Source organism: Canis lupus, chromosome 4 (genome assembly GCF_003254725.2).
Source record: "Canis lupus dingo isolate Sandy chromosome 4, ASM325472v2, whole genome shotgun sequence".
NCBI lineage: Eukaryota > Metazoa > Chordata > Mammalia > Carnivora > Canidae > Canis > Canis lupus.
In genome coordinates this window covers 21389191-21512615 of record NC_064246.1, presented here as the reverse complement: position 1 = coordinate 21512615, position 123425 = coordinate 21389191, and the positions used below count along the sequence as shown (strand labels likewise).

Here is a 123425-nt window from a genome sequence, read left to right as displayed (position 1 = left end):
TTTGTGGGACCCTAATGATACAAGGGTTGGATCTTTTGCTGCTGTCCATGAGTCTGTAGGCTCTTGTTTTGTTTTTCCCACTATTTTCTCTCTGTTTCAGACTGGATGAGTTGTGTTGTGTTCTGTCCTTGAGTTTGTGAAACCTGTCCTGTCATCTCCAAGCTCATGGTGAACCTAGCCAGCAGGTGTTCTGTTATTATGGAACTGTTATATTACTGTATTTTTAATTCTATGGTTTCTATTCTGATCTTTTTTATAACTTCTATTTCTTTGCTGAGATTTTCTATTTTTTAACTTACTTCAAGGGCGTTTCTAATTGACAGTCTAATTGCAGTTTTAAGATGGCTGCTTTAAAATCCTTTTCAAGATTCATTACCGTGTTGGCGTCCATTGTCTTTTTTCACTCAAGTTGTGATTTTCTTCGTTCACGATATGATGGGTTAGTTATGTCTTAGACATGTTGTCTATTATGTAAATTTTATGTAAATTTTGTATTTTAGCAGTTATCCTCCACCAAGGCCTAGCACATGGGGCTCAGCCTACTTTATGGACTGTGGTTTCAATGGTGGTTTAATTTTCAGTGGCTTCGGACTGTTAACTCTGGTGTGCTTGGTTTTTTCTGGTGCTGTGGGGCTTCTGTTGGTTCCTGCAGGTGCTGCTTCAAGGCACTGGTGGGTATCTCTGGAGGAAGGGCATTGGATCCCTCAACTGATCCTCCCAACCCACCCTACTGGGCAAGTGTCCCTGGGTAGGGGAGGAGTCTTATTTAGCCTACAAGGATAAAGAGGCTTCCTGGACTAGTCTACCTGCTATAGCTGGGTTTCTCCCTTGGGCTCAGCCTGCCCACCCACCTAGGAGGCTCTTGGTGGAAATAGGGAGTCTGGAAAATACCTCCCTGGTGGCTTATTCCTGGCTAGTCTTCCCACCCTTGCCAAGTGGTATCATGCCGACCAGAGAGACTCCCATTCTCTAAAGGAGAGGAGTGAGCCTATTTTACTAGGTCAAGAGTTGAGAAAGACTCTCTAGTTGGGTGGTAGGATGCATGTGCTCTTGCCACTGTGCTGTTTTTTGGTCCTGGTCCCAAACCAGCTCACCTTTTTGCCACCTTTCAGAGTTTTCCTTTGATTGTCTCTTTTGCCATTTCCAGGATTGAAGCTGTGCTTAGCCATGAGGGGCAGGGAAAAATGGGTCTATGTATGCCATCTTGTTTGGACCCGAATCAGAAACATCAGCATTCAGATTTTAGCAATATTTCTCTTACTTCCTTTTAAGTGTATTTTAAATGTTGTCTCAGTCATGGTCCTATGTGATTTCTTAAGTGATTTATTTGTCAGGATGAGAAATAGATTTTGTAATGAAAGATTGTATAGGGACACCTGGGTGGCTCAGTGGTTGAGCGTCTGCCTTCGGCCCAGGACGTGATCCCGGAGTTCCAGGATTGAGTCCTGCGTTGGGCTCCTGCACAGAGCCTGCCTCTTCTCCTTCTGCCTGTGTCTCTGTTTCTCTGTGTGTCTCTCATGAATAAATAAACAACAAAAATATATATAGAAAGAAAGATTATACAATGTGCAAGACTTCATAAGAATTGGCTCAGTTCAGTCCCGGTGGCTCAGCGGTCCAGGGCGTGATCATGAAGACCCAGGATCGAGTCCCATGTCAGGCTCCCTGCATGGAGCCTGCTTCTCCCTCTGCCTGTGCCTCTGCCTCTCTCTCTCTCTCTCATGAATAAATAAATAAAATCTTAAAAAAAAAAAAAAAAAAAAAGAATTGGCCCACTAGTTAGGAATCAGTCAGCAAGGTTTTTGACAGTTTTCAATGCAGCAAATGATTGAATTTTTTCCCACGGACTTAGAAGTCAAATCTGACTATATCACCATGGTTAAATTACTTAACCTATTTGAGCTTTAGTTTTTCCATTTGTAAGATGATCATGAAGCCATCACAGGATGGAAGGAATGTAGGTGAAGGATTTCCACAGTGCCAGGGTGGTAAGAAAGGCTTACTCGATGGAGGCTGGTTGTTCATAATTGTAATCTCAACAACAGTGAGTGTGAGCAATGCATTTTTCCAGATAAGGGAATCTGAAACAGGCCCAGCTGTGTAAAGCGTCTGATTAAGAACTCCCACTGGAAATTCAAATTTCATTTTCACCATCAGAACGTAAGCCTGGAAAAAAAAAAAAAAAAAAAAAAACAGAACCTAAGCCTGCATGTGCTACAGCTATAAAGGCACTTATGTCCTATTTGATCAGTATATTTGGTCTGTGAGGGCTTAAACTGTTCTTTTACACAGAATGTTCCTTATATTTAGAAAGAGCTGCCCCTATTGCTTTCTGGGAGTCTGGGCAGAAGGGAATTAGCTTTTACAATGACAATAATGCTATACAAGTTGCTTTGTGGTGGGCAAATACTTAAGAATTAGGAACTTGAGTTCACTACCATATAGTTCATTGTTCCCTCTGCTAGTCTTTGGAATCTTTCCTTTAGTTATTACAAAACCTTTAAATTAACAGAAAATACTCATCAGAAGTAAGATTAAGCAATGAAAGAATCACAAGGTTATGTGGCAATCTGAATTTAAAAAGAAGCCTGAGATCAATTTGGCAGTCTCCATCAAAATTTTAAACTCACACTTACCCTTTGAGTCAGCAATTCTGCTCTGCGAATTCATTCCAGTTGACTAAGAATAGTCAACCAAGTGCATAGTGTATGGTGGCTTTGTTTAGTCCAGCAAAACCTGGAAAAACATCTAATTGTCCAGTTCAGAAGTGGCTAAATATGTTATCAGTACCATGTAGCAGTTAAAGAATAGTCATTGCATGGGCTGATATGGAAAAGATATTCAAAATATACAAGTGATAAGAGAACCTTGTACTCTAGCAGCCAACTATGGCCGGTGGGCCAAATCCCGCCTGCTGCCTGCTGCCAGTCTGGTCTGGTAACTAAAACTGCTTTGGAACACAGCCACACCCATTCATTTGCAAATTGCTGTGCCTGCCTTCAAGCTACAAGGGAGACTTTAGTAGTTGGGACAGAGACCATATGGCCCACAAAGCCGAAAATATTTACTATTCAACATGTTACTGAAGTCATTTGCCAACCCCTGCTCTATCCTATGATCCTCTTGGTATTTTTTTTTTTTTTTACAAAGTAAGCATGGGGGAAAAGAGCTACATTCGCGGATATGCTTGTATGGGCACAATTTCTGGAAATAAACAAAACCAACCACAGCTAATAATGATTATCTCAGGAGGTAGGAATGTAGAGAACAGCATGGAAGATGTGGGGTCCAGCGAGTTTCCTTCCACTTGATGAGATTCTGCACTCTTTAAATTGTTTTTCTAAAAGCATGTGTGACTTATTTAAAAAAAATTTTTTTTTAAAGAAAATCAAATGAAATAGAACACCAAGGACAGTGCTTAGCACAGCTCGTGGCAGAGTGCTCCCGGCTCAAGGCAGCCTCTCTCCTGGTGGTCCTTGAACCACGAGCACTGAATCACCTGAGATATTTGTAAAAAATAAAGAAGTAAATACAATATACATATTATAGATGATAGATAGCCTTATATATATGTAAAACAGTAGTATATACATATAATACCTACTGAATTACATTGGGCATGGCTAGGCCCTGAAATCTAATTTTGAACCAGTTCTCCCCTCCCCGGGTAATCCTAACATTCCTCAATGTTTGAAAACCGCTACTCTAATCATAAATCAGAGAAAGAGTTCTCAGCAGGTTGTAATATAATCAGCATGAGATAATCAGCAAACATCTACCACAGCAACAAAAATAGCTCCCATTTGTGGGGCGCCTGGCTGGCTTAATTGATAGAGCATCTGCCTCTCTATCTCAGGGTTGTGAGTTTGAGCCCCATGGTGGGTACAGAAGATTACTCGAAAAAAAAAAATCTTAAAAATAAGTAGCTCCAATTGGTATTTGCTAAGTAAATATCAGGCCCTGTTCTATATACTTTATGTAATTCATCTCATTTAATGCACTTGCAACATGGAACGAGGGAGGCCAAGTGACCTCCCTGAGGTCTCTGAGCGCCTTGGGCCAGGCCCTTTGCAAAGGGCTGGGAATGTGACACCATCCCAAGCCCCATGGCTCTTCCCACAGTGACAAGCTGGTCTCCTTCATCTGGCAAGTCACATCAGGTGGTCTCAAGAGGCTAACCAGCTGGGTCACCTTCAACGTACAACTCCCAATCTTGGGAAATAAGGGGCTTGACCTGGTTGCCTTGGGAGGGCCTCTTCCAGTCTGACATGCAAGGCTCCACCTGAGAGCAGTAGTGTGGATGTTCCAGGGTGACCTGTGGCTCCTTGCTGTTGCGCTCATGCACCTGAGGCCACTGTCCCCTGACCTGTCTCCTTGCCCCTTCCCTGTGGAGGCAGATGACATCGTTGCACTGCATTCCAGCTTCAAGTCTACTTCCCTAGTCGCCCTGTCTCTCCTCCTAGCTTATTAAAGCACATTGCGAGCATGGAAGTGGGATCCCTAGACTCTCTGCCAGTTCTTCACAGGCAGAGGCCGTGTTCATGCCTGTCCTCCAGCACAGCACTGAGCCCACAGTGGGAGTTCACTAAGAACTTGATGCGTCTCCAATGGCTTTGAACAGAAACAACAGCTAAGCCACTCAGGCGTCCCTAAGATTTTCTCTTTACTGGGATTCTGGGTGGCTCGGTGTTGAGCCTCTGCCTTTGGCTCAGGTCATGATCCCGGGGTCCTGGGATCCAGTCCCACATCAGGCTCCCTGCATGGAGCCTGCTTCTTCCTCTGCCCGTGTCTCTGCCTCTCTCTGTCTCTCATGAAGAAATAAAATCTTAAAAAAAAAAAAAAATTCTCTCTTTTCCTCTCTCTCTGCCCCTCCCTCTTCCCTCTCTAAATAAAAATACAATACAAAAGATTGCTTTTCAGGATGATTTTTCTAGTCAACATTGTATGAAATCCTCCAGATGACAAAGGTCAAATGTTTACATTTGTCTCAAGATTTGAACAAACTTGTACATATTGACACAGATGGTATTCTGGTTTTTACCACTGAGCAGAAAGAAATAATTGCTTACATGTACAACATCCTTTCACCCATTTTAGAGTGCGGTATCCTGTAGCCTGGGGCATCTGTCAACTTGCTCAAAGCTGCCTATCTGGCAAGGAGAGTTTGCAGCTCTCCTGATAATTTGCCTGTGTTCTTCCTTCCTCCTGAGCCCCCCAAGCCATCCTTGTGATTTGGGACACCCCCTACCTCCACCTCTTGCAGCCAGCCTTCAGTCAGGGCCAGTAATCTAATGCAATAGCTTGCGCTAGGAGAGCCCTATACCTCCAGGGCACACACATTGGAGGTCCAAGTCCTGTGGACACAGTTCCCCTGGTTTCACCAAAGCTGGTGAGAAGCCTCAGAACATGGCTTTCTGCATCTGGACAGGATTCAAACTCAATGCAGAAGACTCACAGGATGAAAAGAAGGGGTAAAGGGGTGAGCTTGTTCATCCAATGCCCTCTGAATATTACTGGAGTTGCCAGATGGCCACCTGATGATTTTATTTATTTATTTATGAGATAGAGAGCAGGAGCAGGGGGAGGGCAGAGGGAGAAGCAGACTCCCGGCTGAGCCAGGAGCTGGATACCGGCTTGGCTGGATCCCAGGACCCGGGATCACGACCTGAGCTGAAGGCAGATGCTTAACCGACTGAACCACTGAGGGGCTCCTCCCCAAGGTGTTCTAATTACTGAGCATCTATAATATATTGGAGTATCTGACAGTGCTAGCTCCCCATCCTTGTTCATTTTCAGATCCTGTTTGTTCCCTGAATAGCCTTGTTTATTTTTCCATTTGAATTTTAGGCGGGAACAAAACAGGGTGGTTTAACATACACACACAACCTACTGATCCTATTATTACTTATAGTTGTATTTAAGGAGAATTAAGAGGTTTATATTGGGCCTTAACTATCCAAAAACATCATTCATCCCATTATTTGACTTAGTTTTCCTATCTGTAAAATTGGAGTAATAATACGAAACTCGTAGGGCTGTGTCTTCAGAATTAAGTGAGGAAATGCTCATGTTAAAAGTTGCAAAAATGAATTCCTGCTCTGCGCCTTGCTCGCCTACCAGCTCAGGCTCGGCTACTGGACTATTCTGAACCTTGGTCCTCCCATTTGCAAAAAATGAGGATAATAACAGTATCTGCTTCATCAGGGCTGTAATCGAAGTCAAATTAAAAAGACAAATCGAGGGAGGATTCACGCCAAGGGCTCGGAGCACCGCCTGGACCCTAAGCGCTCAGAATATTAGCCGTTCCTCCCAAACACAGGCTATCCCAGAGAACCGCGACGGAAAGGACGGGCTTTCTGGGACCCACCCAGGGTGGAGGGCTGTCGGGGAAACGCTTCTTTCCGAGAACCGACCAAGCCGCCGGTCGCCGGCCCCCCGCCCCCCCGCCCCGACTCCGTCCGACGGCAGCGGGACTCGAACCCGCGACCCCGAGCGAGCCCCCGCCCCCCCCGGCTCCCGCCCCGCCCCCGGGGCCGCGGCGCTGCCACGTCTCGCGCGTCCGGCTCTGCGTGCGGGAGGGGGCGTGGCCAAATGCGGGCCCGCCCCGGGATCGCCGTGCGGCCCCGGCGTGGCGGAGCGCCGTGACGCCACGAGGGGGCGGGGTCGAGACGCGCCCGGAAGTCCCCGGGGAGGGGCGTGTTGCGTATATCCGGCGAGTAGCTGGCGGTCCCGGGTGCTGCTGGGCTGTGTGCTGTGAGGGAGGGTCGACGCCGCCCGCCGCCCGCCGCCCGCCGCCCGCCGCCGCCGCCGCCGGAGGAGCAGCCCCGCCTCGGCCGTGAGCAGGGGGGCTGCTGCAGGGGAGGGAGCCGAGGGCCGGCGGGGCTGCCGCGGACGGCGGGGAGGGTCGGGGCGGAGGCCGGCGCGGGCGGAGTTGGGGGGGGAAGTGACACGCAGGCGGTTCTGCGGGGCCGCGGGGCCGGTTCTGGGCGGGGATGGGCCGCCCCGGCCGGGCCGCCGCGTTCCGATAGCGCCCGGGGTGCGGGCCGGTCGGCCTTCCTCGGGGTCCCGCAGCCGCCGGGCGGGTGACCGTTGTGTGTCCCGTGCGCCCGGGTTTGCGGAGCGGTGGCCCGGCCCGGCCCGGCCCGGAGAGCCCCTAGCCTGGGCGGGCGTCCTGATGACTGTGCGTGGCCTGAGCCCGAGGGGGAATCGCGAGGCCCCGGAGGCTGTGCCTTGGCCGCGGCCCCGCGGGTCGCAGGAGGAGCTCGGGGGGTCGCTCCGGGGCGCGCCCGGCCTCCCCGCCTTCGGCCCTGAGTTCTCGTCCGCGAGGCCCGGGTCGAGCCGGTATTTCCTCCCCCCACCTTCCTCTTTTCTGCCCTCTCCGGTGCGTGGGAAAATTCCTCCGCGCGTTTGTAGAAGTCCGCGCTGGCCGGGGTCGTAGCCGAGGCCAGGAGCGCGCTTGCGAGGGTTGGCGCCCCGCGGCCCTCGGCGGGAGTCTCCCCCTTGCTCTCGTCCCTCCTCCGTCGGCCTAGGCCGGGACTGGGGGCTTGACCTTTACTAGCTACCCTGCAGCTCGGCACAGCTTCTTAGCCGAAAACCTGCTGTCCCTCCCGGGTCGGCCTGGAGCGGTGTTTCAGAGCCGTGACGAGTACGTGTAGGAAGTGGGAGCGTGTGCAGAAAGGAACGTACACACTGTTAGTGGCTGATGGTCGGTGTTGCCTGGTGCCCCTCTTTTTTTTTTTTTTTAAAGATTTTTATTATTTATTCTTGAGAGACACACAGAGAGAGGCAGAGACACAGGCAGAGGGAGAAGCAGGCTCCTCGCAGGGAGCCCGACGCGGGACTCGATCTCGGGTCTCCAGGTCCACACCCTGGGCCCAAGGCCCGCGCCCAACCGCTGAGCCACCCGGGGATCCCCTCCTCTTCTTTATCTACTTCAGTCCTGAAAATTTGCGAATTTTAATTTGGGGTACATTGGCAGTGCTTCTGTGGTAGTTTAGAGTTCTTAAGTTTTAGAGTATGCTGATTTGCCATAAGATGCCATGAAGTGCCTTAAGGTGATAGAGTGGATCAAGGACAGGGAATAAATAGAGTGCTAATTATCAAAATACCGTCCATGGGACACCTGGGTGGCTGCATGGAGCCTGCTTCCCCCTCTGCCTGTGTCTCTGCCTCTCTCTCTCTGTGTGTGTCTCTCATGAATAAATAAATAAATCTTTAAGAAAAAAAAAGTGTAAAACTACTCACGAGGGGTACAAATCCTAAGGTCTCAAGGATGGAGGAGCCTCAAAGCCATTTCTCTGACTTTGAGGGGCAATACAATGCAACGCTTTGGGTCCAATAGTTTTTATGATTTTGTTAGCATCACCTGAAGAGTTTCTTCAAGCACTTTTCCATAGATCGTTTTGGAGGGAAGAAATATAGGACTTTTATTTATTTATTTTACATATTTTATTTATTTATTCATTCATGGGAGACACAGAGAGGCAGAGGGAGAAGCAGGCTCCCTATGGGGAGCCCGATGTGGGACTCGATCCCAGGACCCCGGGATCACGACCTGGGCAGAAGGTAGATGCTCAACTGCTGAACCACCCAGGCGCCCCGAATTATAGGACTTTAAAGCAGAAGTGTCAAGGGAAGATAAATTGGAAAATCAGACCAGCTCAGTTCCCGTGAAAAATTCCTCAAAGGAGGGTTTTCCCGGGCAGCCCCGGGTGGCTCAGCAGTTTAGCGCCGCCTTCAGTCCAGGCCTTGATCCTGGAGACCCGGGATCAAGTCCCACATCGGGCTCCCTGCATGAAGCCTGCTTCTCCCTCTGCCTGTGTCTCTGCCTCTCCCTCTCTCTGTCTCTCTCATGAATAAATAAATAAAATCTTTTTTTTTTTTTTTTTTTTTTTAAAGGAGAGTTTTCCCATTGTCACCCTTGGAGAATGCACTGGGTTTGGAAGAATTCTAAAATGATGTGGTAAAACTTTACGGTATTGACCACAAACCAGTGTAGTACAAGTAAATATGTAACAATGGGTTTTAAAGGAGTGCCCGGAGTGGGAGTGATCTTAATCAGACAGAGGTCTCTGTAAAGATGAGCCACGTTTCTCCAAGTTGTAGACTGAGAAAAGTAGGGAAAGATGCCTGGTTTGGGAGAATTGTAGAGAAGAGGCACATTGTTCCTTTACTTACCTACAGTGGGAATTTAAAAGCAGGAGCTTTCTACGTGTATTTAAGTCATTAAACTTTTTAAAGTGCTAAGTTTCAAGACAAATTATCTAACATGCTAAATTGGTTTCTGCCAAAATATATCTTAATGTTACTGAAAAAAGCAAAAAAAAAAAACAAAAAAAAAAAACCCACGACCCCATAGTATCTTTTTATGAAAGCTTTTGCCTTAGACTCTCACCCAAACTCCCAAGCCTCATTTGGTCTTCTGTGATAAGAGCCGTAGAAAATAAGCATTAAACAGTCCCAAAAGCCAATAGGTCAGGCTTGATTTAAAAAAAAAAAACAATCAAAACCCAGTAATTGGACAGAAAAAAAAAAAATATATATATATATATATATTTAGGTTTATTTCAGTGGTCTTTACCCTTAATGTGGGGTGCAAACTCCTGATCCCAAGATCAAGAGTCACAAGTTCCTCTGAGTCAGCCAAGAGCCCCCGAATTAACATATATTGTCCCTACTTTTCAACTTCTTTATCTAGCATTCTTTGAATGAAGAATATAGGTGGGTTTTTGTGGATAACCCTGTTAAAGTCACTACTAAGAGTAACAAAAGTAAATGTTTGTTTACCCCCCTTTTTTTTTTAAGATTTTATTTATTCATGAGAGACACAGAGACACGCAGAGACATGGGCAGAGGGAGAAGCAGGTTCCCCACAGAGAGCTATGCGGGACTCCATACCAGGACCACAGGACCACAGCCTGAACCAAAGGCAGACACTGAACCACTGCGCCACCCAGCCCCCCCAAAAAAAACAAAAGTTCATGAAAATTGTATTTGATAGCAGTTGATCGCATTTAGTGTAGCCTTGTGCTCACATGCTCTTGCTGATGGAGAGGAGTGAAAGTGGGGGATCTTTTTTTTCTGTGCCAAATGAGATATTTAGGTAAAAGTTCAGTGACCAGAAAATGCTGACCCTGAGAACTTTGACACCACCACTGGCTTTAGATGTTACCCTTTTCTTTCAGAGATCTTGCTTATCGCCAATATATGTATGTAGATCTTTTAGTAGCTTTGAGGCATCTCTTGTTTTGTCTAGGTTTATGGAAAACAGTAGGAAAAGTGGTCTTAATATTAGTACTAATTAAGGTGTGTACTTGGCTAGGAATCTACTTCTACGCCCTGAGCAAGTATTCTTATTTTAAGAGAATCCCTCTTTGTAAAATGGGTTAGATCTTGATTACTCACTTTATGAAAGGATTCTCTTATTTCTTCATGGTTCTCCAAAATAGCAGTATCATTTCTTTTTATAAGTTAAGACACAAATCTGCAAGAGGGATTAAATACTGTTTAAGAAAGAGCATTGGCAGGGTGCCTGGGTGGCACAGTCAATTAAGTGTCCCACTCTTGGTTCAATTCAGGGTCGTGAGCTCCAGGGTCTGTGCTCAGTGGGGCATATGCTTGAATTCTCTCTCAAATAAATAAATAGATCTTAAAAGAAATAGCAATCATTGGTAAGTGGAGCAGGGCAAATTATTGTCAGCCATTAGGATTTTGGTGACTTTTTTAGAGCTGTTTATAAGGAAAGGTTAATATACTTTTCATTCAGGTTAATGTGCTTTTTCACTCTTATTTTCTGGTGTATCAGTGTGACATTTTTTAAAAAAAGATTTTATTTATTTATTTGAGAGAGCACAGAGGGAGAGTAAGAAGGAGCAGACTCCCCGCTGAGCAGAGACACACACACACCCCCCAGGACCCCAAGATCATGATTTGAGCTGAAGACAGATGCTTAACCGACTGAACCACCCTGGCACCTCCAGTGTGACATTTTTATCTAGATTATTGATGTGACTGATTTCTTAGAGGTGTTGCTAACTGGTTGACAGAGTATCCAGGGGATGTAGATGATCAGCTGCTTGGAGGAGTACACAGTAAAAGAGGAAAGTATAGCTTTAACTCCTATCCTTAGAGTATCATAGATTGAAAATTGTTAGAAAACCAGGAGTTTGTGCAGATCTGAGGACCCCAGAGACTTCCCTTCAGAGTACAAAATCCTTTATTTTCTTATGCTTGAAAATATGGGACAGTAAACATGCATCAGGGTTACAGAATAAGAGTTAACTTCTCCAGAACTGTATTAACATTCAGAAAGCTAATGTTTGCTGCTTTCATATTTTATACAGGTAGTAACCGTTAATAATGTCTTTCATCTTTGAGTGGATCTACAATGGCTTCAGCAGTGTGCTCCAGTTCCTAGGTAAAACCATTTCCTTGAAATATATCATAGGTTTCAAACTTTGTACATTTCAATAAAAATACAAGCAGCCTTTGGTAAGTAGAAAACAAAATTATGTTAAAATTTTTTTCTTTTTTAGGACTCTACAAGAAATCTGGAAAACTTGTATTTTTGGGTTTGGACAATGCGGGCAAAACCACTCTTCTACACATGCTCAAAGATGACCGATTGGGCCAACATGTTCCGACATTACATCCGAGTAAGTTTGAGAATACCAGGTGACCTTTTGATATTTGAAGGTCGATGTCATGGTTTGGGGATGAATCCTCAGTTGATGCAGTTCTTGTATTAACTGAAGTCCCAAAAGATAGCTCACTTGAAAAAATTCCCTGTAGGACACACTCAGGTCACATGCCCCTAAATCTAACTCTCTAGGACTCTGTCAGTATCTATTCTCACTAGTTCTGTAAGGGGACACATTTCCCATATCTACTTCCAAGAAGTAGCAGGCATATTGGAGAAAAAGAAACTTGACTTTTCAGAATAATTTAAGAATGTTTTCACCCTTGTATCCTTTTCTTTATAAGGTAAAAGCTTCATTAAGTTTTGCATTTATATTGGCTTACAGTATTGGGAGTTGGGTCTTTTTTGCTTGGAGGAATTTATTTCTTTTTTCTATTTTGACAATTTTTCAGCATCAGAAGAGCTGACAATTGCTGGAATGACTTTTACAACTTTTGATCTTGGTGGGCATGAGCAAGGTAAGAGGACAATTCAGTGGAAGAATGGTATTGACTTATGGTTCTTTTATACCCTCTTATTTTTTTTTAAAGTAGTGTGACATTTTTACCTTTTAAATTATTGAGATCTTAAAGTTGTTTTATTTACTTCTTGTTTTTAAGTACTTTCAAACTTGTCCAAAGTTGCATAAATACAGAGAACTCCACTCCTTTATCCCTTTTGCCCCAATTTATTAGTCTCCTTCTCTATGTAACACATACTAATATTTATGTTATCAAACCTAGGAAGTTTTATTTTTTATCTACTCTGTAGTATGTATTTCTCTTTTTGTTGATTGCCTCCATAATCTTCTTTATAGCATTTTTCTTTTGGAACAAGATCTAGTACAGTATCAAATTTAATCTTATCTCTTTTATATCATTTATTCAGTGGAGTATAAGTGGGTAGAATATTTTATTATTTGTACCTAATTCAAATATGTTAAAAGTTGCAAAAATAATACAGTGATATACATGTGACCACTCTGATCTGTTTTGTGTACTCTATCCACGTGGGGCAGTTGGTAGAAGATTACCTTCTATCTTATTGTTCTCATAGTACTTTCTGTCTTATGCAGGTCATCTCCATTTGGTTCTTAGACTCCTGTCGGGTATCTTGTGTGGGTTTTGGAGATATGTATAATGGGGCATCTTTTTCTTTATTTATTAAAAGATTTTATTTATTCATGAGAGACACAGAAAGAGGCAGAGGGAGAAGTAGACTCCATGCAGAGAGCCTCACGTGGGACTTGATCCTGGATCCCGGGATCAGGCCCTGAGCCGGAGGCAGACGGTCAACTGCTAAGCCACACAGCATCCCGGGGCACCTTTTTCTGATGGACACTTTACATTTGGCAAGATTCTAGGCTTAGGAGTAAAACATTTAAGATGTGGGAATATTGTGGAAAGTAGAAAATAGAAACTATTAAAAGGCTTTATTTATTCATGAGAGAGACAAAGGGAAAGGGAGAAGCAGTCTGTCTCCCTGTGGGGAGCCTGATGAGCCTGATGTGGGACTCAATCCCAGGACCCTGGGATCACCGCCTGAGCCAAAAGCAGATGCTCCACCACTGAGCCACCCAGATGCTCCCTATTATAGCTTTTTAAAATAGGTAAAAGAATAGAATATTGATAGCTTTTATTTTTTAGCTAAGTAACTTTATTTTATTTATTTTTTAAATATTTTATTTATTTATTTGTGTGAGAGAGAGAGAGAAGCAGAGACACAGGCAGAGGGAGAAGTAGGCTCCATGCAGGGAGCTCGATGTGGGACTCAATCCTGGGACTTCAGGATCATGCCCTGGGCTGAAGGCAGGTGCTAAACTGCTGATCCCCTAGCTAAGTAATTTTAACCAAAAATCTAAGGAGTGATCCAAATGATTTTATAGTCAGTGATTTCATTAACATATAATTACATTTGTTTTAGTCACATAATATTTATATCCCATAAAATCATATGTAGTGTGGTCATAATCACATAAAATAACTACAGAAAAAAGATTGGCAGAATATATACAAAACCAGCAGTAGGTGTGTTTCAGTGGAGGATTTTAGATGGATGATCTTGCATCCTTTTTTCTATAATGAGCTTGTATTGTTTTCATTTGGGTAAGAATGGGTGTATGGTGGCTTTTCCGCTTCTTTCATAAGGATTTGTAACTGCTTACAAATTTAAATTCAGAGATAATACTATTATGAGAGTTGAACGGAGACCATCTGGAGAATGCAGGAATAGAGGTTTTTAGACCTCTGAAAGGAGACTTACGTGTTATTTGGTGTGATAAATTTAGCTTTCAGGTTTTGATAGATTATAAGGGAGAATGTGTTATATGTAGTTTTGTTTTGTTTGAGGAAAGTTTATTTCATAGAAATACTTTATTATAATAACTTAGTCACCATTTTACAGAAGTTGCTAAAATACTATATATTTGAAGATTGTCTTTTTAAAAAAAACTTTAAAAATCTAGCCTATTAAAGTAGGCCAGGATCAGGGTACCTGGCTGGCTCAGTCAGAAAAACATGGGACTCTTGGTATCAGGATTGTGAGTTCGAGTCCCATGTTGGGTACAGAGATAACTTAAAAAAAAAAACAAAAAACAAAATAAAACCCCATTGGTTCAGGGTCCATGTAACAAAGTGAGTACACACTCAGCATATAAATATGGAAGGTAAAAGTAGAAGTTCCCCCAGCCTCTCCTTCCCCATCCCACTTTTCAGAGGTAACCATTATTAATTGTTTGATGTAGAGATTCTTTGTTTATTCATCCATTGAAAGTGCCAGAAATGAATGGCTTAGAAATTATAATTAAAGCATCACTTCCCAAACCATTATCAGTTCATGTCATAAACAAACAAACAAAAATTTATAAGTCTTCCTGGGTTAAATATGGCAGACTGGGGTAATTGCCCGGGACTTCAACCAGCTGTGAAGCCCAATCCCCTGAAAATGGATGGAGCTAGTTAGTGTGTTGTACACAGACATACTGATTAGTTAGGATTTAACTTAGGATGGATGGTATATGGACAGGTCTTTTGCATCCTGATGAATTTAACTCAGGTTGCAAATGGCTTCAGGGTTGAGGTAAGTCATTCAATTGAGTAAAAGTGACTAGGTGTCCGTAGGGAGTGGTGGAAACTGCCAAATGGTAGAGTCCAGACCTCTTCTAAAGGGGTGGACACCATTCAGTTCCAGCTGATGAGTGATGTGTGGGTAGGTATGTGTAGGGTTGCCAGATGTTACAGTTTTTCCTAAAATCAGGCAGAAAACCTTGATGTTTTAATTTGAAAAAATCAGATTCAATTCATGGATCATCAGTGTATATACCCTTTGTTCTGATTTAATACTTATTAGGGCTTAGAGAATCCACATGGAGTTGAATCCTATTGAAACTGAGCCAAGGTATGCCCATTTTAGGGCAAAAAATAGATCTATTTTTCAAAATACTTTTTTTTTTTTTTAAACTTTAATGCAACTACAAACTTTGTCTTTTAGCACGCCGGGTTTGGAAAAATTACCTCCCAGCAATTAATGGGATTGTCTTTCTGGTGGACTGTGCAGATCATCCTCGCCTCATGGAATCCAAAGTTGAGCTAAATGTATGATTATATTTTTTCCTTTTTTGGCCTCTATTTCTTTTAAGGAATACAGGTCAGTAGTGCTAGTACTTCAGCATTCCAGTTAACATTTGATGAAACTCCTAGTTACAGGAAGAAAGTGTTTTAAAATCTAAGACCCTGCTTTTCACTGTCCTGAGCAAACTCAGCTTGAACTGGTGTAAGTTAACTTTGTTTGTATTTATCATAGGGTGACTGTCCAGTTTGTTCAGATACTCCCCAGTGTGCGCCTGTTGCCCTAGCATTATAATCGCCTTCTCCCTTCAGGGATCATGGATGGTCGCGAAGCATTGGCGGAGTGAAACCCTAAGAGAGATTAAGGGTTCTTTATGTGTTTGAATGTGGGTTCTCACTTGTGCCTGCCCACTCTCTCACTGAATGACTTCACAGACCTTCACTGTGTGTTCTCAGCCTTCAGTTTTGGTCATGGGCAGCATTTGATACTGTTGAATTTTCTCCTTTCTCAACATTGCTTCTTGGCTTCTCAGTTTCTCTGTAATGTTGCCTTTGTTAATCCTACCCTTTGTTGACCCATACTGGGTCACCCTGCACCTCTTATTTAATTTGTAACTGTCTCTCTACATTCTTGTTCCTGGCAATTTGAACCTGTTACACATTTATTTGTAAGTATGCTTCTTGAATCTATAGCTCTGGTCTATGTAGAGTGGCTTATAGGGCATTCCTTCCCTTATTTGACCTCTTGGCATTGGCATTCTCTTATTTCTTTGAACTCCCATTTGCATTCTTGGTTTTGGTGTGTTCTCTCTGGCTAATACGTCTCAGATTCTTTCACAATCACCCATTCTGCTTAACCCTTAAATCTTGGCGTCCCCCAGATTCTGTACTTTCTCCCAGACACTGGTCCTCCCACATGCCGATGACTCCCATATGGATTTCTCTTGTATGAACCTCTCTAGCTCTAGCCTCATACAGAATGTTACCTACTAGAAAACTCCACCTACCAATTCTGGTCTCCCAGAATGGAACTCTTCCCCATCGTCTACCTGGATATGTGGTCCAGAGCCTGTGAATGACTGTAGATTTTGCTACCACCCTGCCACATTTTATAATGCTAGAAGGAACGTTTTTAGATCTATCATTGGCTTATTTAATATTCTTCAATAGATATCATCTTTGGGCTAAAGTCTGGAAATCCTTTGCATAGCACATAACATCTTTCCTGATCTCTCCTCTGTTTATTTCTCCAGCTTTTTTTTCTCTTTATTGCTTACCTTGAACTACATTCCAAACATAAAGAACAACTTGTCCTCCTTTCAGTATGCACAAGTGGCTGTCCCTGCCTGACTTTCTCGTCTGACCCCCACCCACTTTCACTAGTAAATTTAAAAACGTCCTTTAAGAGATCCCAGAGTTCAGCCATGACCTCTTCTAGGAAGCTTTCCCTGACCTCTTGGTCTTACTCTCCACCTTATCAGAGTCTATGATCTTTACTGGTTTTCTTGTAGGTCTCTATCAGATCGTGAACTTAGGAGGGACCTAGTTTTGTTTGTGAAACCCTTGCACCTAGCAAAGCATCAGACATATAGTAGGTATCTGGTTACTATTCAGTCAATGAATGACATCTTTATTCTGATTTTGTCTAGCATTTCTGGGAACCTAAAATGGTCAAAAGTATATTTCCCTTTATCCCTTCAGTTCTACTTCTTTCCAAGCTTTTCCTGTCAATGGGCACTGGATTCCCAGGCTTAAAAATCTGTGCTGGCTCAGGTCCCTCTTCTCTGTCTTATCATCTAGACATCAGTCTCTTATCTTCTTTCTCCACAGTCCCTGCTGCACTATTCCTTGGACTCTGCTATCTTAGGTCAAGTCAGTGTCTCTTATCTAAGGACACATAGGTGCTTTGTATGAATTCATTGTGTTTCTTTACACACACATTCCTTTTTTTTTTTTTTTTTTTTTTTTTAAGATCTTACTTATTTGAGAGAGAGGCAGAGGGAGAAGGAGAAGGAGGGAGCCTGATGTGGGCCTGGATCCCAGGACCCCGAGGTTGTGACCCGAGCTGAAGGCAGACACTTCATCAACTGAGCCACCAGGTGCCCCTTTACACACAGATTCTATCCAGTAATTTCTGGATTTGGAGTCTTTAGGATCTATTGCAGCTAGCTTCTTAGACTGGCACCATAATGTTGATCATGCTTCCCATTCTGTTTTATGATGTTTCAACATAAAGACAGGGAGTTGTCCATGTGGCTTTCTGAATTCTTTTCCTACTGTAAAGCCATTGCTTAAATTATCCCTTCTCCTTTCCCTCTATCCAAATCCTGTCCATCTTTGAGAGCTTAGTTTGTATTCTGCAACTTTGCTAACACGTTCCTTAAGCTCACCATTTTCCTTGCCATTTGATTTCCCCAAATGTCTTTCAGTATTTATATTCTGTCCCTATTCATTGTGACACTTAATCATCCACTTGTCTTACTTAGTTGACAGATGTAAAAACACGGAGTGAGGATTTCTTGAAGCCAGGGATATGTCTTGCCTTTCTTTTTGTATTCCTCTTAGTGCCTGAGATAATGATTTGCGTGCGTTGGGCACTCAGTGAATACTTGGGGACTTCGTGTAGCCATCTTGGAGATTCTGTAGCCAGAGCATTCAGTCTTCTAGGACTGCTCGGTGGATAGCCTGAGGATGCTCTGTGGCTGAGTGATTTATCTGTGAGTTAAGGTTGTAAATAGACACAGCCTTAAGTTGCGGTTTTGAGGCTGGTTATTTTTACCTATCGTCAAGGTAGTTTTTAGGGCTTACCTAATGTTAAGAATGTTTTATAATGTCAAGACTTTTAGTTCATCACTTAGGTAATAAAAATGATCAGATTTCACTTTACATTTGATACTTTATAGACAAGTGAAAGTCTGGGTTGTTTTCGTATCTGGTGGGCATTCGTAGATTCCTTACCTACTTCTGTTTTGTTGTCTTTAGGCTCTAATGACTGATGAGACAATATCCAATGTGCCAATCCTGATCTTGGGTAACAAGATAGACAGAACAGATGCAATCAGTGAAGAAAAACTCCGGGAGATATTTGGGCTTTATGGACAGACCACAGGAAAGGTAAGAGAAAAATCTTCAGGGCACATATTAAGGAAATATGAATTAATTGGTACATATGAATGGAAATATGAATTCATACAAATTTCACAGTTTTGGGGGGGGCATTCATGTTTTGCTATCTAGATTTTTTTTTTTTTTTTTTTTTTTAATTTATGATAGTCACACAGGGAGAGAGAGAGAGGCAGAGACACAGGCAGAGGGAGAAGCAGGCTCCATGCACCAGGAGCCCGACGTGGGACTCGATCCCGGGTCTCCAGGATCGCGCCCTGGGCCAAAGGCAGGCGCTAAACCGCTGCGCCACCCAGGGATCCTTGCTATCTAGATTTTACTTGTCTTTCAGAAATTTAACTGGGCCTAGGGTTTACCATAGGTGATTTGTAGTCCCTCTGAAGGCAGGAGCCTGTTCTTTCACTGTTTTCCAATGAGGTTTTCTTCAGGTATATGAGGATGAAGAAATTGGTAGGAAAGGCATACTTATCGGGGATCCCTGGGTGGCGCAGCGGTTTGGCGCCTGCCTTTGGCCCAGGGCGCGATCCTGGAGACCCGGGATCGAATCCCATGTTGGGCTCCCTGTCCATGGAGCCTGCTTCTCCCTCTGCCTGTGTCTCTGCCTCTCTCTCTCTCTCTCTGTATGACTATCATAAATAAATAAAAAAATTAAAAAAAAATTAAAAATAAATAAAAAAAAAAGGAAAGGCATACTTATCAATTTAAGAATTTTTGACTCTTTCAAATCTAATTCAGAGAAATCTTTTTTCTTTTTTTTCTTTTTAATTTTTTTAAAATTTTTATTTATTTATGATAGTCACAGAGAGAGAGAGAGAGAGAGAGAGAGAGAGAGAGAGGAGAGACACAGGCAGAGGGAGAAGCAGGCTCCATGCACCAGGAGCCCGACGTGGGATTCGATCCCGGGTCTCCAGGATTGCGCCCTGGGCCAAAGGCAGGCGCCAAACCGCTGCGCCACCCAGGGATCCCTTTTTTCTTTTTTTTAAAGATTTTATTCATGAGAGACAGAGAGAGAGGCAGAGACATAGGCAGAGGGAGAAGCAGGCTCCTCGCAGGAAGCCCAATTCGGGACTTGATCCCAGGACCCTGGGATCACGCCCTGAGCCGAAGGCAGACAGTCAACTGCTGAATCACCTAGGCGTCCCTGAATGCTTATGTTAATGAGAATGTCCTTTTTTAAAAGACTATTTCTTTATTTGAGAGAGAGAGCACGAGTGAGGGGAGTGAGGGGAGTGGCAGAGGCAGAGGCAGAGGGAGAAACACTCTCAACCAAGCAGGGAGTCCCAGGAGGGGTTTGATCCCAGGACCCTGAGATCGGTACCTGAGCCTAATGCAGATGCCTAACCGACTAAGCCACCTATGAGCCCCTCTTTTTTTGGTGTCTTGTCTTGTCTTGTCTTGTCTTGTCTTGTCTTTTCTTGTCTTTTCTTTTCTTTTCTTTTCTTTTCTTTTCTTTTCTTTTCTTTTCTTTCTTTTCCTTTCTTTTCCTTTCTTTTCCTTTCTTTTCCTTTCTTTTCCTTTCTTTTCCTTTCCTTTCCTTTCCTTTCCTTTCCTTTCCTTTCCTTTCCTTTCCTTTCCTTTCCTTTCCTTTCCTTTCCTTTCCTTTCCTTTCTTTCTTTTCTTTTCTTTCTTTTCTTTTCCTTCTTTTCTTTCTTTTCTTTCTTTCTTTTTTTTTTTTTTTAAGATTTTTTATTTACTCAGAGAATGAGAGGCAGAGACACAGGCAGAGGGAGAAGCAGGCCCCATGCAGAGAGCCCGATGCGGGACTCATCCAGGGTCTCCAGGATCACGCCCTAGGCTGCAGGCGGCGCTAAACCGCTGGGCCACCTGGGCCACCGGGGCTGCCCTGTTGTTGTTTTTTCAAAGATCTTTTTGTTTCTTAGAGAACATGCATGATGGTGGAAGGGGCAGAAGGAGAGAACCAAGCAGGCTCCCCACTGAGTGAGGAGCCCCATACGAAGCTTAATCTTATGACCCTGAAATCATGACTTGAGCTGAAACCAAGAGTCGGACGCTTAACTGAGCTACCCAGGCCCCCCAAGAATGTCCTTATTTCCAAAGAGTCTTAGACCTCTGCCCATTAAGGAGCATGCTGATTCTGTGGGTCTTTTTCCTGGTTAGCTGCCATAACTTGCCAGATGCTAGTGTGTTCAAAGAAAAGGCTCTTTACAAAGAGAGTTTGGGGAAGTCATCTTTATGGCCTGGACCACATTTCTATAGTGAATTCCTACTTCCATTTGCTTTTGAGGAATGAAGAAAGTGATTGGTGATCACTCTTTCAAGCTTTTCTGCCACAGAAATGCTAACAGGCCTTTCTTGGTTTTGCCTCCCTTAGGGGAACGTGACCCTGAAAGAGCTGAACGCGCGCCCCATGGAAGTGTTCATGTGCAGTGTGCTCAAGAGGCAAGGCTACGGCGAGGGCTTCCGCTGGCTTTCCCAGTATATTGACTGATGTTTGGACAGTGAAAATAAAAGAGTTTTCCTTCTCTGGACTGATCCTATTCACAGCTTCCTCATGAACTTTTCTAATAGAACAAGGAAAGCTCTTCAACCGTGTCTGGCGTTGAGAAGCCAAGAATCTCTGTCAGTCAGCTCTCTCATTGCCCAGTGGTGATACGTGCTCTTCTCCACACTGTTGGGAGGTGACGCTGCCCCACGTGCCGGCGCAGGTCAGCATCCCGGGTCTTGGAAGCTGGCAGGATTTGCTGAGTAAAGCTGTGTGCCAACATGGGGCACCTGAAAAGAAAAACACGTCTCACCACTGTGGTTGATTTCAAAAGAAAGTGATTCTATTTTTTAAAGAAAGTGTTGTTAATGTAATTGGTGTCCCTCCTAACTTTTTGAGTTAAAAATTTCCTTGGTCCAGAGTTTTCTATTCCTTTTTTTTTTTTTTTTTTTTGGATCTAGTGAATGGCATTTAGATACTTCATAATATTATGCACAGAAACACATCGGAGGCCAGAACTCCCGTGAAATGAACCTACTCCTGTTGCATTAGCAGGTCAGTGAGAGAAGTTCCCCTGTGTCTGGCTGCCCGGCAGTAGGTGGCCCCACTTTGTGCAGCGAGGAGCCAGGAAGGGCAGGGCCTGGCCTGGCACTTGTAGCAGGTTTCCACCACGGAAGCCAGGATCATTCCTCATTGTGGTATGTAGAGCAGATTGTTCACTGTGGAGGACTTCTTTAGAGAGGGTTATTTTATTATTTTTACTTCTAAAGTTACAAATTTCAGCTAGTCTTTGCTTTTATACTGTTGGGAAACTTCGTTTCTCTCCATAGCACCTTTTTCATTTTCAGTTTCATAAATGACTCTTGCCTCATGAAAGAGAACATCTCCCATGTTGTCCTACACTGCAGGTGTGTGTCTGTTACTTTTGCACAGATTCTAGGGGAAAATTTTTTGAAGAGGTGAGTCCCACAGGACAGTTAACAGCCGACGGGCTTTTAATTCTATGAGTTGAGAACTTAAAAATCTGGTATTTGTAGCATTTGCTTGGATCCAGGAAAGATTTATTTAGTGGGCTTTATTATATGTGCTGCTGAAGTGAGCACTACTTAGTGGGCTTTAAAATTCTCACTTGCAGGATTTGGTCTCTTTATGGGACTGTTCATGGCTCTTTTTATCGGTTACCTTTTTTTTTGGTATGGAATTGCCTTTCACCATTCCAGAAGTAAGCTGGGAAAACTCTAATCTAATCTAATAGCTTTGTGTAGTGCTATTCCTTTTGAGCCAGCACATCACTTGTCAGTAAGAGCTCAGTATAAAAAGCCTCAGCATGCCCAGTAGTGTGATGAGGATCATTTTTATAGCATTCGTTTTTCTTGGTGCCACGAGTAAAATTGGGTTTTCATGATCTTGACCAATATTAGATCCTTTCTTAAGATGAGTGGATATCTTCATTTTTCTTTAATGAGAGATTAAAAGTAGTTTCCTCAAAACAAAATTGTGATGATGATGCTTTATTTGCAAAGGATTGAACTAAATTCAGTGGATTCTTGTGTCTAATGTGAGGGTAAGGAAAGTGTGGATAACATACTCCAGAGGTGAGAGTATTGTTCTTTAATGGATTTCTCGTTGTTAGTCTTCAGTACTGACCTATTAGAAAAGCATATGTTCTCACTGCCAGGTACCAAATGCAGAGGCTCAGTAAAGGATAAATCTGGGAAGAGCATGCCTTTTCTTTATTAGCAGGCATAGCTGGATTAAAACAAAATTGTGGGTTTGGAAAGAGGTGAAAGCCTTAAATGAACAAATCTAGCTAATGGTGAATGAACTAGGTAGTTAACTTGCATACTTTTAATTCCTTTGGCTAAAGGTAACCCATACTTCGTTATCCAGAGACATGAGAAGTATGATTGCAGTGCTAGTTTTCTTGTTTTCGTTTTTTTCCCATTTGTCCCTAATCACTTTGTAGCAAGCTAGAAAACTGTGGATTCTACACAGCTCAGCTCTTTGTGAAAGTGGTTGACCACTGGAGAAAGAGGGGATTGAAAAGTCAGTTGGCATCCGTCTATTTCTTGCTCCACAGAAAACACTGTTCCTATAATAAGATCGCAAAAGAAGCCGCTGTGAGGAGCTTGACTCTTAACAGTAAGGATCAGAGCTTTGTACAGGAATTCCCATAAATTGAGACTTTTCATTCTGTTTTATCAGAGTGCATATATGTCCTATTTCAGGAAAAGTTAAAACGGTCATTTGCAAAAGAAAGTCAGTCTGTATCTAAGCATTTTAATAAAAAGTTAAAACAAACTTGCTATCTTGTTCCATTTATTTTTTTCATGTATTTGCATTGGTTTGTTCTGAGTTTGAACATCCGCTGACGTTTGTTGTGTGTGTGGTGGGGGTGGGGAAGCAAAAGTTATTTCCTACTTATGAGAAGTAAGAGGATAAGAAAGACTTTGCTACTAGGAGGAAAAAAAACCTAGGCCAATTCACACATTTTATTCAAAGTGATAAATTTAGTACCATTTGAGAAGCTTTGAACATGTGATGATCCCAGGATTGGGGGTATGCTTTTTTTTGGGGGGGGGAGGGATATACTTTTTAACAAAATCTCATACTAACATACTAGCAAGGACTGGGTCCAGTTTAGCTATTTACCATTTTATACAGAATTGGAGAGATTCAGCTGAATGCTACATTTGGTAAAGTAGGAGAAGGAATGAAGCGTGTGCTTGTGCATTTACTAGGCTTGTAGGAAGCCTTGTTTTTAGAAAACCCAAATGAGATTCTAAAACTAAGGTAATAGGACAAATAGAATGGGAAGCAAAATGCAACAGGTCCTTTTTGATCGAGTATTAAAAAGTGTTAGAGGCTGAAACTAATGTCCCTGTTGCTAAGATGATGCCATGGGTTCTATGTTTATATGCATTGTCTGCGTCGTTTGAGTTAGAGTGGAACGTGAGAAGTACAGACTCAGGGAGCCCAGCACTCAGGGGGTCTCACCTCGGCTGTTGGCTGTGACTTGGAACTCTATACTCTGATGCTGTAAACAGAAAAACCTGACGCAAAACAGTTCATGCTGGAGGCTTGAGCATCATTAAGGGAGAATCCTGGGACTCTAGAGAGAAAGAAACTCTTAATTGCCAGGAAGTTGGGATAGTTTTTCCTGCGATCGAGGCATTGTCTGTGTCACAGAACCAAAAGGAGACAGATGGGAAGACTGCTAATTTCTGTCCCATCTCAAACTATGATGCGTTGTCATCTAACTCAAACAGCTTTGTGTCACTGGGGGCATTGGGGAATACCCTGAGCGGCATTCGTTTTATTCAGAAACTGAGGCAGCAAGGTTATGTGATTTAAGTACTGACTGAATAATTTTTGTTAATGCTGACAGAAAAATGTACCAAAATAATCTGGGCTGCTGCCTGTTTTTGTATGGCCTGTGAGGGAAAAGAAAGAATGCTGTCTTGTGACAAAACTCAAATTTCAGGGCAGCCCAGGTGGCTCAGCAGTTTAGCGCCGCCTTCAGCCCAGGGCCTGATCCTGGAGACCCAGGATAGAGTCCCACGTCGGGCTCCCTGCATGGGGCCTGCTTCTCCCTCTGCCTGTGTCTCTGCCTCTATCTGTGTCTCTCATGACTAAATAAGTAAATCTTAAAAAAAATAAAAATAGGGCAGCCCGGGTGGCTCAGTGGTTTAGCCCCTGCCTTTGGCCCAGGGCCTGATCCTGGAAACCCAGGATCGAGTCCCACGTCGGGCTCCCTGCATGGAGCCTGCTTCTCCCTCTCCCTGTCTCTCTCTCTCTCTTTCATGAATAAATAAAATCTTTAAAAAAAAATTCAAATTTCAGTGTCCATAAGGAAAGTTTTACAGGAACACAGCCACCCATTTATTTTTTTAAAAAAGCTCAGGATCTTGTGATCTTTTTTCCAAAATATTTTAATTAGTGCACAAGCAGGGAAGCAGCTGGCAGAGGGAGAGAATGAAACAGGCTCCCCGCTGAGCAAGGAGCTCAGGATCAGGACCTGAACCAAGGCAGATGCCTAACTGACTGAGCCACCTGGCCACCCGTTCCTTTAGCTTTTGCCTACTTCAAATAAACACTTGGTATTTGAGAGTTTATGGCCCGCAAAACCTGAAGTACTGACACTCTGGCCCTTTACTGAAAAAGAGTTTGGCCCTTGATAAATCCCTAGGTGGTGGTTCTAAATCTTAGAGGAAATGTGCACGCTGCAAAAATACAGGGATGTGTAATTAAAATTTTTGACTTCAGTTCCTGTTCATCATAGTTTTATTTCCAAGAGTTTATTTATCCATGAGAGACAAACCGCGGGGAGCCCGATGGGGGACTGGAGCCCGGGACCCTGGGGGTTACACCCTGAGCTGAAGGCAGACAGACGCTCAACCACTGAGCCACCCAGGCGCCCCTGTTCATCATAGTTTATTTTAATTTTTTTTTAAAGATTTTATTTATTCATAGAAACAGAGAGAGAGAGAGAGAGAGACAGAGGGAGAAGCAGGCTCCATGCAGGGAGCCCGACGTGGGACTGGATCCCAGGTCTCCAGGATCAGGCCCTGGCTGCAGGCGGCGCTAAACCGCTGCGCCACCAGGGCTGCCCCATCATAGTTTTTAAAGGACAATTTTATTTTTGCGCAAACCCAGTTTTCACGAGTTGTGTCTTGGGCTTTGGCCTCAGAGGGCCCTAGGTGTGGCCCTGCGAGCCGCGTGCCACCTGGTGGAGGGCTGTAGGGTTTATTTACAAAATCTCAACTGAGGCGGCCAAGCGGCCCAGGATTTCCTTGCTCTTCTCATCCCAGGGGTCAGAGGCCGACGGCTCAGGGTCCCGCCCCGGTCTGGGCAAGTCCAGCCGCACCGTTTCTATTCCTCCCCCGCCGGGCGGCACCGCGCGCCGCTCGCTGTCCCTGAGCTCGTCGCCCTGCGCCCCCGCAGCGCCCGGGTGTGTCGAGCCCACGGGGGCGGGGCGGGGCGGGGGCGGGGCCAGCCCGGGCAGCCAATCAGGGCTCGGCCCCCGGCGCAGCCCTTGGGGCGGGCGAGTTGCGGCTTAGCCAATCGGGCCCGACGAGGAAGACCTGAGTCAGCGTTCGCGCCTGCGGCCGGCAGCTTCGGGGGGCGCTGCCCGGGGCCGGCGGGGCCCGGCGGGGCGCTCGCTCGCTGCTCGCTCGCTGCTCCCGCGTTCCCCCGGAGGCCCGTGCGCAGCGTCGCGGCGGACATGGCGCGGCAGTGGGGGCCCTCCCTGAGGGCGGCCGAGAAGGCCGGCTGCGTGGTGAGCGCCTCCCGGGCCGGGCAGCCCGCGGCGGGCTCGTGGAGCTGCAGCGGGGTGATCGTGAGCCGCGGCCCGGACCTGGTGCTGTGCCACGGGGGCATCCTCACCCCCTTCCTGCGGGCCGGCAGCGCGGCGCTCACGGCGGCCGGCGCCGCCTTCCTGCGCGGCGACAGTTGCGGCGACGACCTGCGCCTGCACGTGCAGTGGGGCCCGGCGGCCGCGAGCCCCGCGGGCGGCGCGGAGCGGGGCCGGGCCGGGCTGTGCACGCCCCAGTGCTCGGCCCCCGAGCCCGGCCCGCCGGCCCGCCCCCGCGGGCGCCCCCTGCAGCCGCCGAGGCCCGCCGAGCTGCTGCTGCTGCTGAGCTGCCCCGCCTTCCGGGCCCACTTCGCGCGCCTCTTCGGGGGCGAGGCGGCCGAGCAGTGGCGCTTCGCGAGCGCGGCGCCGGACGACCAGGTGTCGGAGGAGGAGGAGGAGGACCAGCTGAGGGCGCTGGGCTGGTTCGCGCTGCTGCGGGTGCGGCGGGGCGCGGCGGCGGCGGCGGCGGCCGAGCAGGAGCAGGAGCAGGAGCAGGAGCCGGCGGAGCGCGGGCCGGCCGTGGCCGTGGCGCCCCTCGGGGCCGTGCCCAAGGGCGCGCCGCTGCTGGCCTGCGGCTCCCCGTTCGGCGCCTTCTGCCCGGACATCTTCCTCAACACGCTCAGCCGCGGGGTGCTCAGCAACGCCGCGGGCCCGCTGCTGCTCACCGACGCGCGCTGCCTGCCGGGCACCGAGGGCGGCGGCGTGTTCGCGGCGCGGCCCGCGGGGGCGCTCGTGGCGCTGGTGGCCGCGCCGCTCTGCTGGAAGGCCCGCGAGTGGGTGGGCCTGACGCTGCTGTGCGCCGCCGCCCCCCTGCTCCGCGCCGCGCGGGCCGCGCTCGGCCGCCCGGGCCCCGGCGCCCCGGGCCTGGCCGCCCTCCTGCCGCCGGAGGTGGGCGCCCCGTGGGGCCTGCCCCTCCGGGCGCCCGGGCCCCCGTGGGCAGCCGCGGCCGTGCTGGTGGAGTGCGGCGCCGTCTGGGGCTCCGGAGTGGCCGTGGCGCCCCGCCTCGTGGTGACCTGCCGGCACGTGGCCCCCCGGGAGGCGGCCAGGGTCCTGGTGCGCGCCACGCCCCCCAAGTAAGGCCCGCGGGGTTGCCCCAACCTGCCCCCGCCCCAGGTCCCGACGGTCGCGGGCTGCTCTGCGGGTGGAGGGCGGATAGAGACCCGAGTGCCCCCGCCCTTCCCTGGCGCCCGGGCCTAGAGTTGGGGGCGAATGGGACTTGGGCAAGACGCCCGGCAGCTCTGGGTTGGGGGACCGTGGGGGAGCCCCGGCATCCCCGACTCGGCATCTTGGAGGCACCCCCCCCCTCCCCGCCCCCGCAGCCTGCATTGGCTTCTGAATTCTGGCTGCTGGGTCTCCCAGCCCCGCACGCCCGCACCACTGGGCCCCTTGAAAGCCGACTCCCCGCCCCGCTTTCTCCCCTAGAAGCGGCAGTGAAGCCCCAGAGGCCCAGGGTGCTGCCTTCCTGGGCTCATGACACGGGCCTCTTACTTGATTGCTCTCTTAGGTCTTAAACGGAACTTCCCATCGGGCTAAAGATGACAAGTGTGGGGCTCCACCTAATTAGAATGGGAGTGGGGCCCAGCACACTGGTGTATTTGAACAATCTTCGGGTGATCCTGGCAGCCAGGTTCTAGGTTGGGGCTTCCTCCTTTGTTCCCCCTCTGCAGGGAAGAGCACTCTTGGCGTCCTTGGCTTCCATTTGTTGGGCAGTAGGGACAGCGGCCGTGGCTTCCTGGCTCGGGTTTCTAGTACCTGTTGGGTTTCTGCTGTAGTCCCAGGTCCTCCACACAGGAGCAGAGCAGTGTAGCACCTTGGTGTTCATGCCTGAAGTTCTGTACCTGGCTCAGCCTAGCCCCGCAGCCCAGGCCTTTCCACATCCCTCTACTGAATTTCCAGTGTCAACCCAGCCCGGCCTTGACATAGGGTTTCCCTGCTGGTGTCCAACAGGGCAGGAAGACTGATAATGAAGAGTTCCCCGTACGTGAGATGCCCAATCCCCCGGCCCTGCCAACACACACGCTGGCTTCTAGGGAGCCCACTAGGTCTGCTGGAAGCCATGCCTGCAGAGTGCAGCGGGAAGCCCCTGTGTGATCCCAGGCCGGTCTGTAGGCTGCCTCCCCCTGGGATGACCTGTGAAGTCTTGGAACAGAGCCTGGCCCCCTGTAAGAGCCATAGAAGTGCTAGTGCTTATGTATGTAGTTAGGGACACAGGATCGAAATGGTGTGTCTGCCTCACCAGCTGGCAGGATTGTTTGCTGAGATGAGGCAATGAAGGAAAACATTGGGAATGTGTGCCCTGGCTTCTGCCGCTTAGTGTGTGACCTTGAGGAAGTTACTCAACCTCTCCGGCCCTCAAATATACCATTTAAAATGGTGATAACACCAGTGCCTAGTTCTCTTTTCTTTTCTTTTTCTTTTTTTTTAAAAGATTTTATTTATTTTTTCATGAGAGATACAGAGAGGCAGAAACAGGCAGAGGGAGAAGCAGGCTTCCTGAGGGGAACCCAATGCGGGACTCGACCTCAGGACCCCGGGATCACGACCTAAGCCAAAGGCAGATGCTCAACCACTGAGCCACCCAGGTGGCCCTCCAGTGCCTAGTTGTTAGGGCTTCATGAGAACTAAATACCAAAATGAAATGGTGTTCACAGAGCATCAACACCAGCCCTGGCCCATAGTGCTCACCGGGTGTTAGGAGTGTGGGGAGGCACAGGGAGCTTATGTAGAAGTCTGCTATAGTCGGCGAAGCATGTCTGGAAATGTACCACAGGGTGGCTGAGGCCCAGATGCCTGCCTGGTACGTGGCAGGGCTGGTGCCAGACCCGTTAACCCCCAGGTCTGTGACTTCTACTGTCACTCTCATTCCCTGGCATCCTCCCTGCACTAAAGGGTCAGAAAGCTAGCCCATCACTTTGTTTCCCTTGCCCCTAGGAGTGCTATGATCTGGGGACATGTGGTGTTTGCCACCCAGGAGACCTCTCCCTATGACATAGCGGTCGTGAGCCTGGAGGAGGACTTACAGGGGATCCCCCTGCCTCTGCCAACTGAGCACTTCCACGAAGGTAAAGGACAAAGTTGGTCCTCTGGTCTGGGGAAGACCTCAGGGAGTGAAGTCAGCGCTGGGCACTCTGACCCTCTAGATTGGGGGGCCAATGCCCTAGGCGGGTTCCCTGCCCACCCCCTGCTGGGGTAATGAGTCGGGACAGCGTGAAGCTGCAGTGAAGCATCCTGGTGCATCGGCTGGGATTGCTCTTGGAGGCTTCTCTGCTTGTGGCCAGCATGCTCCAGGGTGGGGGGCAGGGGAGGAGGCGCAGATGGAATCCCTAGCAAAGCCCTGCAGCAGTGTAACGTGGAGGGGCTGAGAAGGGGGGTTCCTCAGAACACTGCGGGCTGGCCAGGGTGGTGGTCCCCTGTTGAGGCTCCGATGGCACGGCATGCTGCCTTGGATACCTGAAGTGTCACCGTGCGGGTGCAGTGTGATGGACAGATGACACCTCTAAGTGGCCATCTCTTCTGCCACTTGCTAGCCCTGTGTCCTTGGACAGGCAACTCCATATTCTTTGCCTCAGTTTCCACATCTGTAAAATGGGGATATGCTCCCTGTTCCTGGGCATTGTGAGGAGAGAGTGAGACGTTGCCTATAAAGCACTTAGATGCATGCTCTGTGTGTTCAAAGCACTTGGGAAAGGAAGTTGGCAGGCAGTTGGTCGTCATCATCACCACTTTTTTCACCAAGAGACTTCTTAATCCAAGGAGAGATGGGTGTTAATGTCACAAACATTTATTGAGCGCAGGGCTGGGTGCCAGGGACCCTGAAGAGTGACTCCCTCATCCAGCAGGGAAATGAGGGCTGGAGAACAGCCTGAGGCTGAGAACAAGGGGTGAGCAGGTGCTGGGAGCTCAGTGGACGTCCCAGCCTCTTCCCGAGACGGACCTGGTGCAGACTCCCTCCCTGGAGGCAGGAGTATCTGAGCAGCAGCCTGAAGGGCAGAGAAGGTTTGGAACTTTGGAGAGGACAGGGAGCAGACTGGGGAGCGTGTGTGAGTTGTGTCAGACAGAGGCAACTCCCCACCTTCACCTTCTTCACCCTCCTTTCTTTCCGGGCAGGTGAAGCTGTCAGTGTGGTGGGCTTTGGCGTCTTTGGCCAGGCTTGCGGGCCCTCGGTGACCTCAGGCATCCTGTCAGCCGTGGTGCGGGTGGATGACACACCGGTGATGCTACAGACCACATGTGCTGTGCACGGCGGCTCCAGCGGGGGACCCCTCTTCTCCACCTGCACAGGAGACCTCCTGGGTAACCAGCTCCTTGGCCCTCACCCAGCCTTCCCCTTGCCAGAGTCTCAGTCCCATTTAATGAGTGCTGGGCACCCTGTCCTGGGAGCCACCCACGGCCTCGGGAGATGGCAGGCCTTATGGCCAAGAGGTAGTTAGCCAAGGTTTTCGGGCACTTGTGCTTGTGAGAGTGGAGAGGGACAGATGCTGAGCAGCAAGGTGGAAAGAGATCTGAGTCGGGTTCTTTCTCTGCCACTAAGCCACTGTACCACCTTAGGTAAGTCACCTGATCTCATTGGGTCTGTGAAACTAGGAGTTGGATTAGTCCAGGAGTCACAGGTCAAGTGAATGAATGAGGGAGTGAAAACAGCAGGGAGTAGAGGGTTAAGGGTGACTGGGGGGAGCACCACTCTGCTCCAGCACCCTGCTGCCTCATCCCATAGGACTCTGAGGCTAACATTGCCTGATTCTGTAGTTGTTCACTAGCAGCAATGGACTCATTTTTCCCCCCTCTAAATATGTGGTTGTTAAACCTTTTGATTTAAACATTATGGTAACTAATTCTGGTTAAAAACAAAACAAAACAGTCTGCACATTAAAAAAAAGCCAACCTTGAGTGCATGTGGTTACCTCCAGCTGTATGCCTGCACCAGGTCATGTGATGCTTCCCCTTCCCTTACTTCTGACCTAGTGAGAAACCTTGCCTTGCTCACGCTAGCTGGAATGGATTTCCTTAGTTCTTCAACTGTAGGACACAAAGTACATGCAGAATCTATACGTCACACCCCTGCATGAAATAGATCTACCATCTAGAGTACAGCGTTCAAGTGCACAGAGTTCTTTTTGCCTTTAGCCCTAACATGTCCTGGCAAAACACTGTTTTCCCTCATTTCTTAGGTCAACTCCTGTCTTCCGCTTCCCCTTTAGCACAGTTAATGATTCACTGGTGATACACTTAGAGCTAGTTGTCACAGTCTGCATTTATTCCCTCCATAGACTGGCGGACTTTTAGAAATACATACACAAAGAAGTGGAGGTAGTGATAATATCAATGTGTGTGTGTAGGCATGAGTTAGTGCATATCTATCTATCTATATCTATATCTAGCTTTGTCCGCTGAGAGCGTTAGAAGCAGTGACACCCCAGTTGCAGTGAGCACACCAAAAGCCCAGATCTTGGCTTCTCTGAATAAATATTAAGACAGAGACCAGTGGCAGCGCTTCCTTACAGAAGAATTCCAATTACTAAATGCAGAAGAAACTAGGGAAGTAGAAAACCGCTGTTAGGAGACCATAGAAGAAATTGCTGCACACAGGACCCACCAATGAATGGAAAGTAGAAATGAGATATTTGCATGATCCTAAATGATTTCGTACTTACAAGAGGGAAAACAGTAAGCCTACGTGAGAGAATCCTACAGATAGCACCTTCGCCAAGTGATCAAGATTAGCTGGCATCACAGGACATGCCACCTCCCGATAGGCCGCATTGAGAAGGGCACGGGGCGCTAGTCTCAATCGCACACTTACCACTAGATAACATCAGGGGACCTCACACTGAGGGACGTTCTACAGAACAACTGACCTGTGCTGTTCCAAGTGTCCAGGCTATGAGAGAGGGAAAGACTGGACTTGGCCCAGACTGGAGAGGACTTGGGGACATGATAGCAAGAGGCTTCTGGGACCCTGGATTGGATGGATCCTGGAACAGAAAAAGTGCTTATAGAATCTGACTGGTGACATCCACACACGTGACTGTATCTCAGTCAATAGTGTTGTTCCAAGGTTGCTTTCCTGGTTTTGATCAGTGTTTCACGGTGACAGGAGGAGGAGCTGAAGGGCATAGAAGGACTCTCCTATTTTGGCAATGCTGCTGTAAATCTGCCTAAAAAAGCACATCCCCATGCACACACTTGCACACACACATGCACTCCCACAAGGCGCAACTCCTCTATTTGTTCAGCCCGCACGTTCCTGTTGATGCCCCCTGGGTCAGGCACCAATCTGTAGGTGTGAGGCCCGTGCGTGTGGAGAGCCCACAGAGCAGACACTAGCTGGAGAGAAAGGTCACAAAGTAAGTGAGACATTGTGTGTTAGGTCCTGACAGTGTTGAGGGGAAAGTCGGTCTGGGAAGGGGCCCTGGGGCATGGGGGGCCCGAGGCCAGGAAGGAGGCTTCAAGCTCCCAGCAGTCCTAGGGCCCCCGGGCTGGAGATGGGGGTCCGACCGTCCTTTGGGCCACAGGCTCACACCCTGCTTCCTCTTTGACTCCTGCACAGGCATCGTGGCCAGCAACACCAGAGACAATAACACAGGGGCCACGTACCCCCACCTGAACTTCAGCGTTCCCGTCACCGTGCTGCAGCCGGCCCTGCAGCGGTACAGGCAGACAGGTGACCTGGGTGGCCTCCGGGAGCTGGATGGGGCCGTGGAGCCAGTGAAGGTGGTGTGGCGGCTGCAGCGGCCCCTGACCAAGGCGCCCCGCAGCAAGCTCTGACGCCTGGCAGCCCTCTGGTCGGAAGAGCCACTGCCTTACGCCCCAGGCGCGCCGAGGGAGCAGCCCCGGGATCCCCGCACAGGGCACACCCCAGCTGGGCCGCTGCCCCATCACCACCTCTCGTTCAGCTCTGAAATCTGGTCCATGCTTTCCTTCGGCCCCATGGGTCTCCAGCCGGGCAGCCTGTTTGGGGGTGCTTTTTTGAGCCCTCACCTCCGTCTGGCCCCTGGCACTAGATTCAGCTGTACTGTTTGGCCTTCTGAGGGGCCCCGTGCAAGTGCACAGCCATCCTGGTCCTGACACGCGGGTGCTGGCTGGAGGGCCGGCCCAGCCCTGGTTTGCACCTGTTCACTGTCTGCTGATGGCCACTGGCCGCCGGAGCAGCGGCTTCACTGGGGCAGGGGCTTCCTCGGAAACCCTTGGCGGAGCGGCGCGCTCTGAAGACCAAAGACAAAGGGAGAGAACGGCTTTCTGTTCTGCTACATCTCTAGGTGGAGTCCCTGAAAGTTGTGGGTCTTCATAAGTTGGGTGTCGCTGACCTCCAGGGGCACTCTGACACAGTGCCTTTACTTTCCAGCCCATAAAATGGGCCTCAGGGATCTTGTGGGGTAGAATGTGTCTGGTTGGTGGTGGGGAATAAAGAGGGTGTTATCCAAGAACTCTACTTCTGTACGTCAGGTTCTGGTTTTTTTTTTTTTTTTTTTTTGTCTCAGAAGTTGAATTGGGAATGGGAAACCACCAGGCACAGAAACACACCTTTTCTGTCCTGCTTTCTTGGTGGTGTGTCCTCATGGGCTGCTCTCATTCCAGACTTGGCCTGGACTCTGGTCACAGTGCCAGACAGCACTAGGTGGGGCTTGCAGATCCCAGGGGGTGGTGGTCCTGACCTGGCAGCAGGGACTCGCAGAGTGTCGCAGGCTGTCTCCAGGCCTGTACTGGGTTGGGGAGTTCAGAGGTATGGATGAGGCCAAGGCTGCCCCAAGGAGCTGAGACTAACCCTGCAAGTCAAGAACATGCACTGTGTACCCAGGGCCCTACCCATGTCGACCCTCAAGAAATGACTATGATGTCATTGGCAGGCCGAATGCCACTGGGGGGTGCCTGGGGTACTAATTCTAAGCCAAAAGAATCCGGGAGTACTTTGTTTCCAGCATCTGTCTGTTGAGCGCCAACTGGGCAACCAAGAACTGTGATGATTGTTCTCCCCTGTACAGCTCAGGAATGGTCCCAAGGGCCAAGCTAGCCTGAGAGAAACCCCACAGTAGATTAATGGATGTAGAGGGGGCGAAGGCTGAGGTCTGACTTAGTTGGCAGTGGAAGGGGAACATTTCTTCCAGTGCGTACCAAGGAGCTCGGTACTCTGGGGAGACCAGAGTGTCAGCCCTTTAGTGCGACGAGCAGGGCAGCTCTGTCCGCTTCGATGGAAGGCTGTGTCCTGGGGCCTTGGGAGGGGTTCAGGCAAGGCCTCATCAAGGTGTCTCAGGAGCTGAAGCCTGAAAAAGAAGTAGGGATTTACTGAACAGACTGGAAACAGGGAGGGTGTTCCAGGTGGAAAGCAGCAGGAGCTGGGACGAGAACGTGAGAAAGCTTGTGTGTTCTGGCAAGTGCCAGGTGGAGGGCAAGTGGGAAGGGGTAGGATTGAGCCTCGGGAGCCAGCTCCACTGGGGGGGGGTGCACGTGGGGGGAGAAGACAGCTGGAGCAGGACTGGTAGACGTGGAGAAGACCATGTGAGGGCACAGGAGCAGGGGCAACGCCGAGGTGGAGAGAGAGAGAGAGAGAGCGCCAGCACAAGTGTGGGGGGTGGGGGAGAGGCAGAGGGAGAAGCAGACCCCCCATTGAGCAGGGAGCCCAACATAGGGCTTGATCCCAGGAGCCTGAGATCATGACCTGAGCTGAAGGCCATTGCTTAACCAACTGAGCCACCCAGGCGCCCCGATTCCTGCTTCTTTTTAAAAAATTATTTTGGAACCATTTTAAACATGGAGAAAAATGGATGAGTCTGATGTCCTTGACCCTCCTGAAGGTAACAGAGGATGCGCCTTAGCCTCGTTTTGTCCAAGCTTCCTCCTGATTTGATTCAGGATATGCTCTGGTGGTGATGTCACATTAGTGCTGTCATCTTCTTATGTGTCTGTCCACTGGGTGGCCCGTGATGTTTATTGGTCCTATTACAGGTGATAATGTTGATCATCTGAGTAAGGTGGCGCCTGCGAGGTTTCTCTGCTGTAAAGTTTTTTTTCCTCCTTTGTAATTAATAACTATTTTGTGTGGAATCACTGTGAAACAATGTAAATACACGGTTCTGTATCCCACTTTCACCATGATGTTCACCACCTGTTTATGCCTCTTGGCTGAGTAGCTTTAATCATTGCAAAATGGTCATTTCTTTATTTTCATTATTTCTGCTACATGTATTAGTTGGCATTCTATTATAATAGCTTTCCCCTCAATCTGTTTAGTTGTATCTGTGTGGGCTCATGGATTCGTATTTTTTTCAGTGAATTATAATCTATTATTGTCATTTATTTTAAGGCCCAAACTATTGGCTGGTGAGAGCGCCTTCAAACTAGCTTCTGTGTTCCTTCTTTTTGGCATCTCCCCATCGTTCTCTGAGGCCTGCCTTCAAAACAAAATGTTCTGGGCTTGCCTTGTACTTTCCCTGGAACCAGACATTTCTCCAGGATTCTGTTTACTGGAGAATGGTGTTTAGAAGCCAACATCTAGGTATAAGGGGTGCTTATTGTTCCGAGCTGTTGCTGCTCCTGGACTCTCTCTCAGTAGATCCTACATGTATATTTATTTCTGTCTCTGAATATGATGAACCTGGAGTTACCACCAGTAGTGCCGACTTGTATTTAAGGCCACGAGGTTCATTCGGGCTCTCCCCTCTTCCTATTTGTTCTCCCTCCTGTCAGTGAGAAACACGTTACATTATCCCTAGTTTATTTTCCTGTTTGCTCCATCCCCTGCATGTGGCCAACCTTCTGACCCCTTTGGCCTGCCTCTGTCACCATGCTCTGAGGCTATTCTCACACAGGCCACAATTACCACTCCCCCACAAGCCTGCCTATTGTGATTTTTTTTTTTCGAGGGAAGGAAGTCACCCTTGCTTCTTCACTGCTTCACACCAGAAGTGTTGCATATCCCTTCTGTTCACGTACCTTCAGGAGAACTTGGCTCCACCCAGAAGCAAGTGGCAGGGTGGGAAATGTCTCTAGCTAGACAGATGCTTCCCAGCAGGACCCTCACAGCTTAGAATGACTGTGGAAGAGCTGGCTGACCCTGCCAAGCTGGATCTCATTTTAGTGCCACTTTAGGAACAAAGATTCACTTCTGTAACCTAAATAAAAATAGGGCTAGTGTTCAGAACCTCCTGGACAGGTGTCAGAAACCTCCTTGACTCAGGGGGGCTCAAGGGCCACTAGGTATGCTCCAGGTGTATCCACATCCTCTCTGCTTTGTTCCCCCTCTTCTGGCCTTCTCTGCATGCAGGGTCTCTCCTTCCTTGTAAGCATGGTTTGCATTTGGCCATCCAGACCTTTCTGGCCCTCTGTCCATGCCCTTTAACCTCTAGCTCTCCTTATCACATGCCCTGTTTTCAAATTCCCTCAATAAATGCCCAAGAGAGCAGATGTCTGATTGGGCCCATCGTCTTCTTATGCCCTGCTATGACTGGGGCTGCGTCAGGGTGGGTTCTTTTGGCCTGGAAGAAGCCCTTCACAACCATCTGCATTGCGCATGAGGCTGGGTGCTTCCAGCTGACACTGGGGATGTGGGTGCAGTGAAGGGCCTGGGGCCAGTAGTGTTACAGGAGAGAAGCAGAGCAGGAGTCTGCCAGGGGGCCAAGGAGAGACAAGCAGAGGCATAGGAAGAGAACCAGGGAGACTGAGACCTAGCTTACCAGCATCCCTCTTCCCCCTGGGTATATGCTAGACTTCACGGTGGCCACTTTCAGGGTGGCTGTGCCCATGAGTTCCAGCTCATGAAATTAGAGCAGAAAGGAGGTGCACCACTTCCAGGCCTGGCTGTAACCACCTGTGTGCTCTCCCCACCTCCCCTTGATGGGAATGGAGGCGACCATTTGAGACTTTGAGACTTTGGAAGCCACTTGTTTTTATTTATTTTTTTTTAAAGATTTTTATTTATTCATGAGAGACAGAGAGGCAGAGACATAGGCAGAGGGAGAAGCAGGCTCCATGCAGAGAATCCAATATGGGACTTGATTCTGGAATCCTGGGATCACGCCCTGAGCCGAGGGCAGATGCTCAACCAAGGAGCCACCCAGGTGTCCCTAGATTTGGGTTTCTATTTGTCTCAGCAGTAGAACCTACCCTTGAGAAATAAAGTCTTTCCCTAGCTGGAAGCACCATAACCAAACCACATTGGGGGGAGAGAAGAAGAAACAGGGAGATTTCCTGTGTCCTCTGAAGCTTATAAATTTAGCTGGAAGTTCAAGTGGAAAAGGAAAGTATTTCTCAGGCTTGCCAGGGTTAAGGGTTTCCTCTTCCTCAAGTGGGGGTACTGGCTCTGTCTCTCCTGGCCCCTGAATGGACCCCAGTACCTTGGAGCTCCTCCCAGCCCTGGGACCCGGCAGGCAGCAAAGCCACCTGTTGTCTTTCAGGAGATGTGAACTCGTCATGGCTGAGAGCCAACAATGCTTCCTTCTCTTAGGTTCTGTGATGTCAAACAATCTGCCCACCATTCCTACTAATCATTAAAGTCCCATACAACTGCCAGCGTTTCGGCATCCAAACCATACCTTCCTACTATCTCTGGAACTTGCAAATTCAAAGACAAAAGTCTTTCGTTAGGTAGGGAGCCTTGATTTTCAGTTCCATGCCTCTGGGCCCTGCTGGGTGGGAAGAGAGGAGTGGTGTGGGGTAAATGGCCTAGGGAATTGAGTATGAGGTTTCTTTTTGGAATGATGAAATGTCCTGGAGTTAGATGGTGGTGATGGTGGAACAGTGTGACACCAACAACTTAGACACTTTAAAAGAGTAAATTTTATGGTATGTGAATTCTACCTTATTTTTAAAAAAATAATTCATTTCCACAAACATTACTAAACTCCTAGGGAACTGGGTACTGGGGTCGATGCCAGAGACCAGGGACCCATAGTCCAGCAAAGCAAGGTCTCTGCCCACAAAAGCGGGTCAGATGTACTTGTACCCTCCTTGGTGTCAGAGTTTAGCTTCAGCCCTACTTTTATCTAGGGGTGTCAGGAGAGAAAAGAGGAGATAAAAGCTCCTTGGAAGTTTGCAAAGCCCAGGACAAATGCAAGGCTTGGGGCGTCCAAGCTGTGGCTCTCTGATGGTCCCTCAAGGGCCAGCATTAGGACCAGCAGGGTCTTGAGCACTCTGTGTGGTTGCTTTTCTGTGGTCCCAGGGGCTGAGAGAAGGAGGTAGAGACTCCCCTACCTCTGACTGAATCCCCTTCTTAAGCCCAAATTCAGGGGGCAGGGTGTCAGCCAGCACCTAGGAGAAGAGCAAGGATTCCAAAGAAGTAGAAGGGGCCGCCTGGGCCGTATGGGATAATATGTGAGTAGGGCGCTCACAGGAGGACACCAGCTTCCCCCCATCTCAGGAATGTTCTGGGCACCAAGGTCTTCTAGTTGGAACTGATGACAATCCTCCCCATACCAGGGGTATACCAGGGGATACAGGGTCCTTGGCCACAGCTTTTGGTAAAAGTCCAGAACAGTTTACACTGCTAGTGTGAATATTCATGAAAACCGGGAAGACGAAGGGCGAAGGGCGGTATTCAAAAGAGCATTGGGCTGGGAGCTCGGGAGTTGCCAACATACTATGTAGCCTTGGGCAGGCTAATCTGCCCACATAAAACACCTGTAAGAAATGTCTTCTGTGTGCCAGGCTTCAAGTTAAAACACTTCACAGAGATGATCTCATTGGATCTTTTCCACAATTCCTAGGGTGGGCGCTAATATTTGCGTTAAATAGACGAGGATGGCTCATCCATCACCAAATTGGCTACATCTTACCGCCGGGTGGGAGCTTGCGGCAGGGCGGCCTGTTTCCAGATCCCAGTCAAGCGCCTTTGTCTCCGGGACCCCCCTCCAAACCCCCCAATTTCAGGCAGCCCTGCCACTCCCCCATCCTTCCGCCACAGAAGGGAAGTCACATCTGTCACCCTCCCGCTTAAAACCTCGCAGGGGCGCAGGGCGTCCCAGTGCCCCGGGGTGACGCGGCCAGCCCCCAGGCCCGGAGGTCTGCGCGCCCGCCCGCGCTGCGCCCGCTGTCCCGGGCCGCCCCTGCGAGCCCCCGCTTTCAGCTCTGCGTCCTGCTACCGGGTCCTTGCACACCCAGGGCACAGCCGCCCCTGTCCTCCCCTGCCCGCCCCTTCTCATCCTGGGAGAGGCCGCGGCCCGCTTCCCTGCCCCCAGGCTTCCGTACTGCGGGGGGTTGGCCAGGCAGCACTTGTGGGTTTACCCCAGGCTGTCAGCTCAGCGGAAGGGGAGCATCGCGCCGTTGGTCCCCTTCCAACGCAGGCCACGGGGCGGGCTGAGGGCGGCTGCCCGGCGCGGTCCGCCCGGTCGGGATTTCCAGGCGAGCCGCGGGAGGCAGGTGGCCGCGGGGACGCTCGGGGCGGTCGTCCCGCCGCCGTGCCGGGGCCGCCCTCTGGGGCCGGGGGCGGGGAAGTGCCGGGGGCGCCCTCTGGGGCGGGGGCGGGGCCGGGGCGGGGCGGGGGCGGGCCTGGGCGGGCCGGGGGCGGGGCCGGGGCCGGGCCGGGGCGGGGCCGGGGGCGGGCCCACGCCGAGCGAGCCCCGCCCACCCCCGCCGGGAGGAGCCCGGAGCGCGCGGCGACCGCGGAGCGGCCCGGGGGTGGCGCGCGGGGCGGGCTCTCGGGCCCCCCACACGCCCCGAGGGCTCGCGGGGCCGGGAGGACGCGGCGGTCGGCGTGGAGGTCGGTGCGCGGGCGCGGGGCCCGGCGCGGGAGGGCGGCCGTGCGGGGTCGCGGGGCGCACGCCTGCCCGCTCCCAGGTGCCCCAGGACACGGAAAGCGGGAAGTCCAGCCCCGGCCGGGGTAGGGCAAGCTCGCCCCTCCCTCCCCGTCCGCCCTCGAGGCTTCTGCGGAGTCTTCCCAGGTCAGGCGGGCGCTGCCCTCCCCGAGGCCCCGGGGTCACCGTCGGGGGGAAGGCAGCGTTCGGGGCGGGAGGAGAGGCTCGGTCGTCAAGGAGGGCAGTGGCCGAGGGCCTGCTCGGGTGCGCTAGGGGCCCGCTCCCCCCCGCGGCCCCAGGTTCCGCGGGGACAAAGGTCAGTGGTCCGGAACGTCTGGGGGACTGGGGAAGGCCGGGCAGTCCGAAATCCTCCCGGAGCTGCTTTTAGTGGGTGATGGTGGGCGCTTTCCCTCCCACAGCACCCGCTAAACACCGGCCTTTCCCTCCAGGAGGAGTCCCTGTGACGCTTGGATGCGCAGTCGGGGGGCGGGGGGGCCCTTGGAAGCCGGTGATCCCACAGGGGGACGGGCACAGGGCAGAGGGCCCGACCGCTGGGAAGGGGCTCTCAGGCGGCCCGCGGGCTCCTACCGTGTGCTCCAAGGCCAGTATGTACAGTAGGTAAATATGTAAAATATCGGGGAAGCCTGCCCAGGTTGGTGTATACAGGCGCAGGACCACCTAGGGCCCCAAGCTCTCGGACCCCCCTGCCCTCTCCCTTGTGCCTGGCCTTGTTCAGGGCCACTTCGGGTTAGGGGTGGAGCTGGGCTGAGCCGGTGTCCTCGTGGGCCAGCCTGGCCTCTGGTGGTGAAATGTGGAAATCGGGGTCCAGACGCAGGCGCAGGCGGTGAGCAGATAGTTGGTCTGGGTGTTGGGGGAGCCACGGAGTGACTTGCTCCCAGGATGGTGTACAAGTTCCATGGCCTCGGTTTTCCCTGAGTGTATATGTGACACCTGGATGAGCCTTTCTGCCCAGAGCTACCCTCTCCTGGGGCATGAAAGGACAACTCCCTCTTCAGAAATCTGTCTTTTTTGGGTTATATTCAGTGTGCCTCCCCTGGGGGCCTGGCCACGGAATGCCAGCACTCAGCCTGCACCCCTCTTCCCTGACCTGTGAGGAAGGCTGCCTGCCCCTCCCCCCACCCAGGCTGGGAGAGAGGATGGTCAGGGTGAGTCCCACTCTAGTGGCCCCCTCATTCAGATGGTCACTTGGAAGCATGGCTCTGGAAATCCACTCTTGGTGTAACTGTGCTGACTCAAAAAACGAGTGTGTGTTATTTGTAATCTCTCTGAAGTAATGCTGGGGCAATGTCCTTGCTTGGATCAGAGTTTACATGGTTCTTATGTCTTCAGAGGCACGACCTCTTAGCAGCTTTGGCATAAATAGAACTTCTTCACTTTTCAGGAGATTCATTCCTAACAGCCCCTTGTTTGTATTGTTAGAGAAGAATCCTCCTGGGGCCAGGCTGGTGTCCTTGGCAGAGAAAACAGGATTTACTGAGAAAATACAAGTGTGAACCAGATTGTGCGTGTATGTGTGTGTGTGTGTGTGTGTGTGTATTGGGGGCAGGAATGGGTGGGTGGTAAAGGTAAAATTCCATAGGATTTGTTGGACAATTAGGATTTGTTTTCTTGGACCTTCTTTTATGCGAACATTCCTGAGTCTAGGCTGATGTAGTTAAGATTCTCTGGGGTCACCCTCTCCCTTGGCTTGATGTTCAGTTCAAAATCAGATGGTGGGGCTGGAAGTTCCTGAAAAAATTAAATCAAAAGTTACCATGTGACCTAGCAATCTCATGCCTAGGTATATATACTCGAGAATTAGAGACAAAAGTCCACACAAAAACTTGTACACGAATGTTTCTAGCAACATTACTCTAACAGCCCAAAGGTAGGAACGACACAAATGTCCATCAGCTGACAGATGGATAAATAAAATGTGGTATTTCCATACAGTGGAACGTTAGCCATTAGAAGGAAAGAAGTACTGATATATCCTGCGGTTTGGATGAATCTTGAAAACGTTATGCTAAGTGAAGGAAGCCAGACACAAAAGGCAGGAAACAGGGGAATCTATAGAGACAGACACATGAATGGTTGCCAGGGGCTGGAGGGAGAAAGGCATGGGGAGTGACTGCTAATGGATAAGAGGTCATTTTGAGGAGTGATGAAAATATGTTCCAGGATTAGATTGTGGTGATGGTTGCACAACTTTATGAATGTACTAGAAACCACCAAATTGTATACTTTAAACTTGTATAACATATGAGTATTTCAACTTAAAAAAATAGATGGTAGGAAGCCTGCCCTGGTTTTCAACCTTTATTATTTCTATAAAAATGGCATACTCAGTTAGAAATGTTCAGGCAATACAAAAAAACAAAAACAAAAAAAAACAAGCAAGCTCAAAGAAGAAAGTAAAAATATCACTTAGTGACCACTTTTGGTAGTTTGGTTTGGAGCGTGGTTCTGGTCAGAGTGTTGAGGATGGAACTTGGACAAATTATTGAACTGGTTTCCCAGATGGGGACAGAACCCCACGCCTGTTCAGTACAGAGGTGTGTGTGAAAGTACAATGGATGCTAGCAGATAGAATGGTGACTTGTCTGTGTGTATGGGGCTGGGTATCTATCTGATTGTACTCAGTGGGATTAGACTTTATATGCTGTTTCTGGGCTTTCTCATGGACTTTTTTTTTCTTTTTTTATAAAAATATTTATTTATTCATGAGAGACAGAGAGAGAGGCAGAGACATAGACAGAGGGAGAAGCAGACTCCTCGCTGGGAGTCCGAAGTGGGACTCGATCCCAGAATCCTGGGATTATGACCTGTGCCAAAAGCAGACGCTCAACCACGGAGCCACCCAGGTGCCCTCATGGACAACCTTTTTATCCCTCCCTAGGACTTTATGTTTTTAGAGTAGTTTTAGGTTCACAGCAAAAGTAGAGGGGAAGGTACAGAGATTTCCCATATGCCTCCTGCCCTTGCGCCTTCCATTGCTTTTCCCATTATCAGCATCGCTTACCAGACTGGTACATTTGTTACAGTTGATAAGCCTACATGGACACAATCACCCAAAGACCATAGTTTGTTTGTGTATTTATTTATTTATAAAAATATTTTATTTATTTATTCATGAGAGACACAGAGAGAGAGAGGCAGAGACATAGGCAGAGGGAGAAGCAGGCCCCTGGTGGGGAGCCTGATACGGGATTTGATCCCAGGACCCCAGGATTACGCCTGGAGCTGAAGGCAGATGCTCAACCATTGAGCCACAAAGGCGTCCCAAAACCATAGTTTGTTTGTTTATTTATTTATTTATTTATTAAATATTTTATTTATTTATCTATGAGAGACACAGAGATGCAGAGAGAGAGGCAGAGACACAGGCAGAGGGAGAAGCAGGCTCCATGCAGGGAGCCTGACGTGGGACTCGATCCCAGGTCTCCAGGATCACGCCCCGGGCCGAAGGCAGCACCAAACCGCTAGGCCACCGGGGCTGCCCAAGACCATAGTTTATATTAGGGTTCAATCTTGGTCTTGTACGTTCTATGGGTGTGGAGTAGTCATGGACAAAGTTTTCATGTAAAATATCATCCATTCTGGAAACACATGACTCCAGAACATTCCATTGTATGGGTGTTTAATAGAGTAGTCTGCCCTTTATGGAGGTTTCGATTGCTTGTGGCATCTCCCATCGATTGAGGCTGTTGGCATAGCACTACTGCTACGTTAGAGCATGGGACTCAATTGCACACATGCTTTTTGACCTCCTTAGGGTAGTTAGGAACACAGAGGTCTGTGGCTTAAGCCCACGGATTCGGTGTCCTGAGTAAGTCATGGCAGCAGGGTCTAGCTGTCCTTGGGGCCAGGCAAGAATTGGCACTGGAAGAGCCGAGGGAGGGTTGGGGTGTCCAAGAGTGTGGGGTAGGGGAGGCTGCTGAGCAGGAAGGGTGGAATGTCAGAGGGATGACACTCCCAAGAGTGTCAGAGGCTAGTAGGGGAGAGAGGCACAGATTCCTGGAGAGGCCTCCCGCAGTGTGAAAGCACTTCCCCTCCCCTGGCCTAGCTACGGCGGCCCCTCAGGCCCCACACCTTCCCCTGGGAGTGCAGAGAAGCGGTTTGCTTTCATGGAGGGTTAGCCCTTTGGGGAAGCCAGCTGATGATCCTTGGGGACTGAGGGAGCAGGGATTCAACTCCTTTGGCCAACCCACCATCTGCCAGGCCTATGCTGGGGTCGCGGGGCTTTCTTCCCTGGGATGGAGACCCTGGTGATTACAGCCTGGGGGTAGGCCTGAGTGATGCCGTGGCAGCATGACATGTGTCTGCTGGCCCTGTCACCTGCCCTCCTGGCCTCCCCACATTGTTTCCTGAACTCCCACCCCTTCCCTTCCTGCCACTGGACTTTGGGTCCTAAGCTTTGCTTTCGGTGGTGAAGACCCACGGCCCCTTGATTTTCAAGGCTCCTCCTGAGCCGGCCTGGGTGGTCCCATGTGACCGGACCTGTGGTGGACCCCGTCTCCCCAGTGAGCTGTGTATCCTTTCTATGTGCCTGGGCCAGCCAAGTTGGAAGCAGTTCTCTGGTTCTCCCCAGACTCCTTGCTGGCTGCTAGCCTCAGGGGCAGGCTGGCGCGAGGGGCTGCGTGGAAGGGGGCAGGTGAAATGCACCCCTTCCATAGCCCGCCTCATTGTCTGCCACATTCATGGGCTCTGCTGTGTTCCTGGGATCCTCTCCTGACCTCTGGCTGGGTCCCTGGGCCCTCTTGGGTCCTGGCCCCAGGAAGTATTCTCCTTCTGGCCCAATTGGCAGATTCAGTCTGTTGAACACTCAGGGGACAAGCTCTGGACCAGCTTTTTAAAGGCGTGGAGCAGTGAGAGCAGCACTGCCTCTGGGGACTTGTCTTGGTCAGAGCCCTGCTGAGGACTCAGTTTCCTCATCTGTAAAACAGGTGGAATGTACAAACCTCCATGCATTGAGGACTATTTGGCTAATGGGAAACAAAGTTAGATCCCTTCTAATCTGTGCTACCCCCACCATTCCCAGCTTCTCTCCCGCAGGGGAGAAATGAGGCAGTGCGCATCTGAGTACCAATGAGATCAGTGCCTGTGGGTCCATAAGCTGCCTCTATAACCATGGAAGGCTCTGGGGGCCATCCTGGGGGGGGGGGTCACTATGTCCTGGAAATATGTGCCAGAACATCTCACAGTGTCCCCTCCCACTGCAGGGGGTAAACGGCGGCCCCAAGAGAGGGGAAGGGCTGTGCCCGAGGCCACACAGACGATGCAGACTGGAGTAGTGGCCTTCCCCTTCTGTACTGCTGCCTGGAAGGGCCTGGATGGCTTGAAACATGCTTCCCCAGTGAGCCCGGCAGCTTGCTTGTGTCCTTCAAGGTTGACCTGAGTGCAGTTTCTTACTTCCTTGACCTCCCCTTCTCCCCTCCCCGTGAACACCCCCTCCCTGAAGCCCACCAGAGCTGCCGCCTTCTCTGCCTACCCTGTGCAGGGTAAGCTTTGTTGCTTTCCTTAGCGTTGCCCTCCGGCAGCCTGGCTTACTCCTGCCTCTCCTTGGAGCCTGCATGGGCCAGGAGGATCGATTGCCTGCCGCCCTTGAGCCAGCATCTCCCGACAGGATGCTCTTGGGATCTCAGCTCCTCAGACAGCTGGCTGCCCACCCTAGTGAGCCCCAAGGCCTACAGCACTAGCGCCTTTCTCTGGGGCTATGCTGGGCTGGGGACAGGGCTCCTCGCCGCAGCCCCAGGCCGGCCCCTCGGCCCTCTGTGGAGGCAGACTCTGGGACGCACCAGATGGGCCAGGCCCGTGGGAGGATGGGCCTGGGGGGCCGTCTCCCAGGCTGGCTCGGAGAGCCCAGGCAAACTGCTACTTTCCTTTTCCTTTGTGCTCAGCGGTTCAGTGTCTAGTGGGCCAGCCCGGCACTGCCCTCCGCCTCCGATGTCCTCCACCATCTGGTTCGGTGCCGAGCATTGGTTCTCAAATTTTAGCTCCTTAGGGATTCAGCCAAAGTTGGTTCTCGGTTTGCTGGGAACTGGTCACGCTGCCCCAGTCCATGTGTGAGCGTGAGCCTGGCGCACACTTGGCCTACAGGTCTGGCTTCTGCCCTCTGCAGGTGCTCTCACAGATGACCACTCCCCTGTCCCAGGCATCCAGCACCAAGCACCACCTCTGACCAGAGCCTGCATGATCAGTGCTTCTCCCTGACCCTGTGTCTTACCAGCAGACATTTCTTCCCATCCCGTCTCCTGGGGGATGTTGCTCAGCAGTCTTGGGCACATCCGCCATCCCAGGAATGCTCAGGGGAGTGACTTGCCCATCGCAGGCCCCCTTTCCCCACCCATGACCAACCATGATGGTATCACATCCTGTTTTGGAGATTGCTCTGCATAAACCTGCTAACTGATCTCCTTAGACCCGGGGCTCAGGGTGGTGGCCTGGGAGCTGCACAGAATCCGGCGTCTGCCCAGTGCAGCACGGAAGGAATTGTAGCTACTTCCTTTAACGTGGTCTGTGCTTGCCAGTTGCCCACTGCTGTGCACCTGCCCAGCTCCCCTCATCGACCTCCTCCACCCTGCCCTTTGAGTCTGCGAGGCCTGCCTTAAAAGGACAGAGACCGTATCTGTGTGTGTGTGTGTGTGTGTGTGTGTGTGTGTGATTATGGCGTCCATAGCACAGAGCACACCAAAAAGCGGGAAGCTGGTTAATGCATGTTGAGTGAACAAATTATATATGGAGTGAAAAAATGCACAACAACTTGTTTAATGTGTGCAAAAAGTAATATTGGAGGTGCACAGAATATCTCTGGTAATGGGGGCAGAATGCCTTGGAGAAGGGAACTGGGTGATTGGGGAATGGGATAGTTAGGGTACACCTTGTTCCTTTGCAATTTAGTTCCGATGTTACAGAATTGGAATTTCATTAATAGATAGTCACATAATTTAAAAAGATCCAAGTCATGGGGTACTTGGCTGGCTCAGGCAGTAGAGCACCTGACTCCTGACCTTGGGGTTGTGAGAGTTTGAGCCCCACTTTGGATGTAGAGTTTACAAAAGAATAAAAATAAATAATAAATAATAAATGAGAAAAGATCAAGTCTTGGCATCTGAGGCCTTTCTTGCCACCGGCCCCCTGACCCTGCCAGCTCTTGAGCCCCCTGACCCTGATGCAGTCTCTCCTCCTACCCCAGCAGTGCCTGGTTCAAGATGGGGTCCCAGGTCTCTGTGGACATGGGAGCCGTGCGCGTGGTGATCGTGGGTGGCGGCTTCGGTGGGATCGCTGCTGCCAGCCAGCTGCAGACTCTGAACATCCCCTTCATGCTGGTGGACATGAAGGACTCCTTTCACCACAACGTGGCAGCCCTCCGGGCCTCCGTGGAAAGTGGTAATGGACTCTTTTCTGGGGCTTTCTTTGTGAGAGTGGTCTTGTCACCACTGTGGGGCCTGGGGGTGGTTTTTTCCACTTAGGGCAAGGCCTAAGTGCCACCTTTAGAGAAGTTCTGGAGAGCCTTAAGGCTACTGGCCTTATGCAGCTACCATCTCAAGGCCGTAGAAGTAGAAGTAAGAGCTGGGCTTCCCTGAGGACCTGGTGAGGCTCAGGCTGGTGCTCTCGGGGGAGGGGGGGCGGTAATTCCCAGAATACCATTGGCTCGGCTGTTTGGCCAAGGATACACCTCAGGAAAGGTTTCGAGTCATTCTGGCTTCCTGCGGAGAGCCCAGGTTTACTCTGTGATCTCCTCTGTGCCCATTCCCCAGGCTTTGCAAAAAAGACATTCATTTCCTACTCGGTGACCTTTAAGGAGAACTTCCGGCAGGGGCTAGTCGTAGAGATCGACGTGCAGAATCAGATGGTGCTGCTGGAGGATGGTGAGGTGAGCGTGGCGGGGGCTGAGCCGACCCTCAGCTGGCTTCGAGAGGCCCCCAGGAAGCCGCAGCTGCTGGTAGGAGGAGACCTGGGTGGTCTCAAGGGTGCAGACCCCTCTGTGGCCCCTACATGGTGCCGGCTGGATGGCACATTCCTCACACGCAGAGGCCTGGCCACAGCAGCCACGGGAGTGTGGTGGCAGCCTCTCCTGCGCCTTTCCTGTACGCCAGGCACTGTGTTAAGCTTACTTAATCTCATGTCATGCCCTCCATGACTCCGTGAGGGAGGTGGTATAGCCTTGCTTTATGGAGAGGCTCAGTGGCTTGTCCAAGATCCCACAGCTGGTAGGAGACTCAGCCAGGATTTGAACCCAGGCAGTTTCACCCCAGAGAGTCTATGCTCTGAAAGCTGGTGTCTCAGAACAGGCCCGGCCTGGCTGGCCTGTAGAGGCCCTCTTGGCTGTGTAGGTACACACATGATCCCACATCCCCTGGATTGGGAGGTCCCTGGGGCAGAGGCCTTCACTCATCTCTGCATTTCCCAGCCCCAAGTAGAGCCCGGAGCCCGGCACATACCCGCAGTGACGGGGGATCCATCCGTGAGCCACCATATGTCGTGCTGCCAGTCACCTCCAGCCTGGCCCTCCACTCTATTCAGAGTTAAGGGGCAATTGGAGAGAGGGGACACAATTGTTTTCCTCGGTGACTTTGTGAGAATCAGTCTTCCTTGAATTAATTTTAGGGCTGAGGAATCTCTTGGCTGGAAAGGTGACTGAGTCTCCTTGTCCTGTGGTTTAGGCCATGTTTCTCAGGGCCCTAGAAGGGACCGTGAGGGCATCTTGGGTCTCCACGGGGTTGGGGCAGAGAGAGAGACAGCCACACCGTGCCCCCTTCCACCAGAGCAGCTCTGATTTTGTCCACTTCATCCATTTGGGCTCCAAACAGAATTTCTCTCCCTCCCTTCCTTTCTTTGTGGGAGCAGAGGAAGTACCTAGGAGATTCCAGACCAACTCCACACTGGCAGCTGGAGTCTGCTTGTCTGCACAGTATCTCCTGTGCCCTGCTCGCTCACTCACCCGCCACCCATCCCTGTGTGTGTTGGCCCCAGGAGGAGCGTGATGCGCTCCCTCAGCTGTCTCCCGGGTTCCAGGGCCACCCCTTGGCCTGGTCAGTGGCGGGTTTGCTGCTTTCAGAGGAGGGCGGCCTCGGTGTGTTCCCTGCCCGGCGGGCCTGATCGCACCTCTTTTCCTTTGCGCAGGCCTGCCCTCACCTCTTTTCCTTTGCTCCTCCCAGGCCCTGCCCTTCTCCCATCTTATCCTGGCCACCGGCAGCACCGGGCTCTTCCCGGGCAAGTTTAACCAGGTTTCCAGCTGGGAGCTGGCTATCCAGGCCTACGAGGACATGGTGAAGCAGGTGAGCTGTCTGTTGGCAGGGCCCCAAGAGAGGAACCACTGGGGGGACATGGGAGGCACAGCCATGAAGATGGAGGGTTAGCGGGAAGAGACTCCCTGGCGAGGACCTTTGTCCCCATCATCAAAGTCTGGCTGGGAGCACCCCAGACCTCACGTAGTGACTGCTCTGTGTCCCTGACTTAGGTCTCTTGGAGTCTCGTGTGCACAAGGCTCTGTGTTTTAGAGAGCAGGCTTGAATCCATGATCTCAGGCGGTTTTCACCAAGGGGTGGCCAGGGTCTGGCCCCACTGAAAGATGGGGAGTAGAGCCCCTGAGAAGGATCCCCCAGCCAGTGCTACCACGGGACCATGGCCGGGTCCTGCCCTCTCTGCCAAGCTTCTGAGAAGCCTGGAGAACCTCTTGCACCATCATGAACAGATGTGAGTGCAGAGGTGAGGATCCTGGCCGTGAACCCAGACAGACCTGGGCCGGGGTCACCTAAGTGGCAGCTCTCAGGGCTAAGCGAGGCCCGAGTGAGAAGATGCAGGGAGATGCCCAGAATGACCCGGCCCCGAGGAAGCCCATCCGGACCCAGATTTGGGAAGGGTTCTCTTCTCCCCTTTGGCCAAGGAGCCGGCACCCTCGCTGAGCCCCGGGCACGCTGGGGCTAAGGGTGTTTCTGCTTCCTTCCACCCCAGGTCCAGCGCTCACAGTCGGTGGTGGTGGTGGGAGGCGGCTCTGCCGGCGTGGAGATGGCAGCGGAGGTTAAGACCGAATTCCCCGAGAAAGAGGTGGGCATGCGGCCTTGCCTTTGGGCTCCCAGAGCCCGGCGTCTCTGCGTCATCTAGGGAGCACGGGGATTGGCCCGGCTCTGCCATGGGGAGTCCCCGAATGTCCTCTGTTCTGCCGGTGGTTTTTCCCAGAGAGCCAGGCTGTGTCCGCATTCAGTGAGGGGTCCTGCGCTCCAGTCCCACCAGGGGCACTGAGTCTGGGAGAGCTGCCTTGCAGAAGGTGAGCTCTCCTGTCCCCGCGGTGTTCCCACCCCTTGAGATAGAAATGTAGGGTGGGGCACCCTGGTGGCTCAGTGGTTGAGTGTCTGCCTTCGGCTCAGGGCGTGATCCCAGGGTCCTGGGATCAAGTCCTCATTGGGCTCCCCACAGGGAGCCTGCTTCTCCCTCTGCCTGTGTCTCTTCCTCTCTCTCTGTGTGTCTCTCATGAAGAAATAAATAAAATCTTGAAGGAAGGAAGGAAGGAAGGAAGGAAGGAAGGAAGGAAGGAAGGAAGGAAAGAAAGAAAGAAAGAAAGAAAGAAAGAAAGAAAGAAAGAAAGAAAGAAAGAAAGAAAGAAAGAGAGAAAGAAAAAGGAAGGAAGGAAGGAAGGAAAGAAAGAAAGAATCGTAAGCTTGACTCCCTCTTTTTGCTGGCAGCTGGCCTGGTCAAAGACACCTGCAGTTGGTGTTTGGTCTGGGGGGAGCAGCAGCTGTTTGGTCGTCAGGAGATTGTCGCCCTTGCCCTGAGTGGCCACATGGGTGCCAACAGAGCAGGCCCCTCAATGCCCGTGCTGGGGAAGGACTGGCCAGCACCCATGGCAAGGTGACCCTGCTCCCTTTTAATGATGGAAGGAGGGAGAACCTGCCTGGAACTCTGGAGAGAAAGAGACCGTCCTCGCAGGATGTAGAGGCTCAGCTGAGGGCTGCGTGATGAGTGGGGATATGGGTCCTTGAGGTGAGAGCTTGCTTGCAGCTGATGCCAGACCAGCTCCCGAGAGCCCCGTGAACCCTGTGGTTCGTGCTTTTCTCCCAGAGAAAGGCAGGTCGGTTGTGAAAAGATCAGCATGGGCTAATTTAATTATATGGCTGTTCTCTGACAAATTATTGGAAATTATTATGCGTGATGGATATAAAAGTTTTTGAAGTTTGATTTATGGGGCAAAGACCAGTCTGAAGTAGGAAGTCACTCAGTATGACTTCCACATGTTTATGATTGGTGAACAGATCCCAGTAATGGTGTCCACCCTTTACGAAGGACTCAGTATGTGCTGAGTTATGTACTTTGTACATGTTTTCTTTCTTTTTTTTTTTTAAGATTTTATTGAGAGAGAGAGCATGCGTGCATAGGCGCGGGTGGTAGGGGGAGGGGCAGGGGCAGAGGGAGAAGAAGACTCCCCACTGAGCAGGGATCCCAAGGCGGGGCTCGATCCCAGGACCCCAGGATCACGACCTGAGCCAGTGGCAGACGCTCAACCACTGAGCCACCCAGGTGCCCCTGTACATGTTTTCTCAGTTCATCATCACAAATTTCCTGTGAGTGAGACGATCCCTTTTTGACGGACTCTTTGGGAAGTGTCCGAGTGAGTATCTGAGATGACACTTCAACTCAGGGAGTCTGACTGTAAAGCCCAAGCTTCGAACGTCATTCCAGGCTGCCCCCTGCTTCCCTGTGCTTGCCTGTCAGACAGCAAGTAGATGTGCCTGGAAGAGCCAGTTTTAGAACCAACTTTAATGTAAACGTCAGCCTGATTTACAGCTGGAGTGTCAATGGCTTATATAGAGACTACAATTATCCGTGCCCAAGGACGCTTGAAAAGAATTTCCACATGGCTCTGGGGTGGGGGTGTGGAGGGTGTGGAGCCCTGGTGCTTTCTGAAAGAGTCTCAGACTAGATGTGGGCTCCAGCCCAGCTGGCGTTACCTGGTTCCGGCATTGGGCGGATTACTTCTCTGGGACCTCGCTGACCTGGGGAGGAGCGAAGGGAGACAGACTCGTGTGTTTCTAAGCCTCTCTTTCTCTGCCCTGTGGTCATTTGTCCAGGTCACTCTCATCCACTCCCAAGTGGCCCTTGCTGACAAAGAGCTCCTGCCCTGTGTCCGGCAGGAAGCGAAGGAGATCCTGCTCCAGAAAGGCGTGCAGCTGCTGCTGAGTGCGTGCAGGTTCCCTTCCCGCCCTGCCCCTCTCCCTCCCAGAGGCTTCTCACTGTCCCAGCTGGAGGGCCCTCTGTGTCTTGGGGTTGAGCAGCTGAGCCCCACTTTCCAGCTTGACTGGTACTCACAGGATGCCCACGCCATGCAGGCAGCACTGTGCTGGCTGTTGCTTTGGACACAGTGGAGGTGGTGCCCCTTTGCTGAATGATTTAAAAAAATCACCTAAAGGGATTGTGGTAGACAGAGTGGGTACTTTTGTAGTCAGAGGGTAATGAGTGAGGAGTGTGACCTTTGTTGAGAGCAGGAGGAGAGAACACCTCCCAGCTTGTTTGAAGACTGAGGCCCTAACCCAGTGCCGTGACCACCACACTTCATGGGGCTCAGCCCCTGCGGTTTTCACAGGGAGGGGTGACATTTCTGCTCTCGACAGACCCTTCCCGGCTCTTGGTCTCCATGTACCTGGCTGTGCGGTACTGCGACCACCTTTACTTTGAGGCTGGGGGAAGAGTATCGTAGAGCGTAGAGTATTGGCCAGCGTCTGGACCTTTCTTGCTTTCACCTTGGTCAATGGTGTGCCTGGTTAGGACAGCGTGGCTGACATTGTGGGAGGTGTGGCTGATGTTGTCCTCAAATAGCTTTTCCCAGAACTTCTTGGGAAACTCAGCTTCACTTTCCCGCACTGCTTCTGGGAACTTTCCTCCCTTTGGATCCTCTGTGGTGGCCGGATGTCCACATCGTGCTTCTTGGGGCAGCAGGGTGGACTGGCAGGGGGCAGGGAGGAAGCAGGAGCAGAACGGTCACTTAGTGGGGCCCACACCCTGCTGGCCTCCCGCTCACGGATCTCACCTGACAGGTGAGCGGGTGAGCAACCTGGAGGACCTGCCTCTTAACGAGTATCGAGAGCGCATCCAAGTGCACACAGACAAAGGCACGGAGGTGGCCACCAACTTGGTGATCGTCTGCAACGGCATTAAAGTCAACAGCTCTGCCTACCACAGTGCATTTGGTAAGTGGCCCACTACCCAGGCCGCTTCCTCACCCTCCGGCCTCTGCAGGCTTGTGGGCCTCTCCCCCAGGAATCAGCATCGCCCTGCCTTCCTCCCCCCACTCCCAGCAGCTCAGGGCTCTTCTGAATGGTGACATCAAGCTTTAAATTCAGGTCTGGGTCCACTCTTGCAGTGCCTTCCTCCTTGTGGCCATGATTTAGCCCAGGGTGGCCCAGGTGACCAGTCTTTCAAAATCTGAGCCCGCCCCCTCGTGGTGAGAGCGGGGAACAGGTTTCAGAGCGAAGGAAGGATCCATTGGTTCACTTTCTTTGAACACGGAAGGGAGGAAATGCCTGGGGTCAGGCCCAGGAATTTCATTCCCAGGTGTGCTGTTCTCCCCAGACCCTGATCCAAACGTATGGCCACTGAGCTTGGAATGACCACTTGGGGAGGAGAGGAAATAATGTGGCCTCAAGTTCAATATGGAAGTCAGCTAAGTGGGGGCTGCAGGAGGTGGAGTCATGCTTCCCCCCACCGCCTAGCATGAGCTGGAGACTCTGTGACTCTTCCTCACTCCCCATGATTGGTGTGTCCCCAGGTCCCCGTCATTTACTCCGTAGCACCCTTCCTGGACATGGAGCTCCTTCCAGGACATGGAGCTCCTGTTTGGGTCCTGCCTGAAAGAACTGGCCAATCCTAGGAGGAGGAGGCTAGTCCAGGCCATGCGTGGGGCTGGGAGTGAGTGCTTGTAATGGACGGAGATCCCAGAATTTTATACCCACTTGTCTTAATGTTATATTTTTAAAAAATAATTCCTTTAAGTCCCTTAAAAAGAAAAGTTTATCATTTACTAGAGCCCTGCCTTATTTAAAAAATCTGATCCCCCCCCCCCACAAAAAAAAATAAAATAAAAAATCTGATCCATGTTCAATGGGAAATTCAAGACTTGGCTAAGTTACAACCTAGTCATTGTTAAGTTAATCATTGTTGATGGAGGTAACTTACAGAGTCATACACATCGTATAGAGTGGCACATGCTGTCTTTCTGACCAGTTTCCGTCCCGGAACAGTAACCTTAACTTTGCAGTAAGAGTTCGGAGGTGGGGACTTCAGGCAGAAATAAATTAGGTGGGATGTTTGGCCCTTGAGGATATGCTTTTGGAAGATGGTTCAGCCAACACCAGAGGGTCATCTTCTCCATGTTCCAGTGGCCACTTAACAGGATTTCAGGGTTGACTTTGCCCGACAGATGGTCACCTGGCCAGCAATGGCGCTCTGAGAGTGAACGAGTACCTCCAGGTGGAGGGCTACAGTCACATCTATGCCATTGGCGACTGTGCGGACGTGAAGGAGCCCAAGATGGCCTATCACGCTGGCCTCCATGCCAGCGTCGCCGTGGCCAACATTGTCAACTCCAGGAAACAGAGGCCCCTCAAGGCCTATAAGCCAGGTAAGGAAGCCCCTTGTACTCCAGTTTTAAGAGAGCTGGGCTAGACATGGCGAAGCATTTGGGGGCTCTAAGATGAGTGGCTGCGAGAACAAGCTCTCAGAGCTGGTGATGGAAAATATCCCTCTGGAACTCTTTATTTTTATTTTATTTTTAATTTTTTAAAAATTTTTATTTATTCATGAGAGAGACACACACACAGAGAGGCAGAGACACAGGCAGAGGGAGAAGCAGGCTCCATGCAGGGAGCCCGATGTGGGACTCGATCCCGAGCCTCCAGGATCACGCCCTGGGCCGAAAGCAGGCACCAAACCGCTGAGCACCTGGGGATCCCCCTCTGGAACTCTTTAAAAATAAATCAGGGACTCACCCATCTTCCTAAAAGTCTTAAGCGTTTCCCTGTCCTCACACCGAAGGTCCCGGGTGAGTTTGTGCTCGGGGAATTGTAGGCCCACGAATGGGGAGCGGGAGTCTGGTTTGTGCGCATGTGTCTGCTCCACAGGTGCGCTGACGTTCCTCCTGGCCATGGGGAGAAATGACGGCGTGGGCCAGATCAGTGGCTTCTATGTGGGGCGGCTCATGGTGCGGCTGGCCAAGAGCCGAGACCTGTTTGTCTCCTCCAGCTGGAAGACCATGCGACAGTCTCCACCTTGAAGCGGAGCTGGGCGGGAGACAGGTACTGCCTCTAGTGCACTGAGATTGCTTGACAGGCGGGCCCCACCCCAGGAATGCCCAAGGGCAAACGTCCTCTTCCTGGACTGAGATGCCAGCCAGGGATGTACTGATCAGAAACACAACTTGCAGAAAACCAAAACTGGGAGAGGGAGAGAGCCATTGCACGATGACCCCCTCTAGAGGATTCTTTCTGGGTTTGGAGAGGTCTGCCTGCTGGGGAGGGAATAGCCCGCCTTCTCTCCCCCAGGGTCCTCATGCGTGTGCACGTGTGCGTGTGTGTGCACACGTGTCGGCATTCAGGAGAGCAGGAGAGGGCAGGGTCTCCTGGTGGCTGGTGTCCTGTCAGGGCAGGAGGGGGAGCCTGCATGGTGAGACCAGCTAAAGATGGGGAGCTGGGACAGAGATGACCTGCACCCCGAGCCTCTCCCATCACGTCATGGGCGGGGAAGCCCATGCATTCCGCAACACTCAGGTGTTAGTTGGAGCCTGATTTCAAACTGTTAGTCCCTCCAGTCTTTCATGTTCAGGACGCTTTCTGTATTTCCATTTCTAGGTCCTGATTAATACACCACAGGTTACATTTAAGAAGAAAGAGTTAGGTAAACTCCCCACCCAGTTAGTCCGTCCTAACAGACAGTGAGGTTTTACAAAGCTATCAGGTTAAGCCTGCAGCCTGGCCTACCAGCCGCTGGAGATGTTCAGGAGAGGCAGCTGAGCTAATGTGACCCTTGGGGGGGGGTTGCCATTGGGCTCCCATTGAGGGAGCAGAGTGGGCTCAGCAGGTGAAGCCCTGTGTGCTTCTAGGCTGACACTTCGTGCAGCAATGCCTGCCTCTGGCCGTGTGAAGGTACATAAGCGACTCCTCTATCTGGGAGAGCACCTCAATCGGAGGGAGTCTGTTTTGGAAGACAGCTTAAACCTCCCTAGTGGAAGTGGTTGGTGATTTCGTCTGAGTAAATGCAGGCCCTGCTCACCTTTGATGATGGCCCCTGGGTACGTGGCCAGAGTCCTGGGGACACCAGCCTCTCTGGGCTGCTGTCTGGGCTGTGGCCCAGGTTGATTCCATTTGTTCCCTGGGCCTATGTGAGACCTGTGCCTCTCCCCCATAGGATGGCTGCCCCACTGGAGGCCTCACCCAGGACTCCCTTCCTGTGGACCAAGGCCAACCAGGCTCCCCTTCTGGAAACAGGACCTGCTGCCACCCGAGAGGCGCAGGCCATTCCATGCTGTCTGACCTTGGGGCCTAGCAGGGTAGGAGGCTCAGCCCATTGTTCTGTTTGTAACGTTTTACAAGCGTCCATCCATGGGGACACAGTTCTCCAAACTGAGGAAAATGTTGCAATAAAAGACTATATTGTAAGAAAGACACTGGATCTTCTGTTTTTTTTTTTTTCTTTCATTTTCTTTTTCTTTAAAAAAAACAAAACAAAACAAAAGCCTGAAGTGAAATCTTTTTAGGGGTAGATACAGATGCCATGGGGTAGGGGTGGGGGCAGTAAAACAGGAAAGGAAAGCACCAGTGAGACACCTTTCTCGGTTTCTTCTCTCCGCCACTGAACACAGACAGCCAACAAAGCCCAAGTCACTTTTACGCCCTCTTCCCTCGCAAGAAGGAGAAACAAGGTATTAAGAATTTCGAAAGGATTTTTTGTGTGTGTGTGTAAAAGTCAATGCTATAAATCTAAAACGAAGTCTGTTTCTTTTTTTTTTAAAAAGTTCTAAAACAACAGGAAGAAAACACATGGAAAGAAACCCCTTGTGGAGACCTGGGTAATTACAGACTGAGGCTCTTTTAAACGAGATTATAAAATGCAGAGGGCTCCTTCCGTGGGCAGGACCTGCGCCGGTGGCCTCCGTGACCCGCTGCCCTGCCAGCTGCCCTCGGCTCCCCTGCCGTCACCCTTCCTCTCTCCTTTTAAAAAATAAACCCCCACTCCTGTGACTTCGATCCTCCTCCGATTCCCGTCGGCAAGCGCGGCCGGGCAGGGGGTGGCTACTTGGCGTCGAGCTTGGCCATCTCCTGCACGTAGATGCCAATGCTCTCGCTGTCAAAGAGCAGGAAGTAGACATTCTTCAGTGAGGATGTGCTCGAATCGTCAAAGTGGGCCGAGATGGCTTTGAGGGTCACCTGGGCTGCCGTCTGTTTGGGGAAGCAGTTTCTGTGCCAGAGGAAAAAAAAAGAGCTGATGTCACTTTGGTTCCCAGGACCTGTGGGATCACTTTGCCCTCAGCCTGGGGTAGGGGTCAATGCGATGCCTACTTATCTTGGCACCACGCCTTTTGTTTCCAACTCATGGGGTCTCGCCGTGTGCAGGCTGGGCCATGTACCATCATCTCCTTTGACCCTAGTCAGAGGAACAGCCTGGGAGGGGGCGGGCAGGAGACGCTGGCCCCACTTTACAAGAGCCAAGCTGACTCAGCATGGCACAAAGCGTTCAGCCAAAGTCAGAGAGCTGGCCTGCGAGCAGTGCCTCATGCTTGGGTGAGTCGATGTCACCTGCCCCAAGTCGAGCCGGGCTTTAAAACCACTACCAACTCAGCATTTGAAATACCTGGTATTCAACAAAGCACAGCTAGGTTTTATTAGCTCCCTCAAAACCGCCGTGCATTGTCAGGTTGCTTGTGAAAGGGCACACATATGTGCTCGAAAGTACATTTCTTAACTCTTCTGCACTCACTAGTTCCCTCTCACTAGCCTGTGTGGACATGCAGGTGTAACTCGAGTATGGGGGACTCTGGGCAGGGCCCCAAGCACCAAGCTGAGATGGAGCTGGCCTCCGGGCTGGGCCATGACATTAGCCTCCGGGGACACAGCCATCCTAGTCATTTGGGGGTCAGCCACGAAGCCCCCTCGGGCGGGTGCGGGATGAGCCTGCCTGACAGGGATTCTCACTCGGATGTAGCGCCCCAGCTCAGGATGTCACAACACGTGGGCCCGGCTACGCGAGGGCTTCAGCCCGCTGTGCCTCTGGGCCCGGCCGTGGAGACCCGGTGCTGCTTGCTCAGGTTGAGGTGGGGTTACGGCAGGAGGCCAGGCCTCACGATTTCTCCCTCAGCCTTCCTGTGACTCGACCGTAACAGAACGGCTCTAGTGTGTGACTCCCATCTACGTTACAGAGGAGCATCTCTTTTAAGATTTTATTTATTCATGAGAGACAGAGAGAGAGAGAGGCAGAGACACAGGCGGAGGGAGAAGCAGGCTCCATGCAGGGAGCCCGACGCGGGACTCGATCCCGGGTCTCCAGGATCACACCCTGGGCCGAAGGCAGCGCTAAACCACTGAGCCACCTGGGGATCCCCCAGAGGGGCATCTCTTAAGAGAGAGGGTGTTCAAAATTGAAGCAATAGCTTGCTTCGACGACGAGTGTGATGTGAGAAGATAGGCTACCTGTGAGGACAGGTAACCTCATTGCCTACCTGCTGCTGTTCCCGCACCCCGCTGGGGTCTGTGACCATTAGAACAGACACTTCTCCTGACTCCCAAAACAGACCTTTGGCAAGAACCTGTCGCTCCTCTGGGTGGTCTGTCGGGCTCAGCCTCCAGGCTCCCCTCCTCATCACCTGAGCCCCACACGAGCCCCCTGGGGATTCTGAGGCAGTAGTTCTGGGGTGCAGTCTGAGAGGCCAAGCTCTGACATCCTAACACAGAGAGGTCACCGCGGCTGGTCCACGGGCTACACTTCAAGGTGCAAGGCCTTTGAGCCTGGTATTTCCTTTTCTCTTGAGTAGGCTCCTCCACCAGCCTGGAGCCCAACGTGAGGCTTGAACTCATGACCGACCCTGAGATGGCGACCTGAGCTGGGATCAAGAGTCAGATGCTTAACTGGCTGGCAGCCTGGTCAACCTTGCTTGGCTGCGCCGGCAGCCCTGGGTCGCGTCTCCTGGAAGGGCCAGCCCGGCTGTGAATACGCAGGAGAGAAGCAGGCCCGAGGGAGCAGGCTGGGGGAGAGCCCCCCGCCTCCCCGGCCACCCAGAGAAGCGCATCTTACCTGCCGCTGGGGAATGGTGGGAATGCCACAGACTTGAGCTTTTTGTCCTCCGCCGCCGACAGGCAGTTTTTGATGGTCTCTTCCAGCTGTTCTTCACATTTGTCGGAGCCCCACTGAGGGATGTGACAGTGGATGACAAATTTGGCTGCAAGTCCGCTGGATTGGCTGACAGCGGCTGGGACAGGAGAGAAACACTGCGGGTTACTTCCTACACCTGTGCCTCCCGCCGGGGGTTACAGGCCGAACCTCGTGGAGGACCCCCAGATGCTGTGAATGGGGAAGCGGGGCACCATCCTGTGCTTCTGATGGGACCAGACGCCCGGCAAAGAGCAGGAACCCTGTCGGGATTGCTTTGGGCAGTGGGCACCGGCTTTGGACAGGTGCGTTCAAGGCTCATGTGGTGGCACGTGGCTGTCACCTGCTGACCACGGTTTCCAGTGAAGGGGACCCGTCAGAATCATCTCTGGCAGCTGAGGAATGGCCCTCCCCGGGTGTCCACGTCCAGATCCCTGGGACCCGGGAGCCTTACCTCACATAGCAAACGGGACTTGGCGGAGGTGTTTTAGTGAAGGATTGTGAGACGGGGAGATCACCCTGGGTGATCTGGGTGTGCCCTCAATGGAATCACCTGGGTCCTTCTGAGCGGGGCGAGAGGGGGGCGGGTAGGAAGGCTAAGGGTAGGAGAAGGCAATGTGAGCACGGAGCCAGGGAGCGGCACAGCCCAGAAGCTGGGAGGGAGGAAGGGAGGAGCCAGTCCTGCCAACTGTAGTGTTCGTAACACTGTGACTCGTTACAGCAGGGATAGGAAAAGGATAGGACAGCTTTCAACAGGTGGACACACGGCCCCGCAGCCCCCACCCGGGGGGCCCCCAGGGTCCTGGCTCGGTGGGTCTGGCGCAGCGCCTGTGTGCACGTGTGGGTGAGGGCCCTCCGTAGATGGCAAAGCGCTGCACTACTTGGTTGCACATCCCCAGGGTCAGGGACTGTCTTCTGGCCACCCCTCCCTACCCAAGGAGCCCCCGGTGGGAGCGGGGGTTCAGAATGGGCTGTGCAGTTTAGTTATGCCAGCCTTGTCTCCTTGTCCCAGTTCAGACTCCTATCTACTCCCCCAGGCCCACCCGAGCTCTTTGGTCTGAGCCCCTCGCTGTTCTCCGGTGAACCCTGCTCCCCCCAAGCCACCCTCGCAGAGCTGGGGTTCCGTGACCCTCAAGGAACCGGCTGTGGCAGGGGTCCTGGCCTCGCTCTGGGGGCCTGGGCAGTTCGGGAAGCCTGTGGCTACTAGGGACTGTGTTTTTTGTTTTTTTTTTTAAGATTTTATTTATTTATTCATGCGAGACACAGAGAGAGAGAGAGAGAGAGAGAGGCAGAGACACAGGCAGAGGGAGAAGCAGGCTCCATGCAGGGAGCCCGACATGGGTCTTGATCCCAGGTCTCTGGGATCACGCCCTGAACTGAAGGCAGCGCTAAACCGCTGAGCCACCCGGGCTGCCCTAGGGACTGTTTGTAACACAACTTTGTGCACCAATGTTCACAGCCGCTCGATTTGCAACAGCCAGACGTGCAGCAGTCGGGAAACAACCCAACTGATGAATGGATAAACAAAACAGAATATTATTCAACCACAAAAAAGGAACAAAGCACTGATGCATGCTCTGGTATGGGTGGACCTTGAGAAGATTATATGAAGTGAGGGAAGCCAGACAGCAAAGGTCACAGAGCCTATGATCCTGTTCACGTGCCATGTCCTGGACAGGCACATCTACGGAGGCGGAAGGAGGGCTGGGGGTCACCAGGGGCCGGGGAGGAGAGAGGGGTGTTTTCGGGAGACACCCAGAAGAGCTCTAGACTCGTGGTGGTGATGGTAGGACAACATGATGAGTGGAAGCTAACTCAGTTGCTTCATCTCTGGGTGACTTGATGCAAACTGACAACTATCCGGACACTTGGTCGTCCCCAGACTGTGTTGAGTGGTCTACACAGGCCTGCTCAAGCTAACTCATTGGCCGTGGTGTATCTTGCTTGGCACACTGATGGTGCGTGAAGCGCTGACGCTGGCGGGGACGGTGCCGAGGCTGTGCCGGGAACACGGCCCGCCGCCACACCTACCTTCAGCAACTTCCAAAGGGCCTTGGGATTTGCGAAGCTCCTTTACTGTTTCCAAGAACTCTTTGCCGCCCGCCTTTTCCAAGGCCTTCCCTGTGGAGGAGAACAGGAGAAGCCATTGCCGTGGTCCTTTCCAGAGTCACGAGTTACACTGCTTCACACAGTTTTCATAGGCCACAGACAAACCCACAGCCACACATGGGAAGTAGGAGTCACACTTTGCAATTGGAACCCTCGCTGCCCCTGGTCACTGCCCGCAGGGGTCTCTGTGCTTCTGTCCTGCAGGACTTGGATTCTAGCAAACTCCTTTCTTCCCCTAAATATTTTATTTATTTATTTGAGAGAGAGAGAGGGAGAGAGGAAGAGAGAGAGTGAGCACACACAGGGGAAGGGGCAGAGGGAGGAGAGAGAATCTCAAGCAGACTCCTTACTGAGCGCAGACCCTGACGTGGGGCTCGATCCCACAACCCTGAGATTATGACCAGAGTCGGACACTTAACAGACTGAGCCACTCAGGTGCCCCTGTAGCAAACTCTTTTAAAGGACCTTTCCAGGGAGTGATTTGGTCATAAGCAGTCTCAGGACATGAGTCCTAAAGGTGATTTTTTAAAAATGCAAGTACAGTTGACACACAGTGTTACATTAGTTTCAGGTGTACAACATAGTGATCGGACAACGCTATGCTGTGCTCTACACACTACGCTGTGCTCACCACCAGGGTAGCTACCATCTGTCACCATATGGCGCAGTTGTAATACCACTGCCTACGTCATTTCCTATGCTGTGTATTAAAGGTGAACTTAAAAAAAAATTGGGGCTCCAGTGTTCTCATCTCTGAGTTAAGTCCCCACAAGGGGTTGGTTAAATTCAGTGTCTGGGTGATTTGAAGGCAGTGACTGCTCACAGACCCTGCAACCTGCCTCTTGTCACCAGGTCCTGAGCCTGGTCCTAGGCCCGAGGTGACACACGACTCAGCAGGACCCTCTGGGTGGAGAGCTCTAAGGTCCTATGCCCAGCTCACCAACTATGTGTGGAAAGTCTTGGGGTCAGAGGACACACACAGGCCCAGGGCAGCGTGCGATGGTGTTCCTCCAACCCTGGCCTTGGTTTTCAATGGAAAAATGCAAATTTGAGAGGCTAAACTCTAAGGACCTTCCTGATGGGAGATCCCTTGAATCTCTGATGTCATGACAATTCTCTACTTGAGATTTCAGGGTTGTGCTTCTACAGAGGCCCAAGTGGAGTCCCCAGGGGATGGCGGGACTCCGTCTCTGGCCAACAGGGACCCCATGTCTGCGCACCGGGGGTCCTCATGCCTCTGAGCGACATACGGGCGTCTTATCTAGGCGTCTTGTCTATACTAGATAGCTGCTGCTCTCGGGTGCAGGATGAGGTCTCTCTCCCCAAGTGCTTTCATCTTCTAATGAATGTGGTGATCTGGCTACCTGGGACCAGTCTCAGCTCTCCTTCTTCATAGCTATTATGGTGGTGGTTATTATTCAGCTCAAGGGCTTCTCTGGGACCTGGGTAAGGAGCTTCTCCCTCCCCCCTGGGACACTGAAGTGTATTTGGAGAGCCACAGGACGTCCTGCAGGTGATTGTGGACCCCGTCTATTAGCAGTCAGTCTTCCCTGGGGGTGGGAATGGGAGGGAATTTCTTCATGAATGTGCTTGGGTTCAGCGACATGATTTGGAAATGGTAATCTCGGGCCTTCAAGTCTCTTTTCTGGGGGCACCCAGGGGCTCAGTGGTTGAGCAGCTGCCTTCGGCTCAGGGTGTGATCCTGGGGTCCCGGGATCGAGTTCCGCATTGGTCTCCCTGCATGGAGCCTGCTTCTCCCTCTGCCTGTGTCTCTGCCTCTTTCTGTGTCTCTCATGAATAAATAAATAAAATCTTAAAAAAGAAAATCTTCTTTCTGGCCCTCAGGCTTCTGGCCAGTGCTGATATGCTGGGTCACAGAAGCCTGGAGAAGGCCAGGAGCCGCAGCCAGCAGCCCCATTCACGCGGAGAAGCAGGGGAAGCAGGTGTAAGGGGCCGGGTGGGAGCGTGTGGAAGGCAAGGTGCGCCCACACTCTTCCCTGAAGACTTCCAAGAATAAAGCAACCTGGAGTGTTGATGAAGGGACTTTGTCTCTGTGGAAGCATTCCAGTGAAGAAAGGAAGGAGGGCTAGAATTAGGGTATGGCCCCCACCTCACACCACCCCTAACAAACAGACAAACTCAGACAAGGAGTGTCAGTGAGAGACAACCGGGCATCATGTGCCTCCTAATGGGAGAACATTCCATCGCTGACCAGGGAGTCTTGCCAAAACTTTTTGAGCCTTGAATCTCATTAAGTCTCTCGATCCAACTACCAATTTATAAGAAAAACAGGAGAAACATGTTTAATGGAATCAGGAGAAGGCAATCAATGAAATCCAGACTTGGGAAACCCTACAGCTAAACGGCCCAGCTTCCTCAACAAAATAAATTGAGAGAGAGAGAGAGAGAGAGAGAAAGGAGGGAAAGATATGAAAGAGGAACCTCTGGGTTCTAAGAGACTTATCAACCAGTTGCAGGGTGTGGACTTCTTTGGATCCTGAATCAAATACATTTAAAAAAATTATATTTATGACATGACTGAAATTTGAATAGTGACCGGTATTTGATGACATGACTTATCCCAGTTGTGATAATGATATTGTGGTGATGCTGCCAAAAACTAGCCCTTATCATTCTGAAATATCCACAGATATGATGGCGTGAGGTCTGGAGGACTGTGGGCAGGGTGGCACCGAAGAGGACTCCGTCATGGGTTGATAAGCTTGCAACAGAACGTGTAGGGTTTCATCATGCTCCTCTGCTATTTCTTTTTTCTTTTCAAGATTTATTGTTTATTTATTCATGAAAGACACAGAGAGAGAGGCAGAGACACAGGTAGAGGGAGAAGCAGGCTCCCTGTGGGGAGCCTGATGCAGGACTCGATCCCAGACCCCAGGATCATGACCTGAGCCAAAGACAGACGCTCAACCACTGAGCCACCCAGGCGTCCCTCTTCTGCTATTTCTGTGCACGCTCGAACTCTTCTGTAGTAGCACACAATGCTTTCAAAAAGAATAAATCAGAGGGGTGCCTGGGTGGTGCAGTCTGTTAGGCATCTGCCTCTTGATTTTGGCTCAGGTTGTGATCACAGCGGGACTGTGAAATCAAGGGCCACGTCGGGGCCTGTGCTCAGCACTAAGCCTCATCCGTGTGTTACCCTACTTAGTCTTCACAGCACCGCTAAGACACAGGTGCTATTGCTGTTCTCACAGGGGAGGGAACTGAGGTTCAGAGAGCTTAAGAAACCTGCCCCAAGTCACACAGCTCAGAGGTGATGTCTAAAATCCAGACACAGACCCATCCCGACTCCAGAAGCCCCACTGCTGGGATCTGAGCCTGAGTTTTTGCTCCAATACCTGTGTTCTTTCTACCTTATCACCACTTAAAAAAAAATGAAAACACATCTTGATTGCTTTCCTGATGCAAGAGGCCTCTGATGCCACAGAGGAAACCGTGTGTGGGGGGGCCCCCCTGGTGTTGCCAGCCAAGGCTGAGCTACTAGCATCTCCCTTATCTCAGAAGCAAGCCCAGCATCCCAGGGACAAGGCCCTTTCTTTGCTCACTTTACTTTTGCGATGAGAGTTTAAGGCACTTCCGTCTTGTAAAAAAATGGATAGGATGGTGCCCCTCTAGTGTGCTATTGTGTCTAGTGCCCTCCATAGCTTATGCTCCCCAATACTTCCACCTAGCCCGGACCAGCTCCCTCCACCCCCGTGGGACAGGTGGCACCCCGCCCCCCCGTAAAGTGACTCAGTGCAGAGCCTTACAGACAACTTCACCCAGATGTCCATTTCCTTTTCACCAAAGGCGTTCTTAATTTTTAAGCTCAAAATAAACATGGAGGTTTACCCCGAAAATGTACAGTGACGGTTACAGCAGCACTACTCCTTCTGGCCCAACCTAGAAATTCTGTGAACGCCATCAGCGGTGGAAGGGTCAGCACACTGCCATATATTCCTACAGCGGGATACCACATGGCCAAGAAGAGGAACGGACGACAGTCGCGCCCAACGCTGGGGGTGGATTTTACAAAGTTAAGCAAAAGACACCTAAGAAAACGCACTGCATGATATCATTTATATAAAATTCCAGAGGACAGCCATCTGTGCTGGGAGGAGACAGGACAGGGGTTATGCTTGGAGGGATTGGGGACTGGGATGGGGCAGGAAGAGGGCATTCTGGGGCGCAGGTGAGGTTCTGCTTCGTGATCAAGGTGAGGTGCCCGTTACACAGCTGTGTTCACTTAGAGGAAAAGTCATCAAGATGTGCACTAATGATCTGTTTTTATATAATCCTTCAATAAACATTTTGGAAATATATGCAGATTAAAAACGAAATCAGTTGTTTTCTAGTAATGCTGTTTGGTGACATACAGAGTGTGACATGGTCCCCCAAGCAGAGGATCTCTGGTTGACAATGACCAACTTCAGGAGAACTTGCCCAAACAGTGGGCCACTCTCTGGCACCCTACCTAAGTCTCAGGACCTTACCTATATCTTCCTTGAGGTCAATTTCGGCTGTGGTGGGGTGGACAATGCCCTCCACTCTCATGGAGCCAATATGGCTGATGTCACTCTGCGTCAGGGACAGCTGCGTCAGGGGGGAAAGATGGAGAGGGTTGGGAAAGAGCAAATCCAATTAAAAAGCTTCACATTTTACCTCACATCTGTTAATTCTCTCAATTATTGATAGCGAATGTCTACATAAAGGCCTGTGGTGTGGAGTGACCATCTCAAGTTTGCCTGTTGTTTGGGCTTCAGTGGGCTCTTCTGAACTCAGCGGATTTGATGTCCACCATGATGCCAGCAGCACGCAACCAACCAGCCTCTTCTTCCAGGAGCAAGAATGGGCCCTCCCCTCTTCTTCCCTTCTCTAGAGCTACGTTTCCATCTCCCAATCCGGGGGGGCCTCGGTGTGGGGTGACATACCGTCAGAGCGGCTCCTACTAGGGAAACCAGGCTGGCCCTCCACCCTCCCCTCAGCACCCTATATTCTTCCCAGAGCAGCACAGACCTCTGGTGGCAGGGACGTGTGGCCGATGGACCTCACTCAGGATAAGTGATGGGCTCCTGGATTCCGACCTACCTACGTTGGGCCACCTTGCATATTGGGGATCACATTCTTGGGGCTACACCTGTGAAATGCTGCCCTGCGTGCTCACAGCTGAGCGGAATGCAGGGCATTTTGCATCGTCTCCCCTGTGAGCTCGACAGTCACCTTCCCCTAGGTAAGGGAGAAAAAGCTAATTGTCATGCAACTGTGGCCAGCCCCTTGGGGAACATGCTTTTCGTCAGTGAAAAATTAGGAGCCGGCCCCATGCACACGCTTCTGTAACACGCTTCCCGATTGCTTCAGTAGAGGTGTATCCTATTACCAGGCTGCAAATGCTCAGCTACCAGAGATGCGATTCACTGACTGCTTCCCTGAATGTCTTACTTCAGCCCCATTTAACGTGGTAGATGAATTGTTCTGTAAACTTTATGCTAGCGGGAATGAATTATTTGCATGTCTGTCTGGCCTGCTGCAGGCTGTTCAGATGTAAAGCCCTGCTTGTTTTCTTTCTGCAGTCTAGAAAGGCAAGTAGACTGAGTTATTGTCAAATAATTCATTTCTAACACCGGAGATGTTCAGGAAACATATATTTCTATTTTTCTTTCTTTGATAAATCACATCGAAGAACCATGGCAGGCTGGCCTCCCAGGGCTGTTTGAGAAAGTTAGTTAAGGATGTTTTGGGTGGGCCCAGGAATGAGGGGGGTACGGGGTGACATCCTGGCAATGATGTCATTCTATCACCTGACCAGGAAGGTTCTCTATGCTTACCTTTGTCTGATCGATGTCAGACAAATAATTCTTGGCACTAAAGAGCTTGTTGATTCTCACAACGTAGACACTGTCATAGCTCTTTAGTCTAAACATGAATAATTCAAGACCCGGGTGAAAGTTGTATTAGGGGAGCAAGGGAAGAAGGAAGCATCATTGCTCGCAAACAGTGGGTTGTAAAAATGCAATAGTGTTTTTACCACAGCACATTACAATTGTCTTTATTACCTTCTGCCCTAGAACAAGGCTCTTAGAAGACAGAATGGTGAATCCATCCCCTGGCCCATCTTCAGAGGTGGAATTTGAAGTTCCTTCTTTATCGCTGTCCTTTGGTTTGGACTGTTGGTAGAAATCAGAAGGAGAGATGGGAAATAATCCAGAAAAAGCCCGAAGTGGCTTTATTAAGTTCTTCCTACGACTACCACCACCTTGGATGTGAAAGGAAGTGGTTAGGTGTTAAGTTCTGCTCTTCTCGATGGAGGGAAGCAAGGCACAGCAATACGAGGGAAATAAAGGGGTGCCACCCCAAATAAAGAGTGTTAAAGAGGCTCACAGGTACCTGTATTCCTCACTCAGACCTGGACACGGGTACGTTATTCTTGTTTTTCTTTTTCTTTTTTTTTTTTTTGCAAAGCCCACAGCTTACGATGGCAAGCAGCAGAACCAAGAGGGGTTATTCATAGCCTACCATTCGACCTCCCTTCTCCCCAGAATTTCCTTGGGACCCACAGGAAGTGGAGTGAACTCTTGTAAATCTTTTGTGTTATCATAGAGGTCTGTAGAAGGGGAATTTGACAACCTCCAAAGCAGCGCTGTCTGATAGAACTTTCTGTGATCATGGAAATGTCCTATGCCTCTTGAGCCCTTGAAATGTGGGTGATGTAACCAATGAACTTAATTGTTAATCTGATTTAGTTTTAATGAATTCAAATTAAAAAGCCACATGTGGCTAGTGGTTATCGTACTGGGCAGCATATGAAAGTACTCCTCTGCAAATGGCATCTCCGAGCTACAGCTACTTAGCACCTCGGGCTATCCACAACCCACTGGCTGAACCCAGTGACCATCTGTGGGAGACACACAGTCTGTGGGAGACAGAAATGTTTTTGTGTGCAATGTGGAGCTCTCAAGAGAAATGAAGAAGGGCTCCAGGCTATCATCTCTCACCTAAGATTTTGATGGGGGCAGTGGAAGCCTCTGGAAACATGAAGACCACTCGTGTTTTGGGTTTGGAAACCTCTAGTAGACTCTGCTGGGTGATTTAAGCTCGTCCCAGAGGTCCTTTGCCATTTTTTCCCAGCGCACAGAGTCCCCAGCCCATCAGCAATGCTGGTCACAACCTCATCTTCTGATCTTTCAACTTTCTGTTGTCTGAGTCCCTGGCACACAGGCGACCTGGGCTCACCTTTTTGGACGTCCGTGGTTTGGCAGCCTTAGATTTCTTGCCTCCCTTCTTGCCTGATGCCGCCTTCCTTCCCCTTTTCTCAGGGGGAGGGGAGAGGATAGCTTCTGACTTCCCTTTGGTCCCTCGCTTTTTGGCCAGCAGTTCAGGGTGAATTCTGGGCAGGACACCTCCACTGGCGATGGTCACTCCTTTAAGCAGCTAAAGAGAGAAACGCATGAGCTAAGGCAGCAAAGAGCTTGCTGGTTCTGGACTTACTACAGTTCAAAATGATGGCAAAACAAGTGTTAAGTCTGGTCTTTGCTTTCCCAAAGACACTGCATGATGGGTGGTTTAATTGGCTTTCCTGTTTCCCTGGTAGAGCGTGTCTCTGTAGGTATCCAGGCATCCCATGGCCTCATACAGAAAGCAAAACAAGAGAGGCACGATGAAGGGGTATAGAGGCTGAGGCCGGGGATGTTTCCAGGGCTGTGGAATTCCAGACATAACAGAGGATAAAGAGCTACACAAGTGGGGAGCACAGCTTGATGAAACTGGGTTCAAAGGTCAACACTAAGGCTAGCCCCAGTTAGCAACAGACTAGTGGTCTCCACACTCTTTTGATCACACATCCCATCAGTAAAATATGTTTGACCAATGCGGCTCTCCATTAATGTTCATTTTGTGAATAATCGACGTACTACTACATTAGTCTAGTCTGCACACCCCGAAGCAGTGTGGGTTCTCCAAGTATGGTCTGCATCCAAAGCTGGTCCATGGATAGTTAGTGACTGTCCAAGACAAGAGAAATACAGAAATTGCAAGGAAGAGTCCTTGCAAACTGACAGAGGTATTGTATTACCTATTGGATCAAATAGCAAAACATTTTGCTTTGGGATTGCATGTTTTGTTTTTTAAAATTTTTGTTTTTGTTTTTTAAAATTTGTCTAGCAATTAGTTTTTATTGTATCTTTAGAAATTTTAGTCCACGATGGACTGGAAATAAGAACTGAGTGTTGGCCACACACAATGTAAGAAGAAAAAAAAATAGAATAAAAATTCTTATACTACCTACCATCCATCTAGCATTTCCTGGAGGAGGCATTTGCACTTGGGAGTTAATTCTATAATATGAAGAAGATTCTTCTGCCCTCATCAAATAAATTGTCAGCAAAATTTGGGTGAAGAAACCGTGAATAACAGCTATGCACTGCAGCTTCCCTAGTCACACACAAAGCTCACTTTTAGAGAGGAAAAGAAGGTCTGGCAAGACCCAGGATATATAACGGGTCTATTCCAGAGGGAATTTTCTATCTGAATGACATAGCTATCAAATTTATTCTTCTCTTATATGATCTGATTTTTTTTTGTATTAATATGCTTGGGAACTGTAGCAGGAATGATTTATAGCCAACCGGGTCCACGTGTAATAGTGTATCTGGCAAAACCATTCTGTGGCTTGTCGCAATGCTTCAGGCAGACATACCTGATTGAGCTCCTCGTCATTGGCAACTGCCAGCAGGATGTGTCTTGGTGCTATCCGGGCCTTCTTGTTGTCCCTTGCGGCGTTCCCAGCCAGTTCTAGAATTTCCGCTGAAATCACAATAGGGAGTTAATAGGCAATCAGAGTGGAGTCTGAGCTTCCTAGAGCTTTTCTTTGGAAATGGCCTTTGAATTTGATCACATTTATTCGTTTGTAAGTTTTATGCCCGGGCCTGGAAAGAAATCCAGAAAGCTGAGAAAGAACTCAGGTTACAGATGAGTAAGATGTTTTAGCAAGACCTGTTCTATGATCCCGTGGCCAGCTTCTAGTGGCCTCTGACATTAATTCTCCCCAATCATCCTTAGTATTTGGACCTCTGAGTTTTTGGTTGAGCCCATCATCACAGGAGGGAAGAGTATTTCCCAATCTGCCTTGTTGATCACTGTGGTCACATGACTAAATTCTGACCAACAAGAGGCGGGTGGCATACTGTAGGGCACTTCTGGGAAGTGTCCATCAATGGCAGGCTGTGCCCTTCTTCCCTTTCTGCTGGCAGACCGAGGAGGACATGATGGCTGGAATTTGGCCAAGAGAAAGAACAACAAGATAGAAGGAACTGGAGTCTCTTATGACGGTGGAGGCGCACAGCTGGGCTGTCCTTACTCCTGGACTGTCATCTATAAACTCCTTTGTATGAGAGAGAAGCAAACTCTCCTGTTTAAGCCACAGTCAGGAACAGTTAATTCTGACCAATACCGAACCCTAACAGGACCTGAGTCTCTTCCCGTCTCAGGAGAGCAAGGGTGTCTCTGAAAAGAATAGTGATGTAGGCAGAGTCTGTCTTTGGGGCCCATTGGGATGCCTTCCAGAATCTCCTTTTCCTCTTCCCTCAATGCCAAAGCGGATGGTATGAACTAAGTCATACTGTGGAGTGAGGAAATGTTTAACCTGGAAAGTGAATTCGGAACGGGGATACCTACAGGGCCTGGAAGGAAGGTATTTGGGGTTTGGAGGGTTTCCACCTATTCCTCAGGATCTGACTTTAATAAACATGTCATTTGGTAAATGTAAAAGGGCTGGTAAAGAGGAATGTCCCTAAAATGATTTTACATGTCATCATTTTTAGTCACAATTTAAAAAAATCTATAGAATTGGTTCATACCATCTGTCTGCTTTCCCCCTCCTCCTCTGTCTCTTTCTTTCGCCCCCGATTTCAGAGAGATGTTCTGCTAATCAAATTTGTCCGCCTTCAAAAGTATTAATGAGGCTTTAAAGGAAAATTCCTTCCCTTAGAAAGCTAGAGACAATGTGGCGATGTGTTGTCTCACTGATAATGTGGTGGCAAAATGCGTGTGTGTGTGTTGGGGGAATTTGCTGGTACAATGGCATAAATACTAAGCTCTAAAATTAACAGGCAGTTCTGTGTGAGTCTTTACAATCAACCTAATTTCAAATAAATAGCACATGAAATTGCCATCACTCATAAAAATCTATGGTAATAAAAAAAACTGCATAAGTATGCCATATTAACTAAGCAAATGTGATTAACAAAAAATTAGAATAAAATACGCATTAGAGTTAAATATTTATATAGAATTTCCATAATGAAAAGTGCTAAATCACTGCAAATTCATTCTCACAACATCTTTTCCAGGTTATTAAGCAATGAATATCGTGTTTACCAACAATCCATTTATATGGTGGCCGTATTTTCAGAATCAAAGACTGGGGGATGGCGGTAGTTTGAGAAGTATGAGCACACTTGTTGGGAAAACGGGATGGAGTATTTGAAATTCATGCCCCATTAGATCATCTGGTTGGCTGCTCTCAGGCTGCTGCCCAACCCTTTCTTTCCCTTAGGAGAGGGTACTTGTCACAAAGAAATGTCATTATAAAGCTTTCACCAACAGACTGGCTTTTCCAACTCTAGGTTAAAAAGTACAGCTCCTCATTGTGCACAATAAAAAAGGAGTTGCTTTTTATTGATGTACATCTTGGGGTCCCCATACCAGGGAGGAAGGACTCCTCTCCCCTCTTTCGCTAGATTGGGTGTGTGTGTGGGGGTCAAGGAGCCTCCCACTCTTAAGCTTCTGAGCAATTGAACTTATTTTAGCATCTTGGACTACCACTTGCCTGCCTGTGTCTCCTGCCCTCAGAGGAAGATGCTAAGCATCCTGCCAACTTCCTCAAATGAGCTGTCGGCAGGAGAGGCAGGGCTAAGTGGGCAGCCCTACAGATTTGGGGCCTTAGGGAAGCCCCTGAGGTCGGGTTATTTTTAGCCTGTCAGAGACAGATGCACAGACATTGGATTCACAGACGGACACTCCGCTGGAATCGAGGCAGGAGGGCCAGAGCCTTGGGGCAGTGACTCCGCAGGTGGCCTCACGCGAGGCAGGTAGGTGAGGCCCAGCCAGCACGCGCCCGGGCTCCTGGACTAGGCCTTCCGAAATCAGTTATAGGAGAGAAAAACCTCGATTCTGTGCCCTAGCGCAAAAGCAGAGGTAGCCTTGTGTTCTAGAAAGAGAAAAGCTTCTCAACACACAGCCGAAAATCTAGACGAAGGACTTCTCTGTTGGATATTTGGCCAGAACATTCCTCGGGACATGGACCTCACGGTTTAAATGTCTGAAATAACATTCATTATTATTAATATTTCCAAATGTCATTATGACCCACATATATGCACGAACTATAAACGTTCGTTACATTCTCGGGTGGTTTGATCTCGAGAACACAGGTATCCTCCTATTGGCAGTCGACAGGAAAAATGGGTTTCTACAGCACATTTTCATTTCGCTGAAAATTTTGTGAGAAGATTATAATTCTGTCAAGCGGTGGAGACATCCTTGGAAGTCTATAGACTTCTATATTCTCGGAAGTCACACTTCCAGCAATAGGAACCATCTGGAATACAGCTTAGACTCTGGTCGTTAAAAAAAAAAAAAAAAAAAAAAAAAAAGGATTTCTGTAGCCAAAACGGATGTTGGAAAGCTCAGCAGACACATACTCTTGGAAGCGTTGTGTCCTCTCATTTTGTCCACAATCTAAGCCAACATTGGCTGTCCCCCCTCCACAGGAGCCGGGAAGTAGCATAGTAACTGTAGGGTAGGGACAGAGGGCGTGGAGTGGCCACCCCTTCAAGACTGTCTCCTTCCTCAGCCCCTGCTTCCTCACCCACTTGCCCACGAGGTGATGAAATCCCCAGGGGTCTGGGGCACCCCCTCCCTGGTCTGCTCAGGCCATGCAGTCTCCCAGGGAAACCCCTTCCATTCATGGCTCTTGCTTCCCACTTGCCCATGCCACTCGATCTGCACCTCCAGTCCTGATGTGATGTCACCTGGACAACCTCACCTGGGGCGTTCAGCAGGTAAATAAAATTTACCACATCCCCAAATCCAAATAATTTCCTTGGGGGTGGCAGCTCTATCCACATATAGCTCCTCCCAGAGGCCTGGGAATCCTCCCTCCCTCCCCCTCCCTGGCCTCTTGAATCACACATCTTTGTCTCCCTTCTCCGCACCTACTACCATTCCCTGAGCTCAGGCTCTCTGCTCCTTGAGCCCAGAGAGTTGCAATGGCTGTTCAAATGGTTTCCCCATCCCCATTTTTGTCTTCCTCCAGATGCATGCCAACAAGGCCTCTGCTGGCCCATAGGTACCTTTGTATAGACTAGATGTCCCTTCTGCCAAACACTTTACTTCCCTGATTTCGTTAGAACAACACCGTTTACTGCCATCTGCCGGGAATGCTCGTAATAAAGATACAAATCTTAGGGGTCTATGATGTGAATGATACTCTCTTCAACAGGTGTCCTTGCACAGTGTACAACCTGCACAACCACACATGTGGCCTTGGCTGGCAAAATGCTCTTTTTAAAACACAAATGCAATAAATGAAAATCATTAGATAAAGAAATGCTTGTTGTTAAACGGATAGACCATATTGTCTGGAAATGATGTAAATGATGGGTTTCTATGTGACACAATGACTTAAGGTGCCCTGAGAGTCAAGCTTTTTTTTTTTTTAATTTATGATAGTCACAGAGAGAGAGAGAGAGGCAGAGACATAGGCAGAGGGAGAAGCAGGCTCCATTCACCGGGAGCCCGATGTGGGATTTGATCCCAGGTCTCCAAAGGCAGGCGCCAAACCGCTGCGCCACCCAGGGATCCCGAGTCAAGCTTTTTTTAAAGACCTGTTTGTCCTGGCAGTTAGAAATATGTTACAGAACATTTTCTCACTACAAAAATGATTTAAATTATTCATTTTCGACATCTTACATTTATGCTTTATCTTTTGTTGGCAAAAACAAAAACTATTTTCCAGAATTGGGGGCTTACTCTTTCAGTCCCTCCTCTGTCACTTCTGTTGGAGATGTGAACTGGGTCAATGTTTACAGATCGACAACCTCAGGTATGAAGGTCCATCCTGGGAGGCCTGGGGATGTGTCAGGTGGAAGGGATGTTCTAGATGAGCAGTTCAACATGTGTCTGCCACCAGACTGTGCAACCTCCTCCTCTTTTCTTGCGACTAGAAACACTGCGTGGCTCTAACACCATGGTGATGTGTGAGCCTGGGCCCAGCCCGGCAGCCAGCCCAGGGAAATCGGGCCGACTGCTCTGTCTCACCCAGAGCAGCTGAATATTTGTGCAGTTTTCTTTTTTAGTTAAGTAGCCCCTATCCTTCGCTTACTGGCCACGCCTGTGGCCCAAGGTTCGCTTCCCAAGGCACGGAGGGGGAGCGTCCACATGAACCTCAGGGGAGAAGTGAGCTGGCCACAGGACATCCCCCGCCCAGCTCCCAGAACATCAGCGGGAGAATCCCAGGGCGCCTTTGGGGGTGAAGAGCACTGTCTGCTGTTGAGACCAGGGCAGGAGATGAGAGCTGAATGGTGAGACTTAAAAACTGTTTTATGAGGAGAGACAGCGAAGGTGATGCTGTATGTGTAGGAGGAGGGTGTCTGCCAGAGGCTGATGTGCCCACGGGGGGCGCTGTGGTATGTGCCTCTGGGAGCCAGAGCAGGGACCTACCCCCCTGGACCAGAGCCTCCAGCCAGTTCTGGAGGCCCCAGGGTCCCCACTTCCCCGATGGGGCCCCTTGTCTCCAGCATCTTCAGCCGCTCTCCCTCTGCCTGGGACGCTACACCCTTGTCGGTGCCAGGACACCTTTGGTAGTCTGGTGAGGTCTATGGACCTGTTCTCAGCATAAAGATTTTTTTTTTTATTGCGATAAAGTATACATAACATGAAATTTGCCATTTCTAAGTGAATGACTCGGTGGCATCGATTACGTTCCCAGTATTGTGCAACCATCCCCACCATCCATCTCCAGCGCTTCCTCCTCTTAAATGGAAGCTCCATGCCCATTAAACTATCATGCCCAACCCACCCCCACACCCCGGCCCCTACAACTGTCTCTCCATGCTCTGTCTCTATAAATTTCACTACTCTGACACTGCATCAAAGTGGAATCATGCACATTTGTCTTATTACGTCTGGCTTTTTTCAATCCCACTTTGCAGAAAAGTCTTCCAAGGCTCAGCCGTGTGGAGCAGGTGTCAGAACTTCCTTCCTTTTTAGGGCTGAGTAACATTCTGTTGCACATTTTGTTGCACCACGTTTTGTTTACCAGTTCATCTGTTGGATACTTGGGTTGTTTCCATTTTTGGCTCCTTTGTATGTATAATGTTGCATGAATATTTGTATATAAATACCTGTTTAAGTCTCTGATTTCTATTATTTCGGGCATGTACCTAGGAGTGGAATTGCTGGGTCATATGATAATCATGTTTAACTTTTTTAAAGTTAAGCATTTTATTTTAATTCCAATATAGTTTTAGTATTAGTTTCAGGTGCACAATATAGTAATTCAACACTTCCGTATATCACCCAGTGTATGACAAGTGTACTCCTTAATCCCCATGTACCCCATATCTTTATCTATTCATCTATCGATAGATACTTGGGCTGTTTCCATAATTTGGCTATTGTGAATGATGCAATAAACATAGGGGACATGTATCCCTTTGAATTTGTGTTTTTAAATTTTTTGGGGGTAAATAGTACAATTGCTGGATTGTAGAATAGTTCTTTTTTATTTTTAAATTTTTTATTTTATTTTTATTTATTTATTTATTTTATTTTTATTTATTTATTCATGAGAGACACAGAGAGAGGGGCAGAGACATAGGCAGAGGGAGAGGCAGGCTCCCTGCAAGGAACCCGATGTGGGACTCGATCCCAGGATCCTGGGATCACACCCTGAGCCAAAGGCAGACTCTCAACCACTGAGCCGCCTAGGCGTCTTCAGTAGTTCTTTATTAATTTTTGAGGAATCTCCATACTGTTTTCCAGAATGGCTGGACCAGCTTGCATTCCCACCAACAGCACACAAGGGTTCTTTTTTCTCCACATCCTTGCCAACACCTGCTGTTTCTTGTGTTTTTGATTTCAGTCATCCTGACAGGTATGAGGTGATATCTCATCATAATTTTAATTTGCATTTCCCTGATGATGAGTGCTGTTGAGTATCTTTTCATGTGTTTATTGGCCATCTTGATGTCTTCTTTGGAGAAATTTCTGTTCGTGTCTTCTGCCCATTTTTAAATTGGACTATTGGTTTGTTGAGTGTTGAATTGTATAAGTTCTTTATATATGTTGGATACTAATTCTTTATGGGATATGTCATTTGCAAATATCTTCTCCCATTCAGTAGGTGGTCTTTCAGTTTTATCGATTGTTTCCTTTGCTGTGCAGAAGCTTTTCATTTTTAAATTTTATTTAAAAAGATTTATTTATTTTAGAAAGGGGGAGGGAGAGAGAGAGAGAGCGTGCGCAAGCGTGTGCACGTATGCATGGAATGGGGAAAGGAGAGAGGGAGAGAGGGAGAGAGAGAATCTCAAGCACATTCCTCAATGAGTGCAGAGCTGATGCTGGGCTCCCTCAGGGCCCAGATAGCATGACCTGAGCCTAAATCAGTAGTTGGACACTCAACCAACTGATCTACCCAGACATCCCAGAAGCATTGTATTTTGATATAGTCCCAATAGTTTAATTTTGCTTTTATTTCATCAGGAGACATATCTAGAAAAATGTTGCTATGACAAATTTTAGGTAAGTTATTGCCTGTGCTCTCTTCAAGAATGTTTATGGTTTCAAGTCCTACTTTTAGGTCTTTAATCCATTTTGAATTTATTTTTTGTGTATGGCATAAGAAAGTGGTCTAGGTTCATTCTTTTGCATGTTGTTGTCCAGTTTTCCCAACATCATTTGTTGTAGAGATTGTCTTTTTCCCATTGGATATTCTTTCCTGTTTTGTCGAAGATTGACCATATGATTCTGGGTTCATTTCTGGGTTTTCTATTCTGTTCCATTGATCTATGTGTCTATTTTTCTGCCAGTAACATGTGGTTTTGATTACTACAGTTTTGTAATATAACTTGAAGTCTGGAATTGTGATGCTCCCGTTTTGTTTTTCTTTTTCAAGATCGCTTTGGTTATTCGGGGTCTTCTGTGGTTCCATATAGATTTCAGGGTTATTTGTTCCAGGTTGGTGAAAAATGGTGTTGGTATTTTGATAGAGTTTGCAATAAATCTAGAGATTGCTTTGGGAAGTATAGGCATTTTAACAATATTTTTCTTCCAATCCATTTCTTTTTGTCATCTTCAATTTCCTTCATCAATGTTTTATACTTTTCAGAATACAGGCCTTTCACCTCCTTGGTTAAGTTTATTCAAAGGTACTTTATTATTGTTGGTGCAATTGAAAATGGGATTGTTTTCTTAATTTCTCTTTCTGCTGCTTCATTATTAGTGTCTAGAAATTCAACAGATTTTTGTACATTGATTTTGTATGCTGTGACCTTACTGAATTCTTGATCAGTTCTAGTAGTTTTTTTTTGTGGAGTCTTTAGGGTTTTCTATATAGAATGACATGTTATCTGCAAATAGTGCAAATAGTTTTACTTCTTCCTGACCAGTCTGGATGCCCTTCATTTCTTTTTGTTGACTGATTGCTGTATCTAGGACTTCTACTACTATGTTGAATAAAAATGGTGAGTGGACATCCTTGTCTTGTTCTTGACCATAGAGAAAACCTCTCAGCTTTTCCCCTACTGAGTATAATATTCCCTGTGTATTTTTCATAGAAGGCTCTTTGAGGTTTTTTTAATATCATGAATGGATGTTACATTTTAACCAAATGCTTCTTATGCATCTACTGAAATGGTCATATGGTTCTTATCCCTTCTCTGACTTATGCAATGTATCACGTTGATTGTTTTGTAAATATTGAACCACACTTGCATTCTGGGAATAATTCTACTTGGTCATAGGGAATGCTTTTTTTCATGTACTGTTGGATTGGTTTTCTAGTATTTTGTTGAGGAATTTCGCATCTATGGTTATCAGAGATATTGGCCTTTAGTTATCTTTTTTTTTTTTGTGTGGTGTCTTTATCTGGTTTTGGTATCGGGGTAATGCTGGCCTCATGGAATGAATTTGGAAGTTTTCTTTCCTCTTATATTTTCTGGAATAGTTTGAAAATAATAGGCATTAACTCCTTAAATGTTTGGTAGAATTTGCCTGAGAGGCAGTCTGGTCCTGGACTTTTGTTTGCTGGGAGTTTTTTGATCACTTCAGTTTTGATCAACTTCAATTTCTTTGCCGGCAATTGTTCTATTCAAACTTTCTATTTCTTCCTGCTTCAGTTTTGGAAGGTTAGAGGTTTCTAGGAATTTATCCTTTTATTCTAGGTTGTCCAATTTGTTGGCATGTAGTTTTTCATAATATTGTATTATATTCATAATAAAATAAAGTTTTATTTTTTTAAAGTTTTTATTTATTTATTCATGAGAAACACAGAAAGAGATGGAGAGAGGCAGAGACACAGGCAGACAGAGAAGCAGGCTCTATGCAGGGAGCCCGACGTAGGACTTAATCCCAGGTCTCCAGGATCACACCCTGGGCTGAAGGTGGCACTAAACCGCTGAGCCACCAGGACTGCTCGTTTTTTTTTTTAAAGTTTTTATATCATTTATTTCTGCTCTAATTTTTATTATTTCCTTCCTTCTGCTTTGGTTTTGGTTTTGTTTGTTCTTCTTTTTCAAGTGCCTGTAGGTGTAAGGTTAGGCTGTTTATTTGAAATTTTTCTTATTTCCTGTGGTAGGCCTGTATTGCTATGAACTTCCCTCTCAGGACTGCTTTTGCTGCCTCCCAAAGGTTTTGGATGTTGTATTTTCATTTTCATTTGTTCCATGTTCTTGTTTATTTCTTCTTTGATTTCTTGGTTTACCTCTATGTTAAACTTTTTGAGGAACCACAAACTGTTTTCCACAGCAACTATATCAATTTACCTGCCTCCCAGCAATGCACCAGGTTTTCAATTCTCTACATCGTCACCAACAATTGTAGTTCTTTTATAGCTATCTTAATGAGTGCCAGGATAAAGTTTTAAATGCATAATATAAAATACATAGGATGACAAAGAAAACCAATTCACTGGAATGTAATTTTCAAAGTATTAAAAAATCTGGAATATAGTAGTCTGTGTGCTGCTTTATGAACACATTAAATAACAAGATCTAGTGGTAGATCTAATAACTACTGTGATTTTGAAGTAATGATCAGCCTAATGATATTTCTATGTATCTTTAACAAGGGGACTATAATAAAAAAAACACCAGTGATTTCAATTGGCTTGAAAGTCCCAGGTGTAGGGGATCCCTGGGTGGTTCAGTGGTTTAGCGCCTGCCTTTGGCCCAGGGTGCAATCCTGGAGTCCCGGGATGGAGTCCCACGTTGGGCTCCCGGCATGGAGCCTGCTTCTCCCTCTGCCTGTGTCTCTGCCTCTCTCTCTCTCTCTCTGTCTATCATAAATAGATAGATAAATCTATAAAAAAAAGAAAGTCCCAGGTGTTGTTGACACACAACTGTGGTTTGTAGCCCACATCCATAGAGGAAGCAAATGGTAAAGTTTAGGTCTGGTCAGGGAAGCTGAAGATTGAATGTGAGGACCCCAGGGCTCAAGCCTCTTCTATGTCACACCCTCTCCCACCTGCCACACCACCAGCTGCCAACCTCTCTTTTGCCTTCTTCTGAGCCAAACTCCCTAAGAGAGTCCCCACGCCCTTTGCCTCCTGTTCACATCTCCAGCTCCTCAACCCACTGCAGTTTGGCTTTGAGCACCCACACTGTCCTCCTCAGGGTCACCATGACCTTGAGGTAGCTAGATTTGTAGTTCTTGTCTGGTTTTATTGGCATCATTGGTGACAGTCACCTTTCCTTTGTTTCCCAGACACTGACTCTCCATGAGCCTCTCCTCATTAACCTCTGTTGCCCTCCTCAGCCTGCCTTGCCACACATTCCCCCTGCTTGGCCCAGAAACATGTGCATGCAGGTGCTGTTTGGACTGGTCCTGGGCTCCCCAGTCTTGTTGCCACACTCTCTCTGGGTACCTCACTCGCTCACTTGGCCTTTACAGCAGTCTGCCCACAATGCCCCCCATCTGTATCTCCAGCCCACAGCTCCCCTCTGGCTCTAGGCACGCCTAGTAGGGCTTCACTAAAAAACAATTCCCTTAGGGATGAGTTGCTAACATGTGTCCCAAGTGGTGCCAAGCACCTTTCATTCATTGTCTTATGTAATTCTCATCTTGACGCTATGAGGGTAAAGCAATATACCTTACAGTCCTCAGCTGATAAGCGGCAGAGCCAGAATTTGTCCTCCAGGGCACCTCTCAGAGACCTAAACCCTATGGGCTCCCCACTGAGCCCTTCACCCTGCGCCCTATTTCCACCCCATAGTTTCCTGCTTCAGCTACAGGCACCATTCTCATGCGTCTTCTACTTTCCTCTTCTTGGTCAGACTCCTTAGGTAAATTCTTCAATCCTCTTAGAGTGGAGTCCTCATCTCCACTCCTCAACATGGCAGCTTGGCTTGAAAGAAAGTGGCCAGCCCAAGGCTGAAAGGTTCATGCTTTCCTTGATGCCCTTCCTCCCATCCAACCCATCATTGGGAGGAGCTGACTCTCGTCCTCCAGATATTTCCCCAATTTGCTCATTTCTTCTCATCATCCCCTCTGCACACCGCTGAACTGGCCACTATTGATCCTCAAAAGTGACACAAAAACAGCCCCCAGTGGTTTCCTGGACTCTGATCTTGCTTCTTGCTAACTGTTCACCTAAAGCCCAAGTGGTATCCCCCAGAGGCCAACTCCTCCCTTCTATGCTTCTCCCTAGCATGTGTGTGTGTGTGTACCTGTGTGTGCATATCATATACATTTTCATCATGGCCCTCAAAGACCTGCCTGTCCACTCTCCATCTCATCTCTCACCCCCTCCCATTCCCCAGCTCTGCTCCAGGTTCTAGAAGGGGCCCACACACTTCCTCTAAACTCTGGGTCTTCACCCTCATTCCTACCCCACCTGAATATCTCCCCCAGCTCAATCTTCCATCAGAATCGACCTAATTCCAGGGATGCCTGGGTGGCTCAGTGGTTGAACCTGCTGCCTTTGGCTCAGGTTGTGACCCTGGAATCCCGTGATTGCGTCTCACATCAGGCTCCCCGCAGGGAGTCTGCTTCTCCTTCTGTCTATGTCTCTGTGTCTCTCTTTGTGTCTCTAATGAATAAAGAAAATCTTAAAAAAAAAAAAAAGAATCTACCTATTTCCTCCAACTAAATCCCCACTCTGGCTGCCATCAAAATCACTTGGGAGAGCTTTAAAAAATCCTGATGCCCAGAACATTTCCCCAGAATCTCTGGAGGTGAGCCTCGTCATCAGGATTTTAAATCAATCAACTTAAGAAAAACCCAGGGTTGCGAACCTGGTTATGTCCTAACAACTCTTACTTGACAGGAGGCAGCCCCCAGCACCCCGCCTGTACACACGTTTCCCAAAGCTCCTGTAACTTCCCTGCCTGGCATGTATGCCCGCTTATTGTGTTATGCTTCATGTTCCTCCGCTCTGCTGGTATGCAAGCCCCGCAGATGGAGGCAGGACCAGGTCTGTCTGCTTTCCTCCGCATCTTCAAGGCTTAATCCCAAGAAGAAACTCAGTCCAGATTTGTGTCATGAATGTTGAAGGTCATTTCAAGGGTGACTGGAGGCTCTCATGCTTTGAACCTCTTTTCCTAAACAAAATCAATTGATGACCTCTACCCCACCCCAAAGTAACAACTCCCCCTCTTTTACTTACTCAACAATGGCCTGCAATTCTACTACTAATAATGATTCATTCCTTTGGCTTAAAACTTCTCTCAATGCAAGTACAGCCCGAAAACATAACATTTTAACAGAGTTAGTCATTATACTTTGCCTTGAATGATTGCATCAGCTCTTAATAGTAGGAGAGCAGAAGAATGACAATTTATTGAGTGTATCCTATGCACTAGGCATTTTACATATGTGAGCTCATGAACGGAGTTCAATGAGTTAGTTCTGGAAACACCAGAAACTCAGGGAGGTTCAGGAATTAGCCCAAGGTAACAGAGCTGGTAAACTGATAGACAGGAACGGAGGGGAAGGACACAGAGAAGACATGCCTGGGCTTCAGAGGACCAACTTCACTTCTTCCCCCTGGCGCAGGACTCTGCTGGGTGCTGGGACTGGTCCGGGGGGATGCAGTGTTATTGGCAACGGCATCCTTCCAGGTGCTCATCCTCTCTTCTAGCTCACGTCCAGCACGTCGGCAAATCCTGTTGGATTTGCCTTCAAAATATATCGGTACTCTGACCACTTCTCGGTACCTTCACTGCCCACTCACTGGACCTCTGTAAGAAACTTCTTGCTGCTTACCCTGCTTCTGCCCTGGTGCCCTCTCCCCACAAGGGTAGATCACATCCACATCCGCTCAAAACCTTCTAGAACTCCTACTGCAAGCTCTCATCCCCCACCTGCCCATCCTCCTCAGGCCTCATTTACGGCCCAAGCCACTTCCTCAGCCCAGCCTTCCATCCCATTGCTGCTCCTCTTAACACCCTGCACCTGTCTTCCCCCTGCCTGGAGCGCCAGCCCGCAGACGTGCATGCCCACTCCCTGCCTCCCCCTCCATGGGGCCTCCGACCAGCACCGTTCACAACCTCCCTTACCTCCCCATTCCTTGAACACTCTCTCTCTCTCCTGGCTTTATTTGTCCCCTAGCACTTGTCACAGGCTTAGAATCATATGTGCTTCACTTACTTGCTTGGTGCTTCTCCTCCCCATAATGCACCTGCTCGAGGGCGGGGATTCCTATCTTGTTCTGTGCTGTAGCCTCAGCATGGAGAACACCGGGCATATAGTAAGTTTTCAATAAAAGTTTATTGAGTAAATGGAGGATTATGAATAATCAATTTGAAAAATAGGGTGCCACTCTACTTTGGGAGATACTATGTATCTTTAAAGATGTGCTGGCTCAAAGTCCAGAGTGTGACATTCGGGCTTTACTATGCATTGCTGGGGTCTGGTGGCTCTAATCTGAGATAAATTAAAACTCCTACCAGTGGTTCAATTCTAATACTAAGGAATAGTCTAAGGACTTGCTGTGTACACAAACATGTAGATGTTTACATGTATTTGTTAAATGAATGAACAGGAAAACATCAGCTTTCATTGGAACGATAGACTGAGATGCCAGTGATTCAAAAGGCCAAAGTCTGTTCTATTATGCACAAACTTTAGACCTTCACCGAGCAGCAGCAAAGGATGTACTACTTAATTATTGTTTGATTATACCAATATTATTAGAGGGTGATGTAATGTAGCAAAAGTACATGGCTTAGGATTGAAGTACCCCAGGGAACCCCCACTCTCTGCTTGGAGGCTGTGGGATCTCTGGTTACTTGGTGCCTTCCAGTCTCACTGGGTGATATGGACCTAAAAGGTAGTTTGAAAGCTTCATTCGCCTTTCCCTCTCTGAGCCAGCAGATTTTTCCATCAGATTCCCAGGTCCCTCTCCAGACCCAGTAAATCAGACCACAGTGGGGGATGCAGCCAGGATCCTGCATTTTCAACAGGCATTCCCCAAGCCTGTAGGCTGCTGCTGCATGACTGGCTCCAGTCTTGCTCCTCTGAGTCCTCCCTGGACTAGCATCAGCAACAGCTGGCAGCACGTTAGGAAGGTTGTGTCTCAGTCTCCACCGCAGGCCTTGTCGACAAGATCCCTGGGAATGGTTGGCACTTTGAAAACACTGCTCTCTCCCACCTGATTGGACCAACTTTCAGAGCCCTCCAGCCCTTCTCTCCAACTTCCTAAAGGGGGCCCGTGAAAAACTTTTAGTTCAGGGACAAGCCTTTCATTTCACAATAAGGGAAAGGCTTAAGATGCCACGGTCTACCCCGAGGGAGCCCCAGGGGAGCCCCAGGAGAGAAGGCTTCCACAGGGTAGATCAAGGCAAACGTTTCATGGCTAACATTGCTTGGTGAAGAAGCAGGACCAAGAGAACAGAATGGGACTGAGCATCTAAGAGGAGGAAGAGATTGCTCTTAAGGGAGAAGGAGCAGGGGAAGGGGCCTGGGGACAGAAATGGGGTTCAGCCTCGTTGCATCTGTAGGTTTTCATGCTGTGGCAGCAGAGGGCAAGGCTTCTGGGGGAGACAGCTTGGGGAGGTTTGCTTTACCCAGAAGACTGCTTAGGGGATTTAAACCTGGTGCCTGGGGGATTTGTTAACCTTGAGCAGAGTCAGAGACATTGTTGCTTGTGGCTAACATGACTCCTCAAGGAACTAATCACACTTACTTATACATATTTTTATATATTTTATTTATAAATATTTTGCATATATATATATATTTAAAGCATCCTTGAAATCTGAAGTATGGTTCCTATTTAACCGTGACATGGGAGAACAAGAGTAAGAAAGCTAAACAGGGGGGCGCCTGGGTGGCTCAGTCGGTTAAGTGTCCAACTCTTGGTTTTTGGCTCAAGTCATGATCTCAGGGTCGTGGGATAGAGTCCCGCAATGGCTCTGCGCTCAGCTCGGAGTCTGCCTGCAGATTCTCTCTCCCTCTCCCTCTCCTTCTCCCCCTCCCCCAGCCTGTGCTCTCTCTTTTCCCCTTTGTTTAGAGAAATAAATAAATAAAATCTTAAAAAAAAAACTAAACAGAGAATTATTTAAATATATAAATTTCACACATAGCAAAAATCTCATCTTTTAGTCATGTTAACAACCAACATGGGAAATTACTTCCTGTGTACCCGTTGTACATAAAGGAGGGCACAACTGGGACATTATGGGCTTCATGGAACCAACTGGAGCTGGTTCTGATGGGGGTCAACACTATTCACGGACGATGAGCTCTAGTTCCAATACGCCGGGAGACCTGACGCAAAGTGAAGACCCCCCCAGGTACAATATGAATAGCACCCTGCCCCCCGCTCCATCCCCAATCTTCCCTGGAGTTTCTCTTCTGCAAGAACCCAGACTTTTACACACTCTGTTTACCTAAAGCAAGACACACACCTTTTTCTCGGCTGGTCTAGAAAAGCCACTTGATGGCGCATTCTCTTCTTTTCATGTTGGTCTCCTGTCATTATGCCCCTCTCCCTCCCCTAAAGCCTGCAAAATGAATCTCAGCCAAGCAGGCATTGATCCCAAAGGTCACTCTGGTCTTAAGCAGAAACCCTGTTAGCACCCCCCAGTAGCCTTGAACTCCCACCACGGGAAGGGATCCCCTCTGTCCGGGGTGGCTGGGGAGCAGGGAGGGGTGACACATTACCTGCCAGGTACTCGATGACTGCTGCCATGTAGACGGGAGCACCCACGCTGATCCGGTACTTGAATGTCCCTTTCTTCAGGTACCGCATCAGCCTCCCCACGGGGAAGATGACGCCGGCCCTGGCTGAACGGGACAGCTTGGACATTTTCTTCTTCCCGCTCCGGCCCGACATCTTGCCTCAGTTTCCCTCTCAGCTTGCTGACACGGAGGCCTCCCGGCACTAACACAATGCTGAAAAGGAAAGACGGTAGGGTGAGGAAGGGTGGTTGGCGAACATTTTGGGGACGGTCATGTGGCACTAGGGCACCGCGTGACACATCTGGTTGTCCCGAGAGGCAGCTGAGACCTGGCTGCCATCGCAGGCCACTGCAGGCTGGGCGCTGGGCATGGGGACTCCGCAGTGCATCAACAACCTCCCCACCCCCCCACGGACATCTCCCCCGTCCCATCAAGCCCGCCCAACCTCAATGGGAGAGGCCAAAGAAACTTCATTAGAGAAAGGGGTCATGGGGCTATCGTCTGCAGGACAGCGGCCCCAAAGGTGCCCAGAACCCCTGCATGTGTCACCTTATATGGCAAAAGAGACTTTGAAGATATGGTGAAGTCAAGGATCCTGAGATGGGGAGATTATTCTGGAATATTTGGGCAGGCCCAGTGTAATTGCAAAGGTTCTTTTAGGAGGGGGCAGGAGATGAGAAAGTAGTAAGAAGTGCAAGGAGGGAAGCAACGGATTCTCCCCTCAGAGCCTCCAGAAGGAATCAGCCCTGTCAACACCTTCACTGAAGCCCAGAGAACCTGATTTTCACCCTTTCCGCTCCAGAACTGCCAGGGAATAAAATCCTATTACTTTAACCCCTATACTAGGGCTAATTTATTATAGCAGCAGCAAGAGAACAGATATGATTGATTACTCTTCGCCCTAATTTGCTCCTGCCTGTCTGAATCCAGAGTACTTAGTTATATAGCAATGCCTGTCCTGGTCGGCTCTGATGGACGGACGACTCAGAGCTGATGTGTGTTTCCAAATTCTCCAACAATAGAGCATTCGTAAAAACAGAAATACGTCAGAAGATGCAGTTGATTAAATATTCTACTGCAGAGTAACGAAACCTAGCAAACTAAAAGTTACAAAGCGGCCCAAGCTTCTGCTCCTTGGAATGAGAAGTCCAGGCCGACTGAAGGGAGAAACTTTAGAATCAGTCTCAAGAAGTGACTTCAGTACCATGCACCATGAGACACGCCTATAATTCATGGTTATTTCAGGAAACGATCTTCTGTATGAAGATAAGATCATTATATACTTCCGAAAAGCTAATTCAGAGAATTTTAATAGAGCTTTATCCATTTGTTGAGGGTATATTGTGCCCAAAAGATGGGATATAATACATAAAAGCAAGTTAGATAGGACACACGGGCATGACCAAAGGAAAAAAAAAAGAAACAAAATTTCTAGGAAATGTATTAATGAATCAAAGTTCTCTGCTCCAAGGGCAATGCCATTCTTGAGGGCCGTTTCATCTGGGAATGCAAAATAAGAAAGGCAAAAACACACTTGAGATTGGTTCTGTTTGCGGAGGCTGCCTGTCTCGCATGCTGGCCAGGCCGGTGGACCAATAGCCAAGGTGGTCATGAAAAGGCCCAAGAAAGTGGGTAAAAAAAATATGATGAAAGGAAGTGCTACACGGATACACGGCTGATGGGAAAGACACGAAGCTGGGATTTATTTAATCTGGATGGAAGAACGAACATAGAGTTCAGTTTCCTCAAGTAGTTGATTACCCCGTTACGACTGAGGAGTTTTATATAAACAGTATGGAATTGGCAACCAACCCCATTCTTGACATCCTCCTATCTCCGAGGTGAATAATGTGAGTTTGAGGCGTTTTATTACATACTTCACATACATTATTTTTTACATGCTCATACGTACTTACTATACTCCTATTTTATGAGTCGTTTTGCCACCAAAATGTGTAGGTATTCATCAAAGTTAAGTACAAGCAAAGAGGAGCAAATGGCCTTACAATATTATCTCTTTTGCAGTAAGGCGCAGGGATCAAACACTATCACCCTTTTTAGAACTTGCACATTTTCTGTGCCTCTGCTGTGCCAGGCTGCTACCTCTCACGAAGCCACTCGGATGTCTTCCCTTGGAGGAAGCAAGCAACAGCAATATTAGCATTTTAGCTATCAATTTACATTAAGGAAACTGAGGTCACGCATCTGTCAATGTCCGCAGTACCTGCTATTGGTCATCGCTGACCCAAGGCATAGGGAACTCATAAAGCAATGTGAATGGGTCCTGTCCCCAGAGAGAGCTAAATGACAGATTTGCTAGCTGCTGGTAGTGTTTGAATGGAGGGGGCTCCTGATACAGTGGGAAGCCTCCAGGATGGGGAGCAAAAAACCTGGGTGAGGTCCTGCTTCTACATAACTAGCTAGGGGAGCTCTGTGTTCATTGGTGTGGACCTCATCTGTAAAATAAGGCAGTGACTCATTGATCCCAAAGGTCACTCTGGTCTTAAACACTCCAATGTTTGTGAAATGCACTTTCAAATGGTTCTGGAAAAGCTTTCGTACCTTTAGGAAATGAATTTTGTAGAGTTAAGAGCCTGTACAGGTTCATAAAGATGTATGAGTATTGGTGACTCTGCTAAGCCAATTATGTGCTTTCTGTAGTTATGGGTAAATTGGGGGAGGGAGAAGATTAGTAGGTCTGGTTGCCAAGGAAACCACCTGAAAAGTCCATCACAGAGTGGACTTGCCCTGTGGATACTGTGCACACTAGATGGTCACGATCTCTCATACCAACAGAGAGAATGACGCACAAAACACAAATACACAAGGGCAGGACATACTCATCCCTCCCTACTCCACCATATTTTTCTCAAATGAAAATAGCCAGAAAATGACTAAGTATGCGGGATAAAACCTCCTAGGGACTCCTCCAGTGTCAGCCAAGAGGAGTAACAAATTTCCCTAAATATTGAGAATTAGTGGCAGTAGAAGGAAAACAGGTGATGTTAGGGGACTGACGCCTAAAACTCTCATGAAGGGAGGACAGCCAAGGAAAGAAAACCAGGGTTAGATCATGTAGGGATCACTCTACACATAGCGTTTTGTAACCACACTTTCTTTAGCTTCCAGATTTTCCTCCAGATTAAGACCTTAGATCTGGGGATGTGGCTCTGTCTGAAGTCTCAATGGGAGATTGTGCCTGGGGAACCCATCTTTGCAGACACCATGCTGAGCTTCAGCACCTGGGCACCCCAAACTCCTGGGCCCCTGATGTTGGGGGGACCTGTACATTGTAGGAATCAGACCACATCTGGAAATCCCTAAAGATTCAGAAAGGATGCAGATGGAGCGGACATGTCACACCTCCTGGACCCTACAAATGGAAGGAAGTGCTTGGCATCCACTGACCACTCCAGAGAAGACCCTGTGTTTACCCATGACCCCTGCCCCCAGCCTGCACTGAACTCCACCTGGAGTGGTGAGACATCATAACTCCTAAGGTCCTTCGTTCCCAGGCTACCCCTTCCCCTGACTCTATCTAGTCTTGGGAGGTCAGGAGTTTAAAAACTTGAACAGGTTTTTACCTACTTGCCACAAATCTCCAAATCTCTGTGGAGGGCTGCTCATCTAAAGAGAAAAGAACTATTGCAATGTGAAATTTGTTTCCATCAGACTAATACTTAAATGTTTACATTTATTTACCTTCTGCTCTAAAACATTTTTTTCTCTAATTAGGCAAAGCTAAGGACTACAGTACATTGTTTGTTTACAAGTTTGAAGACAAGAATATGGCTGGATGAAACTCTTCCAGTGGTTATAGGCACCACGTGGGGGCCCCCCTGGAGCCTGCACATGGTCAAGCTCAGCTGGCCCAACCCCTCCAGGCCCATCCTGGGGTATCATGGGGTCCTTAGGAGGAATTGGGAACCAGACCAGATAACCTAGATCTGTAATATATCTATCCTTTCATATTGGAGAGACCAGGAAAAACCGAGATATAAAGTCTCATAGTTACTTGCAAAGTGAACGGGAGGGTTTTCAGCATGCTAACGGTGGGGACTCAGGGAAGAAGGGGGGAGAATGCAGAGCTGCTCATTCCCTTCTCCCTCCAAAAGCACAGTTGGAAGAACAAAACTGGTTTCGCGTGTGCTGGGCAGAGGGCACACTTGGACTCTGTAGATTTAGGATTTAAAGCTCATAAGGACACTGATGGGCTAGATTTTACAGATACCACAAGGGTAAACATCAAATTGTAGCACTGACTCAGACATGGGCAATAAACTCACACCAGCCTATTCAAATCACTGCTGTATTTCATTGATTTTATGATGCTTTTTTTTTTTTACACTTTATTATCTCTGGAAATCAGTATGCATCTTCCAACTATGACGTCATTGATTCCATGAAAGATAGTGTTTATGAAGCATTTATTGTTGAACGAGAAACTACATTCGTTGTGGAATATACATGGCCCTTGTCCTCAAATATTTTCCAATGAAGTCGTAAGACAGACCGTGCTAAAGTTTCAAATAGATGCTGGAGACATGGTTCCTAAACTGTGCACCAAGGTACCCTGGGACAGACAAGTCAGCAGATGTTTGAGCTTCCAAGGGAAATGAAGTGATACTCGACCTGTTGGACTCTACAACTATAGGGTCAAAGTGTTCCTACCAGTGGTTCATGGTGGGTCGTACTATCTGCTTTCTCATGGTGTTGCATCTTAGAAAGCTGAGTTTTTGGTGGCTCCTGTGATTAAAGCAAGGGCCAGGGAGAAATCAATGTGGAACAGAAAATGACAGTGGCAGTGTCCAACCGGATTCTAAGGTTCGAGAAGTTGTGCAATGCCCAACAGGTGCACACACCCTATTTGTAATTCATTATGGCTATCTGTGAATGGTTTACAAATATTCTTTTTTCTTCTTATTCATGAATCAGTTTTTTTTTCCAAATAGCTTTTAATAGCAAGGGCATACATACTTATTAAGTGTTTGGACCTCACCACTTAATAAATGGAATTGATAGGCATTTCTTCTGGCCTAGGCGCTTGGAGGAAAAAATGGCTGAGACAGGAAATTTCTCTGTGAACTGAAAAAGTCTGAGAACTTCTCTTAGGGCCCATCACCCACAGGCTGAAACCTAGAAATATGACTTGCTCAAGGTCACCCTGAATCAAGGCAAACAAAAAAGTTAAAGAAGCTATTTAAAATTTTGAGTTTAGGGGTGCCTGGCTGGTTCAGTCAGTAGAGCATGTGACTCTTGATGTCAGGGTTGTGAGTTTGAGCCTCATGTTGAGTGTGGAGATCACTTAAAAATAAAATGTAAAACAAAATTTTGAGTTTATCTTTAAATCTAAGTACTATTTGCACATAGTAGTATAAAGCAAAAAGGTAAAGAAATGCATAAAATGAAAAGCAATAGTCTCCCACCCCACTCTTTCTACCCCCAATCTTGCTTCCAGAGGCCATTCGGGAACAGTTTTTAATTTTAGTTCTGGTGGTCACCTCCAAAGCTCTAGTGTTTATACATTGACTTTGCAATTTATATCCACTTTTTAGACAGTCTGTCAATGCCGAAGAAGGACAAGAACTTAAGTCCTCTTTCTTCTCCCTATTCTAGTTGTTGAACAGCATACTTCCGTTTTTATTTCCTCTGCTGATTACCTTGGGAACTTTGTTTATTTTTCAAAGATTTTATTTATTTGAGAGAGAGAGAGAGCATGAGTGGGACGGGGGAGGGGGAGATAGAGCAGAGGGAGAGGGACAAGTAGATTCCATGCTGAGCACAGAGCCCCCACAACTCCAGGCTTGACTTGGGACTCCATCCCATGACCCTGAGCTTAAATCGAGAGTTGGACCCTCAACCAACTGAGTCACCCAGGCACCTCTACCTCAGGAACTTTAAATACAACACTTCAATCTCTGACTCCCCAACCTACAGGTGTTCCTCCTTGAACCACTGTTACATAGGAGGAGGCTATGTGCCCTGATTCTTCCCTGGCCCTCGTTCCCTACCTCCCCTCCCGCTTCCTACCTCTGTCCTCCAGCCACCATCATCCCCACTCACAGCCTTTATATTTGGGTCTGTAATCACAGTGAAATCCTCATTTTGGCTCTAGGTTGATTTTGAACATGAAATGCTCATAAGCAGCATTTATATGATTAAAACTTTGTAAAGACTTTCCTTTCACAATCAAGTGGGTGCTGGGCTCACGTTTGCTTTTCTGTGGTCCAGCACCGGGCATCTTGTGTCTCAGTATCAACAAGCGGATTCTTTGTTCTGAAAACATGTTGTTCAAAATCATTCCACATTTTACTTGGCTTCACATTTATTTATTTATTTAAAGATTTTATTTATTTTTTCATGAGAGACACACAGAGAGAGGCAGAGACACAGGCAGAGAGAGAAGCAGGCTCCCTGTGGGGAGCCTGATGTGGGACTCGACCCCAGGACCCCAGGATCACGGCCTGAGCCGAAGGCAGATACTCAACCACTGAGCCACCCAGGCGTCCCTGGCTTCACATTTAGATTGTGTCTTACACAGCTTCCCCCACCCCCAAGTTACTAATTTGGGATTAAGTGCAGTAGTTGGGCTCTATGAAGCAGCTGGGAACACTAGACTAGTGCATGGTGAACAGGGCTCCTAGGGGAAGCAGGGTTAGGTGGCTGCAAGGCTCTGCTTACAAATTTTTCTTTTCTTTTTTTTCTTTTTTTTCTTTTTTTTCTTTTCTTTTCTTTTCTTTTCTTTTCTTTTCTTTTCTTTCTTTTCTTTTCTTTCCTTCCTTCCTTCCTTCCTTCCTTCCTTCCTTCCTTCCTTCCTTCCTTTCTTTCTTTCTTTCTTCTTTCTTTCTTTCTTTCTTCTATTTATTCATGAGAGACACAGAGAAAGGCAGAGACATAGGCAGAGGGAGAAGCAGGCTCCCCCCAGGGAGTCTCATGCAAGACTTGGTCCCAGGACCCCGGGACCTGTGCAAATTGAAGGCAGACGCTCAACCACTGAGCCACCCAGGGGTACCCAGTCATGACTTTTTCATCAACAAATCAATATATAACCTTGTTTTACATGCGTTTGTGTTTAAAGATATCTTATATGATGTGTATTGCTGAGTCACTAACATTGAATTCATGGGAACTAGTGACTGTAACTTAAGCTTGAAGGAACCTCATCTAACACATATATTTTCTCCAGAAGGCACGTGTATTAGCAGCATTCTTGTGCTTGGGAACACTACACAACACAGCACTTCAGGACGGTGCCTCGGGGCCATTTTGAATAGTGGAATCACCAATGGAAAGCACAAAAGTGTGAAAACCATGGCGCTAAACAGGCCAAGGAAAGGGCATGAATTTAGAGCATGAGAGATTAAAGAGGAAGGCCAGCCCTCGGTAGAATTCAGCTGGGAAGGTGAGTGATGAGGCTAAATTTTTTTACTGCCCGGTGCATGTCTTTGAAAGACTGGAAATCCATTGATTTGGGGGTGACATATAAATTTTAGCAAGCAGGCAAACTCGCTAATATGGAATCCGTGAATAATGAGGATCCATTGTGTTTTCCTTCTTGTTGACAAGAGAAAAGTGTGGCTTTGCCATATGCTAAAAAACACCCTGCTTTTCAGTCATTGTTCTTTGCAGGGGCCACTTTCTTCCCAGAGACTTTTATCCAGAAGTCTCCTGACCTCCTGCTCCTGTTGGGAATGGTTGTCTCACCCAGCGGTCATCCTGGGACTGTCTTCCTGGCTTGTGCCTCACCCAACATCTTCCTCTTTCTTGGCCTGCTGCTATGGTTTCTTGTAACTCTTCAGAGACAATTCAGAGAAGTACACTTTGTTCTCTTACATAAATGGAGTTGTCTTTACGGAATGATCTTTGGAGGATCACTTGGTAATCAACGATTCAATCAATCAAATAACTTTTAGTATCAGAATCCTTTTGCTTCAACATTTTGATCCATTGTTGTTTTTTGTCCACTGTTACAGAGAAATTTGGTGCTCCCAACCCCCATACTTTCTTTTAACTTATTTTAAATTTATTTTTCATTTTTCAAAACCCCTCCATACTTTTAGATTGTCTCTTAATGTTCTAAAATTTCACAAGGACATGTTTATTTTTTTTTTTTTTTGTTTTTTTGTTTTTTTGTTTTTTTTTTTTTTACAAGGACATGTTTAGATGTGGGTCCTCCCCAGTTCCACTCACCCTGCTCAGCTCTTGGAGATAAGCCCGTTCAATCTATCATAAGACTTGTGTCTTTAATAACTCCAGGGATTTTCTGGTATGGATTTGATTATTTCCTTCCATTTCTTTAACCCCCCCTTTTTTTTTTTAAAGATTTTATTTATTTATTCATGAGAGACAGAGAGAGAGAGAGAGAGCGAGAGAGAGGCAGAGACACAGGCAGAGGGAGAAGCAGGCTCCATGCAGGGAGCCCCACATGGGACTCAGATCCTGGGACCCCAGGATCAGGCCCTGGGCTGAAGGCGGCACTAAACCGCTGAGTGCCCCTGAGCTGCCCTATTTCGCTCCATTTCTTTATTCCTCCCACTTGTCCCTTCTCTTACTGGGATGCCTATAAACCAGGGATTGGATCTCCTGGATGGGTCCTCTTTTTCCTTCTGTTTTTTTCAGTCCCGTAACATCTAATTTTGGCCAACAAATTATTAATCTTCAAGAGCTCTTTCTTGTTCTCTGACTCTTCTTTTTTCTCATGAGCAGCTTCTTTTATGAACGTACCATGTCTTCAAGTCTCTCTGAAACTGCTTGGGGTGTGTTGACATTATTGTCTGTTCTCTAAGTTATATTATCCAGTCAGTCATCCTATGTTTTTATTTTCATCTTTTTCTTTCATGTCAGCTTTCCTTCAATGTCTGGTGAGCTTTGGTCATGCTTTCATGTTTAAGAACGAAAGACAAGCCTGATTATTATAGGCAGATAGAAAAGTTTTCCTCAGCTATTATTTGGCATGTTTCCTGCTTTTGGGACCTCTGGGTACATGCATAAGGCCTGCCAAGAAGCAGGGATCACCTGGGTGCCCAGTCAGGGACTGAGAACCCAAAAAGCCAGAATGAGAACCCATTACTTTGTGGAATCTCAGGCATCCTAGAAATTCTAGACCTGCCCTGTAGTTGTTCAATTTCCCTCTTTTTAAAAAAGATAAGACTAGATTTCTTTTTAAAAATAAATTATTTATTTGAGGGGTGGGCAGGAGAAGGAGAGAATCTTAAGCAGACTCCACGCTCAGTGCAGAGCCCAACGTGGGGCTTGGTCTCCGGACCCTGACATCATGACCTGAGCCAAAATCAAGTCAGACATTTAACCAATTGAGGTACCCCAGTACCCCATGCAGTTGTTCAATTTCTTTAGAGAGGAAATCTCAGATTGTTACTTGGGGGATAAATGCTGGATTGCCAGAAACTCTACTGGGAGGTGGGGAGGGAGAAGGACTAATTCACCCAGCCGTTCTGGAAACAGACTCTCAACAACTCCCCATCTCTCACCCTGCCTTGACTCTTACTCATGGCCTCCCCGGCAATATTGTCTGCACGGTAAGACTGCCCTTGCAGTCTTCCAGAAATTTGTTGAAATCTCCCACCTGCTGAAGACCCACACTAACCCCTGCCCCTTTGTTGTTCAGTGTTTATTTTCTTTGAAATTCTTTACCATTACTTTTGTGGGCTCCAAGAGAGGGAAAGCACATGTGCTCCGTCCATCATGTAGAAGTGGAAACGGAAAGTGTCATTTCAATTTAACATCTTAACAAACATCATTTGGGATTTAGCCTAGAAATGAGTATGCTGGTAAGGAGAAAGAGCTCAACTGTTTTATAATTGAGTAATAATGTCATATTGAAAAATTTAGATCACTTTCATCACCAGGTGAGTCATTGGTCTTGAGATAATTGGAGAATATAAAATTTCCTATCAAGAGATTATTTAAGACCCATTAATATAACAGAATCAAATTCAGTGTGTCTGTATTTGCCCGGTTGTAGCAAATGTATATGGGATTCCTATAAACAATATTTGTAATTATACTATAGTCCCAGAAGGGAAGAGAAGAAAGAAAAGAAAAATTCCAAGCATTTGCCCTGATTGAATAAATTCTTTTGGTGGGAAATAGCAAACTTTGCTTACCACCCTGACTGCCTGTCTTCATGAAAAGACAAAATAGTCTGGTTTCTTTGGACAAAATTTTCTTTTAAATAAATTCTTTCTCAAGCATAAAGAGCTGATCAAGAGTAACTCATTTTTTTATGCCTCAAACAACTTCTTGAAATTTTTATTATATGTAAACTGATGAGTTTGATGACAAACTCTAGCCAATCAGCAAGATGGTCCATTCGAAGCTGCCAGCAATCCTGACTTAAATGACCATTTTTAAGTGGCATTATAAAAGAGAGAGCAGCCATTTGAGATGGGGAACAGTAATTGTGGGCCGAGTGTTACAGGTGAGGTTTGGTTGGGCTGATGAACCACCTTATTTTATTTTATTTATTTTTTTTTAATTTTTTAAATTTATTTGTGATAGTCACAGAGAGAGAGAGAGAATGAGGCAGAGACACAGGCAGAGGGAGAAGCAGGCTCCATGCACCGGGAGCCCGATGTGGGATTCGATCCCGGGTCTCCAGGATCGCGCCCTGGGCCAAAGGCAGGAGCCAAACCGCTGTGCCACCCAGGGATCCCAAACCACCTTATTTTAAAGTAGTCTTTTGAGCTGTTGCAAGACACCTTATTTTAAAGTAGTCTTTTGAGCTGTTCTCTTCAGAAGTATACAAATCAGGGCCTGTGGGGAGGGAGGGAGTAGGGGAGCAGAAAACGCTCATGGGGAGGGCTTTGGTCCCATGCCTGCTAGCAGGGTGCTCCTGGTAGGTGGAGAAATCTGAGGCAGAGCAGGGCTCCAGCCTCTTCCTTAGTGAGGAGGGACCCTGGGGGTGGCAGGGGAGGGGGGCCTGATGCCTGAAAGTCAACAAGGCTGGAGCTTTGCTCTGTCCCTGTGCTAGCAAAAGCCTCGGCCCCTAGAAGATTCTCCCTAAATTTCTGTTGAATAAATGAGCAAGAGAGTGAATTCCCATAAAAAAGTATATGAATCGGGATCCCTGGGTGGTGCAGCGGTTTGGCGCCTGCCTTTGGCCCAGGGCGCGATCCTGGAGACCCGGGATCGAATCCCACGTCGGGCTCCCGGTGCATGGAGCCTGCTTCTCCCTCTGCCTGTGTCTCTGCCTCTCTCTCTCTCTCTCTCTGTGACTATCATAAATAAATAAAGAAAAAAATTAAAAAAAAAAAAAAAGTATATGAATCAAAATGCTTTCATATATATATATTACTTTAAAACTGGAAATCAGAGGTCTTTTTTTTTTAAAATCAGAGGTCTTGTAGCTTTTTGATGATGGCAATGAATTTTTTAAAACTTTAAGTACTGTCTTAAAATTGCTGATATGTATTCATTTTTAGTCCCTGTGATATTTCTCTAATCTGTAGTAATGCGCTTCAGAATATCTCATATTGTAAATATTTTTTTAAAAAAAAGAAGTAGACATGGCAACGAAGCATCTTCACACTGTCAGCTCAAAATTCTCCTTTGGGAGAATAAAATGAGATGAAATAAAACTAGGTAGGACATTAGGGAATTCAATACAAATGTATTAACTATATGTAGAAATATATTTTAAAGGCATTAAACAAAAAACCTCACACCTAATAGAATTCTAATATATTTTGGTGTTACCCTACGTACTGTATTTTTTTTCGTACTGTATTAAAATAATAATAAAATTATTTTGTAGCTGTAAAAACCATTCTCAGTAATACTAGCTAAATCACTTGCTCTATTACATTTCCATTTATGAAGTCCAAGGGCAAATCATTATTGCACAAGTAATCCTTTCCAAACCGTTTTCTTCCAAGGCCACCTCTAAGTGAATGAGAATAGTCAATAATTTTATCGTCATATATGTTAGAGCACATTAACAATTTATAATGTAAAGAGCTATATCAAATGCAATTTCATCAAAATGACACACGGATCAAATTAACTAAATTAACCAACCATGAACGTTAGAACCAAGCATTAACCCAATTTATTTAAATTATACTATTGGGTTACAAATCACTCCCTTTTTAAAAAGTCTTTCAAGTCATGTCCTGGAATAATCCAGGAGGAAGCTCAACTACTGCCAGTGCATTCTTTATAATCTGGAGTCAGAGCCTGTGCCTATCTCCTTCTAGAGGGGACGGGGAGAGGAGAGCAGAGCAAAGGCTGGGAGCAGATGTGGCCTAGATTTAGGGCGTACGCTGCCACAGTGGTACTCAGCGACTTTTAGCAGGTTTTGTTTCTTTTGTTAAATGTAGGCTCAAGGGCAGCCCGGGTGGCGCAGCGGTTTAACACCGTCTTTAGCCCAGGGCCTGATCCTGGAGACCTGGGATCAAGTCCCATGTCAGGCTCCTTGCATGGAAACTGCCCCTCTCTCTGTGTGTCTCTCATGAATAAATAAATGAAATCTTAAAAAAAAAAAAAAAATGTAGGCTCGAATTTTTTTTTAAAAAGAAGACAAAAGGACAAGTTGTTGATATCTATTTAGTTTCTTCTTTATGAGCCTATATGTGGCCACCTCCGGAACCAGTTGAATGAGAAATGAATGTAAGTGAGTGAATAACAGTAATTTTCACTCTCATTGGATCTTAGTCATGCACCCCGGAAGAAAATGTCTTCCTGAATCTATTCATTCATGGAAAACAAAATAAAAACCAAACCCTTCACTGGGTCCAGACTGGTCTCTGGTCTTTTTGCTCTTGAGAATTGACAAACAGGAACAGTGGGCAAGCTATCCTGTTTCTTCAAAAGCTACTAGCTGCAAATTAGCAGTGATTTTATTGTTATCAACAGGGGCCTCCTGCTTCTCTGGGCAGGGGACCGACTTTGTCTGAGGCCAGATGAGTTTCTCAGGTGAGGGGTGAGGAGACATGGGAGTTTGCTTTGGGGCTGAAAGTGAGTGTACCAGCATCAGACGGCTATAGGCCTTGGTGCTGCCTGTCCCACCAGGGGCTTCCAGAGACACCATGGCTGCTGGGCCTCTGAGTACATAGGTAGGGCTGGTTGCGGGCTCTCAAGGCAGAGGCAGTTGTCCCAAGACCCCTCTTCCTCCATCCCTCTGTCTCCCCTCCTGTTTTCCTTACTGTCAGTGGGTGTACTATGGGCATAAGTGGTGGTGGCAGGGCTGTGGCTCTAGTTGCAGTGTTCTATCCTGTGACAGGCAGTGTCCTTCCCTGGTTATGGCTGTGGGGACCGGGCCTTGGTGGTCTGTATCTGCTATACCTGGTAAGGGCAACCACGAGGCCCATGGTGCCTTTCCACCTATGGGTGCAAGCTGCTAGACCTCGGATGAGAGGTACAGTGGGCCAAAGTGGTGTGTGTGTGTGTGTGTGTGTGTGTGTGTGTGTGTGTGTGTGGTGTGAGGGGGTAGGGGCTCATCTTGTACTCACCACCTGTGGCCCTTAGTCAAACCTGTCGATTATTCAACACCTCCCCCGCCAATCCTTCCAACTTTGCTCAAGCCAACAAAAGCAACCTTTCAGGAGCTCCAACATATAAAACAGATGGAAGGAAGGGGAGCAGTCCTGGTTGGAATCGGGAGGTGCTTGAGAACCTTGATGCCTGGGTCCCTACCTTTCCTGCTTTGGGCCTCTGAGAACTGACAGCTATTGCACCTGCTGACCCGTGAGGGCCTTTCCGACCTGACAGTTGCTTCTATTCAATGAAGATGCTCAAAAGGTCACTCTTGACCCCTCTCTGTTACATCCACAGTCATGGAACAACCCTGTAGAATGAAGTCCAGGTGATCTTCCCTTTGAAGTGACTATCTTGTCATCCATGATAATCATAGAAAAGAAAAACTAGACTTGAAAATTCTACTTTGCTTTGTTCCAGGACTGCCTCTTCTCCACCTCAAGAAAATACTCTACAGTGTTCACTGAAGAGCCACGGGGGTGAAATCCAGTTTCGTGGCAAGGGGGCAACACTGGAGTTGGTTAGTATGGCACGGAAATTCTGGAAGACCGATCGATTTGCAAATTTAGGGTATTGGTGGGGGACCCTGTGAATTATCGTTTGATCTAAAAGTTTATGTTGTATATTATAAAAGCTATTGGAATTTACTTTTTCATATTCTACTGCTGCTATTTAATTTTAATGGCGTTATTGAACAGTGAAGGCAACGCAAAATACAAGTTGCATAATATATGCTGTTATTAATGCCAGACCAGTAAACACAAGGGCCTGGGGTTTCCAGGATCAGCTTGATTTCACTTTGCTATGTTTTTGTCCAGTTGTTATGGAAACACCCTAAATTTAGGCATCCAAACTATATCATCAGGACTGCCTCTTTTATCCAGAAACAACCCCCAAATCTCTGATCACATCATGTACTGCAATTTTGGGTTAAGTAGTATGGTTGCCGTAGTTAATCCTGGCGTCCTGGAATGAGCTGGAGCCAATGTCCCTGCGCTGAGGCTGGTGGTCCGAAGCGTATTTCCACACACGCTTCTGTCAAAGCATGAGAATTCTGACTTGAATTACTTACTCCATTCCAAGTCCAAATTGGCAACGCCAGTCAAATAAATCGGGCAAAGTATGATGGATGGTGGGATGGATAAATGAACAGTAAGGGCTTCAGAGAAACCACCAAATTTATCTTATTTAATACTTTGTGACAAGACAGTTTAAAGTACAGTGTTGTGTGGCTCAATCGGATAATCTTTATCTTGCATCTGACAGAGGCAGGTAAAGCGGTGATGCAAAGACAAGGTTTTAAAAATCAGAATCTGCATAATGAACATAATCTGAGAATCACTGGGCTGCCAGTCTTGTTCTCACCCCATGGAGGGGAGGATGTGGGCTGTGGAGTAAGGCTGCCTGGCCTGGAGTCCCAAGTCTACCTCCAGCTGTGGGCATGTCCTCGACCTCGCTTTTCTCTTCTGTAGGATGGGTCTAATAAGAGTACCTACCTGTAGCGCTGTTGTAAGAATGAAAGGAGTTAATGCCTACAAAGTGTCCGGAAAAGCGCCTGGCAGGCAGTAAGGGATTTAATAAATATTAGCTACTGTGTCTTAATTCCACAGAAGACATGGTTTTAGAGAATGAGTTTCACGGAGCTCAGGTTGGCATTTTCCCCTCTCGCTCAAAAGCAATGATTACGACATCATAGCGCTTGGTGTTCTGTGAACACCACCAGGCTTGAGCTCAGCAACCTCCTTCCAGAAGCTGGGGTAAAGGTGTGATAATTAAAACTCCGAGCTACCTAATGTAGTGAGAACTTCATGACAGTCAGTACTTTTGTTTTTCCAAGGCGGGGCACTTCGGGGTCCCTTGTGGTCTAATCCCGTATCTCCCAAATTCCATCTGTCTGGGAATTCACAATCATCAGAAGGTTAGAATCAGGGTTTTACAGAATCATGATCCAAGACCGAAAGGGACTTGAGTGATCAGCCAACTGTAGTGCCCTGATTTTAGTCACCACAGGAGGTGTGACGGGGAGGGGCAGTGGTCAGTAAACCGCTTATCCATGACCAGGAGGTTTATGTGAGACCAGACCTACCGCCAGCCTCCTCACCCCCCCCGCCCCCCACTTCTGGAACCCTGGTCTGGAACCCTGATCTTTTCTGCACTTTGCTATAGTGTTATGTACACATCTGACCTTCAATAAATAGTCCTCGGGTAAGTGAAAAAGGCAGCCAGCCTTAAATATTGTTCTCATTCTCTCTCTCTCTCTCTCTCTCTCTCTCATTCATTCATTCATTCTCTCTCTTTCTTTCTTAGGCTCCATGCCCAATGTGGGGTTTGATCTCACCACCCTGAGATCAAGAGTTGCATGATCTACCGACTGAACCAGCCAGGTGCCCCTTCAATATTTGTTTCAATAGCATTTGGGGGGTTCCTTTTGTGATTTTTTTTTTTGGAAGGGGGAAATGGGTTATCCTCTCAAACACTCATCTTTCCCTCCAACTTAATTCCCAATATACATCCCAGTGTGCATCCAGGAGAAAAAAAAACCCTCCCTTCTGAAGTTTTCACTACCTTCCTTTTTAAAATATCACCTTCCAGTATCATTGTAAGAAGTCATATCCTCTATTGGTTCATTTTTTTTCTCTTCTAAATCTAATATAAGATATTCATAGAATCAGAGCGATTACACAAATCATAAATTGTCAGTTCAGTTCCCTCCTCAGCCTGAACTGGGCAGGGCAGTTTGGCCTCAGCCTCGCAAGGGAATTTACGTGATGATGATGTGATGATGAAGAGATGAGGATGTGATGACGCTGAAGAAAGAGGAGGAGGAGCTCTTTCTTCTTCTTTTTCTTTCTGCTCCAGTCCTCCTGCATTCTCTGTGAAGCCTACTCCAGCCCTTCCTCCAGACTAAAATTCCGTTCTCCCTTTAAAAATTGTTGTAGCATTTTATTGTGGCTGTTATTACACATTATCAATCACTTGTAACTTCTTAATTGTATTTAGTTATGCAAGTAATATAGAAATTAACTCAAATTGTAAAATTTCAAATGTTGTAACAATGGTTACAGATGGGTGTGAATAATTGTATGACTAAACTCTTCCTTGACAATTCCTCCAGTTCTTGTCTCTTTGTGTCTTTACATCCTTCCTGTCTGTTTATGTACGCGTTTTTGCTTACAGATATGCATAATATTATTTTGTTTTTACATAAATAGTACCATACAATATGTATTGTTCTGCAATTACTTTTTTCTTTTTTTTATTTTTAAAGATTTTATTTATTTATTCGTGAGAGACAGAGAGAGAGAGAAGCAGAGACACAGGCAGAGGGAGAAGCAGGCTCCATGCAGGGAGCCCGTTGTGGGACTCGATCCCGGGGTCTCCAGGATCAGGCCCCTTGGCGGAAGGCGGCACTAAACCGCTGCGCCACCCAGGCTGCCCCTGCAATTACTTTTTTCATTAATAATATGTCTTGGTGACTTTTCTCTCTTAGTATATATGGACTTATTCATTCTTTTTAACTGTTGCCTAGTTATCCAGGAGACCAAATTTTATTTAGCCATTCCCTATGCCTGCCATTAAGTGGCTTTCAGTTTCAAAATTACCAAAAACCCTGCAATGGGAGAGAATTACATAATCTGTGCACACGTGTGCCTGCTTCTCTAGGATACATACCAAGAAGTGGAATGGCTGGGTCACAGAATGTGCACATCACTAATTTTAACACTGTCAAACTGCCCTCCAAGTTGGCTGTACTACTAATTTACACACCTGTTAGCAGTGTAAGAAAGAACCCAGTTTCCCACTTCGCTTGCCAAGATTAATCACTTTTTACCTTCCTTACCTGCATATACATTTTATCGCCTAGGCTTGGGATGTAAGCTCTCTGAGAGCAGGCTCCGTGACTTCCCATATGTGCATTTCGTCCCCCAATCAGAGGTGTTTAATAATTGGTTCTCAGTAAATGCTTCTAGAGTGATCTCCAACCACAAGTTCTCTGCTCATGTCTGTGCAAAGGAAAGCATTTACCCACAGTGCATCTTTGAGGTTATTTCTTAAGAATGAAAAACAGTTTTTAAAAAGTCGGTTGGATTTTTGTACACCCTTCCCCCTGGACAAGTTACAGATATCTTTCTTTTAAAGTTGCCTGCCTAAAACAGGATTCCCTCCTGCTCTGCTGGCAGGAGGCAGTGAAAAAAGACCTGGCTGTCTCAGACAATAGCTAGCAGGGTGTCCCACCCACTGGGAAAAGCCTCAGAATCCCTGGGAACTAGACAGAAGATGGGATGGGGAGGGAGTAAGGTCAGACTCTTTGGAACATTCTGGATCCTAGGAGGGAAATTCTTTTACAGAGTTTTGAAATAGAGGAAACCATTAATAATGTCCAAAGCACAGCAATAAATGGATCCAGGTGAGGAAGACCTGTGACAGGCTAGCAGAAACGGCAGGAGAACTGGAGATAGATCTCTATCTCTATTTATATACAATTTGGATACAGGAAAGGGAAGTTTTAAAGGTGTGAACTACTACTGGATGCAAGATAAACTTTTCCTCCGGGCAGAGCCTATATTTATTTATATGATAATCTTGGGTTAGCGAGGTTCTACAAATGCATGAGCGTGGTTCCAAATCTTGCCGTTCGGAATGCTCATTTGAAAAAAAAAAAAAAGGAGTTTTCCAAAGGGGTAGGAGATAACTTTCAGTTACATATGAGCGAATCGAGAATTCGTGTCGCCAAGTGAGAAACAGCACACACCGCGGCGCATTTCGCCCTGGATTTCGCCCTGGATAAGCGCTGCTGCCGGTCGCCTCCGAACCGCTTAAACAGCGCCCGCGCGGCGCAGGGAGGGTGCGCGGGTCTCGGACACGGGAGAGGCGGGGAGGCCACGCCGGGGCGGGCCTGGGGGCTTGGCATGGACCCCCTCCGCGGCGGGGCGGGAACGCGGGGACCCCCATTCCCGTCGGGGTGCAGCGCCGCAGACACACCGGGACCCGCGCTTTGGCTTCTTCTGGCCCCTCCGCGCCTCGCCCGCGTGGGGCCGCTGCCACCGGAGCCCTGCAGGGACCGGGCCGGGCCAAGCCCGCGGTGGTGGCCGCTGCAGGAGGGGGCGCCCCGGGGCCCTCCGGGGCTCGTGCCCTTTGGCCATTGTTGGGAGGAACAAAGAGGGCAGGTGCGGAGGGCGCCCCCGCGCGGCGAGGCGGGGAAGGGCACCGCGGGGCGCGAGGCCGGGGCGCGGCCGGCGCGGGGCTGGGGCCGGGGCCGGGGCCGGGGCTGGGGGAGCGGCCGCGCCGGGGGGCAGGGCCGGTGCCGCCCGCCGCGCCCGCGCGCCCCGCTCGCCGTCCCGCGCCCGCCGCCGCCCCTTGACTTGTATCCCCCTCCCCCCCCCGTTTTTTTTAAATTATCCTTCTTATTCTAGATCTTTTTCCCGCGCAAAGCGGGCAGCCGGGGCTGCGCGAGCGAGCGGCGGAGGGGCCGCCATTTCCCGGGGAAAGCGCAGCGCGCGGCGGCCCCGGGCGCCCCGGAAAGGGAACCGGAGGGGAGTGCCCGGCCCCGAGCCCTCCTCCGCGCCGGCCCGGAGCTCACGGGGCTCGCGGGGCTCCCCCGCCTCGCCCCCGCCGCGACGCCCCCGGCCTGACCTTCCGCGGCGCCCCCCGCCCGCGCCCCCGCCCGCGCCCCCGCCCGCGCCCCGCGCCCCCGCCCCGCGCCCCGCGCCCCTTCCATTGTCAGCCCGGAGCGGCCCGGCGCCCGGCCCCGCAGCCCCGGAGGCCCCCCGCCGCCCGGAGCGGCCCCCCGGCGGCCCGGCGCCTCCCTCCTCCGCTCGGGCGCCCCGGGCCGGCCTCGCCGCGGCCCCGCACCCCGCCGCCCCCTCCGGCTCCCCGGGCCGCCCCCGCTCCTCGCCGGCCGCGCCAGTTACCGCTGCCCCCTCCCCCCGCCGCCCGCCGCCCCCGCCGCCCCCGCCGCCCCCGCCGCCCCGGCCTTTCTTTCGCGGGGAAGCAAGTTGGGCAGCTTCATGCATTAATTCCCTTCCGCTCCCTCCGCGGGGAGGCTCGGCCGCCGGGGCGCGCGGCGGGGCCGGGGGCGGGACGGCCGGGGGGTCGCCGCGGCCCCCGCGCTGCCCCCGCGGCGCGTTTCGTCTGCGGACCCCGGAGCCCCCCGAACAACGATGCGGTCGCCGTGGCGGGCTCACCTGGTGCTGCGCCGCCTGCTCGGGCGCCCGGAGCCCTCGGCGCGCCGCTCCCCGGGCGCAGGTCGGGCCGCGCGCGCCGCCGCCGCCGCCGCCGCCGCCGCCGCCGCCGGGCAGGACTCTTCGCCTTTCTTTGGGCTCTACCGGTGCTTGTCAATGGCGGCAAGCGGCAGTCCTCGGGCCGCGGATAGTAGCGGGGGGGGGAGGCGGAGGGAGAAGGGATTGCTCCTTCTCCACATAACCACCTCTAGGAGGAGTCGCTCAGCCTCATCCCCCGCCAGCCCAGGCTCCGCGACGGGTCCGGGGCTCTCGCTGGGGCTTGATGAGCTATTGTCCTTCAGCCGCGCAAAGGAGGGAAGCGCGCGGCCTCCGCGTCGCGGGCGGACCTGCAGGCTGCGCCGCGGGGCCGGGCTGGGAGGAGGCCTCCCCCGGGGCCGGGGCCGGGGCCGGGGCCGGGGCCGGGACACACGCCCCACGGTCACCATCCCGAGGCTCCCGACAGCAGCAGCCACCTCGGGTGCAAGGGGACGGCGTGGGCGCCCCGGGCAGCGCGGGGAGCGCCTTAGCAGGTGAAAGCCCAGCCGGCCCCCTTCCATGGGCTCGTGTCCTCAAACCATCCCAGATACTGTACATGAACGCGCGTGTCGATCACTGGGGCTGTTGCACAAGAGTGGCCACGGCCACGACAACTGAGAATGTGCATCCCTGCCTGTTGGGGTGGTGTTTTTTTTTTTTTTTTTTTTTTTTTTAAATAAATCAAGACCCATTTAGATTCCAGCATCGCATAATATTTGGAGCAGCAGTTGTACGTTTCGTGGGGGAGACTGTGTGCGTAGGCATCCTGTTTAATTCGGTTGCTTTACGGTGTGTTAATTTGCAACATCCAAGCAGGTAGTAAGAGGAGCACGAGGCTATTGTCTTAAGCACCAAATGTTATCAGTTTCCAGGAAATGTGTTTTTATAGGGATGTGGTGGACGGTTATCAGGCGTGATCATACGGATTAGTAGTTGTTCTACTGGAAGCCAGTGCTATCCTTTGTACCTGGAGATGTTGTGTGTGTGTGGGGGGGTGTTCATGGCTGGGGGTGAGTCAAAGGAATGTGTTTATTGTAGGGAGAGATGTTCACTTGCTGTGGACCATCCATGCTCCTTCTGATTTCTCCCTGATGAGTCAGAGGATTGTGAAGAGGCAAAATTTGGACCTCTTCAAAAAAGAGAAACCCACAGGAAAACACAGTTCTCCAGCATGGGTCAAGTGGGTGCTTTTCAAAGCCTTTTCCGCTTGGTAATATTGTGTACATATACCCCTATAAACTTGTAAGTGTTTAGGCAGTGAGGAATATTGGGGTGGCTGAGAGCCTCCAATTGCCTGAGTGAGAAAGAACCCAAACGGCCAACTGCCTTCTGGATTTGCGCTAGTCAATCCGGGCTGCTGATGGAATTAGTGGGTAGCGCTTTAGAACATATGCATTTAAAACAAGTGTTTTGCTGAGAAATCTGTTGACTTCCCACAAGATTGTGCATGTATCCTAAAGGTATAAACACATCTCCGTTTGTTTAGATCTCATATGGTTCCTCAAGCTCTCCTGGACGCAATGGTCTCAGTGTATTGGGACTTCATTTCCTCTTCTTCCTACATTTTTACCCTCTCTGTGTTATGACCTCACTGTTCTTTGTCTTTGAAGGTACTCTCCAGGTCAGAAACCTAGTCAGGATAAAGTCCTCTTTGCCCAAGACATATATTTAAAGGGTTTCAAATGATCCCGTGGGGCATCTCAAATGGTTTCGATTTTCCCGTTCTAGAGGAAGTGCCTATCTCCCTCCTTATATAGATTTCTGGTGTCCATTCTTGATCAGAAATAACCTTCAGGCCAACATTCAAAAGGGTTCAGGAGCCTTCTGGGAGTGCTTGAAAAATACTCCTACCCTGTGACCCACTCAGCCAGGCTGACTGAGATATAGTTGAATAATTCATCAATATATATTAGATTCACATTCTCCCTGTAACTTTGCAATAAAAATGGTACACGTGGTCATTTTTATGTGCATTTTATGTAACTCATTTCATCCTAGCATTTTGTTATGTGCTATCCTGAGAAAGGCTGGTCTAAGAATTTACTGGTCAGCATTCTCCCATTTCCTACTGGTTGTTTTCTTCCATTAGATGATGTAGTCACAATTCAGAGTCAAGGAGGGTGTGTGTGTGTGTGTCAGCTTCATAAGGCCCTTGTTCCTTGAATAGAAGGGATCATGGGGCACTTGGGTGGCTCAGTAGTTGAGCGTCTGCCTTTGGCTCAGGTCATGATCCCAGGGTCCTGGGATCGAGTCCTGCATCAGGCTCCCTTTAGGGAGCCTGCTTCTTCCTCTGCTTATGTCTCTGCCTCTCTTTCTGTGTCTCTCGTGAGTAAAGAAATAAAGCCTTTAAAAAAAAAAAAAAAAGGATCACAGTGTTCTATTATAGGAAGGAATTTGATATTCAGGTGGGTCGGGTGACTTGTCATGGCCACATGGGTGAAACTCCAGGGTACTTCCGGATACCCAGCCTAAAGCAGTTTTCCTCAATTCCAAACTTCAGAGGATATATAGGGAACAAATCAGCAACCTAATATGCAGATCTAGTTAAATTGTATATATTTATTATTGGACATTTGACACATGAAAATTTACCCCGGATAATATTGTGTAGTTAAAATACATTTAAAATAGTCAACATAATAATAAATTCATCAGTAATCGTGAGTTCTGCAGTGGCTTCCTGCCCAGGGAATCTGAGACAAGGGGAATAATAGATAGTAATAATGAGAGTTTACACTTACTGAATTTTTCCAGAGTGTCCCATATTTTTACCCTTACTGACTCACTTAGTCCTCACAACAACTCTTTCGGTTGGGCATTATTTGCTTCTCTGTATGAGTGGAGAAACTGAGTCAGAGCGTGGATTCGAAACTTGCCTGCAGTTATGGAGTTAGGAAGTGGCCATTTCATGTTCTTAATTCCCATGCTAATCTGGTGGTAGGGGTGTGTGCATTCACTTTAAGCAAAGAACTTTTGTGATTGGTCACAGGATGGAAAGTCCCTTGACCATTCCCAATACACATTCTCAAGGAGTCAGCGAAAAGCCTAATTATAGGAGTTTCGGTTGATCACCGCTGCCCTGAAAACATTTTCCTAACCTTTGACCTGTATGTGTGGATAACATTATGAATAAATGCATTGATTGTGAATTAACTCCATCAGCGATAAGGATGTCTAGCAAACATTTTATTGAGATGCAGGGTGAACTGCTTCTCCATGTAGGGATAGGCATGTAGCATGATTTAGAGGTGAAAGAAAAAAAGAGAACCAGCCACGCAACTAGATTCACATTCTATGGAGTCTACTAGTCATTTGTTCACAAAATCATCTATTTTAAAATAGCTTCATCGATTTTGGCCCCTCAAATGGTTTTATTTTCTCATAATCCCAATTTATGATGTTATGATGTGTGAATCGAGTGGGTGTTTTTTTTTACATGATTTTTTTTTTAAGATTTTATTTACTTATTTATTCATGAGAGACACAGAGAGAGAGGCAGAAACACAGGCAGAGGGAGAAGCAGGCTCCATGCATGGAGCCTGATGTGGGACTCGATCCCGAGACTCCAGGATCACGCGCTGGGCCAAAGGCAGGCGCCACACCACTGAGCCACTCAGGTGTCCCTACGTGATTTGTTCTAATCTAGTTCATTACACCTATTATAATTTGTGATCATTTTACCCTTCTGAGATCTTGGTATGCGATTACCCTGTTAATGTCCTGACCCTCGCCTCCTCCAGAAGGACTGTATCGTGTGTGTGTATATATTTATATCTGGTCTACGTGAGTGCATGTGTATTATGTGTATGAGATTTATATATCCAGATTAATTTCATTTGAGAATTTCTGATCTCCTTTGAAGTAACTTGAGATTCCCTGAGAGTGTCATAAAAACAGATGGAAATCATTGGTTTAAGCTCTTCTTTGAATGTAAGTTAGCCAATTCTAGATGCTGTATTAATTCTGTCAAGGCACCAACTGGCATAACTCGAAATAGCAACTCAGAGGCCTGAGGTTATGAGTGCAGACAAAGCATCAGGCTAAAAAGTTCCCCACCATTCTAGGAAACAAACACAGCTTTTAAATGTACCTTATAGCCTGAAAAATACCAGGCAACCTGACTTAACATTTTTTATTAGCTAGAAATATGCAAAATTTTCCCTGGTGTTGTATTTTGAAAAGTGAACATTTGATTAACACTTAATTAAACATTTGATTTCCTTAATCAAAACTGGTGGCTTTAGGATCTTACTCACTTATGAAAGGGAATGAGGTCTTTAAAGAAACACATAGGCACTTATTATGCCAACAAAGCCTGAATAGCTCTGGTTAAAATGAACATCTTCATCTAACAAAAGAAACATCTTAATAGTCCAGGTTTTTAAAAACAACAACAGAATATATCTTTTTTGATACTAAACCCTGACCATTTGGTTCTGGGAAAGGGGGATGTACATGAGTGAGTATGTGTGTATGTGTAGATGAATATCTATATTCATCTGTATATACATCTATATATAGATTTATAAACATTTAGGGTGTATGTTCCATGTGGATATGTTATGAGATAGGTCAAGACTGATACTGCAGTAGGCTCAGAATTAAGGGCAATTTGGAATTTATTTATTTATTTATTCATTCATTCATTCACGACACAGAGAGAGAGGCAGAGAACAGGCAGAGGGAGAAGCAGGCTCCATGCAGGGAGCCCGACGTGGGACTCGATCCCGGGGTCTCCAGAATCAGCTAAACCACTGTGCCACCCAGGCTGCCCTGATTTGGATTTTATTTTATTTATTTATTTTTTTTGATTTTTATTTATTTATGATAGTCACACACACAGAAAGAGAGGGAGAGAGAGAGAGAGAGAGAGAGGCAGAGACATAGGCAGAGGGAGAAGCAGGCTCCATGCACTGGGAGCCCAACGTGGGATTTGATCCCGGGTCTCCAGGATCGCGCCCTGGGCCAAAGGCAGGCGCCAAACCGCTGCGCCACCCAGGAATCCCTGATTTGGATTTTAAAGGAATCTACCAAATGTTTAGCATTTAACCGATCTGATGATGAACTACGCTGTAAAAAATTAAATGTTGCAGATTTTTAAGATAAATACATCATCAGCCCCAATTATGCAAAGTTGTGGTTAGGAAGATAAGGCGCGAAGGTGTCATTATTAATGGAAACAGAACCCGGAGCTAAGGGGAGTGTGCCAGTTGGTGTCTTGCTCTGTTCAGTGCCAGAGCTCTCTGGGAGATCATCCCGTTACCTCCAGGCAGAGCTCTTTGCCACAATTGTGATAGGAAATGGCAGCATGCATCTACAGGGATTGGACCTTAGCATCTGTGTTGGGAGATCTGTGCAATGTGGCCTCACACCCAAACAAAATTGCTCTTTACAATTTAGACCCATTCTAGAGAATGGGGGCACAGATTTTCCAAATCCACAAAAGCAGAACACCATAGTAAAACTATAATTTATTTATACAAATGGTGTGTTTTTACAAAGGCCATCTGTCAGTTGACTCCCTGATCTAAAACAAATCTGTTTGTTCCCCCAAAGAAATAACATGTCTGTTGAAAAAGGATTTATGGACGACAGGCTGCCCAATCCACCAGCCATTGGTATAATAGTAACTATTTATGATATATTTACTTCTACAGGAGTGCTGTGAGTGGAAACTATTACTTGTAAAGTATGGTAATTAATTTTCATTACCTCGAAGCCAAGAAATGGAGCCCAGTTGCATTTATTAAGATTACTGCATGAAAAACATGTTTCTTCTGGAAAAAAAAAATCCAAATAAAAGCATTCAGAGAGCTTTGTCCACGTGGTAGCTCACTGCTCTCTGAAGGGTGGTGGTAGGAACGTGGGCTTGCACTCAGGTATTGGATTCGTTTTTGGAGGACAGGGGACAAATCATTATTGAATGACCCTGGGCACTTGGTCTCTAGGCGCCACTGATGACCCTTACTGGAAATTAGATCTTACTAGTAATACTAAAAGGAACAACGACTCTAGGCTGGGAGAGAGAGAAATGGAAGAGGAGGGAAGGCCCTCATCCCCATCCCCTATACACAAAGGAGACGCTCTAGTGAATATGTATTAATATTTATTTCCGAACAGAATCTAATATTTTTTAATATGCACTCTCTGCAAGAAACTGGGCCAGGTCACATGAGAGGTACAGAGAGGCATCGTCTCTTCTCAGGAAGCTTGCCATCATCCATACCGAGGGCATGGCAGCAGGTACAGAAATCACCTTGAAATGATCAATGCAAAATTGTTAACAAGGGTTAGGAGTTACCTTGTCTTGGAACACCTTTCTTAAATTGACACCAGTTCCTACACGTTGGTTTTCCAAAGGATTCTTAAAATGAGGTAAGCCAGGTTTCCCCTCCCCCTCAATATTTTATTTTAATTAATTAATTAATTAATTGGTTTTCAAGCATCTTTAAAATGGGTAATACTTGAATAAAATTAAGAGTATATAGGTCGACAGTCCATAGGGACTGTTCCCCTATAGCCCCCAGGCAGCCAGCTGCCTTCTCCAAGGTACCCACAGTTCTGTTTCTTTGGCGTCCTTCCAAGCATGTACTTTTCTCCCTGTCTGTGGACAGAGGTCTTCTGTCTTCCCTGGACTCTGGAAGAGTCTGAGTATTCAGTCCTTCAGGGGACAGACACTAAGCATATGCCCTGCTCTCTGCCAAGTTCTCGGGCAGAGTGGACGCCGAGGCTCAGAGGCAAGACACTGGTGAAGGTATAGATCCGGATCTCCTGCCGGTGCTGCAGAGTGAAAGACCGTCACCTCCAGATCCAGGGAAGTCCTCACATGGCATAAGTCACAGCTCAGGGACCCAGCTGGCACCGAAATGTGTTTTGTCTCTCAAGCTGACAGTCCCGAATCCCACCTCTAAAGATAAGAGGACCCTCCTGTTATTTCTTGATGGGTCCTTGGAGATGCCCTGATGCTACTCAGCTTTATTTCCCACAAACATCTGCCAGTAATGGAGCTAGAGATCAAGTGGGCACTCCTTGGACCCCCATTAGATAGATAGGTCTCTCAGGATGGTTAGACTGAGTATCTTTGCCCCCAGGCTCCACACTGCAGTGGGCATCAGAAGTGATGAGGTGGTTTTTGGTTGGGATCACCTTCAAGGGCATTTCTACTTGGGACCTCTGCAGCTGGGGTCCACAGGCAGGGTCGCCTTCACTTAGGGCTGCTGCTTTCTGGTTGGGCTGCCAGCCTTATCGGGAGCTCAGGCCTTGGGGGAATCTAAGGGTAGTGGCTAGGGCATGGCACTGCCCCGGGAATGCATGGGCAGGAGCTCCAAGGCTCTCTAGGACTGTGGGATAGTGGGCTGGGGGCAGTTCATGGCTCCCTACAGCCATTTAACTGTGGCATCCTCAGCTCTGGTTTTCAGCAACCCTCTTGCCTGCCCCTCTCCTACAATTTTTTTTTTTAGATTTTATTCATTCATGAGAGACACAAAGAGAGGCAGAGACATACAGAGGGAGAAGCAAGTTCCTTGCAGGCAGCCTGATGCGGAACTCGATCCCAGGACCCTGGGATCACTACCTGAGCCAAAGGCAGATGCTCAACCACTGAACCACCCAGGTGCCCCTCTCTCCTACTCTTTATAGAGGAAATCCTGCATCCACTCCTGGGCCTCAGCACCATTCCCAGCCACACCTTATTATTCATTCCGTTTCATTTGGGTTGGGAAAGAGAACCCAAGGTGAGAGGGGAGGGAGTCCACGCTAAAGGAGGCTCAGTCACTCCCACCTTTGCTCTTCAGAGAGGTTTCTGCCTCAATGCCTTTCTTTCCTCCTCCCTCCATCCCTTTCTTCCTTCCCTCGACTCTTAGTTTGGGTTCTTGGCTACTTCTAGGTCTGCTGGAAGCAGTTAGGGCTCTTGGAAGAAATTAGGGGTTCTGGTGTGTTTTGTGTGAATGTGCATTTCTGTTGAGAAGATCCATCTAATGTTGTTGGTAGGTTCCCAAAGGGATTCCTGCCACAAAAGTTAGCTAATGCTGACTCAGTCTCCCCACCTTGTCCCAGGCTCCTGTTCTCACCAGCTGAGCTCTGGTTCCGTGGTGATGAGAAAACTTCATTCCTCCCTTTATAGCAGAGACAGACAAACTTTTTCCGTAACTGCCAGATAGTAAGTATTGTAGGCTTCTGCATCAAAAGGCAAAACGGAGGTTAATATGTAGGTACTCATATAACAAGAGAAAAAGAAATTTCCATGACTGTTTTATTGATAAGCTTTTGACTATAATAGCAGTAGGATACAATTTTTTTGTTATACAAGTCTCCGAATGAGAAGAATAGAATTCTGCCTTAGGGGTGGTAACATTTCTCGTAACAGGGGTTCAAAGTTAGTGTTCCCCATCATCAAAGCCGGTTGCAAACGTTCATCTGTTAATATATCCTGACTAATCCACTGCATGTGTTCAAACTGACATATTTAACCGGAGGAGACCCTTCATTACATGTAGAAGCGATTTCTTTTCTTTTTCACATAAGGGGAACAAATGGCTCAGGGATGGTCAGCGGTTGGAGGAAGAAACACATCTCTCAGTTGGGCGAGGAGATGAACTGTTGGCATACCACCACACTTCCAACTTATTTTATTTGTGTCCACATCATTCATGGAAGGAAAATGAGCTTAGAGATGAAAGCTTTGGCCCAGTCCTAGCTCCTCCACTGTGTGACGCTGGGCAAGTGATAGAATGTCTTTGAGTCTTAGTTTCCTCATCTATAAAATGATAATAGCAGTTAATAATGGGGAGGGAGGGATGTGTTACCAAATTCTGCTTTTGTAATGATGTCTTTAAATATTTGCTCTAAAGTGAACTTGAGGGGCAGCCCGGATAGCTCAGTGGTTTGGCGCCTGCCTTTGGCCCAGGGCCTGATCCTGGACCCGGGATCGAGTCCCACATCGGGCTCCCTGCATGGAGCCTGCTTCTCCTTCTGCCTGTGTCTCTGCCTCTCTCTCTCTGTGTCTCTATGAATAAATAAATAAAATCTTTAAAAAAAAATAAAGTGAACTTGAGGATGAATCCTTAAAATGTTACTTAATGCGTAAGTGTAATGAATTATAATATCAATAGCTTTTATTTATTGAACACTTTCCACAGGCCTGGGACTGCGAAGCACTTCAATAATGGTAATGATGTTAATACTAATAAACCCGACTGCACGCTTATGATGCACCATGTACTACACTCACCGCTTTATGTGCACAGCTCATATAATAAACAGGACAGTTCCATGACCAGCCCACTTTACAGATGAGGACAGTGAGACGTGGGTGGTACCACAACTTGCCTAAGGCAACGGTTTAGGTCCATCTCTACTTGGACTCTGAAGTCTTTGCTTTTTGCTGTTTTTCATTCCTTTCCACCTTTTCATAAAATGTTATATTTGATTTTTAAAAAGATTTTATTTATTTATTTGACAGAGAGAGAGAACACAAGCAGGGGGAGGGACAGGCAGAGGGAGAAGGAGAAGCAGGGTCCTCACTGAGAAAGGATCCCTGATGGGGGGCTTGATTCCAGGACCCTGGGATGATGACCTGAGCCAAAGGCAGATGCTCAACCAGCTGAGCCACCCAGGCACCCCATTATATGAAAATTTTTTTTTAAGTAAGCTCTATGCCCAACCTGGGGCTTCAACTCACAACCCCGGTCATCAAGAGTCACGTGCTCCTCCAGCCGAGCCATCCTGGCGCACCCCCTGTGTCTGGGTTTTTAAACAAAAAATTAAAACCAAGCAGATGAGATTAGAGAACCACAACTGGACCTTAAGCAAAACCGGTCTCTAACTTGAAACTTAACTGGCTTGAACCCATGGCCACAACGCGGTTTAGGGTCACAGAAGAGGACTTGAGGTCATGCAGTCCAACCTCCCGCCCAGCATAGGAACTCCCAGTGTGACAGACGGGGCAGATGGTCACTCAGCCTCTGTTGTAACACCTCACTGGCTGAACTTTTACCGCTTCATGAGGCTGCCTCTGCCAGTGTTCAAGAATCTCAACAATGCGAGTTTGCATATGCTTGCCTTTGCAATGCTAAAGCCATCGAGTGCTGGCCATCTCTCTCTGGCTCTCATCTCCCTCCCTTCCCCTTTCCTCCAACAGCTTTGGTAAAGAATTTCATGAAAATGGCATTTGAGCTGAGTGAGAAGGGTTGTATGGGATGTCACCCGGTAGAGCTGAGGGGCAGAGGATCAGAGGCCGCTGGAGGTAAATGGGCCAGGTGGGATGTGGCCAGCGTCCCAGCTGGTGGGTCATTGGGTGTTCTCTCACAGCTTCACCAGAAGGGATCTCTGGATTGGCAGGTGGAGGCTCTAATATAGGGAGCCTTGGACACCGGGGGGAGGGCTTGGTCTTACTGTGCTAAGCAGTGAGATCCTGAAGCTTCTTATGAATAAGGGAATGGACGGTCTGAGAGCCATGCTTTGGGGATATCCCCCCCCCACCACCACCACAGTGGATGTCCTGGTGGGGAGACTCTGGAGCCAAGACAGGCCCTTCCTGGCATGCTGCAGCAGGTGCCACCCCCACCCTCTCACCTCTTTTTGCACAGCAGAATTTTCTACACCCTCCCTCCCACCTTATAGGACAGCTTATTACATTTTTAAAAACGAAGGGTGTACATTAAAGCAAGCATTTTGAATGAAAGAAGAGCAGCCTTTTCAACAACTCATTGCAGTTTATCTCCGGTACTTTCTTCCTTTCATCTTCCAGCCTTGCCTTCTCTGAGAATCTCTCTGGCAAGAGGCACGCTGAGTTCGTAGCCTCGGAGAGGATCTGTCTTCTAACCTTGTCTTGTGGTCCAAAGTCACACAGCCAGATAGTGGTCCAGCAGGCGCCAGAACTGGGGCTTTCTGATAGATTCCCAGGTTCTTTCCACTCCACCTAATGCCCCGCTTAATCTCACCAGCCATCATGATCTGCGTGTGTGTACGACATGTACCGAGTATCTTCTTACCACATCAAAGGCTAGAACAGACTCAAAATAATTCAACATAAGAATTTCTGCAGTTGGGTTTTATGCGGAGGAATGAAAACAGCCCAATCTCTTTACTCCTGCTTATTTTCACAAAAAGGGATTTTTCAAAGCAGCAGACAATAGATCTGAGACTCTTCTAGGATGGTCACAGACATAGGCTGACAGGTGCGTTGTCACCCATTTTCCCGAAGAAATGATCTTACCTGCACGTGGTTTCGCAGCAGCCTGGCCTTTGAGCCCAGTTTTGTCGGGAGGACCAGTTTTCCTTCCAGCACACCGCGCTGGCCCTCTGTCTGGTGGTGGTTCCTTGCATCTGGCTCATTAGATGGGGAGCATTCTCTATGTTCTGTTTGATGATCATGAAATTGAGTGCTCCCAAATAATATGACAAATGACTAGGAAGAGCCTTATTTGGAGCCAGAGGGGATGGTCACAATTAAGATCTTTAAGAACTTTCAAAAAAGACGTCCCTGCAGAGTGGATTTGACAGCTGCTGCTGGTTGAGATGAGAAACCATTGGCGCAGAACCAGCCAGTTCCGAACAGCAGGGTTTCCTGCTCTATTCCAAAATGTTTATTTCTTTCCACAGTGGCTGCTGAAATGCAGGCTCTAGGAATCCTGCTTTAAATGTGCCACCGGGGACCCTGGGTTATTAAGGGTTATTGCTAGTGGTCCTCTGTCTAGGAAATGACTCCAGTTCTACATTATGCATTTTTGAGTTTGCTCAAAGGACTGCATGTGTTACCATAGAGTGATGTGTATGTTTGCTCTGGTAACCCATATAGTCCTTTGTAATGAGAATTATGTTGAGGACATCGTTGTACATAACCCAAGGAAGCAAACGTTCAGGCACCAGATGCTCTTAGGTTTTTTTCTTAGAATAAATTCTATAGACTAAACCAAAAAAGCCAATGTTTCTACTTTCCCAGCAGAACAAGTGTGCAGATCACCTTAGCTCACGCTTTTAGACCCTTCAAAGGGTTACGTGTATTAATGATTCAATTGAATGTGTAGCCCCCAATGCCTCTTTGAGAACTATTTAAAGATTTCTTATATTGTCCAAGGTTAGATAAAAATCCCAATTAAAAAATATTTTATTTATTTATTTATTTGAGAGAGAGAGAGAGAGAGAAAGTCAAGCAAGGGGCGGGTCAGAGGAAGAAGCAAGCTCCTCACTCAGCAGGGAGCCCCATATGGGGTTTGATCTCAGGACCTTGAGATCATGACCCGAGCCAAAGGCAGACCCTTGACCGACTGAGCCAGGCGCCCCCAAATCCCAATTTTTGAAACAAATTCTGTGTTATGTGTAGTGAGAGCACATGACAACCCATGTGGCATCCCACATTCCTCTTCACAATTTGTGAACGTCTTTCTCTTTTTTAAATCCATAATCAAACTGGGCATCGTTTAAAAACAAAGTGCACTGTAGTCCCTTTGCTGGTCTTTTGAATGCGTGAGGAGTTTCCCTGGGAAATGCTATGAGGCTGATATTTTATGTGGCTAATCTTACTTGACTCAACCCTAGTCATTCACAAACAACAGATGTTCATGGTATATTTTTCACTTTCCTGCTTGCTCTGTGAGCAATTAAGTTTATAGTAGGCTGTGCCTTTGTCAGGTCCTCAGATTTCTAGACAAACCTGGTATTTTCCTCTTGCTGATTTTTTCCTCCCTCAGGATACAGTGTTTTGCTGAGGTTAGAGGCTTGCGGTAGTCTTCCTTTAGGTTTGTTCTTATTTTGGGGTACAACTAAGTCAGGCATTAGGTTTCTGTCAGGCGAAATTTAAAGGCACCCTGTATTTCTGTTTAAAATGCCGAAAACGCAGAATCTTTCCAGAGAATTTGTAAATGTGATATGCAGTCTCCTTGTTCACCACACCACCACAAGAGCTTTCACCACAAGATCAATGCCAGCACCTCCCAGAGAACCCTCGCCCGCCCGCCCACCCCAGGGAACTGATGGTCAACTCTGGTTTTGGAATAACTGTCCCTCATCCCTTGTCTCTCAGCCAAATACTATTATTAATTAGAATAACAGATTCATAAACATGTGATTTTTAACTATCTTTAATTCAGTTCTGTCCCTGAACGGTTTGGAAAGCCTACCTTTCACTAGATTCTGGTTGTTAGCACACAGCACAGTGCAGTCTGGGTAGGAATGGGGAGGGCTGATGTAATTTAAACAAAGAAGCAAAGATAGCGAAGGGAGTCTGAAGGTATGAATCTTGGTCCTAAGGACAATATACATAATTTGCGGATTAAGGATTTCCATTCTAAGTGTTTATTAATTTTATTTTTTTCCTTTTTAAAAAAAGATTTTATTTATTTATTTTGAGAGAGAGAGAGAGAGCACAAGCAGAGGGGAAGGGTAGAAGGAGAGGTAGATTCCCCACTGAGCAGAGAGCCCAACATGGGGCTCGATCCCAGGACCCTGGGATCATGACCAGAGCCTAAGGCAGTCGTTTACCTGACTGAGCCACCCAGGCACCCCAGTTTTTTCCCCCAATTACAAAGGTAAATCATATTTATTTTCAGCATTTTGGAAAAAACAGAAAAATAGTCATAATCTTTCATCTTAACATTCATAAAACAACCATCGCTGACACATTATTTCCTATCTTTCCTGTCTTTTTTCTAAGCATGTTTATATCGTTTATTAAAAAATTTACTTTAGGGGCACCCGGGTGGCTCAGTTGGTTGAGTATCTGACTCTTGGTTTCAGCTCAGGTCACGATCTCATGGGTTGTGGGACTGAGCCCATCGTGGGGGCCGTGCCCTCAGTGGGGAGCCTGCTTGAGATTCTCTCCCTCTGTACCCCCACCAGCTCGCTCTCTCTCAAATAAATAAATATATCTTTAAAAAAATAAAAAAATTATGTTGTTTTAAAAAACGTCTTGTTATAACAGAAAACCGATATTTAGAAGATGACACGAATGTATAGGTTCAGTATCAGTTATCACAAGGTGAACATTCTTGGAACCAGTATCCAATAAAGAAATAGACCTTTGCCCACACCGCCAGGAGTCCCTATCTCCACCCTATCACCATCTTAATCCTCTCACTTGCTAAAGTAACTACTATTCTAGTTTTTATCATGTATGACATTTTACCATTTATAGCTTGTACATATGTTATAAGCCCCATAATATATTGTTACTATTTTTCCATCAAACGCTCAATGATCTCTTTAAGAGATTTTAAAAAGGAAGAAAAAAACACTTCTTTTTGCCTAGGTATTTTACCATGTCTGGCGCTCTTCATTCCTTTGTCTTGAGGCAGATTTCCATCTGTTGTAATCGTCCTTCAGTCTGCAGAACTTCCTTAAACACTTCCTCAAGTGCACGTCTGTAGCCAATGCATTCTTTTAATCATTTTACGTTTGAAAATATCTTTACTTCACTTTTGTTTTTGAAAGACTTTTTTTTTTTTTTTTCTGGGTGCGATTTTATAGGATGATGACTGATGTTTAAAAGTGTTGCTCCATTTTTCTCTGGCTTGCATTGTTTTCATTCAGGAGTCAGTTTTGTTCTTATCTTCATTCTTCTGGCTGTTTATAAGATTTTTATCTTAATCACTGGTTTTAAGCAATTTGATTATGATATGCTTTGGTAATTTTCTTCTTGTTGCTTGAGTTTAAGTTCATTGAATTTCTTGGATCTACGGGTTTAATAATTCTGATAAAATTTGGAAAAAACTTCAGCCATATTTCTTCAATTACTTTTTGTTCCCCTCCTCCTTTAGGGGCTTCAATGGCTTATTTTATGCTGTGGGAAGTCGTCCCACTGCTCACTGATGCTCTGGAGTTTTTTTTTTTTATCAGTCTTTTCTTTACATGTTTCATTTTGGGTAATTTCTTTTCTTTTTTAAAGGATTTTATTTATTTATTCATGAAAGACACAAAGAGAGAGAGGCAGAGACACAGGCGGAGGGAGAAGCAGGCTCCATGCTGGGAGCCCGACGTGGGACTCGATCCTGGATCCCCAGGATCACACCCTGGGCTGAAGGTGGCGCTAAACCGCTGGGCCACCGGGGCTGCCCTCATTTTGGATAATTTCTATTGCTATGACTTGAAGCTCTTTTTTTCCTGCAATGTCTAATCTGCTGTTCCTCCTGTCCGGTGTGTTTTTAAAAATGTCTGATGTTGCAGTTTTCATCTCTAGAAGTTCATTTGGGTCTTTATGCTACTTTACTGAACAGAAGGGCTGTAATTATAATTGCTTTATGGTCTCGTCTACAAATTCTACTTGTATCATTGCTGCATCTCCATCATGGGTCATATTTTCCTGTCCCTTTTCATGCCTGGTAATTTTTTTTTTTTTTTATTTGCTGCGGAAACTGGCTCCAGACATTTTAGCATGTGGGGTGCTGGACATTTTGCATGCCTGCAAATATTCTTGAGTTTACTTGTGCGATCCAGTAAAGTTACTTGGAAACAGTTTGATCACTTTGAGGCTTGCTTTTAAGTGTTGTCAGGTGGGATCAGAGCAGCTTTTGTTTTAGGGCTGATCTTAGGGTGCTACTTAACGCCTCGTGAATTCCAGGGTTTTTCCACGCTGTTTGGTAAGACCATGGACTTTTTTTCCTATGTGAGCTCCAGAAATTGTTCACCTTGGTACTTTTGAGTGATTCTTTCACCAGATTTGGGTAGTTTCCTATGTCCATGTGCTGATCAGTTCACAAAGGTTGCCTCTGCAGACTTCTGGAGCTCTCTCTGGGTGTTCCTCTCTTCCCCTGCACTTTCCACCTGGCCTCCTTGAACTTCTCGCTTGGTCTGCTCAACTCAGGAAGACTGACTGGGGCTCCTCCTCTTTGCATTCTGGACTGGATCTTTTCTCCAGGCAGGAGGCTGGGGAATGGTAAAGCTCATCTCATTTGTTTCCCTCTCTCAGGGAATCACTGTTGTGCAGCCAGACAGCTGATGTCTAAAACCAGGTTTTTCTCTATATTTTGTCTCATATTTTAGTTATTTCAGGCAGGAGGGTAAATCTAGTCCCTGTGACTTCAGCTTGATGGGAAGCAGAAGTCCCTATCCTGACTTGCACAGTGATTGCTTCCTTATGCTACTTTGTAGTTTTATCACTCGTGTATATCTCTAGAAACTATACGCTAGTCTTCCTCATCAAAAAATTATCAGATATCTTTTAAGTCTCTTTTAATATAGAGAACCTTTCTCCATGCCTTTTTCTTCCCCCTTTCATTTTATCTGTGGAAGAACTGGACTATTTGACCTATACTGTCTCATGCTGTGGATGTTACTGGTGCTTAATGGTGGTGCAGTTCAACACATCGCTCTGGTCTTTTGCATTTCCTGCAAATGGGCAGCAGATCCAGAGGTCTGGTCAGATTTGAGCTCAGTGCCTTTGGCAAGATCACAGTGCCACTCTCTTTCACCAGGAGGTACATAATGTCTGGTTGTCTCTCTTTTTGTGATGTTACATTAATGCTTAATGCCTGAATTTATTCACTCACTGAGGATTGCAAAATGGTGATATTCTAATTCTTTAATTTCTTTTTCATTTTTTAGATGGAGTACCTTTATGAAGAGACTCATAGCCTCATTACTATTTGATTACCCATGGTACAGTTTATACGGGAAGGCTGAATAAATGATTCATTTAGGATAATGAATTGGTTTCATATCATTCTCTCAAGATGACCCATTAGTTTTTTAAAAATCATTTTTAATAACATTATTAACTCATTGATTGATGGGTTTTAATCAATTGCAATTATTATCCTTTCTGAAGCTTAAATTGTCCCATCTTTTGCCAGGGGAAGCCTCTTCAAGTTGGCTCTCAGGCCTTTTAACACCTTAGTAGCCTGGAAACCGCCTCACCAGTGAGTGTGAGGAGATGTTCGGGCCAAATCTTGCCCCAAACCAAGAAAAGCAACCCAAGAAGTACATACTTCTTTTTGTGGAAAATGGTGTTTCCAACAATCTGGGTGTAGGGATGGTCATTGCTATTAGGTCATTGTTTTTAAGCTTCTTTAGTGAATAGAGCTAAATTGTGTGTGTGTGTGTGTGTGTGTGTGTGTGTATGCCTTTAGGAGATTTAGATTGTTTCCAAACATCTCCCGGATTCCTACTGATACTTCTAGTTCATAACCACAGGGTTGTGAAATTTAACCTCTTCTGCATTACATCTGTTTCTCCTCTTTTTCACACCATGGATCCTGATTCTCAAGGACACAAGAGGTGATAGAATTAGAACATTCCACAATTACTCATTTGTTTTATCCTGCACTCAAACCAAACATCTTCAGAAAAGTGATTGTGATGCTTTTATAGACACTAGTGTTATTACCAAACGTAGCAAAAATACTTTTTTTTTGCCCAGTCTCGCCATTCTACCTGCATTTAAAAATAATTAATTGTATCTTGTTTGAACTTCAGCCACTGCATACTATAAACCTCTCTCTTTTAGGCCTCATTTAGTGTTATGTTTACAAATAACTACATGTTTACTATGATCACCATTCCTTATGTTCAATGTTTCTTTTGTCATTTTGCTGGACTAAAGTTGATTCATTTTTCTTATTTTATTTCTGTACATTGGTGTTACCTGAAGTTCATTCTTTAGTATATTTTTCAGGGAGGGCTTATGGGACCTGTATCCTCATGTTTTTGCACGTTGATAACATTTTTTTGCCCCTTTACACTTGAATGTCACTTTTGCTGACTCTCAGATCTTTGACTCATCTTTTCTTTCTCTGAGTATCTTAAAATTATCCTACGTTTGCTTCTGGAGAATTATTAGTGTAGAAGTGTTTCATGATAATCTAATTTTCTTTCTCTTATAATTCATCTGCTGTTTTGACTAGATGCCCAAAATAGTTTTTCTTTTTCTTTAAAGTTTAGTAATTGCATTACAGTATTTTGTGATCTGGGTCATTCTGAGTCAATAATCTTAGGTACATGGAATATGT

General features: G+C 48.0%; 4 protein-coding genes across 15 annotated transcripts; 3 read left to right on the top strand and 1 right to left on the bottom strand.

The window, feature by feature from the left end:
- Window positions 1–6670: 6670 nt before the first annotated feature.
- Window positions 6671–23110, top strand: SAR1A (secretion associated Ras related GTPase 1A). Of its 3 annotated transcripts, none has more exons than XM_035715187.2 (7): window positions 6671–6712; window positions 11343–11416; window positions 11535–11654; window positions 12091–12156; window positions 15167–15270; window positions 18226–18357; window positions 20699–23110. In XM_035715187.2, exons 2-7 carry the CDS (start codon window positions 11359–11361, stop codon window positions 20813–20815), a joined length of 597 nt encoding a protein of 198 aa, XP_035571080.1. In that variant the 5' UTR covers window positions 6671–6712; window positions 11343–11358; the 3' UTR covers window positions 20816–23110. The 3 variants fall into 3 exon arrangements, with proteins under 3 accessions (XP_035571080.1, XP_025290320.1, XP_025290321.1); XM_025434535.3 differs by having other exon boundaries at window positions 6697–6835; XM_025434536.3 differs by lacking the exon at window positions 6671–6712 and adding an exon at window positions 7465–7645.
- Window positions 23111–25922: 2812 nt separating this feature from the next.
- On the top strand, window positions 25923–35378 carry TYSND1 (trypsin like peroxisomal matrix peptidase 1). The gene is made up of 5 exons (XM_025434668.3): window positions 25923–26612; window positions 26649–27235; window positions 29094–29224; window positions 30270–30455; window positions 32710–35378. Exons 1-5 carry the CDS (start codon window positions 26034–26036, stop codon window positions 32925–32927), a joined length of 1701 nt encoding a protein of 566 aa, XP_025290453.1. The 5' UTR covers window positions 25923–26033; the 3' UTR covers window positions 32928–35378.
- A 4481-nt stretch (window positions 35379–39859) lies between these two features.
- Window positions 39860–57111, top strand: AIFM2 (apoptosis inducing factor mitochondria associated 2). 10 transcript variants are annotated; one of them, XM_025434269.3, is made up of 10 exons: window positions 39860–40030; window positions 47082–47272; window positions 47644–47759; window positions 49045–49164; window positions 49841–49933; window positions 51952–52060; window positions 52915–53067; window positions 54297–54497; window positions 55118–55170; window positions 56279–56533. In XM_025434269.3, the coding sequence occupies exons 2-10, from the start codon at window positions 47095–47097 to the stop codon at window positions 56414–56416; spliced, it is 1161 nt and encodes a 386-aa protein (XP_025290054.1). In that variant the 5' UTR covers window positions 39860–40030; window positions 47082–47094; the 3' UTR covers window positions 56417–56533. The 10 variants fall into 10 exon arrangements, 8 of the variants coding, with proteins under 8 accessions (XP_025290054.1, XP_025290053.1, XP_025290055.1 ...); XM_025434268.3 differs by having other exon boundaries at window positions 47079–47272; XM_025434270.3 differs by lacking the exon at window positions 39860–40030 and adding an exon at window positions 40057–40199 and having other exon boundaries at window positions 47079–47272.
- LOC112651244 (core histone macro-H2A.2) lies at window positions 56609–105566 on the bottom strand. The gene is made up of 9 exons (XM_025434273.3): window positions 105415–105566; window positions 85718–85948; window positions 70032–70138; window positions 68570–68767; window positions 67393–67503; window positions 65833–65932; window positions 61265–61354; window positions 59159–59333; window positions 56609–57328 (listed from the first exon to the last, which is right to left on the bottom strand). The coding sequence occupies exons 2-9, from the start codon at window positions 85887–85889 to the stop codon at window positions 57163–57165; spliced, it is 1119 nt and encodes a 372-aa protein (XP_025290058.1). The 5' UTR covers window positions 85890–85948; window positions 105415–105566; the 3' UTR covers window positions 56609–57162.
- Window positions 105567–123425: the final 17859 nt, after the last annotated feature.

Coding starts and splice junctions, on each gene's coding strand:
- AIFM2 (XM_025434269.3), top strand. CDS start 47,095: ATGGGGTCCCAGGTCTCTGTGGACATGGGAGCCGTGCGCGTGGTGATC. Junction 47,760..49,044: donor TGCTGCTGGAGGATGGTGAG/GTGAGCGTGGCG, acceptor TGCTCCTCCCAG/GCCCTGCCCTTCTCCCATCT. Junction 49,934..51,951: donor CCGAATTCCCCGAGAAAGAG/GTGGGCATGCGG, acceptor TCATTTGTCCAG/GTCACTCTCATCCACTCCCA.
- TYSND1 (XM_025434668.3), top strand. CDS start 26,034: ATGGCGCGGCAGTGGGGGCCCTCCCTGAGGGCGGCCGAGAAGGCCGGC. Junction 26,613..26,648: donor TGCTGCGGGTGCGGCGGGGC/GCGGCGGCGGCG, acceptor CAGGAGCAGGAG/CAGGAGCAGGAGCCGGCGGA. Junction 30,456..32,709: donor CTGCACAGGAGACCTCCTGG/GTAACCAGCTCC, acceptor ACTCCTGCACAG/GCATCGTGGCCAGCAACACC.
- LOC112651244 (XM_025434273.3), bottom strand. CDS start 85,889: ATGTCGGGCCGGAGCGGGAAGAAGAAAATGTCCAAGCTGTCCCGTTCA. Junction 68,768..70,031: donor ATGACGAGGAGCTCAATCAG/GTATGTCTGCCT, acceptor TTCTCTCTTTAG/CTGCTTAAAGGAGTGACCAT. Junction 61,355..65,832: donor TGACCTCAAGGAAGATATAG/GTAAGGTCCTGA, acceptor TCTCCTCCACAG/GGAAGGCCTTGGAAAAGGCG.
- SAR1A (XM_035715187.2), top strand. CDS start 11,359: ATGTCTTTCATCTTTGAGTGGATCTACAATGGCTTCAGCAGTGTGCTC. Junction 11,655..12,090: donor TGTTCCGACATTACATCCGA/GTAAGTTTGAGA, acceptor ACAATTTTTCAG/CATCAGAAGAGCTGACAATT. Junction 18,358..20,698: donor ATGGACAGACCACAGGAAAG/GTAAGAGAAAAA, acceptor TGCCTCCCTTAG/GGGAACGTGACCCTGAAAGA.